At 43.0% G+C, this 120092-nt stretch overlaps 3 protein-coding genes and 1 pseudogene across 10 annotated transcripts; all 4 read left to right on the plus strand.

The window, feature by feature from the left end:
• The first annotated feature begins 20124 nt into the window (after positions 1-20124).
• Positions 20125-23549, plus strand: LOC129507526 (tubulin alpha-1A chain-like; annotated as a pseudogene).
• Positions 23550-24622: 1073 nt separating this feature from the next.
• Positions 24623-42506, plus strand: ZNF10 (zinc finger protein 10). 5 transcript variants are annotated; one of them, XM_055321928.1, is made up of 6 exons: positions 24623-24833; positions 33290-33382; positions 34142-34231; positions 36727-36853; positions 37207-37302; positions 40625-42506. In XM_055321928.1, exons 3-6 carry the CDS (start codon positions 34199-34201, stop codon positions 42085-42087), a joined length of 1719 nt encoding a protein of 572 aa, XP_055177903.1. In that variant the 5' UTR covers positions 24623-24833; positions 33290-33382; positions 34142-34198; the 3' UTR covers positions 42088-42506. The 5 variants fall into 5 exon arrangements, with proteins under 5 accessions (XP_055177903.1, XP_055177901.1, XP_055177902.1 ...); XM_055321926.1 differs by lacking the exon at positions 33290-33382; XM_055321927.1 differs by lacking the exon at positions 24623-24833 and having other exon boundaries at positions 32309-33382.
• Positions 42507-51643: 9137 nt separating this feature from the next.
• On the plus strand, positions 51644-92203 carry ZNF268 (zinc finger protein 268). Of its 3 annotated transcripts, none has more exons than XM_055322781.1 (6): positions 51644-51929; positions 52118-52185; positions 67579-67779; positions 81235-81361; positions 81882-81977; positions 86596-92203. In XM_055322781.1, the coding sequence occupies exons 2-6, from the start codon at positions 52153-52155 to the stop codon at positions 89025-89027; spliced, it is 2889 nt and encodes a 962-aa protein (XP_055178756.1). In that variant the 5' UTR covers positions 51644-51929; positions 52118-52152; the 3' UTR covers positions 89028-92203. The 3 variants fall into 3 exon arrangements, with proteins under 3 accessions (XP_055178756.1, XP_055178755.1, XP_055178757.1); XM_055322780.1 differs by having other exon boundaries at positions 51644-51919; XM_055322782.1 differs by lacking the exons at positions 51644-51929; positions 52118-52185; positions 67579-67779 and having other exon boundaries at positions 81237-81386.
• Positions 92204-103281: 11078 nt separating this feature from the next.
• ANHX (anomalous homeobox) lies at positions 103282-113342 on the plus strand. Of its 2 annotated transcripts, XM_055321872.1 has the most exons (9): positions 103282-103530; positions 104639-104766; positions 105811-105934; positions 106660-106876; positions 107295-107406; positions 108362-108654; positions 111043-111190; positions 112918-112999; positions 113256-113342. In XM_055321872.1, the coding sequence occupies exons 1-9, from the start codon at positions 103282-103284 to the stop codon at positions 113340-113342; spliced, it is 1440 nt and encodes a 479-aa protein (XP_055177847.1). The 2 variants fall into 2 exon arrangements, with proteins under 2 accessions (XP_055177847.1, XP_055177848.1); XM_055321873.1 differs by lacking the exon at positions 108362-108654 and having other exon boundaries at positions 111062-111190.
• The last annotated feature ends 6750 nt before the right edge of the window (positions 113343-120092 follow it).

Genomic DNA, 120092 nt, shown 5'->3' on the forward strand with positions numbered 1-120092 from the left:
TGCCTTATCTAACACAGGTGCTCCTATTCTTATTCTAGCATCTTGTTTTTTACCCCCTTGTATTTTGAATTTAGCCTAGAAGTCGATTTACATGGTGTAATTTTTTTTTAAAGATCTTATTTACTTGAGAGAGGGCAAGAGAGTGTGCGCTAGTGAGCATGAGAAGGGGGGGGATGTCCAGGGGAGAGGGAGAAGCAGACTCCTTGCTGAGCAGAGAGCTCGATGTGGGGTTCAACCCGAGAACCCTGAGATCATGACCTGAACCAAAGTGAATGCAGAGATCAATGGAACAGATTCAGAAATAAGCCCTCACTTATATGGCCAATTAATCTATGACAAAGGAGGGAATATACATTGGAGAAATGATAGTCTCCTCAATAAATGGTGTTGGGACAACTGGATAGCTACATGGAAAAGAATGAAACTGGGCCACTTTCTTATAGGGAAGAATAAAATAAAAAATGTGAGACCTGAAATCTTAAAACTTCTAAAAGGAAACATAGGCAGAAATCTCTTGGCCATTGGCCTTGACAACATTTTTCTAGATTTGTCCTTTCAGGAAAAGGAAACAAAAGCAAAAATAGATTTTTGGGACTGCATCAAAATAAAAAGCTCTTAAACAGCAAAGAAAACCAACAAAATGAAAAGGCAGCCTACTGAATGAGAGAAGATAGGTGCATTTGGTATGTCCAAAAAGTGGTTAATATCCACGATACATAAAGAACTTACTCAACTAGGAGGAGCTGGGTGGCTCAGTCATTTGTGTCCGCCTTCAGCTTGGGTCATGATCTCAGGGTCCTGGGATCAAACCCTGCATTGGTAACCCTGCTCAGCATGGAGTCTGCTTCTCCCTCTGCTTCTGCCTGCCTGTGTTCCTTTTGGTGTTCTCCCTGTCTCTCTGCCAAGTAAATAAAATCTTTTTTAAAAAATAAAAAAGATTTATTTATTCATGAGAGGCACAGAAGGAGAGAGGCAGAGACTTAGGCAGAGGGAGAAGCAGGCTCCATGCAGGGAGCTCAATGTGGAACTCGATCCCAGAACTCCAGGATCATGCCCTGAACATCCTGAACTGAAGGCAGTCGCTCAACCACTGAGCCACCCAGGCATCCCAATAAAATCTTTTTTAGAAAGAGAACTTGGGGATCCCTGGGTGGCTCAGTGGTATAGCGCCTGCCTTTGGCCCAGGGCGCAATCCTGGAGTCCCGGGATCGAGTCCCAGGTTGGGCTCCCGGCATGGAGCCTGCTTCTCCCTCCTCCTGTGTCTCTGCCTCTCTCTCTCTCTCTATGTCTATCATGAATAAATAAATAAATAAATCTTTAAAAAATTAATAAAATAAAAAGAGAACTTATTCAACTCAATAGCCCAAAAAGCTGAATAATTTAAGAATGGGCAGAGGACCTGAATACATGTTTTTCCAGAGATATATGGATGGTAGATGGCCAACAGACCAATGAAAAGATGCTCAGCATCACTAATCAGCAGGGAAATGCAAATCCAAATGAAATACCACCTTAAATTTGTTCAAAGACCTAGTATAAAAAAGACAAGAAATAACTAGTGTTGGCCAGGATGTGGAGAAAAGAAAACTTCCATGCACTACTGGTGGTAATGCACATTGGTGTAACCACTGTGGTACACAGTATGGAAATTCCTTAAAAAATTAACAATAGAGGGGCACCTTCATGCCTCAGTTAAGCATTTGAGTCTTGATTTTGGCTGAGGTCATGATCTCAGGATTGTGAGATTGAGCTGTGTGCGGAACCTGCTTAAGATTCTCTCCCTCTGGGCTCCTAGGTGGCTTGGGTGGGCATCGGACTCTTGATTTCAGCTCAGGTCATGATCTTAGGGTCGTGGGATTCAACCCAGTATTGGGCTCCATGCTTAGTGGGGAGTTTGCTTCTCTCTCTCCCTCTGTCCTTCTCGTGCTCAAGCTTTCTCTTTCTCAAAATCTTAAAAAAAAAAAAAAAGATTCCTTCCCCCACCTCATAATGTGGGTGAGCATTCTGTCTTTCTCAAAACAAAAAACAATAGGGCGCCTGGGTGGCTAGTTCATTAAACCTTTGGCTTGGGTCATAATCCCAGTGTCCCAGAATCAAGCCCTGTGTCAGTCTCCTTCCCTGCTTGGTGGGAGGTCTGCATCTCTCTCTCCCTCTGCCTCTCCTCCTGCTTGTGTTCTCTGCAAATAAAGTCTTAAAAAAAACAAAACAATAGAAATACCAAATGATCCAGTAATTCTACTGGGTATCTACCCAAAGAACAAAAACACAAATTTGAAGATATACATGCACTCCCATGTTTAGCATTTGTAACAATAGCCAAAATATGGAAGCAGCCCAAGTGTCCATGGACTGATGACTGGAAAAAGATGTGATATATGCACAGAATGGAATATTACTCAGCCATAAAAAATGAGATCTTGCCATTTGAAACAACATGGAAGTGCCTAGAAGTTATGCTACATGAAATAAGTCAGAGAAAGACAAATATATAGAATCTAAAAAAAAAACGAAAGAATCATAAATACAGAGAACAAATACAAGAACAGAATCATAAATACCATTGCTGGAAGGGAGTAGAGTGGAGGACATTGGCAAAATAGGTGAAGGGGATTAAGAGGTGCAAACTTCCAATTGTAAAGTAAGTCACAGGGATAAAACGTACATTTTAGAGAATACAATCAATAATACTACAATAATGGGACGCCTGGGTGGTTCAGCAGTTGATTGCCTTCGGCTCAGGGTGTGATCCCAAGATCTGGCATCAAGTCCCACTTTGGGCTCCTTGCTGGGAACCTGCTTCTCCCTCTGCCTGTGTCTCTGCCTCTTTCTTTGTGCATCTCTCATGAATAAAATCTTTAAAAAATAATACCATAATAATGCCTGGTGACAGATGTGATTATACTTATTGTGGTAAGCATAGCATAATGTATAGAATGGCAGAATCACTGTGCTATATACCTGAAAGTAACAGAACATTGTCGACTATACTTCAATAAAAGTTGTAATTCATAAGTAACTGGATAATATATTGGTGTCTATCTTCCCAGGATATTTTCTTTTTTATTTATTTTATTTATTTTTTTATTGGAGTTCAATTTGCCAACATACAGCATAACACCCAGTGCTAATCCGGCCAAGTCCAATCCCCTCTCAGTGCCCATCACTCAGTCATCCCAACCCCCCACCCACCTCCCCTACCACTACCGCTTGTTCATTTCCCAGAGTTAGGTGTCTCTCATGTTTTGTCACCTTCACCGATATTTTTGCTCATTTTCTCTACTTTCCCTTTATTCTCTTTCACTAATTTTTATATTCCCCAAATGAATGAGACCATATAATGTTTGTCCTTTTCTGATTGACTTATTTCACTCAGCATAATACCCTCCAGGTCCCTCTATGTCAAAGCAAATATTGGGCATTTGTCGTTTCTAACAGCTAATATTCCATTGTATATATAGACCACATCTTTATCCACTCATCTTTCGATGGACACCGAGGCTCCTTCCACAGTTTGGCAATTGTGGACATTGCTGCTATAAACATCGGGGTGCAGGTGTCCTGGCGTTTCACTGCATCTGTATCTTTGGGGTAAATCCCCAGCAATGCAATTGCTGGGTCGTAGGGCAGATCTATATTTAACTCTTTGAGGAACCTCCACACAGTTTTCCAGAGTGGCTGCACCAGTTCACATTCCCACCAACAGTGTAAGAGGGTTCCCTTTTCTCCGCATCCTCTCCAACATTTGTTGTTTCCTGTCTTGTTAATTTTCCCCATTCTCACTGGTGTGAGGTGGTATCTCATTGTGGTTTTGATTTGTATTTCCCTGATGGCAAGTGATGCAGAGCATTTTCTCATGTGTTTGTTGGCATCTATGTCTTCCTCTGTGAGATTTCTGTTCATGTCTTTTGCCCATTTCATGATTGGATTGTTTGTTTCTTTGCTGTTGAGTTGAGTAAGTTATTTATAGGTCTTGGAAACTAGCCCTTTATCTGATACGTCATTTGCAAATATCTCCTCCCATTCTGTAGGTTGTCTTTTAGTTTTGTTGACTGTTTCTTTTGCTGTGCAGAAGCTTCTTACCTTGATGAAGTCCCAATAATTCATTTTTGCTTTTGTTTCTTTTGCCTTCATGGATGTATCTTGCAAGAAGTTACTGTGGCCAAGTTCAAAAAGGGTGTTGCCTGTGTTCTCCTCTAGGATTTTGATGGAATCTTGTCTCACATTTAGATCTTTCATCCATTTTGAGTTTATCTTTGTGTATGGTGTCAGAGAATGGTCTAGTTTCATTCTTCTGCATGTGGATGTCCAATTTTCCTAGCACCATTTATTGAAGAGACTGTCTTTCTTCCAGTGGCTAATCTTTCCTGCCTTGTCGAATATTAGTTGACCATAAAGCTGAGGGTCCACTTCTGGATTCTCTATTCTGTTCCATTGATCTGTGTGTCTGTTTTTGTGCCAGTACCCACTGTCTTGATGACCACAGCTTTGTAGTACAACTTGAAATCTGGCATTGTGATGCCCCCAGCTATGGTTTTCTTTTTATTTATTTATTTATGATAGTCACAGAGAGAGAGAAAGAGAGGCAGAGACACAGGCAGAGGGAGAAGCAGGCTCCATGCACCGGGAGCCCGACATGGGATTTGATCCCGGGTCTCCAGGATTGCGCCCTGGGCCAAAGGCAGGCACCAAACCTGCGCCACCCAGGGATCCCTATGGTTTTCTTTTTAAATATTCCCCTGGCTATTCCGGGTCTCTTCTGCTTCCACACAAATCTTAAGATGATTTGTTCCAACTCTCTGAAGAAAGTCCATGGTATTTTGATTGGGATTGCATTAAACGTGTAAATTACCCTGGGTAACATTGACATTTTCACAATATTAATTCTTCCAATCCATGAGCATGGAATATTTTTCCTTCTCTTTGTGTCTTCCTCAATTTCTTTCAGAAGTGTTCTGTAGTTTTTAGAGTAGAGATCCTTTACCTCTTTGGTTAGGTTTATTCCTAGGTATCTTATGCTTTTGGGTGCAATTGTAAATGGGATTGAGTCCTTAATTTGTTTCTTCAGTCTCATCGTTAATGTATAGAAATGCCACTGATTTCTGGGCGTTGATTTTGTATCCTTCCAGGAAATTTTCAATGCATACACATACATACATATTTATAATATTTTGATAAAAACATGGTCATATTCTGATATTTGTAATTGTATTTGAAAATTCCAATATATGGGCAGCCCAGGTGGCTCAGCAGTTTAGCGCCACCTTCCGCCAGGGTGTGATCCTGGAGACCCGGGATGGAGTCCTACATCAGGCTCCCTGAATGGAGCCTGCTTCTCCCTCTGCCTGTGTCTCTGCCTCTCTCTCTCTGTGTGTGTGTCTCTCATGAATAAATAAATAACATCTTTTAAAAAAACCACAATATATTAAATACACCCCCACATCAATAAATCTGAAACTACATTTTATATAGTATAGTGACTGCATTATATTCTAATTTATGGACATAAATAGTTTTTAAAGACCAACTGGATGTTATTGGAAATTTAGGAATTTAGCAGTTTTTCACTGAAGCTTGAAACTGAGATGACTATACAAACTTCAATGAAGAGTTCTATCATAAAAGTTCAGAAAAAAATTGCTAGATTAAGGGCTATGAATATTCTCATTTTGCTTACTTGTCCCACAGAAAATCTGTATTAATTTGTGCTTCCATCAGTAACCTCAAGAAGAATGCTGCACCCTCATCAATGCTGGGGCATTTCACACCTTTTGATATACAATGCAGTGGCACATAAACACTGACTGCAAAAAAAGTGTGATTCAAGTCAGAGAAAAGCAGGTATGAAGCTGTTGCACTAAAATCTGTGAGATATGCTAGGTAAGTCTGTGCCTGAGTCTGCAGCTGCTGCTGTGCCAAGATTTCAGTGGGCCAGTCAATACACAGATCCCTGAGGACCACGTAATGTATCTCCTTATGCAAGAAACACATGATTTTGGGATCATTTTCTACTTCCTGCCTGCTATGGCTGTGCCCTCCAGGACTGCTAACAGCTATGAAGAAAAGGAATAATTAGTTCCAGAGTGTGTCTGCAGGCTCTCCTTTCCAAGGTATATGTGAATCCTTTTAGACCGAAGTATCCACCCTCTTTTTAGAATGTGCTGAGATTTAATTTATCCTCCCTTTAGATTTCGTTTTCACTGGTCACAGCCCAAAGCCTCAGCCCACCCCCAGTTCTGATCTTATTTTCTCTATCAGTACTATCACAATGCTCCTCGGTTCCTCACATGCCAGCCACAAACGCCCAATTCCTGCACTTCTGGGAATTGTTTCTATGGTGCCCTCTTAGAGTCCTCTGATGACCCCAGGACCACGCCCCGGGCCAAAGGCAGGCGAGAAACTGCTAAGCCACCCAGGGATCCTGACACATTACTATTTTAAGCAACCTGGAGTTCTACTAGTAAAAGAGGAGGAGAAAACGTGTATTAGGTTAGCAATTAGCAGTATGCCCTGCACTGGGCAGAAAGTACCTCTTTTGTCTTTTTATTTAAATTCCAGTTAGTTTACATACAGTGTAATATTAGCTTCAGGTGTACAAAATAGTGATTCAACACTTCTGTACAACACCAGGTGCTCATCACAAGTGCATTCCTTATGCATCATCTCTTCCACCCATCCTCCCATCTCCTCCCCTCTAGTGACCATTAGTGTGTTCTCCAGAGTTAAGAGTCTGTTTCTTGGTTTGCCTCTATTTTCCCTTTGCTCATTTCCCTTTTCTTAAATTCCACATACAAGTGAAATCATATGGTATCTCTTTCTCTGACTTATTTCACCTGCATAATACTCTGTAGCTCCCACCACATCACTGCAGATGGCAAGATTTCATTCTTTTTATGGCCAATATCTATCTATCTATCTATCTATCTATCTATCTATCTATCTATCTATCTGCTGACATCTTCTTTATTCATTCATCAGTCTATGGACAGGGGCTGTTTCCACACTTTGGCCATTGCAGATAATGCTGCCATAAGCATAGGGGTGCATACATCCCTTCAAATTAGTATTTTTGTATTCTTTGGGTAAATATCTAAGTAGTGCATTTGCTAGATTATAGGTAGCTCTATTTTTAACTTTCTGAGGAACCTCTATACTGTTTTCCAGAGTGGCTGCGCCAGTTTGCATTCCCACCAACAGTCTAAGAGGATTTCCCATTCTCCACACCCTCATCAACACCTATTGTTTCTTGTGTTAGTAATTTTAGCCATTCTGACAGGCATGAGGTGATAGATAATATTGCAGGTTTGATTTTCACTTCCCTGATGATGAGTGATGTTGATCATCTGTTCATGTGTCTGTTGGCCATCCACATGTTTTTCTCTTAAGATTTTATTTATTAAAAAAAAGATTTTATTTATTTATTCATGAGAAACACACACACACACACACACACAGAGAGAGAGAGAGAGAGAGAGAGAGAGAGAGAGAGAGAGGGAGAAGCAGGCTCCATGCAGGGAGCCTGACATGGAACTTGATCCTGAGTCTCCAGGATCACACTGTGGGCTGAAGGTAGCACTAAACCGCTGAGCCACCCAGGCTGCCCCATCCACATGTCTTCTTTGGAAAAATGCCTATTCATGTTTTCTGCCCATTTTTTTATTTTTCTGCCCATTTAAAAATTTGACTATTCTTTTTTGGGGTGTTGAATTTTATAAGTTCTTTATATATCTTGGATACCAAGCCTTTATCAGATATGTCATTTGCAAATACCTTCTCCTGTTCTGTAGGTTGCCTTTTAGTTTTGGAGATAAAATTTTGCTGTGCATCTTTAGGTTGATGAAGTCCCAATAGTTTATTTTTGCTTTTGTTTTCCTTAATTCAGGAGACATATCTAGAAAGAGGCTGCTACAACTCATGTTAAATAGGTTGCTGCCTGTGTTCTCCTCTAGGAGTTTGAGTTTCCTATCTCACATTTAGGTCTTTAATCCATTTTGAAAATATTTTTGTGTATGGTGTAAGAAAGTGGTCCAGTTTCATTCTTTTGCATGTTATTCTCGTTTTCCTAACACCATTTGTGGGAGACTGTCTTTTTCCCATTGAATATTCTTTCCTGCTTTGTCAAAGATTAATTGACCATATAATTGTGGGTTCCTTTCTGTTTTTTTTTTTTTTGAATTTATTTATGATAGTCACAGACAGAGAGGGGGGGATCCCTAGGTGGCTCAGCGGTTTGGCACCTGCCTTTGGCCCAGGGCGCGATCCTGGAGTCCTGGGATCGAGTCCCACGTCAGGCTCCCGGCATAGAGCCTGCTTCTCCCTCCTCCTGTGTCTCTGCCTCTCTCTCTCTCTATCATAAATAAATAAATCTTTAAAAAAAAGAGCCTTAAAAAAAAAAAGAGAGAGAGAGAGAGAGAGGCAGAGACATAGGCAGAGGGAGAAGCAGGCTCCATGCACCGGGAGCCCAATGTGGGATTCCATCCCGGGTCTCCAGGATTGCGCCCTGGGCCAAAGGCAGGCGCCAAACTGCTGCGCCACCCAGGGATGCCCTCCTTTCTGTTTTTGTTTTTTTTAAGATTTTATTTATTTATGAGAGAGAGAGAGGCAGAGACACAGGCAGAGGGAGAAGCAGGCTCCATGCAGGGAGCCTGATGTGGGACTCAATCCCGGCGTTCAGGATCATGCCCTGGACTGTAGGCAGTGCTTAACCGCTGAGCCACCTGGGCTGCCCCATTTCCGGGTTTTGTATTCTGTTCCACTGAGATATGTCTATTTTTCGGCAGTATCATAGTATTTTAATTACTATTACTTTGTAATATAATCTGTAGTCTGGAATTGTGATGCCTCCAGATTTGCTTTTCTTTTTTCAAGGTTGCTTTGGCTATTCAGAGTTTTTTTGTGGTTCCATACAATTTTAGGATTGTTTGTTCTAGCTCTGTGAAAAATGCAATTGGTATTTTGATAGGGATTACATTCAATGTATAGATTGCTTTGGGTAGTATAGACAGTTTAACAATGTTTGTTCTTCTAATTCACAAGAATGTCTTTGAGTCATCTTCAGTATCTGTCATCAGTGTTTTATAGTTTTGAGTACAGGCCTTTCACCTCTTTGATTAGGTTTATACCCAGGTATCTTATTGTTGGTGCAATTGCATGTGGGACTGATTCCTTAATTTCTCTTTTGTTGCTTCATTACTGGTGTATAGAAATACAACAGATTTCTGTACATTGATTTTGTATCTTGAGACTTTACTGAATTCCTTCATCACTTTTAGCATTTTTTTGGGGGGGGTGGTCTCTTGTGTTTTCTACGTAGAATATCATGTCTTCTGCAAAGAGTGATAATTCGGGTGCCTTTCAACTTTTATTTTTTTTAAGTAAGCTCTATGCCCCACATGGAGCTTGAACTCATGACCCTGAGATAAAGAATTGCAAACTTTAGTTGAATGAGTCAACCAGGCACCCCGGATGTCTTTTATTTTTTTTTTATTGTCTGATTGCTGTGGCTAGGACTTCCAGTACTATGTTAAATAACCGCAGTAAGAGTAGACATCCCTGTCTTGTTCCTGACCATAGAAGGAAAGCTCTGGTTTTCCCCAATGAGAATGATATTAGCTATGGGGTTTTAATATATAGCCTTTACTATATTGATGTTATGTTCCCTCTAAACCTACTTTGTTGAGGTGGTTTTTTGTTTTGTTTTGTTTTTTAAATCATGAATGGATGCTGTACTTTGTCAAATGCTTTTCCTACACCTATAGAAATGATCATATGGTTCTTATTCTTTCTTTTATTAATGTATATCACGTTGGTTGATTTGAGAATATTGAACCATCCTTGCAGCCCAGGAAAATTCCATCTTGATTGTAATGAATGGTTTTTAAAAATGTATTATTGGGTTTGGCCTGCTAGTATTTTATTGAAAATTTCTGCCTCAGGGATATTGGCCTGTAGGTTTTTTTTTTTTTTTTTTGGAGTCTTTAACTGGTTTTGGTATCAGGGTCATGCTGGGCTCACAGAATGAATCTGGACATTTTCCTTCCTTCAGAAAGTATGTCTTAAAAAACCAAACAGCACTTTATAGTTTAGCTACTCCGAGGACAGCTAAATTAACTCAGACATAAGAAACAGGTAATTAAAACCAGCACACCTACTCCTCCTTTTTTTTTTTTTTTTTTTGCTAGTGGAACTATCTTCTTATGGATAACCTTAAGACTTTCATACTGTGTTCCAGACACCTCCAACCCCTCTTAGGAACCTCGTGTTATTGACTCTCTTCTTATACCAGCATATTTAAGCTCTCCATAGTGGATGCATTACACTAGGATTTACACATGTTCTAGTTTCTCACGTAAGAGATTTATCCATTTATTTGAGAGAGGTAGAGCACACATGTGAGCAGGGGGAAGAGGCAGAGGGAGTGAGTCCCAAGCAGACTCCATGCTAAGAGCAGAGCCTGACCCAGGGTCCAATCTCATGACCCAGAGATCATGACTTGAGCTGAAACCAAGAGTTAGTCAACCAAGTGAGCCACCCAGGTACCCCTAGTTTCTCATTGTTTTAAAAATCTTTTGCCTTGACCAAATCTCTGTTGCTCTACCCTCTTTTTCATTTTAACTTGTCTATCTTCAGTCTTACTTGTCCTTTATTGATTACTAAAAGTATCCCAACCTACCATCATCCTCAACACATTATTTCCAACTAAGATCAACAATATTCCTCATGTTGCTCTATGATATGTTCACTTTTTAAGACTTCATCTAATTTGACCTCTAAGTAGTATTTAAAAGAACTGACTTTACCTTCCTTCTTGAGACTAGTTTGTCTTGACTTGGCAAAGCTCTGCCTTTTTTGTTCTCGTATCTACCAAGATTCCTTTTTTCAGCCTGTCTTTAAATAGACCAAGTCTCATAGTCAGTGGTAGACATTGTCTTTTCCTACCACCTGTTTTCCCTGTGCAATTGTAGTCACCTACACAAGACCTACTATAGTCTATCTACTGATGTTGCTAAAGTTTTATGTCCATCCTGGACACCTCCTGGGGTCCAGAACTGCAGCATATCAGCCAGTTCATCTGGATCTTTTACAACTCTATAAAGTTATCATGACCAAAACTGCAGCTACTGCCTCTTTGTTCCATCACAGGCTCCTCTATGTTTTGTTTCTCAACAAATTCAGAGTTAAGCTGGTCAGTAATTGTAAGACCAAGTAGCAAAATCTCAAGGGCTTCTTTAAGCAACTAAAACTGGTAGCTTTCCCTCTTTCTGAAAACTCTCTGGATTTCTAATACTGAAATACTGTGATTTCCCTGCTTCTCTAATCACTTGGTTTTGAATACGGGCCCATCATTATCTCTAGCCTGAGCATAAAAGTTGTGTCAGCATTCTTCTTACATTCCTCCCTTTTCTATGTTCATTTCCAAATACATGCATCCGACTTAAAATACTTAACTCTATATACCTCTGTGGTCTTTTTCTTTTTAAAAACCAAAATTACTATGTTAACTATAAGCATTTGCTTTTAAAACCAATAAGCTTACTTTTATCATATAGAAGTAACCAGATACAAGTAGTATAGTGCTGGTACAGCTACTTAGAGGTCTCTGAGGACCCAGGATCTCCTTCTATACCATCCTTCGGCCATGGTTGTCATTCTCACGGTCACAAACAGCTCCTTCAGCTCTAAGAGAAAAGAGTGTGGGAAGGCAGAAAGGTAAAGTGTAAAAGGCAAAGAGAAAAAAACCAGTTAGGCCTGTTTCCAGTGATACTACCTTTGATTAATCAGTAATGAGGAATATGGCTATACGTGACTGCAAGGAGACTGAATGGAGTTTTGTACCTGGACATATTGCTATTGTGATCTAAAATAGGATTCTCAGGCAGCCCAGGTGGCTTAGCAGTTTAGCGCCGCCTTCAGCCCAGGGTGTGATCCTGGAGACCCGGGATCGAGTCCTGCATCAGGCTTGCTGCATGGAGCCTGTTTCTCCTCTGCCTGTGTCTCTCCTCTCTCTCTCTCTCATGAATAAATACATAAAATCTTTTAAAAAATAAAATAAAAAATAAAATAGGATTGTCAGTAGGGAAGGATGAGCTGGATGTGTCACCGCCTACTAACAGTATCTTCCACAAGAGGCTAGAAAGCAACTCCCAAAAAAATACTAGTAAAGTAACATGTACTGTAGATATTCTAAACATAATGCAATTAACTTAGACATCAATAATAGGAGGGGTGTCTGGGTGGCTCAGGGTGTTGGACATCTGACTCTCGATTTTGGGTTAGGTTGTGATCTTGGGGTTGACCCCATATTGTGCTCCACACTCAGCAGGGAGTCTGCTTGGGATTCTCTCTCCCTCTTCCCAGTCTCTACCTCTTCTCCCTCCCCCCTCTCTCAAATGAATAAATCTTTTTAATTTACTTTTATTTATTTTTAAAATATTTTATTTATTCATGAAAGACACACAGAGAGAGAAAGGCAGAGACACAGGCAGAGGGAGAAGCAGGCTCCACGCAGGAAGCCTAATGTGGGACTCAACCCTGGGACCTCAGGACTACACCCTGAGCCAAAGCCAGACGCTCACCTGCTGAGCTATCCAGGTGTCCCTAAATAAATCTTTTAAAATAAATCTTTTTTTAAATAAAGAAATTTATAATAAGAAAATAGCTGCAAACTTTAACTCATTTTAAAAGCATATAATTCTATGCAGCTCCCAGAGCAGCGATTTGGGCAGGAACCAAAATAGTGCAGATGAGAACAAAAGGCAAAAGAAATATAGTTTAAATTAAATCTTACAGCTTGCAACCCACTGATAGATACCTGAAATATGCAGAGCATGACATTCTGCAAGGAGTTCATGGCTGCCTTAATTCCTTCATGTTTATATTTCATTAAAGACTCAAAGTAACCTTATTTTGAAAACAGCTAAATCTTCAAGGTCCTATAAGACCCTGCATGCTTGCAGAAATTCCTTAGAAATCTACATTATGTCTACCACCTCTCCTTCCACAAAATTTAAAATATGTAATCAGTCACCCCTCACACTTGTAGGTGCAGCTCTTTCTGCCCCCGGGTCCTGTCCCTGTACTATAATCACTTTTTGCATCAAAAAACCCCCAAACATATAATTCTAAAGAGCTATAGACTCATTAAGTCATAATAAATTTGATACAACATTTAGTATTAAAATAAACATAGACCAAAATGTATTACATAGCTAAAGGAGTGATTAGAGAACTATAGTCTTAAAATGGTTATTTTGGACAATTAAACCTGAAATAATGAGTTGGAGTCCAGCTTAAGACAATTAGTAAAGCAATTCCATTCTCATTCATAGAGTTACTCTTCCAGTATGAATTCTCTTGTTTATAAGTGAAAGTCTCTGACTGAAGACTTTCCCACATTTTCTCCAGTGTGAGTTCTCACGTGTCTCCTAAGAGAAAAGGAAACATTGATGGTTTTCCTACATTCCTTACATTGATTGGGTTTCTCTCCATTATGTATTCTCACTTTCTAAGATATGAGAGAACACTAAAAACTTTCCCATAGCCATTGCATTTGTAGAGATTCTCTCGAGTGTGTATTTTCTTGTGAACTTTAAGGTGCAAGCTTGTAGTAAAGGCTTTTCCACAATCATCACAGTCACAGAGATGCTCTCCAGTATGTATTCCCTTGTGCAATATAAGGTAAGAACTTGTGCCAAAGGATTTTCCACAATGATTATACTCATAAGGTTTTTCTCCAGTGTGAGTTCTCACATGAATCCTTAGAGCTGTTTTTTGACGGAAAGCACTTCCACACTGATTACATTCATAGGGTTTCTCACCAGTGTGAGTTCTTACGTGTCTCCTTTGGGTTGAAGAATCATTGAAGACTTTCCCATATTCTTTACATTCATATTGTTTTTTTTTTTTTGCCCATGTGACATTTCTTATGCAAAGTAAGATTACAAAGTCTTTTGAAGGCTTTCCCACATTGATTACATTCATGACATTTCTCTGCATTAGGAATTTGCTCCTGTTGCCTATGGAATGGATGACAAAAAGTCAGGCATTTATTACATTCATAGGGATCCTCCACCTTATGAAAATTGTTATATATAGGAAGCATATCAGTATGTTTGACATATACACCATGTTTGAAGCATGCATGCTCTTTTTGTGCTGTTTGAGTTTTTTCAAAATGCCACAGAGCTTTATCATATTTATGACTTTCACAGAGAAACTTACACAGTTTCTATAGTAATTGTTTACAACTGAATTATGTTCCAAACTCTCAATATCTAAGTAACATTTATGGCAATGTTTACTGGTGGAAACTCTCTTTGAAAAAGCAATTTTGACCCAAGTTAAGAATTTTCCTGTAATTGAAATGCAAATCAAAACCACAATGAGATACCACCTCACACCAGTGAGAATGGGGAAAATTAACAAGGCAGGAAACCACAAATGTTGGAGAGGATGTGGAGAAAAAGGAACCCTCTTACACTGTTGGTGGGAATGTGAAATGGTGCAGCCACTCTGGAAAACTGTGTGGAGGATCCTCAAAGTGTTAAAAATAGACCTGCCCTACGACCCAGCAATTGCACTGTTGGGGATTTACCCCAAAGATGCAGATGCAATGAAATGCCGGGACACCTGCACCCCGATGTTTATAGCAGCAATGTCCACAATAGCCAAAATGTGGAAGGAGCCTCGGTGTCCATTGAAAGATGAATGGATAAAGAAGATGTGGTTTATGTATACAATGGAATATTCCTCAGCCATTAGAAATGACAAATACCCACCACTTGCTTCAACGTGGATGGAACTGGAGGGTATTATGCTGAGTGAAATAAGTCAATTGGAGAAGGACAAACATTATATGTTCTCATTCATTTGGGGAATATAAATAATAGTGAAAGGGAATACAAGGGAAGGGAGAAGAAATGTGTGGGAAATATCAGAAAGGGAGACAGAACATAAAGACTCCTAACTCTGGGAAACGAACTAGGGGTGGTGGAAGGGGAGGAGGGCGGGGGGTGGGGGTGAATGGGTGACGGGCACTGAGGGGGGCACTTGACGGGATAACTGGGTGTTATTCTGTATGTTGGCAAATTGAACACCAATAAAAAATAAATTTGTTATAAAAATTAAAAAAATGCTAAAGAACTCTAAAAATAAAAATAAAATGCTAAAGAACTCTTTAAAAAAAAGAATTTTCCTGCAATTGATGATGGTCATAGAATCTTTCCTGAGATGCTGTTTTCTTTTGGGCCATTTGCTTCAAGTTTCTCTCTAGGATATTTTGCTATTCCTGATCTTTACTTAATGTGGAGGACCAATCATGCATTATGAATCTTATCATTTTCACTCCATTGTATAATTTTTCCCTAAAATATTCTGCTTAGAAGTTGATTCTTTGGGATCCCTGAGTGGTTTAGTGGTTTAGCACCTGCCTTCGGCTCAGGGCATGATCCTGGGGTCCTGGAATCGGGTTCCCTCCATGGAGCCTACTTCTCCTTTTGCCTGTGTCTCTGCCTCTCTCTCTGTTTCTCATGAATAACTAATAATAATAAAAAAGAAGTCTATTCTTTAATTTTAAGTTGAATCTCCCAGTCTGGATAGGTGCCTTGGAGAACTCTCCTTTTCATAGTTCTTACCTCTTCTTGACCCAATAGGGAGATCACAATAGTCTTCCATAACTGGTGTTCTACAGAGGTGAGATTTATATAGTTTTCCAACATCACATCTCTGTAAATTCTTCTCTGACTAGAATCAAGCATCATCCACTCCTCCTGGGTGAACTCCACAGCCACATCTGTAAAGGTCACTGGTCCCTATAACCGGATTGCTGGAAATCCAGCCACCATCCTCTCTTCCTTAGTATTTATCATGTAGGAACAGGGAGGGTCTTGTGTTAGCAGAGCCCATATGAGACATAGGTCAATGGCTGCCATCTTGAAAGTCTGAAAGTGATATCTGCCTGCATAGTAGGGTAGAAAGTTCAGGATATTTCTTTTTCTTGTTTCTCTGATCCTCTCAGGGCATGAATGTATTTCACTGGGTGTCCTCCCTGTAGCCAAAGAGGCAGGTTCAGGTAAAAGATGAAAGGTGGAAACAGGGCCCTATTGTTGGCCAGGTAAAAAGAAAAATCATAGACCCTCCCCACTACTCCCAGCAAGGTTTGGCCAGCTTAAAATCTTTACTGGGATTTGTAGTCACATGCAATATAGTCATCCTTGGCCCTCTTCTAGAACTGTCATCTTGGTTATTTATAGTAGCTTCTCCTGCAGACTACTGTTCAGACTGTGTGAAAGGAGCATGCATTACTAAAAGAAAAAAAGATTAAAGCTAAAGAGAATCAGTTCAAAGAGGCAGGTTGTTTAAACTTTGTGCATACTTTGCTACCTTTTTAGTTAACTTTTGGAATGGAAAAAACAATTTTCCCATGAATCACAATTATTTTACATATGCTTACTTTCCTATATATAACTTGATGTTTCTCAGAATAACCTCATACATGATTAACAGCACTGTTGATTTAGCTGCTACTCAGGAATTTTATTGGAGGTGTTAAGGTGTTAAGGAGAGAATGTGACTTTGAAACAAATGTTCATTTGATTACCTCCAACTCAATCTCTCTTCCCAGAGCCCATATTTGGTATTGAGTGAGATCAACAAAGAAGCATGATCCATGACCCAAACTTCGAGAGTGAGGCCTTAATAAGATGGTACAATACTTTCCTAAGCTAGGTGATTTTTTTATGCTGATTTTTTTTACAGGTGTTACTTTTTGAAGATTAGATAACCTTTGAATGAGAGCCCTCTATCTTAATACTAGAGTTCAGTTTTAACGGACAAAAATCACAGAATTGGCATTTAATTGAGACAAATATCTTTGATAGGTAGATTCTATGTCCTTGAACCAGAAGTGTATATAAGTCTGTAACTTCAGTGTAAACTATATAGAAATAGATTCTGTCGGATTTGTTCATTGCTGTACCTAGGACATTCCCCAGCACATGGCAGGACTCAACAAATATTTATCAAATAAGGTGAATGAGGGATCCCTGGGTGGCGCAGCGGTTTGGCGCCTGCCTTTGGCCCAGGGCGCGATCCTGGAGACCCGGGATCGAATCCCACGTCGGGCTCCCGGTGCATGGAGCCTGCTTCTCCCTCTGCCTGTGTCTCTGCCTCTCTCTCTCTCTCTCTCTCTGTGTGACTATCATAAATAAATAAAAAATTAATAAAAAATTTAAAAAAAAATAAGGTGAATGAGGTCTGCCCCAGTGGCTCAGTGGTTTAGCACCACCTTCAGTCCAGGGCATGATCCTGGAGATCCAGGATGGATCTGCATGGAGCCTGCTTCTCCCTCTCCCTGTGTCTCTGCCTCTCTCTTTCTCTGTGTGTGTCTCTCATGAATAAATAAATATTTAAAAATAAGCTGAATGAGTCTATGGCAATTAAGCTTTTGTGATGAGGGTCACTTCCTCCATATCACAAGGGAAAAAATTAGAATATTATGCTTCCTCTTCAAAAAGGAACTTAACTCTGCCTTCTGGTTAAGGCTTTTTAAGTTAACAATAATACTCTGTACTTGTTCCTTACTTCCTCAAGTTTTATTTCTTTTCTAGTTACAGAACTAATTAGAAAAATTAAAAAATGTTAGGGACAAACAGGAAAAACTATCTGAATAAGTGGAGGGATTCATCATGATCATGGATGGAAAGATTCAATATTATAAAGATTTCAATTTTTCTCTAACTAGAATTGCATTGGATTTTCATTAATCTATATATTCAATAGGGATTTCTTGAAATGACAAATTGTTTAACGTTTTATAGGAAAATGAAGGTACATTAATAACAAGGCAATTATTAAAAGTGCTTTGCCCTACTATATTTAAAAATGCATTATAAATCTGTACTAACTTAAACAGATGATAATGGGGCAATAAGAAAAAGTAAAATGAGTTCAGAAAAAGACTAATGTGTTGCTAGACATTTAATATATGATAAAGGCAGACTATGAATCGCTGGGGGGAAAGAAGGTACTAGTTATTAAATGGTATCAATATAACTGACTTTGCGAAAAGCATAAATTCTACTTCACACATTCCCATTCGCAGATGGATCAAGGACATAAATATGTAATAGGAATTCTAGAAGAGGGATCCCTGGGTGGCGCAGCGGTTTGGCGCCTGCCTTTGGCCCAGGGCGCGATCCTGGAGACCCGGGATCGAATCCCACATCGGGCTCCCGGTGCATGGAGCCTGCTTCTCCCTCTGCCTATGTCTCTGCCTCTCTCTCTGTGACTTTCATAAATAAATAAATAAATAAAACCTTAAAAAAAAAAAGGAGTTCTAGGAGAGGAAGACAGAGGAAATATAAAGGAAGCAAAATTAGTGAGAAGGTTTTTCTTAACTCAAGCTGAAAAAAAGATAAGTCCTTCACCTGCAAGTGTATGTACCACTTGCCACACTGAGGAAATTTTAGAAATCCACTGGATACAATGAATGCAAGGTGTAGAGTATCAGGGATGATGAGTACAGTTTTAAAGTTACTGGAAAGAGGGGATCTCTGGGTGGCTCAGCGGTTTGGAGCCTGCCTTTGGCCCAGGGCATGATCCTGGAGTCCTGGGATCGAGTTCCGCATCGCCCTCCCTGCATGGAGCCTGCTTCTCCCTCTGCCTGTGTCTCTGCCTGTGTCTCCCATGAATAAAGTAAAATCTTAAAAAAAAAAAAAAAAGATACCTAAAACTGCATGAGACTTATTTGAGTCAAATATTTTTTTTTTAAAAAAAACCACACTTACGAAGTAACAGAAAAACGTGAACACTGCCTATACATTTGATATTTGAGAAATATTGCTAATTTTTAAATGTGATAATATACTTGCTATAATTTTTAAAAGAGTTCTTACTGCAGACAGATTCTGAGATATTTACAATATATCATAAAATATTTGCTTCAAAATAGTGATGGATACAAGGGTGTTCATTATACTTTATTGTGCTTTGAGAATTTCATATAAATCTAAAAACCATCTGAGATATTTCATTCATAAAATATGAATAGGATGTATGACTTTTTTTATATATATATACTAACCACAAAATAAGAGGTCTTAGGAAATTAAAAAAAAAAAAAAGTAAAAAGGCTTAAAGATAAAGCTGAGGAACTCTTCCAGAAAGCAGAACTCCCAAAAGAGATAAGCAATGAGACAAAAAAAAATGTAAGAAAATTATATGATCAATTTCAAAGTTCAACACTAGATTATTCAGAGTTTCAGAGAGAAAAAACTGAAGAGAGAATCAAACACAGCAGAAATTCCTTAAAATAGTGAAATGCATAAGGACTGACCCATCAAAACAGGCAGTTTTTTTTTTTTAAGGTTTTATTCATTTGAGAGAGACAGCACAAATGGGGGTGGGGGAAAAGTAGTAGAGGGAGAGGGAGAAGCCGACTTCTCACTGAGCGGGGAGCCTGATATGGGGCTCAATATCAGGACCCTGAGATCATGACCTGAGCCAAAGTCAGATGCTTCACTGACTGAGTCACCCAGGTGTCCCCAAACGGGCAATTTCTCAAAAGATTGGAACTAAACAGGGGATCCCTGGGTGGCGCAGTGGTTTGGCGCCTGCCTTTGGCCCGGGGCGCGATCCTGGAGACCCGGGATCGAGTCCCACGTCGGGCTCCCGATGCATGGAGCCTGCTTCTCCCTCTGCCTGTGTCTCTGCCTCTCTCTCTCTCTCTGTGACTATCATAAATAAAAATAAAGTTTAAAAAAAAAAGATTGGAACTAAACATATCACCATGAAAGTTTTGAATATCAAAAATAAACTGATGAATCTAGAAGTTCCAAGAGATGATAAATATTTTACATACTAAAGAACAGTAACAGGTGTAGAACAGGACTTCTCAATGCTAACACTGCTTCATTTCTATCTATCTTTGCCCACTTTCAAAATTCTGAGGGAAGCAAGTTCTTACTTCCACCTCCTGAGTGGTGCTGTAAGAAGCAACAACCTCCTCTTCTGCTCTGCCATCTGCTCACCAGCCACAAAGCAGCAACCATATGCAAATGCATTTCCATCTAGGCTGGTGTCCAGATTGGCAATGCCTGTTGGGAGCTCTATTGCCTGGAATAGAGAATCCAGCCCAACGGTCAAATGCCAAGTGACAAGACTACTGGGGAAGATGACTCCTTCAATGCCTCCTTCAGTGAGATGGGTGCTGGCAAGCATGTGCCCAGGGCAATGTTTGTAGACCTACAGTCGTTGATGAAGTTCACACTGGCACTGACTGCCAGCTCTTCCACCCTGCGCAGCTCATCACAGGCAAGGAAGATGCTACCAATAACTATGCCTGTAGCAAGGGGATCACTAATCTTGTCTTGGACTGAACTCAGAAACTGGCTGACCTTTGCACAGGTTTTCAGGGTTTCTGGTTTTCCTTTTTTTTTTCCTCACGTGTCAGTACTTTTATTTTTGTGTGTCAGTACTTTTAATGTTGTATACATCAAATTATAGTAAAGAGAGGACTATAAACAAAATGCAGCCCCTCTATTTTCATGAACAGCACAATAGATTACAGTAAACCGAGTTTATATTCCACCAAGTATGGTTTTCCCATTAGTTCACTTTGTGATGGGTCATTAAGAATATCTTCAAATCCAATATATCCAATCCCTCAAAATATCCAGTGAAATGTTTGAGCTTGGAAGAAATGGAAGAGACTGAACCCGCTGCACTGCCTTGAATTCTATTTGTAATTTTAGTGGAACAAACAGACCCTGGATGTTTCTTAGTGTAGAAGAATTCATTTTATCTTGGTTGAGCTGGAAATATTTTCTGGTAATTCAAGATGACTGGGCAAAAGTTCATCTTTCACACAAGGGAGACCTTGTCAAAGATCATGCTGTTCAAAAGGTCCACCTGCTGAAAGTTCAGTAACTGGAATACTGTCCTTCAGCTGTGATCCAAGTCCTCTGGCATCTTCATCTTCACTTGCGGCTGTGAATAGCCACTCGGCCCTATTACCATCTGGTTTTCCAGTTTTAGAGGGGGAAGTGGTTCCAGGTTCACCTCCCTGCTGATGCAACCTGTCGATTAAGGCATAAGTTCAAGGTACCCAGCTCCCAAGATTCCACAGCTGTAGCTGAGCTCTACAACTCCATCCTCACTAACCACATCACCCTGAGAACGGACTGTGCCTTCATGGCAGATGACGCCATCTATGACATCTGTCCCAGCAACCTCGATACCTAATGCCTGCCTGCCCCACCTATGCTAACCTCAATAGGTGGATGGGTCAAATACTGTCCTCCATCACTGCTTCCCTCAGCTTTGATGGAGCCCCGAATGTTCATCTGACAGAATACTAGACCAACCTGGTGCCCTACTCCTGCATACACTTTCTTCTGGGCACATACGGTCCTGTCATCTCTGCTGAGAAAGCCTACCATGAACAGCATTTTTTAAAAAAGATTTTATTTATTTATTCATGAGAGACAGAGAGAGAAAAAGAGGAAGAGAGAGAGAGAGAGAGAGAGAGAGAGAGAGAGAGAGGCAGAGACACAGGCAGAGAGAGAAGTAGGCTCCACTCAGAGAACCTGATGTGGGACTCATTCCCGGGGCTCCAGGATCATGCCCTGGGTCTAAGGCAGATGCTCAACTGCTGAGCCACCTAGGCGTTCCCATCAACAGCTTTTTTTTTTTTTAATTTTTATTTATTTATGATAGTCACACACACACACACACAGAGAGAGAGAGAGAGAGGCAGAGACACAGGCAGAGGGAGGATCAGGCTCCATGCACCGGGAGCCCAATGTGGGATTCGATCCCAGGTCTCCAGGATCGCGCCCTGGGCCAAAGGCAGGCGCCAAACCGCTGCGCCACCCAGGGATCCCCTCATGAACAGCTTTTTATAACAGAGATCATCAATGCATGCTTTGAGCCACTCAACTAGATTGTGAAACGGGACCCTCGCCATGGCAAATACAGTTTGCTGCTTGTACCAATGGCAACGTGGTTCCCAAAGATGTCAATGCTGCCACTGCCACCATCGAGACCAAGCATACCACCCAATTTGTAGACTGGCACCCCACTGGCTTCACAGTTGGCATTAATTACCAGCCTCCCACTGTGGTACCTGGTGGAGACCTGGACAAAGTACAGTGAGCTCTGTGCATGCTGAGCAACACCACCACTCAGCCATTGCTGAGGCCTAGACTCCCCTGGACCATAAGTCTGACCTAATGTATGCTAAGCATGCTTTATTCACTGGTATGTAAATGGGGGCATGGCAGAAGGAGAGTTTTCTGAAGCCTGTGAGGACATGGCTGCCCTTGAGAAGTATTATGGGGCGGTTGATGTAGATTCTGTTGAAGAAGGTAAAAAAGAAGCAGAGAAATACCATAGTTAAAAATGTCACAAAGGTGGAGTGCCTATGTGGCTCAGTCAGTTAAGTGTCTGACTCTTGATTTCAGCTCAGGTCATGATCTCAGGGTCGTGGGATGGAGTGAGTGCCAGGTCAGACTCTGTCCTCAGTGGGGAGTGTGCTTCTCTCCCTCCCCTACTCTCTCTCAAAAAGAGAGAAATAGATATCAGGGGTGCCTAGGTGGTGCACTGGGTAAGCATCCTACTCTTGCTTTGGTCTCAGGTCATGATCTCAGGCTTGTGAGATCAATCTCTGTGTCAGTCTCCATGCTCAGTGTGCAGAGTCTGCTTAGATTCTCTCTCTCTGTCCTCCCTGACTCCCTGAAAAATGGTTTAAAAAATAGATAAATGTATCTCTTAAAAATGTCATAATGCGGCTGCTTTTTACAGGGAAGCTTATTCTGTTTTAAACATTGAACAGCTGTGCTCTTGGGTGCCTGGCCAGCTCAGTCAGTGGGGTGTGTGACTCTTGGTCTTGGGGTTGTAAGTCTGAGCCCCATGTTGGGAGCAGAGATTACTTTACAAATCTTTAAAAATAAACTAAAAAAGAAAAGCAGTGCTCTGATCAGTTAATTTCATGTACAATTACTGACCTATGCTTTAAAACATGCTTGTAACAAACCCAAGCTGTCCATTTGTCTGATGGGTTTGGGTAAAATATTCCCTGTTTCAAATGAAAAAAAAAAAATTCTGAGTGAACGTAATTTCCTAACCAGGACTTCCATAGAAAGCCAAAAATCCATACAAATAGAAGGACAAGAAAAAGTATTCTGTAGCATAAACAGCCTTCATAGCTCGTTACTTAGGAAAATAATAGCATTATAATTTACTACAAAGAAAAAAAAAAGAAGAAGCCTCCAGGAAACAAGAGATTCAACATAGTGATGAGGGAATAAAGAGGGCAGAGGGAAGTCTCACTGTGCCAGTGTGAGGAAGACCTAGAGGGGGACTGATCTGTCTGGATTGTAGGGGAATGGAAGGCTCCTATGGATACAGGTCAGGAAAGGAGAAAAGTATTAAGACCATAGGACAGTTTTGACTTTGAGGAAAACAGAATTGAGAAGCATTTCACATAGGCTTACGGAAAACAAAGAAAATGAATAAAAAAGGCAATTACTTAAAACAAGAGCTGAATTTATACCAGAAAGAAGCTTACTGGGATGCCTGGGTGGCTCAGTGGTTGAGTAATCTGCCTTTGGCTCAGGTTGTGATCCCAGGGTCCCGAGATCGAGTCCGGCATCGGGCTCCCTGCATGGAGCCTGCTTCTCCCTCTGTCTGTGTCTCTGCCTCTCTCTCTCTCTATGTCTCTCATGAATAAATAAATAAAATCTTCAAAAAAAATAAAATAAAAGAGAATAAAAATCACAACCAGGATACAATCAGATACAGGCACAAAATCAGCAGAAATTAATATCAAATACATACGTAGTGTTCAAACTCTTCTGTTATCACATTTTTTACAGCAATTTCTTTGACCTAGGGTCGAAACAAGGTTCGTACAACGTCAAGTCCTAGAGAATGGAGCTCGGGTGCTGGGATGGCTCCCCGCGGTCCCGCAGGACGCCCCCCGGAACGCCTCCCCTTCCTCCCCGCACTTGCGTCCTGCCTGTCTGCAGAGCTGCGAGGGGATGGGGGGGCTGGGCACCAGGGGGAACGCTCCCCACTCCCCTCTGAGTCCGGTCTCTTCAACTCGGCGCGCCTCTTCGAGCTCACCTGTCCCCGAGGTACCTGTCAGCGTCGCAACCACCGGGCCGCCGCGAACAGGGAGAGGACAGAGTACGCTGGGCGGGCCGAGCAGCCCACGCCCCCACGCCCTAGGAGGAAAGAGCAACCGCAATTCCCCGCTCGGAGGCCCCAAAAAGCCCAGTCACAGAGACCATCTCCCAGGATGCCCCGCGCCGCTCACGGACGCCCCGCGGAGGGATTCTGTGCTGGCGCCACAGCTGCGCTCTCTGGGGGCGGGGCTGCGGCTCGTGCGTGCGTGAACGGAGGCGGGGGCCGGAAAGGAGCGCCTTTATATAGGACAAGCCAGAGCCTGAGCGCGTGCGCGCGTGCGCGCGTGCGCTCCTGAGGGGCGGGGGCGGGGCGTGTGTGGGGAAGAACCGGGGCCGTGGCGCGGGCGCACGTGAGGGGGCGGGGCGGGGCGTGTGTGGGAGGGGCCGTCGCCGGCGTGTGCGTGCGTGAGGGGACTGGGGCGCGTGGGGGACGGCCCGGGGCTGCGGTGTTAGCCTGAGGGGACGCTGGGCGGGCGTGCGGCGGGACAGGAGGTCCCGTGCGGAGGGCCGCCCGCTGCCCTTGCGAACCCTGGAGCATCCCGGTGGCCGCGGCGCCTGCTCGCGGAGGCCCGGCTCGTCATTGGTTTGCCGCTGCTGCTGCCATTGTGACGGATCGCGTCCCCCAGCGCGCCTGCGGGCTGCTCTCTGCAGGTACGCCCGGGGCTGTGTGCTCGGTCGTCCTCCCCCCGCGGCCTGGGGCTGCTTAGCCTGGTCGCTCCGGGTGGACGGTGACCGCGGTAAGTGGTTGCTCCTGACCCGGCCTGCTTGACGGTCCCCCAGGAGCCCCCCAGTGGTGCCGTTAGAGACGCGGGCTCCCGTGGGGCGAGAGCAGCGGCGGGACCCGAGGGCTTGGGCTCTGAGATCTGGGGTGCGGCTGCATCTCCACTAGGGCTGCATGTTTCAGATATTGCACACGGCTTTTCCGGCATTTGCTGGAAATGATCCTCTTTCTGTCGGAGCCGTCTTAGCCGAGAGAGCCTGACGTTCCCAGGGGCTCGGCGTGCTTCGGTGGCTTTCGGATCTGTTGGGTTCTGTTCGCGGATGTTGTGGGGTCCTGTGCTGCTTGCTTGAGGAAGGTCTCTTGTGAAGTTAGCGGTAGGAGGGGCTGGGAAGGTTTCTATTTTTTGGTCCAGTTAAGCTTTTTACTTACCGACGTTACTTTGACAGTTATTTTCCTCAGAATTTCTCTCCTTCTCAGTATTTTCTGTGTTTAAGATCAAGCTGGTTCGTGTGTGGTCTTTGAAACATTCTGAAAAAACCCTCTATCTCTAGGTCTCACGTCCCTGATGTTCAGTACATGTTTTTTATCAAGTAGATTAAATCAAATAGATTAACTGGAGGTGTGTGTGTTTGGCCCGGTTTCCTTTTCCAGAGACAGCTCCAGTCCAGTTCATTTTCATTTTCCACTGACACGAGTTGTTGCATGTTGCCTGACATCGAGTAGGATGTCAACACCAAGGTATGAGGCTCCCACCCAGAATCCATGGGGAGGCTGCGGCAGTTCCCTTCTGCCCCTCAGGGGCAGAGTTTACCTTCTTTAAAGAGAAGGGGAAGGGAAGACGAGGTGTCCTCCAGAAGGCTGGCGATGTTCACCATCACACTCCTCCTCACGCCCACCCCGGCACCGCACTCGCTCTCCTCTCCTACTGACCCACCCTCTTCTGAGTATCTCTGCCTCTCTCTGTGTCTCTCATGAGTAAATAAATGAAATCTTAAAAAAAAAAAACAACAACAAAAAACCAAAACATCGAGTTTTTAGTGAAGTGACTGAAAATTAAATATGTTAAGTGAAAAGGTTGCTTTACTGTTCTCAGTAACAAGCTAACACATGCCATTGTAAAAGAAAGTCTACTCATAGCATAATAAAATATCTAATATTAATTTTAATTAGAAATATTACTGAAGCATGGGAGAAAACTTTAAAACCTTACTAGAAGATAGAACATAAGAATGAAGGTTGAATAGAAATGAGAACAGTTCTGTTTTTGATTAAATTCGGTTGTCAAGGAAATGTAGATTGATTTTTTTTTCAAGAACCCGCATGCACTGTTTTTTATGTCTTCATTTTCTTAAAATGTTATGGAAGTGGCATGTTGCTTTTCATAATTTGATAAGAAAATGTTTCTGTTGAAGAGAAATACTCCCAAGAAATGATGGGTTTCCTTGGTTTTTATCACATAATTCAAATAATAAAGGCTTAGTAACATAGTTTAAAAAACTCTTTAGGTTTTAAGAATTTTTATTTTAAGGCAAACAGAGTTGCATATTATAGTATCTGTGTTTTGCTTACAATACACTTTGACCTACAGGACTCCTGGCATGTCTCCTGTCAGATTCATGTCTCCTATCACATCAGCATGTCTAATGTCTTTGGGCTACAAAGGAGGGTCAGGACTGGCTGTACCTGTATCTCTGACAGTATCAATACCCAGAGCATCATTTTTGCCTTTTTCCACACAATACCTCTCTGTTACCTCATTCTTTTTCTCACATTTCATTATGAAAACTTAAGCATGGGCAGCCCCAGTGGCGCAGCGGTTTAGCGCCGCCTGCAGCCCACGGCGTGATCCTGGAGACCTGGGACCTAGTCCCAGGTCGGGCTCCCTGCATGGAGCCTGCTTCTCCCTCTGCCTGTGTCTCTACCTCTCTCGCACGCTCTGTATCTCTCATGAGTAAATAAAATAAAATCTTAAAAAAAAAAGAACTTAAGCATAAGCTTAATTAAGAGAAAATACTTGTAAAGCCCCCTCCTAGACTCTACCATTAACATTTTACTACGTTTACTTTAACATATATGTTCATCTTTTTAAAGATGTATTGAGTAAATTTGCACACACAGTGTATTTCCCATAAATACATGAAAATGCATGTGTGTTATTAACTAGAATTCAGCTTTTGTTTAGCCTTTTTTATTTTTATTTATTTTTATTTTTTTTTTAAAATTTTTTTTTGTTTTATTTATTTATGATAGGCACACAGTGAGAGAGAGAGGCAGAGACACAGGCAGAGGGAGAAACAGGCTCCATACACCGGGAGCCCGACGTGGGACTCGATCCCGGGTGTCCAGGATCGCGCCCTGGGCCAAAGGCAGGCGCCAAACCGCTGCGCCACCCAGGGATCCCCTTGTTTAGCCTTTTTTAGATGTAAATTTTACGTAAAATGTATACAAAATGAAAGTATACAGTTGCTGAGTTTGTGCAGAAGCATTGTGTTTGCCTTTTGTATCTTCAGTTATGTCTTTGCCATAGCTCCTGGCCCCAGAGTTCTAACTGTGGCTGCTGGGTCCTTTTGCTCTCTATTCCTTGCCCTTTGCACATGCTAAATACTAAGGAACTTACTCAAAATCTAAAGCTCTTCTCTTTTATTAAGCATATACTCCAGGGGCACTTGGGTGGCTCAGTCAGTTAAACATCTGACTCTTTTTTTAAAAGATTTTATTTATTTTTTCATGAGAGACACACAAAGAGAGAAAGAGGGGGAGAGAGAGAGAGAGAGAGAGAGAGAGAGAGAGAGAGAGAAGCAGAGACATAGGCAGAGGGAGAAGCAGGCTCCATGCAGGGAGCCCGATATGGGACTCGATCAATCCTGGGACTCCAGGATCATGCCCCAGGCTGAAGGCAGTGCTAAACCGCTGAGCTACCCGGGCTGCCCAACATCTGACTCTTGATTTTGTCTCTGGTCATGATCTCAGGGTCCTGGGATTGAGCCCCATGTCAAGCTCCACACTCAGGAGTCTGCTTGAGACTCTATCCTTCTGCCCCCTCTCTGCTCCCTTGTTCTCTCTAAAAATAATAATAATAATAATAAATCTTAAAAAAACAAAAAAGAAGCACATATTCTATATATCTTACTGAAATGCTGACTCTGACAAGGTATTGCCTGTCTCTGGGCACTGGCACTCAAGTACTGGGTCTTCAAATGGAGGCTGGAGGGCAGACACCTGGGGATACACATGTTATCTTTGTGGGTGCTTGGTAGGTATTGGACAAATGCTGGTGCAACAAACAATGAATGTTCAAAGCACTGTATTAGTCTTTTTCTGAGATTTAGAATGAGATTATCCCAATTCTCAAGTGGTTCCTTATAAGGGAGGTGGACAATAAGTAGGGTGTTGAACTGCTAGAAGCATGTGCAAAGTGATCCATGATTACTGGCCAGGGAACAGTTTTTCTTTCTAGGACAACAGGAAGGCTTCTTAGAAAAGGTGACATTTAAATAAGGCTCAGAGAGCATGGGGCAAATACAGCAGGAATTAAGTTTTAAATGTTGTCAAGGCCCAGAAGGTAGATGGTTGTGAAGCCTGTACACTCAGTGACTAGGTCAGAGCCGTGCTGCAGAATCTCTTATGCTCTTTGTAGTTGCTTTCATAGCCTTCTGGTTCATACTAGCCCATCTTTGCCCTGGTGGTAAGCAGAATAATCCTTCTCCAAAGAACCAGAACTTGTGGATATATTACCATATTATATGGCAAAAGGGACCTTGCAGATGCAATTCAACTAAGGCCCTTAAGATGGGGAGATTACCCTGGATTATTCAGGTGGGCCCAGTATAATCACAGAGGTCCATCAGAGTGGAATAGGGAAAGAGAAGGTGAGTGTCGGGCAGGTGTGACTGTAGAAGAAAGGCACAGAGAGAAGTGGTGTTGCTAGCTTCCTGCCTTACAAGCCTACAACTGATGCCTCCATCTGAGCTTAACTCCATCCCTCTCTTCTCCCCTGTGGCTCCAACCTGCTCGTCTCTTACTTCCTCTCCTCTCTTTTTCTTCCTCTACTCCTTTCCTGTTCATGAACGTGTACATTCTCTCTCTAAAATGAATAAAATCTTAACAAAAAAGAATCTAATTATCCCTAAGAAATGGTAGATTGATTAATTAATTTAAAATATTCATTCATTCATTCATGAGAGGCAGAGACACAGGCAGAGGGAGAAGCAGGCTCCATGGAGGGAGCCCAACGTGAGACTCGATCCAGGGTCTCCAGAATCACACCCTGGGTGGAAGGCGGCGCTAAACTGCTCAGCCACCCAGGCTGCCCAGAAATGGTAGATTTAATCAATTGATCAGTGCAAGTAGATTTGAATAGTTACATAGATTAAATAATGGCTCAGATGAGTGATTCTCAACCTTGGCTGCACATTTCAGACACCCAGGGAACTATTTAAAAGAAACACAAGTCTGGGGATGCTTGTGGTAACTCAGTGGTTGAGTGTCTGTCTTTGGCTCGGGGCTTGATCCTGGGGTCCTGGGATCAAGTCCTGGATCGGGCTTCCTGCATGGAGCCTGCTTCTCCCTCTGCCTATGTCTCTGCCTCTATTTCTGTGTCCTCTCATGAATAAATAAAATCTTAAAATAAATAAAAGAAACACAAGTCTGGCCCCTCGACATAAATTAAGCCAGAATCTCCCAGAGAAGGTCAGCATGGGATCCAGGTGTCATGATTTATGAATATACCTGGCATTTCCAGTGTTCAGTTAGAGCTGAAAACCACTGGTTTAGGTAAAGGTTTGAGTAAATTATTAAAAGTAAAAGTTAAGGGAAATTAGGATGATGTGAGAATAATTGCAGGCTTTTTGTATTTTATATAATATGGAAATGGGAGAGTTAATTGGAATGGACTTTAGGTACCTATGTAGAGTCTGTATTGTAGTTGCTTTTTAAAGTAAGATCTGATTGAAATGTATTGGTGGCCAGAAATTTCCTGCTTTCTTAGGCAACCTGATCTACTTCCAGGTGTCATATGATTAACAGTTTCTTGTAATACTGACTTGTAATTAATTTGTTTGTGACTGAACACATTACTCCTAATTCTGCCCCCAGAGCTACTCAAATAACCCTGTTCCACAGGACCTGTAAATATATGAAAAACCATTCTCTTGCTTCCATAAAGTAATTTCTTAGTTTAACATCCCCAGTTATTTCAGCCTCTATTCATGGGACATTGAAAAGTACGTACCAGGAAAGATTAAGAAAGCTCCTAGTAAGTATTGGAGCAGGGACTTGAACCTGAGCAATCTGGCTGCAGAATCCGTGACATTAACCACAGTTGGAAGTATGCACTTGAAGTTGAGGACCAAGATAGGGAGAGAAGACAGAGTGATCCCTTCCCCCTAGCTGAAACACAGTTCAGTTGTGTGCCTGGCAGTGGGATAGACAGTGGGGATAAGACAAGTAGCTACACTGTGTGTCCTGAAAGTGCCCAGAGCAGGGCATTGAAAGGAGACTGAGATAGACTGAGGATGCAGCAAACCTACATTAAAGTTTATTATCATTGTGTAAATCATTAGAGAAGACTGAGAATCAAGATACACTGAGGGCGCTAGGTGAGGAAGGAAGCAAAGTAGATCAAGAGTTTCAAGAGCAGTCAAGAGGCTAATCATGTCCTCTGTAGTAGATGTCATTGGTGAGAACCGTATTAGTAGTGTGGCAGGGCAGACACCATATTGCTTTTATTCATGTAAATTTGCATAGAAATGAGATGGAAATCTTTAAGATCTTCAGAAGACAAAGGGGAAAAACAATAGGAAAGAAAACAAAATCAAAAGAACTGTAAATACAAACGTATGGGAAATATTCAACCCCAGTATTCAAAGGGTGGAAATTAAAAATACAATCTAAATTTAAAACAACTTAAAAATGCAATGTTCATAGACTTCTGTTTCTGGCCAAGAAGGAATAACAGGAACAACAACAGCAACAACAATAAAAAGACAGACAAAATACATGAAACAATTATCTAAGACCCTGGATATCGGATGACAAAGGACTGTCATCCCTGGGAGATAGAAAATCAGTGAGGTAAGCCTTCTCATTGCCCCAGTTTATTGCCTTGAGAGGGTTTCCAGTTTACAACAGAGGAAAGAGAAACTGAGGTGAAGCCCAGCAGACTTCCTGAGTCAAGGATGGAGCTGAGAATCTGGGAGATTCTGTTCATAGGACAGACCATCAAAGAGGAGGTCTGCAGAGGGTCTCCCACAAGTACTCAAGAGCACAGAGCAATAACTGTGTGTGAAGAAACTCCCCAAAGCCAGGGAAAGAATCCTCTAAAAGGTTGGAGGGAATAGTCCTGATATTTGCATGGGGAATACTACCTGTATTATTTAAATTAAATTAAATTAATTTACTTATTTTTGTATATTTTTTATTGGAGTTCAATTTGCCAACATATAGTGTAACACCTAGCGCTCATTCCATCAACTGCCCCCCCCTCATTGCCTGTCACCCAGTTACCCCATTCCCTGCCCACCTCCCCTTCCACTACCCCTTGTTTCCCAGTTAGGAGTCTCTCATGTTCTGTCATCCTCTCTGATATTTCTGACTCATTTTGTCTCCTTTCCCCTTTAATCCCTTTCACTATTTTTTATATTCCCCGAATGAATGAAACCATATAATGTTTGTCCTTCTCCAATTGACTGTCACTTACTTGATATAATACCCTCCAATTCTATCCACATTGAAACAAATGGTGGGTATTCATCGTTTCTAATGGCTGAGTAATATTCCATTGTATATATAGACCACATCTTTATCCATTCATCTTTTGACGGACACCAAGGCTCCTTCCACAGTTTGGGTATTGTGGACCTTGCTGCTATAAACATTGGAGTGCAGGTGTCTCGGGTTTTTCCTGCATCTGTATCTTTGGGGTAAATCCCCAGTAGGAATGCTACCTGTAACTACTAGCCAGACTGGAAAACTCATGTAATTCTTGGAGCATTGGGAGTGGAAATACATATGTAAAGCGCTAAAAGGAAAAATTACTCTAATTAGAATTATAAATTCAAAAATATTTTTTTTTAATTTTTATTTACTTATGATAGTCACAGAGAAAGAGAGAGAGAGGCAGAGACACAGGCAGAGGGAGAAGCAGGCTCCATGCACCGGGAGCCCGATGTGGGATTCAATCCCAGGTCTCCAGGATCGCGTCCTGGGCCAAAGGCAGGCGCCAAACCGCTGCGCCACCCAGGGATCCCTAATTTAAACAACAAAGATAAGACAATAAATGGGAGAAAATATTTGGAAATTGTATATCTGATAAGGGTTTAATATATATAGGATATACAAATATGTTTATATATACTTAAATACATGTGTTCATATATAGAGTATATAAAGAACTACAAGTCAATAACAAAAACACAAACTTTCCAACTTAAGAATGGGCAAAGAATTTAAACATTTCTACAAGAAGGATATACAAATGGCACTAATTAATGCAGATCAAAATTATAGTGAAATATCACTTTATGCCAACTAGGATGGCTATAATAATTTTAAAAATGGAATAACAAGTTTTGACAAGCATGTGGGGAAATTGGAACTCAGCATCACAACTCAAAGTGACGCTGCCACTGTGGAAAATAGTTTTGTGGGTCCTCAAAAAGCTAAACATACAGTTGCCATATAACATAGCAATTCTACTTCTAGGTACAAACAGGAAGGAATTGTAAGCAGGGACTCGAGCAGATAATTTTATGCCAGTGTTCACAGCAGCACTGTTCACAAGAGCCAATAGATGGAAACAATCCAGGGGTCCATCAACAGTAGAAGGACAAACAGAATGTGGCCTGTCCGTAAGTGGAATATTTGGCCATTAGAAGGAGTGAAGTTCTGATTCATGCTACAGCATGGCTGAACCTTGAAGACATGATGTGGAGTCATAAAAGCCAGATGCACAAGGACAAATATGGTATGATTCCATTTATATGAATGAATTTGCCAATTCTAGATAAAAAGTTCAGAGACAAAGTAGATTAGAGGTTATTGGAATCTGAGGGGATTCAGGAATAGGGAGTTTGGTTAATGTTTCAGAGTTTCCATTGGGGTGATGAGAAAGTTTTGGAATTATTAGTGATGTACAATATTATGAACATAATTAATGCCACTGAATTGTACGCTTAGCAATAATTAAGACTGCAAATTTTGTTATTCTTTTACTACAACAATTTTAAAGATAATATAATTGCCAAAAACATTGGATTGTATACTTTGAGTGGATGAACTGTTTGATATGTGAATTATATCTAGTAAAGCTGTTTATAAAAAAAGGCAAAATGAAGATACTGTCAGACTTAAAAAGCTGAAAGAATTTACCAGCAGACCCACATTGCAGGAAATGTTAAGAGATGGCCTTCAGGGAGAAAGGAAATGAAACCAAGTGGAAATCTGGATCTACAGGAAAGCAGTAGCAATGGTTACTACATAGGTAAATATATTTTTCTTATCATTTAAGTATCTTTAACAGATAATTGATCATGTTCTAGTTTCCTATTCATGTGTAACAAGCTTAGTAGCTTCAAACAGCCCCCACTTCCTAGCTCACAGTTGTGTAGGTGGAAGGAAGTCTGACCCACTCTGGCTAGGTTTTCTGTTCAGATATCCAACAGCTGCTGTCAAGGTGTTGACTGGCCTGGGTTCTGATTTGGAAGCTCTGATTGTTGGCAGAATTCAGTTACTTGTGGCTGTGGGACAAAGATAGGACTGGCTGTCAGCTGAGTGTGGTTTTAGCTCCTAGAGACTGCCTACATTACTTGCCATGAGACACCATTCACCTGCAGGCAGTCATGGCACATCATAGGTTTCTTGCATTTCCAATCTCTTACTTCCGTTCTCTGATCTGCCGGAGAAAACACTTGTTTTCTTATCTAAAGTAAGGGTGTTAGATCAAGGTAGGTTCTGTGTCTTGGTTTGCTTTCCTCAAAAAAGAGGATTTGTAGCAGTAGAACCATTAACTTGCAAATAAAATTTTGCATGGAACTCTAAGGGGGAAAATATCAATCTACAAATTCTTTCCTTCCTACTCCTAGGAATTTCAGACAGTGTAGACTATTTTGGATAATCTCTGATGTTCCCCTTTGTGTGGTGGGTGTTTGCCTTATACACAGCTGGGTATGAGGGAGTCTGGGTTGATTTATGAAACCTCCCGTCACAGCTGACTTTCCTCATGTCTCTTTCTTTTCTCCAGCTTCACCTTCTCAGGATCTCCATTACTCAGAAAAGCATTATCAAGAACAAGGAAGTCATGGAAGCTGAATCGCTAACTGCCCAGTCCCGTGTAAGTTGGGCTGTCTTCTTTGTTTTCCAACTGAGAATCCTTTTTTGGTTAAGTTCTGGAGTTCCTTTGCCTAGGAACTTCAGAAATAGTATCTTGGACACTCTCCTCCAGGAGACTAGCACTATTTTGTTTGCTTTATTTGTAGATGTGGTTTTATTCTTGTATTATACACTATTTATATGCCTTTCATATAAAACAAACGCTGGTTTAACAGTGGTATGGGCAGGCGTCAGTGGGGGTGATATTGAGCACTCTTATAAAATGCTTTCATCCACACTAGGGAATGAAGCTATAGCACGTTTCCTCCCTCAAACATGGTGTGGGAACTAGGAATATTGGGGCATTGGGACTCTCTGGTCCCTGCTTGTCCTAGATACAGAGCTGGCTATACAATGCCTCCATGGGGAGGACCTGTTGGGAGGACCTTAGGCCCAAGTTGTGTACTTACCCCAGGGTAGCTGTGGCCAAGGCATGAGCTCAGATGAGGGGGGAACTTCTGGGAGCATCCAGGGTGGGAGCCTGGGTCCCTTGTCAGCCCAGCTTCCCCTGGAGTATCCTGCATGTATTACCTCTGATATATTGAAAACTCCACCAAAAAAATATTGTAGTTTTTGCTTTCAGCTGTGCTGCATATTTTGAAGGACTTAGGAAAACTAGTCTATTATATTTACCCAGATATTTACTGTTTTTGTTGCTCATTCTTCATTCCTGAGATTTTAACTTTCTCTCTGGTAACATTTCCCTTTTGCTTGAAGAACTACTTTTAGTATATCTTTTAGAGCATGTTTGCTAGTGACAAATTCTTTTACTTCATTTGACAGTATATTTTGCATCATTACTGAAATATGTTTTTATTGGAGATAGAAATTCTGGATTGACAGTTCTTTTTTCACTATTTATTAAAAAACTATTCGGGCAGCCCCGGTGGCACAGCGGTTTAGCGCTGCCTGCAGCCCAGGGCGTGATCCTGGAGACCCTGGATCGAATCCCATGTCAGGCTCCCTGCATGGAGCCTGCTTCTCCCTCTGCCTGTGTCTCTGTCTCTCTTTCTCTCTCTGTGTGTGTCTCTACGAATAAATAAAAAAAATAAAATCTTAAAAAAAAACAAACTATTCCATTGTCTTCTGACCTTCATTGTCTTTGAGGAGAAATCCTCATTCAAGTAGGTGTTGTTTCTGTGTGTAATCCAGCGTTTCTTTTTGATGTTGTGAATGAAGGCCTTGCTTCTGTATCTATTTTTTTTTTTTTGTCAATCTCCATTTTAAAAAAATGCCTACCAGTGTTGAGGAAAAATGTTTTGGATAATTATTTTAGATCATAAAATGGTGAGGTTGGTCTCTTTCTTTCTTTTAAAGATTTATTTATTTATTTTAGAGAAAAGATGTATGTGAGCTGGGGGAATGAGCAGGGGGAGAGGGTAAAGGAGAGAAGCAGACTCCTGGCTGAGTGTGGAGCTGGACATGGGGGTGGATCTCATGACCCTGAGATCACAACCTGAGCCAGAAACCAAGCTATGGATGCTTAATCTACTGAGCCACCCAGGTACCCCAAGGTTAATCTTTTAACCATTAAGTTGTACTTGAACTCAAAAGACTGTTTTGTCCTTCTTTTTTCTACTTTGAATTAGATTCTTTATTTCAAAGAAAATAAATGTAGATTAACATTTGGTGTCCGAATATAGCTGTAGCTGTTTATAACAAACTTTATTTATTTATAAAGATTTTATTGATTTATTCATGAGAGACACACAGAGAGGGACAGAGACAGAAGTAGAAGGAGAAGTAGGCTCCCTGTGGGGAGCCTGATGTGGGACTCCATCCCAGGATCCCGGGATCATGACCTGAGCCTAGGGCAGATGCTCAACCACAGAGCCACCCAGCTGTCCCAACAAACTTGATTTAAATAACAATTCTGGGGATCCCTGGGTGGCGCAGCAGTTTGGCGCCTGCCTTTGGCCCAGGGCACGATCCTGGAGACCCGGGATCGAATCCCACGTCGGGCTCCCGGTGTATGGAGCCTGCTTCTCCCTCTGCCTATGTCTCTGCCTCTCTCTCTCTCACTGTGTGCCTATCATAAATAAATAAAACAAAACAAAACAAAAAAAACAATTCTGGGGAGTCTGATTCTTGGTTTCAGCTCAGGTTGTGATCTCAGTGTCCAGGGACTGATCCCCATGTTGGGCTCCGTGCTCAGTGGGGAGCCTGCTTGAGGACTGTCTCTCTCTCTCTCTCTCTCTCTCTCTTTCTCTCTCTCTCTGCCCTTCCCCGCTCTTTAAAATAAATACATCTTAAAGAAATGTTTTTCTGACAGTTTCTAGAGCATAACATGGAACTGGTTTGGGGACAGTATATATCTAATAGGCATTCTTTTTAGGACTTGACTAGAACCTAAGTGCTACTCAGTTCTGGAATAAATTCTGGTCCATCCTCTTTCCCTACCCCAATGCTGTCTGCCTAATCTTATCTGGCTTATTACAGATTTGTTCTATGTTGTAGACATTGGTGACCTTCAAAGATATACTTGTGAACTTTACCAGGGAGGAGTGGAAGCTGCTGGACTCTTCTCAGCAGATCATGTACAAAGATGTGATGCTAGAGAACTATAAGAACCTGATTTCCTTGGGTAAGACTAACCTCTATTCTCAGAGATATCCCTCTGCAATGATTTTGGTTCATTATTGATCAAAAGGTAATGGGGATTGAAGCAAATATATTACGGTGTGAGCTTGGCATCAGTGATCTAATTTCTTTGTGGCATAGAAGAGGGTTTTGTGGGAAAAAATTTTTTGATTTGTTGAATTTTTAAAAATACATAATTGCCCCCTCTGTAGCCTCCCCTGTCTCTTCAGAGTCCCCCCAACCCAAAACTAAGAAGGAGTTGGGGTTGGTTGGGGGTTGGGCTGAATCTGGGATCCCTTTGTGCTGAGCCAGAGCTCCTCAACCCCTGTCCAGTTCTTTATATTTTGTTGTGCACAGGGCATCAGCTTCCCAAACCAGATGTGATCCTCCAGTTGGAGAAGGGGGAAGAGCCATGGCTGGTGGAGAGAGTGATTCACCGGGAGACCCATCCAGGTGAGCACTAGTCAAGAGGTGTTGCAGGCAGTAGCCCAGATGAGCTATTAGGGGCTGGAATCCTGGACATAGTGGTCACTGGTTCTCATTCCTGCAGAGAAGACTAGATTTCTTTACTTTCTCTTTCCCTATGACCAGTCTTGTCACACTTCATTTGTACTCAGAGACAAAGGTATGTTCTTCATGAAAATTTCCTTTCTGTTGATGTGCTTGGTTTCAGCCCTGTTGGTCTTGCTTTCCTAATTCTTTCCTTTGTCATACAGTCCTTTCTTTCCTCCTTGCCTGCCTTTTTCCTTTCCTGTGGCCCCTTCCCGTGGCCTCATGCTGCATCTCCATGTAAGCCATGCCATGGGGCTCTGTCACTGGCCACTGCTCTGAATTTGCAGAGGGCTTGCCAGTTCCTGCTGCCTTAACTACTTTCTCCCCAGAACTGCTGCTCCCAAAACAACTCTTTCTTACTGTACTCCTGGAGCTCTTTATTGCATGTTTTCTCAATTTATTCCAATTTTATTTTAATCCTACTATCTCTAAAATCCAAATTATTTGGATTCCCAACATTCCTTTCCCCAACTTCCCCATGCATCGAAAATCTGTCAGGGTGCCTGGGTGGCTCAGTTGGTTAAGCATCTGACTTTAACTCAGGTTATGATCTCAGGGTCCTGGGATCGAGTCTTGCATTGGGCTCCCTGCTTAATGGGGAATCTGCTCCTCCCTCTGCCATTCCCTGCTTGTGCTGTCTTTCTGTCTCTCTCAAATAAATAAAATCTCTAAAAACAACAACAAAACCAAGTAGAAAGTTGTCTTTATTCTCTAGAAGCAATCTTTTCCCTGACCTGTGTAAGTGCAGTCCTCTGTTATCTTTCTCCCCAGCCGTCTTTGGGTGCTGCTGTCTGTCATATACAGACAGCCTCCTTGGCATGTGGTGAGGCATGTGACTCCAATGTGGCCCAGGTATACCATGGGGACCTGTGTCACCTCTGTTTGATCTCCAGTATCCACATGTATCAGGTGCTTCCCTGCATCTTGAGCTTTGAGTGTGATGTGAATAAAGTCTGTCTGCCTTAGTTGTCTGTCTTCTGTGAAACCTCTTATGACCCCTCGTCAAATATAGGTTCTTTCCTTTTCTCAGCTTCCACTGTGTTTTAAGTGTACTTTTAAATACCATAAACTGTTTTTTACTTTTCTTACCTTTGGTCTTAGAGGTGACTGTCTCAAATTTCTGCCTCAAAGGCAAGTCCTTCAATATACTCTTAAGAACTTAGTCTTGGGGGATCCCTGGGTGGCGCAGCGGTTTAGCGCCTGCCTTTGGCCCAGAGCGCGATCCTGGAGACCCGGGATCGAATCCCACGTCGGGCTCCCGGTGCATGGAGCCTGATTCTCCCTCTGCCTGTGTCTCTGCCTCTCTCTCTCTCTCTCTGTGTGTGACTATCATAAATAAATAAAAATTAAAAAAAAATTAAAAAAAAAAAAAAAGAACTTAGTCTTGGGATGCCTGGGTGGCTCAGCAGTTGAGTGTCTGCCTTTGGTTCAGGGTGTGATCCCAGAGTCCTGGGATCGGGTTCTGTGTTGGGCTTCCTACATGGAGCCTGCTTCTCCCTCTGCCTATGTCTTTGCCTCTCTCTCTCTGTTTCTCATGAATAAATAAATAAAATCTTTAAAAAATTTGGTGCTGCTGAGATACCATTCTACAAACTGGGTGATGTAAGTGTATCTTCTCACAGCTCCAGAGGCCACAAGTCTGAGGTGAAGGTGTCAGCAGGATCACATGCCTGTGCAGCCCCTAGGAGAGGCTCATGGCTCTGTTAGTCCCAGGTGTTCCTTGGCTTCCCATCAGACCCCACTTTCCCATGGTTGTCTTCCCACAGTTTGCATCTTTTGTGTCTCCTCTCCTCTTCTTAAAAGGACACTGGTCATACTAGATTGGGTGCCAGTCTGCACCAGTACTACTTTATTTACTTACACATGCAATGATCTTCTTTCCAAATAAGGCTGCATTATGAGATATTGGAGGTTAGGACATTGACGTATCTTATTTGGGGCACACACCAACTAAGAATAGAATACCCACTTGTGCAGGGAGAGGTGGTACTTTGTAAGTAGTGTTTTTTGGGGGTGTCTGGCTGCCTCAGTTGATAGAGCATCCAGCTCTTGATCTCAGTTATGAGTGCAAGCCCCACGTTAGGCATAGAGATCACTTAAAATATGGGATTTTTTTTTCTAGGTTAAGAATCTATCATTTTACCCAAAAGACATTGAGAGGCAAATAGCCTTTTAACTGGGGGAAATAATGTGCAGAAATACACACGGATATAAGCAAAAGGACAAAAATGTCCCGGAGGATATGAGTTAGGGGCTAGGGTGTGAATTAGTGTCCTCTGGTATGAGTCCTATCAATTATTGTCTTTTTTTTTTTTAGATTGTATTTATTTATTTGAGACAGAGAAATATAGAACATGAGCAGAGGGGAGAGGCAGGAGAAGTAGACTCCCCCATGTGGGGCTCAGTCCTAGGACCTCCAAGGTCATGACCTGAGCTGAAGGCAGATGCTTAACTGACTGAGCCACCCAGGTGCCCCAATTGTTAAGTCTTGATGTCTCAGAACAAAGGAAGCAAAAATACAAGACCAGAATAATGTTAATAATGATTATTCACCTTACAATACTTAACAATAATCTTATACCACAAGTAGTGTCTCATGGATAAAAGATGAGCAAAGTGATATTTGAAAGGTTTAACAACTTATCTAAATTTACTACTAGTAGCATTAAAGCTTCGATTTAGAACCTGTATCTCAATAACTTAAATTCAATTTCTTTTCCAGCCTGTCACAGGACCTTTCTGAGAGGTGCCAGTTATCTGGGCATTACTCTGTAGTGCTTTGGTGGTATCAACAACAGACACTGCCTCAGCATGTGATTGGACTCATGACTTAGGAATGTGAAATGGGCTGTAGTGTGAAGAATGAATGTCAGGAGAAGGGCCTGGCAACAAATAGATATGTTAGGTTCTTGTGTCATTAGTAGATAAGATCATGGGTATGCAGACCTTTCTATGAGATTTACCTTGTTGCCCTCCAGCACTGAATATCTAATCTTGTGTGTCCTACCCAGTCCTGTGTCTTCTCCTTGCCCTCATTGCACTTCTTACGTACTGCACAGGCCAGCACCTTTCCTTTGCTGCTTTATTCTGCCCTGACTGTCCATGACGGCAGCCATATAAGCAACTCTCTACAAGTTGCATACTTGGTCTCCACATCTCACCATTCAGGCCTTAATGTTTCTTTTTTTTTTTTAGTTACACAAAGTTTTCTCATTTCTTTCAGATTTGGAGACTGCAGTTGAAATTAAATCATCAATTTCCAGTAAGAACATTTCTAAAGATAAACAATCCTATGGCATTAAAATGGAAGGAATTGCAAAGACTGATCTTTGGTATTTGTCATTAGAAGAAGTCTGGAAATGTGAAGACGAGTTAGACAAGTATCAGGAAAACCAGGAGAGACATTTGAGGCAAGTGACATTTACCCAAAAGAAAGTACTTACTCAGGAAAGAGTCTGTGACAATGGTAAACATGGGGGAAACTGTCTTCTTCCTACTCAGCTGGTACTGAGAGAGTATTTCCATAAACATGACTCACATACTAAAAGTTTAAAACATAATTTAGTTTTTAGTGGTCATCAGGAAAGCTATGCAAGTAACAGTGACTGTGGTCAAACCTTTTGTCAAAACATTCACCTTATTCAGTTTGCTAGACCTCAGCCAGGAGGGAAGTCCTACAAATGCCCTGATCCTGTTAATTCTCTTGCTGGTGGTACATCGTTTGATATATCGAAGGGTATACATAGGGAGAAACCCTATGAATGTAAGGAATGTGGAAAATTCTTCAGCTGGCGCTCTAATCTTACGAGGCACCGGCTTATTCATACTGGAGAAAAACCCTATGAGTGTAAAGAATGTGGAAAATCTTTCAGCCGGAGTTCTCACCTCATTGGACATCAGAAGACTCACACTGGTGAAGAACCCTATGAATGTAAAGAATGTGGGAAGTCCTTTAGCTGGTTCTCTCACCTTGTCACCCATCAGAGAACTCACACAGGAGACAAATTGTACACGTGTAGTCAGTGTGGGAAATCTTTTGTTCACAGCTCCAGGCTTATTAGGCACCAGAGAACTCATACTGGAGAGAAACCGTATGAGTGTCCTGAGTGTGGGAAGTCTTTCAGGCAGAGCACACATCTCATTCTGCATCAGAGAACTCATGTGAGAGTGAGGCCTTACGAATGTAATGAGTGTGGCAAGTCTTACAGCCAGAGATCTCACCTTGTGGTGCACCACAGAACTCACACTGGACTGAAGCCCTTTGAGTGTAAAGACTGTGGAAAATGCTTCAGTCGAAGCTCTCACCTATTCTCCCACCAGAGAACCCATACTGGAGAGAAACCATATGAGTGCCACGATTGTGGGAAATCCTTCAGCCAGAGTTCTGCTCTGATTGTGCATCAGAGAATTCATACTGGAGAGAAACCATATGAATGTTGCCAGTGTGGGAAAGCCTTCATCCGGAAGAACGACCTTATTAAGCATCAGAGAGTTCATGTTGGGGAAGAGTCCTATAAATGTAATCAGTGTGGGATTATCTTTAGCCAGAATTCTCCACTAATTGTACATCAAATAGCCCACACCGGAGAGCAGTTCTCAACATGTAACCAGTGTGGGACAGCACTTGTCAATAGCCCTAACCTTATTCAATACCAGACCAACCATATCAGAGGAAATTCTTATTAATACAGTGAATGTGGAGAGTTCTTTATGAAGAGCAATAACTTCATTTTGCATTGGAAACTCCTTCTAGAGTTTCTAGAGAGAAGCTGTATAGATGTAATCTGTGCGGAAGTGTTTTCAATCTTGTTGCCACCCTTTTGTGCACTAGAGAATTGGTCCTAGAAGGGGAAATAACCCACAGATTTCAGTTTAGTACACAAATACTCAGCTTTTCTTTCTACAAATTCCTACAAAAGCAATTGTCCTTGGAGCATTCTTGACCAAGCCTTAAAATGCTAAAATCTGAGAAGGAACCATGAAGTAGGTGAGTTGTGGAGAGATTATCCAGCTTTTTTTACCTTCTTCAGAAAGATAAATCAAGAGTTGCCACTGCAAAGAATCAAAAATTGATACAGTTATTGTAACAAAAGTGGAAAATTGTATTTCAGTGAATTCATACACCATTTTTTAACTTCTGGGATATTTAGTAGTGTTTACTCTGATTTATATGTCTGATTTAAACCACATTTTGGTTAGCAGTAGGGAAAATGCTTATAAGGCAGAAAAAAGAACACATGTACTAGTAATGGTACTTATTTTAAATATATTTGCATGTGGGCAAGATTGGAAAAGTATGGATAAATAAAACAATTGATTTGTTAGGTAATGGGATTGAGTGAGTTTCATAGTTTATCCCATGTTACTTTGATAATTTGAAGGTATTTTTAAATATTAAAAAAAGGATATTCAGTTTTTCTGTTCTATCATCAAGATGCTCAAGAACTACCTGCTAGCAGTCAACATTCCACATTGTTTTGGGTCATAGTTAGAGTTGCACTCTTTGAGACAGGGTGCTAAAGACTTCTGGGAACTTAAAAACAGTGATTCTTTGGATATTGGGACCTAGGGGAAGATTAGGTATTTGAGTGCCCAGGGAAGGACCTGTTTGGGACCTGGTACCCATGCCATACATAGAGCAACCATGCTCATGTGATAGCATTGCCACCCTCCTCAAGGTAGTTTCTTATCTTTATAAAGAAAACGTGGTGGTTGAAGGCATAAGCTTGTGTGAGACTACCCAAGTTGAAATTCCATCTCTGTCTTTAACTGCTAGGTGAGCTTGGGCATGTGGTCTAACCTCTCTGAACCTAACTCACAAATACTCTCTTCTGTGACCTAGGGGTAATATGTATCTTGTAGGACTGTGGTGGGTATTGAGTGAGTAGACACATAAACAGCTTAGAATAGTGCCTGATATATAGTAAGTGCTTTACAATTGCCAGCGGTGTTACTGTCGTTGGCCCACCTTGGTGTGTGTCTTTGAATTTAAATCTGCTTGTTTTAAGTAAGAGCTCATGGGGCTCTTGTTTCCTTCCCAGCCATGTTTCCCTCTTACTTCCATCGCCCTTAGCAGCTTGAGGAAATCACTGCCCATAGTGGGTGTATAAATTAATTTCTGAGGATCAGTAAATGACTTTTAGTATTGTATGCAAAATCATATTGTTTGTACAGAGGTTTTCTTTTGTAGGTTGAGGAGCCTAATCCTCAGATTCTGTGGTAAGTTCATGACCCTAAAAGATTTAGAAAGAGAATCTGTTTTAATTCTCTATTTCATTCTGTAAATTGATCTCCTGCTTGTAGGGACTAATTGTTGTTTGCCATTTGCTAACAGACAAGATATATGGTAGGTGCTTAATGATTGATGGGTTAATGGTAAATATTTTTAGACCCAAAAGGACAAAGATCTTGATATGTCCCAGAAAGAATCTAGAAGTGATTGCTAGTATCATGAGACTTGGAAGCCACAGGGAACATGAGACCATTTAACTTGTATTCTTCCTCATACAGTTGAGATAAGAGGAGTTGGTGCAGCTCTCACATTTTGAGTGAAGTCAGACCCAGAACTAGATCACTGGTCCCTCAGTTACTATTGCTCTCCATGGTGCATGTATACCAATCCCATGTGTGATATATTCCTATCAGAAGGAGTTTTCATGATAAGCAGTGGTTCTTTATGGGTGCGGAAGAGTAGCCCCTTACCTGGGCCTCTTAGAATTCCTGATAACCTATGGCTCAATTTTCCTCAACTGTACAATGGAGGTACTTCTAGTATCTACCTCAGAGGGTTGTTCTGTGGACTAAGTTGAGATAATGTGTATAAAGTATTTAAAACAGTGTCTGGCACACAAGTAGTACATGTGTTAGCTACTACTAACATTACTAATATGAACACACTAAGGAATGTAGGAAGAGAGAAATGTCTATGGATGATTACTAAAACATAAGGGTGCAGAATTTGCAGTATAGAGTGTATAATAGCAAAATGGTTATTTATAGTGTATCTGTGTCATGGAATATTATGCAGACATTAAAATTATGCAAACAAAAGTTTGTTAACAAGGAAAATGTTGATGCTCTCGTGTGTTGAAAACATGATAAATGATTGTTAATATAGAGTAAACTCAAATATATAAAAATAAATGAATTGCAAATAACTGAAATGAATGTTACTCAAAACTCTTACAGAAATTTGTCAAAAGATTAATGAGTTAACCTACTTTCTTTTCTTCCTTTCTCCTTTTTTATACTTTTCTAGTTTTTCCAAAATCTCCTCAACAAATATACATTATTTTTAGGATTAGGAAAGCAGTCCTTCAGTAAAGGAGTATTTTCTATCCTGAGTTTTCATATATAAATAAGCTACTAAAACCTTGATAAGGGAATTTGACAGCAGATTAATCAGTGGTTGCTGGTGGGTCAGAGAGTAACTGACAGGAGATGAGACTGCAGAGAACCCTGACAATGATCTCTGTCTTGATTAGTGGTGGTTCCATGACTGTACTTGTCTGTTCAGCTCATCAGACTGTACATTTGAAGTGGATCCAGATTGTTGTAGGTTTTACCTCAGTAAAATTGATTTATTGAAAATATTCAGAAAACCAGGGATTTCTGGGAAACCAGAGAATCTGCAGCTCCAAGTGAAAGCTAGTAACAATATTAGTATTTGCTTGTTTTATAATTCATCTTTGTAGACAGCTTAATACAAGGTAGCCAATCTGCTAAGCCCTTTAATAAAATAGATTATTTCCACCTATAACCCTATGAAGAACATATTACCCCTATGGCTAAGGGAACTAGAGTTTGGAAATTTTAGTTAATTTGCCCCAATTTACATAGTTAGTGAAGCTTCATATGAAAAATAACCAGCAAGTGTATGGCAGATCTCAAGCAAGGTAATGTCTGGGACTTTTTAGAGGATATTAAAAATTAAGCAGTCCAATATAACGAATAAATACACAGTACCAAATTCGCTCAGACTTCCCTTGAAGAATGTCCTCTCTCTGCCACTATGTCATCATTGTGTCCTATCTTATTTTTTTAAGATTTTATTTATTTATTCATAGAGACAGACAGAGACACAGGCAGAGGTAGAAGCAGGCATCATACAGAGAGCCTGACGTGGGACTCGATCCAGGGTCTCCAGGATGATGCCCTGGGCTGCAGGCGGCACTGAACTGCTGCGCCACCGAGGCTGCCCTGTGTCCTATCTTAAAGTGATACAGGTACTATGTGTAAATGAGGATCCAAAGGTAAGAAAGTAAATTCCTGTGAAAATAAGTAGTGACATGTAAGTTAAATGCACCATCTTACTTAGTTTTTGCATTGATGCTGTTCTTGTGTACTACTTCCACTTTTAATTCACAGTGACTTGCCCCAAGTCACACAGTAAGAAGTGGAGGAGCCAAGGTTCAAACCCAGGTCACTTGGGCTCCTGCACATTCAGTGTTTCCACTACTTCTTGCTACCTCCATATGTGGCTAAGGACTCTGGTGCTATCCTAAGGGTAAAGGGAATCACAGGAATTTTAAGAAAGACTCCAGTATACTCAGTCACCACTGTTAGAAGCTCATAGGGATTCAAAAAGTATTTTATTTCTTCTTTTTAAAGCTTTTATTCATTGAGAGAGAGTGTGTGGGGTCAGGAGCAGAGGGGAGGGAGAGGGAAAGAGAGAGAATCTCAAGCAGACTCCCTACTGATCTTGGAGCCTGACACAGGGCTCGATCCTACGACTCCCAAGACCATGACCTGAGCTGAAACTCACTTAACTAAGCCACTCAGGTGCCCCAGAAACTATTTTCTTAATACTCATCCATGAATTAAGCACATGCTGATTAATCTGTGGAATTGCCTTTCCTGTTACTTGGCAAGAAGGTGGAAGTTTTTTATTTTGTTAACTTTGCCTTAAATAAATTGCAAGCTGACTATGTGCCCAGCATCTCAGCAACTATACAGGAATTGGTTGAAAGAAAGGATATGTATAAATATGTGTTGGTTGAGGTTGGCAAGATATCCCAGCAATGAGATCACTTTTGGAGGTATATGGGCAAGGGTTTAGAGGGTCCATAGATTTGTGACTTCAGGGAGTTGGAAAAGCCAACTGCTTTTGCTCTACACATTAGAAATTCAGCTTTAGATGTTTTTGGGGGTTTTTTTTTGTTTTTGTTTTTGTTTTTTTTTTTTAGCTTTAGATGTTTTAATGACAAAGTTCTCTTATCACACAGTCCTGTGGAAAAATAGATTTAGGGTGTATTACCTTACAAACAAGTTCTTCCCTACCTGTTATGGATAGAATTTTGTGCTCCCCAAATTTTTGTGTTGAAGCCATCCCCCATTGCCAGAATGTGGTCTTACTTGGAGAAAGGATCTTCATAGAGGTAATCATGTTAAGTCATTAGTGCAAGCTACCATCCGGTGGTATTATATTAAAAAATGGAGGGCGGAGATGACATATGGATACTGAGATGCCCATAGAGGGAAGATGATGTGGGAAGACAGGGGTAGATGGTGGGGTCTACAAGTCAGGACAGAGGCCTGTAACAGATCCTTCCTTCACAGCCCTCAGAAGGAACCAGTCCTACCAACCAACTTGATTTTGGACCTCTAGCCTCAGAACTGTTAGAGAAATTACTGTTGCTGAAGCCCACACTCTGTGGTACTTTGTTACAGGTGACCTAAGAGACTAAGACATTGCTTTATTTAAAATTGCAGCCACCCCATTGACATTGCTAATCCTCTTTATTCCCACATTTTCAATATTATTCATTACCCATCTTTTTTTTAAAGATTTTATTTATTCATGAGACATAGAGAGAGGAGAAGCAGAGACATAGGCAGAGGAGGAAGAAGGCTACATGCAGGGATCCCAATGTGGGACTTGATCCCAGGACTCCAGGATCACACCCCAGTAGAAGGCAGGTGCTTAATCGCTAAGCCACCCAGGCGTCCCTATTCATTACCCATCTATCAGCCAACCAATCCTTTGTCTTCCCTTGCCAAATAAAATGCTTCACAAAGTATCCTAGTGTTTTTTGGGAAATATTTATTTCACAGAGAGACAATCAAGCAAACTCCCTGTGTAGCCCAACACAGGGCTAGATATTACCATCCTGAGATCATGACCCGAGCTGAAATCAAGAGTTGGAGTCTTAGCCACTTGAGCCACCCAGATGCCCCCAAGGATCCTAGGTGGGTTTTTTTGTTTTTTGTTTTTGTTTTTGTTTTGTGTGTGTGTTCTAGGGTTTATTTATTTAGGGGCACCTGGGTGGTTTAATGGGTTGTCTGGCTTCAGCTCAGGTCTTGATCTTAGGTCCTGGGATTGAGCCCCACATCAGGCTCCCTGCTTGGTGGGAAGCCTGCTTTTTGCTCTCCCTCTACCTGCTCCTCCTGCTTATGCTCTCTCACTATCTCTCTGTCAAATAAATAAAATATATATTTTAAAAGATTTATTTATTTTAGAGTAGTAGTGGAGGGGCTGAGGGAGAGGGAGAATCTTAAGCAGACTCCAGGCTGAGCACGGAGCCTGATGCAGGGCATGATATTTAGTACCCTGAGTCATGACCTGAGCAGAAATCAAGAATCAGCTGTTCAACCTACCCTGCCACCCAGGTGTCCCTCCAGGGATCCTAGCTTTAATTACTGATGGATCCTCTGTGCCTAATACAGTGGCTAGATCATAGTAGATATTCAATAAATATTTGTTGAATGAAGAAATCAACATTCATTCACTGAGTCTAGAAAGGGAAATGCCATAAACTTCTGGCCAACCAACACATAAAGATACATAGTTCTAGCAAAGAGGAAGGGGAAAGGATAGTTATTAGATAGTGAAGCAACGGTGTGTGCCACATGGAAATAACACCCTAATATATTGTTATAAGGGATTTTATGTGGAACTTGGTAATCGAAGCCTAAAATGTACATGCAAGACCATAGGAATAAAAATAACAGATGATTTTAAAGAACAACAATTACAAAAGGCTTTGACCTACTATTTAGCAAGGTTTACTATAATGATAACAATAAGACTGGTGCACTGGCATAGTGTTGACCAGGAGTCAGCAAACAATGGAAATAGGCCAAATCTCGCCTTCTGTCTACTTTTATAATTAAAGTTTTACTGGAACACAGCCATGTTCATCCAGCCATGTTCATCCATGTATTATCTGGCTGCTTTTGTGCTACAATGGCAAGACTCAGTAATTGTGGTGAACAAAACCGAAAACATTTACTAACTTACAGGATGAATTCTCTCCCCCCAAAATTCCTATGTTGAATTCCTAATCCCCAGTAACTCAGAATGTTGGCTGTCTGGGGTCTTTAAAATGTAAACATTTTAAGTTAAAATAATATTAGGGTGGGTCCTAATCCAATTTGACTGGTATCCTTATAAAAGGAGATTAGGACACAGACACAGAGAGGGAACCACGCGGGGACATGGAGATGACCATCTACAAGCCAAGGAGAGAGGCATTAGAAGAACCAACTGTGTCAACCACTTGATCTCTGACTCTAGCCTCCAGAACGGTGAGAAAATAAACTTTGGTTGTGTAAGCTACCCAGTCTGTGGTACTTTATCATTGCAGCCCTAGCACACTGGACTTTACAGAAAAAGTTCACAGACACTGTAAGCAGATGTCAGTGGAACAAAATATAAAGACTAGAGACAGACTCACATATTCATGGTAGGCAAAATAATGGCTCCTAAAAAATGCCCACATCCTGATCCTAGAATTTCTGAATATGTGATATGGCAAAGGAGAATGACATTTGCTAATCCTCCATTATCCAGATGTGCCCAATGGAATCCATACATCCTTAAAAGTGGAAGAGGGAGACAGAGGAGGAGGCCAGAGTGATGTGACCAGGACTCAACTCTGTGCTGGTTTTGAATGTGGAGGAAATGGACCATGATTCAAGAAATGCACATGGCATCTAAAATCTGGAAAAGGCAAGGGAAAGGATCTCTTCCCTGGAAAGGGTTCCGTGGAAATAAATGGATCCCTGCCAACACTTTGATTTAGCTCAGTAAGACATGTGGAACTTTTGACCTACAGAACTGTAAGATAAATTTGTATTGTTTTAAGCCACCAAGTTTGTGGTAACTTGTTACAGGAGCACAGAGAATTAATAGAACATAAGAAACTAGTTTATAACAGGAATTATTTTACAAATCAGTGGGCAAAGGATGCCAACTCTACATTTCAGTGTAAAACTTGTAGAGCCTTCCTTTCCACATTTAGTATTAAGGATTTATTTCACCTTATGATGTCCTTAGTAGAGCAGCAGAAAGTATTTTATTAAATCAACTTTAGGGATGCCTGGCTCAGCAGTTGAGCATCTGCCTTCGGCTCAGGGTGTGATCCTGGGGTCCTGGAATCGAGTCCCATGTCGGGCTCCCTGTGAGGAGCCTGCTTCTCTCTCTGCCTGTGTCTTTGCCTCTCTCTCTCTATCTCTCATGAATAAATAAATCTTTTAAAAAATCAACTTGAGTCCATACTTTGTAATAGTTCTGTGCAACAGTGTTCTGTGCTGCTTACTGAAGTTCCATAGTTCTCTCTAGAAAAAGTACTTCTGTGATTATTTTATTTGGGAGCTTAACTTTGCTAAAAAATGGACTGAAGACAAGGCACTCTAATGGGCATGGCAGGCATTTTCTCAAAAATCAAGTGAGACGTCACTTCAAGGACAACAAATGACAGTATTTATTTATTGCCAACATTAAATTAGTTTTCTAGGCTCCATTCCTGGTGTGGAGCCCAAGTCAAGGGCCTGAACTCACCACCCTGAGATGAAAACCTGAGTTGAGATCAGAAGCCCACAGGACTGAGCCACCCAGCCGCTCCCAAAATTGGAGTTTTTTTTTTAATTTTTTTATTTATTTATGATAGTCACAGAGAGAGAGAGAGAGGCAGAGACACAGGCAGAGGGAGAAGCAGGCTCCATGCACCGGGAGCCTGATGTGGGATTCGATCCCGGGTCTCCAGGATCGCGCCCTGGGCCAAAGGCAGGCGCCAAACCGCTGCGCCACCCAGGGATCCTTTTTTTTTTTTTTTTTTAATTTTTTTTTTTTAATTTTTCAAAATTGGAGTTTTTAAAGGAGTAGGAGAATTTTGGAAAACTTGTACCTGCCACTGTGAATTTCTGTGAAACTTGTGTCCGCCAGCTTCCAGTACAACACAACTGTCCACTCAAAGCTCAAGACAGATCCTGATAGAGCAGACGTTCATTTCAGACCATATTATAGAATCCCATTTAGCTCGTGCTGGTCACAGACATCCATGATTGTCCTATAAGCATATGAAAACATCCCGTTCTTTCCCAACTACATACTTGTGTGAGACTGGATCTCCCTAAACACTTCCACAGAAACACCACATGCAACAGACTGAACACAGGAGCAAACAAGAATCTAGCTGTTTTTCTTTTCTTTTTTTAAGATTTATCCATGAGAGACATAGAGAGGCAGACACAGGCAGAGGGAGAAGCAGGCTCCCCGCTGGGGCTCAATCCCAGACCCGGATCACGACCTGAGCCAAAGGCAGACCCTCAACCACTGAGCCACCCTGGTGCCCCGCCAGCTGTTTTCTATTAAGCCAGAAATTAAAAGATTTTCACCCGAGAAAAATGTAAAACAATGCCTGTGTTCACTCGTTATTTATTATTTTGGAAGACTTTATTATGAGAGGCACGGAGACAGAGCCAGAGACACTGGCAGAGGAAGAAAGGCTCCCCGCGAGGAACTCCAGGACCCCGGATCAGTACCTGCGCGGAAGGCAGACGTTCAAGGCGTCCCTCACTCGTTATTTTTTAATACTCGTTAAGGTGTCACTTATGTTAACCCGTCCTCATGAATTTCTGAGCTGTTACCATGTGAACTTGGGCTTTAACCATTTCAGAAAAGGAGAGCAGTCGGCACGCTTTCACCGCAACTGGCAGCACTCCCCTCTCTGCGTCGCCGCCTCCACCTCTGCCGTCGTCCGCGGTACTTCACGCCCCCAGCGCGGGCGCCCAGGGTAGGCCCTGGGGAACTGAGCTCCTCCCGGGAGCCCGCCCCGCGCCCCGCGCCCCGCGCCCCGCGCCCCGCGCCCCGCGCCCCGCGCCCCGCGCCCCGCGCCCCGCGCCCCGCGCCCCGCGCCCCGCGCCCCGCGCCGTCGGAGGAGTGCTGCGGGGCGTTCTGGGAGTTGTAGTTTGCTCCCCGCTGGGGCGCACCGCACTGACGCGCTTCCTGTGCGTCCCTGGCGGCCGCCATTGGCTGGGCCCGGCCTAGAAAACCGTGCTTGGAGGTGCTTGTCACTTTCCCATCGCGGTGACCCGAACTGAAGGGGGCCGACCACGCCTGCCTCTTGAGCCGAAGCATCAGGAGCGGACGTCGCAGAGCCGAAAGGGAGTTCGTAGCCGATGTGACTGCATATCCGGGAGGTGGAGGCAGCCAGTCTCTCCGAGTCCCCTGGCTGCCGGCTGAGGGGTTCGTGGAGTCCGACGCACCCAATCTCTTCCGCTTCAGGGCGGCGAGACGGTGAAGACCGGTGTGGCCTCAGCGTCCGGGGTTGGGAGCCGGGAGGGCGTGGGGGGCGGAGAGACAGAGGCTCCACGAGAGACGGCGGGAGGGCGGGAGCGGAGGGACGCGGCGGTGTAGGCCCCTGAGGCCTTCCGGGTGTGGGGGCGGCGGGGGCGGCGCGGAGATTCCGCCTTCACTGTCTCTCTCCTCCGGCAGCCGGGGCCCGCTGGCGCCCAGCACTGAGCGCGGGGATGGCCACCAGGGTGCGGACCTCAGCCATCTGGGTGAGTAGGGGCTCCTGTCCTTTCGGGAGAGCCCTCCCTGAGCTCCGGTCCTTCTCCGGAGCGGGGTTCGTGCGGAACCCCTCTTCCGGGACGCCGAGCGTCAATTCAGTATGTAGAAAACATCAGTTTAAAAAAGGATAGGGGGCAGAAGCACCTGGATTTGGTAACTGGTTGTGTGCTTGTGGCTTGTGAAGGAGGCTGAGCCAGGGATGACCTCTGGGATTCTGCTCTGTGGGCCTGGGGTAGGGGTGGAGCGTGGGTGGAGATTTCTGTTGCGTGTGGACTGTACCTACTTCTTTTTGGTGGGCAGATGGTTATGCAAGTGTCTAAGGAAAAAGATCTGGACAGGTGTACTGGTGAGGTATGGCCAGATTAGCTCAAGGAGAGAGTGTAGCCTGAGAGGAGCGTTGAGGATGGTGCTCAGGGAATTGACAGGAGGCAGCAGAATAGGGACTGGAGGGGCGCCCGGGTAGCTCAGTGGTTGGGCGTCTGTCTTTGGCTCAGGGCGTGATCCCGGAGTCCTGGGATTGAGTCCCACATCAGGCTCTCTGTAGGGAACCTTCTTCTCCCTCTGTCTGTGTCTCTGCCTCTTTCTTTGTGTTTCTCATGAATAAATAAATACAATCTTTAAAAAGAAGAAGAAGAGGAGAAGCTGGAGACTGACCCAGAGCCCATAGAGATGAGAGGAAAGGAGAGAACTTGTACTTCAGAGTTAAGGGAAAAGAAACTTCAAAACGGATTGCCATGTCCAATGTCCCACAGACATCAGGTAACATTAGTCATAAAAGTTCAGTTTGGATTCAGTGGTGATGGTAGTGGTGGGTGTTGCCGTTAGTATTTCCAGGACAGAGTGAATGTGTATGTGCTTTAGGAGGAGTGCAGTAATGAGAACAGCACACCCACAATGTACCAGGCCCCGTTCTGGGTCCTGGACATGTACTGCTGAACAAGCCTGACAGAACCTGTGCTCTTGGAGAGTTCTCATTCTACTGGAGGGGGGCAGATGACAGAAAATGATGAAGAAACCACTCAGGCAAAAAAGAAAGTATCAGAGTTGAGTTACACTTAGAATTAAAACTGGTAATGTCAAAGATTGGGTGATTAGAGAAGGCCCCACTAAGTCAAGGCCTAAGTTACAAGAGCATGCTGGCCCTGGGAGGAGCAGGGTGGGAACAGCCATTGCCAAGATCATGAGAAGGTTGATGCTTTTGTAATAATGGAAGGAAGGCTTGTGTGGCTGGGGTTGTGGACGTGGTGGGGGGGCGGGGGCAGACAGAGGGGGCAGGGTGGGGAGCAAACACAGAGGTGGCTGGAGGCCAGATGAAGCTGAGAAGCTGTTTGTTAAAAGAGGAGGCAGCACAGTGTACGTAGGTTTTCAGAGATCCTTCTGGCTAGGTAGACAATGGGTTGTAGATGGACAAGAATAGATGGAGTGGCAGAAGAGGGCTGGCCAGTTAGCTTACTGCAGTTGTGCAGATCAGAGATGGTGGAGGTTTTTATCTAGGGCAATAGAAATGGAGGAACTAGCTAGAACTGGGAGCTATTTGGAAGTAGAATCTTCTTCTGAGAACCAGCTTATTCTTTTCATTTAGCCATTTGAGGGATCCCTGGGTGGCGCAGCGGTTTAGCGCCTGCCTTTGGCCCGGGGCGCGATCCTGGAGACCCAGGATCGAATCCCACGTCGGGCTCCCGGTGCATGGAGCCTGCTTCTCCCTCTGCCTGTGTCTCTGCCTCTCTCTCTCATTCTGTGTGACTATCATAAATAAATAAAAATTAAAAAAAAAAAAACTACATTTAGCCATTTGACATTTTTCAGGGTGACTTATTTCCCTTAAGCAGTCTTGTATTTGTTACCATTCCAAACAAATAATTATAATCAGTATTGACTATTGTGAGGTTTTGTGCTAAGTCTTCTATACATATTACTTAATGCCTGTAGTTAGGAGCCAGGTTACAGCACTGGTCGGTGTAGAGTCAGGACTGGAACCAGGTGGTGTGGCTCTGTACCCATTTCACTGGCTAGTGTATTCTACTGCCTTAGGATATAGGTTGGGAATCTCAGGACACAGATTTCAGCATCCCGGGCCCTAATGGTCATTCCTGTTTACCTAGAAATGGTTACTTTTCAGCTCTTTGGACCCAGGAAATGACAAAAGCAGGACCGGTTAAGTATATCTACTCTGGTTAGAATGTGGGGTATGATAGAGAGCCTGGGCTTCTATGTAAATGTAGACAGTCCCACTCAGGGATGGGGCAGAAATGTGCACCAGAGGGGCCCTGTCCCTGGGTTTCTCCTTTTAGGTATCAAGATGATACTTAGTAACTAGAAGACTGATGAGTATGAATTCTGAGCAACAGGTGGTGATCATTGGAAGGGACATTTCATGGAGGCCTTGAAAGCCCTAGACCCTCTGAGGATGCTGAACACTTGTTGGCAGGTTTTGTTTTTTCCACTCGCTTTTATTGTTTGGCTACTTTCTGCCATTGACACTCCTCTCCCACCCTGTCTTAAATATATTATTACAAATTCACTTACATTTCTAGGGGCTTAGAAAGACTCTGTCTCCCCCCCCCCCCCCAGTAGGAGTTGATTGTATTAGCAAAATTTGTCTCTGTTGTGCTTCAGTACGTGGGCAGGACTTCTGCTCCCATGGACCCCTTCAAACACTGTCACCATCAGTCCATGCTAGTATCGTAGTTTGTAGAGCAGTGAATGAATTGGGAATGCAGAACGGATGTGAGCTGGAATGTGGGGAGGGAAGGGAGTTTTAGAAGGAGGCGTTTCTGAGAAAGTGTGGCTGGTCCTCCTTTGCATACCCTACTGTTTATCCGCAGCTTTCCCCAGACTGACCCTCTTGGGGAATTCAAAGTTAGAATGTGGCAATGTTTATTCATTAATTACTTGCTCAAAACTAACAACCTTTACTAAACGCTTGTTTATATATTCCAGGTACTGATTTGGCACTGAGGATACACAGGTCAGAGAGCCCTGGCCCCAGCCTCTCACATCTTCCAGGAGGTTCAGAGAAGGGACTAGGGTGGCAGGCAGCCACGGGGTTAGAGCTGAGGCAGAAGGAAGCCCAGGGGATGAGACTGAACAGTGTGCATCTCAAAGGATCTGTAGGATTAGCTGTGGAGGAAAGAGATATTGAGGCTTCAGCAGACAGGCTGCCTGTGTACGCAGGTGCTTCCAGCAGTGGGGGGATGTTCAGGGATGGTCCTGGAGCCTAGCTAGAGCGAGACCCTACTTTCTCGTCCTTGGCTGTTAAGAGTTTAGAGAGGAGAGGGGATGCCATTTGGTGGCCAGTTTGCATTTCAGCCACCCCTCCGTAGCTGACTTTGAGCAGACTACTCATCCTCTCCAACAAACTTAAAATTATATTTTCCTGATGAGTAGAATCTTTAATGATTGTGGAGTTGCTCTTTATTTCCAGGGATTCTTTTTTCCCTTAAAGTTTATTTTATGCTCATAAAGCTACTGGAGCTTCCTTTTGCTTGTTTTATCTTTTGTATCTTTTTATATCTTTATATTTTAGATGCATCTTTTTTAAACAGCATCAGTTTGGTTTTTTGTTCTTCATCAGTTTTCAATCCTTTTATTTATTTATTTACTTATTTATTTTTTAAGATTTTATTTATTCATTTATGAGAGACAGAGAGAGGCAGAGACACAGGCAGAGGGAGAAGCGGGCTCCCTGCAGGAAGCCCGACACGAAACCCTGTCCCAGACCCCAGGATCACGCCCTGAGCTGAAGGCAGATGCCCAACCGCTGAGCCTCCCAGGCGTCCCAATCCTTTTATTTTAAATGGAACACCTTGTTTATGATTGATGTAATTACCGATGTGTCTGGGTTTAAATCTCCCGTCTTACTATATGCTTTCTATTTGCTATACTCGATCTGGGATTATGTTTGTTTTTGTTTTTTCTTCTTTCTTGCCTTTTTATTCTCTTCTCTGTACAGAGGTTGGAGAGTTATACACATTGTTTATTGCTTTACATTAAAAAAATTAATGGCTGTTTTCTGGATAACTTATAATTTGTCTTTTAATGAACTAATTCTAATCTATTAAAAATATTATGATTAATATGTTTTCTACCTTTTTTTTAAAGAAAGTATTTATTTATTTATTTACTAGAGAGAGAGCAAGCATGTGTGCACACAGCAAGGGAGGAACAGAGGGAGAGAGGGAAAGAATCTCCAGGAGACTCCCTGTTGACCGTGGAGCCCTATGCATGGCTCTATCTCAGGATCCTGAGATCATGACCTGAGCTGAAATTAAGGGACACTTAACTGACCAAGCCACCCAGGCGACCCATCCATTTCTATTAATTCTTTCCCTTTTTCAAATATACTTACTAGGTCATTTGTCTAATTCTGGCCAAATTATGAAGTTTGCTTTTGTCTCCTTGAATGTAATAAAATGTTTGCTTTATAATCAGTGGCCATATATCCCAGTGTATGTTGTCTTTGAGGGTTTCTTTCTATTTCTTGACTTTCATTAGGTGTTATATCATCTTGTTTTCTGAAAGTTTTGTTATCTTGTGCACTGGTCACTGTACCTGGAAATTATTTGAAGTAGGGTGCCTGAGTGGCTCAGTCAGTTAAGCAGCTGAATGTTAATTTCTGGTCAGGTCATGATCTCAGGGTCTTGAGATTGAGCCCTGAGTGGATTATAGGAATGGCAGGGTACATGCTTAATTCTTTACCATTAAGTGCCAGGGTTCACTAAGGTGTTGATGCCATAATTACCTCCATTGGTGACAGCAATGAGTTTGATTTTTTTTGTTGTTAATTTGAGTATGATTAAGAAATTCATTGGGCACCTGGCTGGCTCAGTGGTTGAAAGTCTGCCTTTGGCTCAGGTCATGATCCCAGGGTACTGGGATTGAGTTCTGCATCAGGCTACCCATAGGGAGCCTGCTTCTGCCTCTGCCTGTGTCTCTGCCTCTCTCTGTATCTCATGCATAAATAAATAAAATCTTTAAAAAGAAATTCATAAATCTTTTTACAACTTTTATTTTGAGAGTGAGAAGGAGAGAGAGCACAAGAGAACACAAGCAGGGGTGGGGTCGGTAGAGGCAGAGGGAGAAGCAGGCTCCCTCTGGAGAGCCCAATATGGGGCTTGATCCCAGGACTCTGGGATCATGACCTGAGCCCAAGGCAGATGCTTAACCAACTGAACCAACTAGGGGTCCCAGAAATTTATAAATCCTAATCTGTTAAATTAGTTTCAATCAATTGCAGTCCTTATTCTTTTAGAGAGTTACATTGACCCAGCTTTGGCTAGAGGGAGCCTCTGCAGCTTGGTCCTGAGCTCTTTTGAAATGACTCTGTCAGTCTTAGCTGGCTTCCTGGCTCCCTTGCTTTTGGGCCCAACAGGATATTCTAGGTTCATCTGAGTATGTCCTGTCCCAAATCTGGAACCAACCCTTTCTTCTGGAACCCTGGTACCATTTAGTAGATTAATATGCTCAGAGACCACAATTGGTACTGCAATATCATGGCTTCTAGGCTGTTTCACTAGGCAGACCTAGGACTCTTTGGAAAGGAAAAAAGTTTGGTTCATATTGGTATGTTCAATTCAAATTACAGAGTTTTCACTTTTCTAAAATTACTAATTACTGTCTTTTTAGTGGAAGTAACCGAAGTGTTCACCAAAAGATGAGTGGATAATCAGAATGTGTGTGTGTGTGTGTGTGTGTGTGTCTGTATGTGCTGATACAGATATGCATGAAATAACGATTCAACCTTAAAAAGATTCTGACACATGCCGTGGCGTGGATGAACCTTGAGGACGTCATCTTTAGTGCAATGAGTTAGTCATGAAAGGATGGATATTACATGATTCCACTAATAGGAGTTTCTCAGAGTTGTCAAATTCATAGAAAGTAGAGTGATGGTTGTCAGGGACTGGAGGGAGGGTAGAATGGGGGTTACTGTTCAGAGGACAGTTTCAGTTTTATAGATAAAAAGCCTTCTGCAAATAGAAGGTGGTTATGATGATGTAACACTGAAATGGACTCAATTCCACTGAACTGTACATTTAAGAGTGCTTAAGATAAGTTTTGTGTTCTGTATATTTTACCAAAATTAAAATTTTTCAAAAATAGGAACTTTGACTCTTACCTGACACAGTACAAGAAAAATGAACTCAAAATGAAACATAGATTTAAATAAGAGCTAAAGCTCTAACACTTCTGGAAGAAAATACATAGGAAAATATTTGTGACTTTGGGTTAGGCCAGAGTTCTTAGATGGACCTCCAATACCACAGCCTCCAAAAAAGAGAAAGCTTGTATATAGATTCTGCTTTTGAAGTTATAAATTGGACTACTACATCAAAATAAGAACTTTTGCACTTAAAAGTGATTTTATTCAGAAAATGCAAAGACAAGTCACAGACTCTGAGATATTTGCAAAACATGTATATAATACAGGAATGTATTCAGAATATATTCTGAACACTTGTAACTCAGTATGAAGACACTCCAGTTGAAAAATGGGCAAAGGAAAAAAAAATAAAAATGGGCAAAGGATTGGAATGCACTTTACCAAAGCAGATCTATAGATGGCAAATAGCACATGAAAAGATGCTTACCGTCCTTAGTCACTAGAGAAATACAAATTTCATCATAATGAAGTACCACTCTACACCTACTGGGATGGCTATAGGCAGAAAAGCAGACCAAGTAAAGAAATTGAAACCTTTATAAACTGGTAGGAATGTAAAGTGATGCAGTTGCTTTGAAAGATTTTGGCAATTTCTTTAAAAAGTGGGTAGCTCAGCGGTTTAGTGCCTGCCTTCAGCCCAGGGCGTGGTCCTGGAGTCCTGGGATCGAGTCCCACATCAGGCTCCCTGCATGGAGCCTGCTTCTCCCTCTGCTTGTGTCTCTGCCTCTCTCTCTCTCTCTCTCTGTCTGTCTCTCATGAATAAATAAAATCTTTAGAAAAAATAAAAAGTGAAATATAAATCTACTATATAATGCAACCATTTGACCTCTAGGAATTTATCCAAGATAAAGGAAAAGATGTTGTTTACATAAAGACTTTTTTTTTTTTTTATGATAGTCACAGAGAGAGAGAGAGACAGAGACACAGGCAGAGGGAGAAACAGGCTCCATGCACCGGCAGCCCGACGTGGGATTCGATCCTGGGTCTCCAGGATCGCGCCCTGGGCCAAAGGGCAGGCGCCAAACTGCTGCGCCACCCAGGGATCCCTGTTTACATAAAGACTTACATGTGAATGTATGTGGCAGGATTATTCCTAGTAGCCCAAAAGTGTAATCTAAATGTTGATTAACTGGTGAATGTATAGCCAAGATGGAATAACGCTGAGCAATAATGGGGACAAACTATTGGCCTGTGCTGTAACAGAATAAACTTCAAAGGCATTATCCTAAGTGAACCAAACCAGACACAATATATACCATGATCCCACTTGTATGAACTGTCCAAGAAAGGCAGTTCTGTAGACAGGAAGCAGGGCAGTGAGTTGGGATGAGAGTGCCTTGGCTACAAGGGGGCACATAATATCTGAAGCAACATGAATATAATCCTGGATGAGATGATTCCTGCATAGCCACCAATTTAATAAAAATCATTGACATTAAATACTCTGTAGAAATTTCATTGTGGCATAGTATATGTACCATAAAATTAACTCTTAAAATGTACACGTCGGGGATCCCTGGGTGGCGCAGCGGTTTAGCGCCTGCCTTTGGCCCAGGGCGCGATCCTGGAGACCCGGGATTGAATCCCACGTCGGGCTCCCGGTGCATGGAGCCTGCTTCTCCCTCTGCCTGTGTCTCTGCCTCTCTCTCTCTCACTGTGTGCCTATCATAAATAAATAAATAAATAAATAAATAATCAAATAATTAAATAAATAAATAAATAATAAATAAAAAAAGGCTTTAAAATGTACATGTCAGTCTTTTTTTGTATTTAGACTTGTACACATATCACCACTCTCTTATTCTAGGACATTATCATCAGTCCAAAAAGAAACTCTGTCCCCATCTACAGTCAATCCCCATTCCTTCTTTTCCCTGGCAACCATTAATCTACTTTGTGTTTTATGAATTTACCAATTCTCGACATCTATGGTTATACCATATGTGGCCTTTTATATCTGGCTTTTTTTTTTTAAGGTTTTATTTATTAATGAGAGACAGAGAGAGAGAGAGAGGCAGAGACACAGGCAGAGGGAGAAGCAGGCTCCGAGCCGGGAGCCCGACATGGGACTCTATCCTGGGTCTCCGGGATCACACCCTGGGCTGAAGGCGGCACTAAACCGCTGAGCCACCCGGGACACTCTATATATCAGGCTTCTTTTAGCATGATGTCTCTAAGGGTTGCTTTATGTTGGTTTCAGCCTTTCCTTAGTGATGTCAGTGACTAGGAAGGCCTGGGGCACTCACCTGAGCCCACGTGGTGGGTCTCCAGACCTTTCCCTGGCTGGAGTCAAAGTTGTGGCTGGAGTGGCAATTGCAGTTCTTTCTATGATTGCAAGATGCACCTCAGTAACAACCATCTGGGAACATTGGAAAAACAAGGATTATAGCTCACAGGTCCTGGAGGATATGTGGTATGCTACACAGCAAAATTGGGAGGGAAAGCGTGCACGCAGGCCTGGGATTCTGCCTTTATTGGGGTTGAGGATGAAGTGCCTTTTATTTTTCAAGTTCACTCTTCATTGGTAATTTTAAAATGTAATGGTGGGATTTAGAGCACAGAAAGGGAAAACCAGGATCACTCAAGCAAGTAGTTATGTAGGTCACCCAGGGCTTTCCAAAAGGGGGACTTTTTGGGAAGGGCAGCCTGGTTCTTCGCCTGTTTAGCTGGCAGTAATGTTTGTCCAAGATGAATGTCTTCAAAGTGAATGCCTTGACAATGAGAAGCTTGCTGTCAGGCACTTATGTTCAAAAAAAGCTAATTGTCAGGTACTAATACTACAAAAGTTCATCTACGTGGTAGCATTTATCAGTATCTAATTCCTTTTTACGGGTGAATAACCTTTATATATATATACCACATTTTGTTTATCCATTCATCCATTGATAGACATTTGGATTGTTTTCAGTAATGAAATGCTGTGATGCACATTTGTGTAAGTGTGTTTGTATATACATGTGCTTTTAATTCTTTAGGGCAGACCTAGAAATGGAATTGCTGGGTAAGACAGTAATTCTGTGTTTGACATTTCGAGGAACAAATTTTACATAAAACTCCATTTTACATTCTTAACAACAATGTATAAGGATAAAAAACTTACTGTTACATCTGTTTTGTCATGTGCTAGATATCTTGTTTGTATTTTATGAAGTTTTAAATTTTAATTCCAGTGTAGTTAAAATGTGATGTTGTGGGATCCCTGGGTGGCGCAGCGGTTTAGCGCCTGCCTTTGGCCCAGGGCGCGATCCTGGAGACCCGGGATCGAATCCCATGTCGGGCTCCCGGTGCATGGAGCCTGCTTCTCCCTCTGCCTGTGTCTCTGCCTCTCTCTCTCTCTCACTGTGTGCCTATCATAAATAAATTAAAAAAATTAAAAAAAAATGTGATGTTGTGTTAGTTTGGGGCACGCAGTGTAATAACTCAGCATTTCCTCACATCCCTCCATGCTACCCCTGGTCCCTGTGCACTTCACCCCTGGACCTAATGCAGACTCCCCCCTCCTCTACTTGCTGACCACAGTTCTCTACAGTGAAGGTTGTGTTTCCAGGATTGTTTCTCTGTTTTTTGTTTTGTGTATTTTGTTTTGTTTCTTAAATTCCACAATATGAGTGCGATCATATGGTATTTGTCTTTCTCCAACTGGCTTATTTTGCGTAGCATAACACTCTCAAGGTCCATCCATGTTTTTGCAAATGGCAAGATTTCTTTCTTTATTATTCTGAATATTACTCAGCTTTCATTCTAATAGCTGAGTAATATTCCAGTGTGTGTGTGTGTGTGTGTGTGTGTGTACGTGTGTACGTGTGTACACACCACATCTTCATTATCTCTTCATCAGTCTGTGGACACTTGGGCTGTTTCCATACTTTGGCTCTTGTAGATGATGCTGGTATAAACATAGGGTTGCACGGATCTTTTCAAATTACTGTTTTTGTATTCTTTGGGTAGATACCTTGTAATGTAATTACTGCATCATAGGATAATTCTATTTTTCAGTCTTTGAGGAACCTCCATACTGTTTGCCTGAGTGGCTGCACCAGTTTGCATTCTCACCAACAGTGCAGGAGGGCTCCCTTTTCTCCACATCTTCGCCCACATCTGTTGTTTCCTGGGTTGATTTTAGCCACCCTTTTAGGTGTGAGGTGGTATCTCATTGTAGTTTTGATTCCCTGATGATGCAATGTTGAGCATCTTTTCAAGTGTCTGTTGGCCATCCACATGTCTCTTTGGAAAAATGCCTATTCATGTCTTCTGCCAATTTTTTAAAAAATATTTTATTTGAGAGAGAGAGGAGCAGAGGGAGAAGCAGACTCCTCCCTGAGCATGGAGCCTGATGTGGGACTCGATCTCAGGACCCCAAGATCATGACCTGAGCCAAAGGCAAATGCTTAACCAACTGAGCCACTCAGGTGTCCCTTTTGCCCATTTTTAAATTGGATTATCTGTTTTGTGGGTATTGAGTTGTATCAGTTTATTGGATATGTAATTTGCAAATATCTTCTCCCATTCTGTAGGTTGTCTTTTAGTTTTCGTGATTGTTCTTTTACTGTACAGAAGCTTTTTATTTTGATAAAGTACCAATAGTTCATTTTTGCCTTTGTTTCCCTTGCTTTAAGAGACATTAGAAAAATGTTGCTATGGCTGAGTTTAGAGAAATTGCTGCTTGTAGTCTTTTCTAGGATTTTCTTTTCTTTTCTTTTCTAGGATTTTTATGGCTTCAGATCTCATATGTAAGTTTTTCATCACTTGGAGTTTATTTTATTCTTATTTTTTGGTATGGTGTAAAAGAGTGGTCCAGGTTCATTCTTCTGTGTGTGGTTGTCCAGTTTTCCTAACATTTGTTGGAGAGATTGTCTTTTTCCCATTGAATATTCTTGCCTCTTTTTCAAAGATTAATTGACCTTATAATTGTGGGCTTATTTCTGGGCTCTGTGTCCTTTTCTATTGATCTCTGAGTCTGTTTTTATGCCAGTACCATACTGTTTTGATTACTTTGTAGTATAACTTGAAGTGCGGAATTATGATACTTCCAGCTTTGTTTTTGTTTTTCTTTTTCAGATGGTTTGGCTATTTGGAGTCTTTCATGGTTCCATACAAATTATAGGATTATTTGTTCTAGGTCTGTGAAAAATTCTGTTGGTATTTTGGCTGGGATTGCATTAAATCTGCAGATTTACTGTTCATACTACCCAGTATGGACATTTTATAGTATCTGTTTTTCCAATCCATGAGCATGGAATAATTTTTCATTTGTGTCATCTTTGATTTCTTTCACCAGTGCTTTATAGTTTACAGAACACAGGTCTTTCATTTTCTTTGTTTTTATTCCTAGGTATTTTATTATTTTTGGTGCAACTGTAAATGGGATTGTTTTCTTAATTTCTCTCTGCTGCTTTATTTTTAGTGTGTAGAAATGTGATGGATTTCTTTTTCTTTTCTTTTCTTTTTTTTTTTTTAATTCATGAGAGACCGAGAGAGAGAGAGAGAGAGAGAGAGAGAGAGAGTCAGAGACATAGGCAGAGGGAAAAGCAGGCTCCATGCAGGGAGCCCCATGTGGGACACGATCTTGGGGCTCTGGGATCACGCCCTGAGCCGAAGGCAGATGCTCAACTGCTGAGCCACCCAGGAGTCCCTGTGACAGATTTCTGTACATTTATTCTGTATCCTGCAACCTCATTGAATTCATTTATCAATTCTAGAAGGTTTTTTGGTAGAATCTTTAGGGTTTTCTATATGTAGTATCATGTCATCTGGAGATAGTGAAAATTTTACTTCTTCCTTACCAATCTGGGTGCCTTTTATTCCTTTTTCTTGCCCGATAGCTGTGGGTAGTACTTTGGGTACTGTGTTGAATAAAAGTGGTGAGAGTGATCTTAGGGGGAAAGCTTTCAGTTTTTCACCATTGAGTATGATATTAGCTGTGGGTTTTTCATAGATGGCTTTTATTATGTTGAGGTATATTCCCTTTAAACTTACTTCATGGGGGATCCCTGGGTGGCGCAGCGGTTTGGCGCCTGCCTTTGGCCCAGGGCGCGATCCTGGAGACCCGGGATCGAATCCCACGTCGGGCTCCCGGTGCATGGAGCCTGCTTCTCCCTCTGCCTATGTCTCTGCCTCTCTCTCTCTCTCTGACTATCATAAATAAATAAAAATTAAAAAATATATATATTTAAACTTACTTCATGGATTTTTTTTTTAAAGTCATGAATGGATGTTGTACCCTGTGAAATGCTTTTTCTGCATCTATCATGTTGATTGATGATTGATTTGTGGATATTGAACCACCCTTGCAACCCAGGAATAAATCTCACTTGATCATAGTGAAAGATTTTTTTTTTTTTAAGTATTGTATTCAGTTTGCTGATATTTTGGGGAGGATTTTTGCATCTATGTTCATCAGAGATGCTGGCCTGTAGTTCCCCTTTTTTGTAATGTCTTTATTTGGTTTTGGGATCAGGGTAACACTGGCCTCATAGAATAAATTTGGCAGTTTTCCTTCTTCTATTTTTTGGAATAGTTTGAAAAGAATAGGTATTAACTCTTCTTTAAATGTTTGGTAGAAGTTACCTGTGAAGCTTTCTAGTTTGTATTATTGTTTGTTGGGAGTTTTTTGATTATTGATTCAACATCATCACTGGTAATCCGTCTGTTCAAATTTTATATTTCTTCCTGATTCACTTTTGGGAGGTTATGTGTCTCAAAGAATTTATCCATTTCATCTAAGGTGTCCAATTTGTTGGCATATAATCTTTCATTCTATTTTCTTACAATGCTTTGTATTTCTGTGGTAATAGTTACTATTTCTCCTCTTTCTTTTCTGATTTTGTTTATTTGAGTCTCCTCTTGTCTCTCTCTCTCCAGCTAAACATTTATTGATTTCATTGGTCTTTTCAAAGAACTAGCTCCTGGTTTCATTGATTGTTCTTTCTTTTCTTTCTTTTTTCTTTTTTTTTTTTTAAGAGTTTATTTATTTGAGAGAGAGATAGTAAGAAAGAACATGGGGGGAGTGAGGAAAGGGAGAAGCAGGCTCCCTTCTAAGCAGGGAGCCTGACTTGGGACTCAGTCCCGGGACCCTGAGTCCATTCCCTGAGCTGAAGACAGACACTTGACTGACTGAGCCACCCACGTGCTCTGTTCTATTGTTTTGTTTTAGTTTCTATTTGATTTATTTCAGCTCTAATCTTTATTATTTCCTTCTTTGTACTGGTTTTGGGTTTTGTTTGTTCTTTTTCTAGTTTCTTTAGATGTATGATCAGTTGTTTGGGGTTTTTCTTGCTAATTGGGGTGGGCCTTTATTGCTGTGAACTTCCCTCTTAAAACATCCCAGAGATTTTGGACTGTTGTGTTTTCATTTTCATTTTTCTCCACTATTTTTTAATTTTCTTTCTTGGATGACACATTCATTGTTTAGTAGTATGTTGTTTAACTCCCATGTATTTGTGTTTTCCCCAGATTTTGTCTCGTGACTTTTAGTTTCATAGCATGTGGTCAGAAAAGATGCATGGAATGACTTTGGTCTTTTTGAATTTGTTGTGACTTGTTTAATGGTCTATTCTGGAGAATGTTCCATGTATATGGAATGTGTATCCTGCTATTTTATGATGGAATATTATGAATGTATCTGTTAAATCCAGATATCTTGGTTCTTAATAATGGTACTATGATGGTCATTTCCTACAGTGTACATAAAGTGGTTTAAAATTATAATTTATTTTCACTAACAAGGATACTGAAGGAAGTCCAGTCTGTCTTTGTAGCTCATTTTATCCAAAGAATACACAGATACCACATGTTAAGATCAGTTAGAAAAATTATTCTCTTGTAGTTTTGTTTCCAATTTGATAAAAATATATATTTGTTGATACTTATTTGCAACTGTAAGAACTGTCTTCCCTCTTTTTGATTATGTAAGATATTTACATGATTCAAAAGTATAAACTAACTTGCTTGCATCCCTTCTGCCCTGTTCTTTCCCTCCTGCAGAAATTACTATTTTTACTGTTCCTAGCTCATCTTCTCCGCCATTCTTTTGGAGATACAAGCAAACTCACACCTGTATGCTAACCCTTGTCACCAAGCCCTTCATTCTGCCTCTTGCCCTATGCTTCCTAGAGGTCAGCGTGCCTTGTCTTCTAATGTCCTTCTCAAATTGACATATTTTGTTGTTAATTTCTGGAATAAGGTCTGAAGTCTTTCTTCCTCCTGTCTGATATCCTTTCCCCCTTTTGTGTCCTTTCCCTCTTATCCTGATCTCTCCTCTCTTCTCCCCTCCTTCCCTCTCCCTCCCCTCTCCCCTCTCTCTCCCTGTCTCTTTCTTTCTCTCCTTCTCATTACATTAATCTTATGTGCTGAGTGATTTGGGCACTATTTTTGCACTTTTCCCTCAGAGCAAAAGTCTGTGTGTCTGGGAAGGACTGTTTTGTTCCTTCAAATTCTCATGTTCTCAGGTGGCCACAGTGCTGTCAGGTCAGGTAGTGACTTTGGGATTGTTCTCCCGTGGGGGCACACATCATGGGGACTTTGGGGATCTGCAGTGTGTAGGCCATTGGAATTTTCCCTCATTGCTCACTCTTCTCTGTTGGGATCTGTCTTCTGCTCTCGGGTCACCTCTACATATATCTTGATGTTTGTGAGGAAACCCTGTCACCTAGACCATGTGTGTTTGTTTGGTGTTGATGTCTATGGGCTTTTTCTTGTACCATGGTGATCAGTCTCTTCTGCGTTTATTGGAAGTTCTTGGAAGATTAAAAAACTGCACTGCTGCCCTGATGCCACCCTACTCTCAATGTTCTCACCACAGCAAAAAATAAGACTCACTGAGTGAGATTAAGTGAATTGTTCATGGACATGTAAATAGTGAGGGAAGAAATTCTAACTCACTCTGGCTCATTCCAGATCTCTTGCTTGCATACACCCACCTGAGAACAGAATTGTTACTCTTTTGCGTCTGGTGTTGTGTTCTTAGTGAAGTTGTTCAGCTCTTAGGGTGGTTGCTGCATCTTCAGGATTCCTGGTGGCTGTGCAGAGCTTTGGGGAGACTGTTTTCAGTGTGTTGGGTGGCCATCTGCATTTTGTCTCGTGTCTGCCTCACAGCGACACTGAACACAGCGTGCAGAACACCCAGCCTGGCCTCATTGGGGAGTGTTCACCAGCAGATGAGCCGAGCTTGGGGCCCAGAAGAATTCTGGTCATTAAAGCAGATTTGCTCCTGTGTCCACAGGTTCCACCTCTCCAGGAACAAGATAGTTCATGCAACAGAGCCCGAGAGCTCCAAGGTCAGGAGTCCATCCTGGGTCAGGGGACTGATGAGCAGAGGCCTCTCACTGGAGGACTGCGGCAAAGACGCGACACTCACAGGACAGAGCAGGTTCTGGAGTGGTTGTTTATTTCCCAGGAGCAGTCAAAACCCACCCAGTCTCAGGTGAGTTGCTTGCTTATTTGTTCCTACTTCTGTTCTTCATACTTCTCTCTCTCTCTCTCTCTCTCTCTCTCTCTCTGGTGGGGAGAGGGATGTCGATCCTTAGGTCAAAGGGTTAAGTTAATCACTCTCAGTTCATGGTCTCTTTATCATCACTGGTCTGTGTAAGGTCCCCATCTATCTTTATTTACATATTTTCTGATTTCCCATGCTCAGTTTCAGTCTCCTTCCCCATTCCCCCAAATTACTTTTTTTATGGATTTCTTTTCCTTATATGTGTTCACACAATATATATTGTTATTGCTGTCATGTATTTTTAATTTATGTTAATCGTGTGACACATGCATCTTGCAATCTTGTTTATATTTTTCTGTGAGTATGTTGTTTCATTAAACACCCTGCTCTTAGGTTTACTGCTCATGCCACCAAGAGCAGTGTGTGTGAACGTTCTGTGCCTCCCAATCTTGGTCTATTGTGAGTCTTTTGAATTTGAGCCATTCTGCTGGTTGTATGGTAGTGTCTCTGTATGGGTGTAATTAGCATTTCCTGCTAGCTAAAAAGGATGAGTACCTTTTATCATGCTTATTTGACCTTTTGTTGCCTTTTGTGTTTTCTTTTTTCTTATTTGTTTAAACGAATTTTTTTTTATATTCTGGAAGCTTGTTAGAAATGCAGAATATTATGCCCCCCCCCCAATCCTGTTAGAATCAACTCTGCATTTTAACAAGATTCAGTGATTCATACCCATGAAGGTTTTAAACTAACTTGATACAAAATCCATATTCAGGTTTTACTTGGGGTGCTTTTTTTACCTCCAACATTCTGTTACAAAAATTTTCAGAGAGCAAAGTTGAAAGGATTTTAGTGAACCTCTGTGTACCCATCACCAGAATTAACATTAACATTTTACTAAACTTACTTATCACAGTATCTGTCTTTTCTCTGTGCATCCATTGACCTATCTTATTTTTGGTGCATTTCTTAATATATCTCAGATACCATCATGCCTCCTCTAAATATTTCAGGGTAAAAAGTATTAACTCTTATTCAGTTTTTTTTTTTTTGCTTCCCTTTTCATTCTGTTAATGTCTTTGATGAACAGATATGTCTAATTTTAACTTATTCTGATTCATACTTTTTTTTTATTACTTGTGCTTTTTAGGTCCAATTTTAAGTGCTTTTCCCTTATCCAAAGCTCATGGAGACATTTTTCTTTGTTATTTTGCCTTTCACGTTTAGATTTGTAATACATCTAGAATGAATTTTTACGTTTGGGGTGGATAGGAGTCAAGATTTATTTTTTCATAGTGCAGTGCAGTGATTGGTTTCTACCTCTGGCTCTGCAGTGCCACCTTTGTCATCTGTCAGGTATCCATAAATATGGTTTGGTTTTGTAACTCTTTATTCTGTTACACTGGTGTCACGAGCATGCTATGAATGTGCACACTTGGGCTGTGTCAGCTTTAATCAGTTATAGAACAGTTCACATAATTGTGAAGCAAGTTCAGGGTCTCAAGCTCATTCAACTTGGCTTCATACACAGAACACAGAGCAAAGCACAGTACAAAGTCCCACAACAAACCAGATACAGTAAAGGGTAAGAAGTTACTAACCAAACACAAAGTCCCAAAGTCTGTCTGTGAGTGTGCTGTTGAGATGAGCCCGGGTCCCTCTTGGCATGTGCTTGGTATTATGTTCAAGCTGTGGAGAGTCTGTCCAGTGGCAGCAGTTGCTTTTTGATACATTCAGATGTGAATGACTCAGCATCTGAAGAGTGACGATTTGCTGCAAAATCTTCCCTATTTAAAGGAGTTTAATCAAGGGCACCTGGGGGGCTCAGTTGGTTAAGTGTCCAGCTCCTGGTTTTGGCTCAGGTCATGATTTCAGAGTCCTGAGATCAAACCCCTGTTGGGCTCTGTGCTCAGCTGGGGGTCTGCTTAAGATTCTCTGTCTCCCTCTGTCCCTGCCCCCCACTCACTTGTGCTCACACACACACACACACACACACACTCTCTCTCTCTCAAATAAATACATAAATCTTTAAAGGAGTTTAATCAGTCTTGGACCTCTGTTGGCCTCTTCTTCTGCTGGCTTTCAGCTCTGGGTGCTGGTTTCCATGATTTCTGGTCTTAACTGCAGTGCCTTTGGCTGCTTGTTGCATCACCACTTAGCAGAGTGATTACATCTTGTTCTCTGCAATTGGTCTTCTTTTCTGTCCTTGTGCCAATATCACACTATCTTTATTTATAGTAGGTCTTGATATCCAGAGGCTTCCAGTTTTTGATGATTACAGATGCAGTCAACATTCCTGTATGGGTTTTTGTGTAGACATGACTTTTCCATTAGTTGTGTAAATAGGAACATGATTGCTGGATTGTATGGTAACAGTGTATTTATCTTTGTAAAAAAAACTATCTTCCAAAGTATCTGCGCAATTTTGCATTCTTACCAGCAGTGAATGAGAGTTCCTGTTGCTCCTCATCCTGGCCAGTGCTTAGTGTTGTCGGGTTTGTAAAATTTTACCATAATAACATATGTGAGGTGGTATTTCGTTGTGATTTTAAATTGCATCTCCCTATGGCTAGTATTACTGAATATCTTTTAATATATGTTTTGCCCTCTGTATATCTTTGGTGAAGTATCTGTTCCGTGTCTGATCTTTTCCCCAATTTTTAATTGGGTTGTTTTCTTGCCATTAATATGTAAGGGTTCTTTACATATTCTAGATTCAAGTCCTTCATCAGAAAAGTGATTTGTAGGATGCCTGGGTGGCTCAGCAGCTAAGCATCTGCCTTTGGCTCAGGGTGTGATCCTGTGGTCTTGTGATCGAGTCCCATAACAGGATCCCTGTTTTCTCCCAGTCTCTGGCTTGTCTCTTTCATTTTTGTAATACCAGCTTTCACAGAACAAGTATTTTAATTACAGTAAATTCCATTTTCTCAATTTTACTTTTTAGAATGGATTGTGCTTTAGGTGCCATGTCTAAAATCTCATTACCCACGCACCTGGCTGGCACAGTCAGTGGAGCATGCAACTTTTGATCTCTGAGTCATGAGTTCAAGCCCCATATTGGGCATGAGGCCTACTGAACAAAATGAATAAATGAAAATAAAATCTCATTGCCCAAACCAAAGTACACAAATTTTCTCTTCTATTTCTGTAGACTTTTTTTAAATAGTTTTAGAATTTACATTTAAGTCTATGACTCATTTTTAGTTAAATTTTATATAGGGTTGGGTTATGTGTTGAGTTTTATTATGTCTATGGATGTGAAAGTATTCCTGCACCACCATTTGCTGAAAATATTTTCCTTTCTCCATTGAATTGCCTTTATGTCTTTGATTAAAAAAAAAATCAGGAGACAATGTTTGTATGAGTCTATTCCTAGGCTCTGTTTTCTGCTTCATTTATCTTGTGTCTGATCTTTCCCCACCATCACACCAACTTGATTTTATAGGAAGTCTTAAAATGGGCTACTGGAAATACTTCACCTTTGCTCCTCAGAATTGTTTTGGCTATCTTTTTTCCTCTGCTTTTCCATATTAATTATAGAGGAGCTTGTGGATAGCTATAAAAACTTGCTAAGGGATCCCTGGGTGGCGCAGCGGTTTGGCGCCTGCCTTTGGCCCAGGGCGCGATCTGGAGACTCCGGATCGAATCCCACATCAGGCTCCCGGTGCATGGAGCCTGCTTCTCCCTCTGCCTGTGTCTCTGCCTCTCTCTCTCTCTCTCTGTCTCTCTCTCTCTCTCTCTCTCTCTCTCTGTGTGACTATCATAAAATAAATAAAAATTAAAAAAAAAAAAAAAAAAAAAAAAAAAAAAAAAAAAAAACTTGCTAAGATTTTAGAGTTCGTTTTTATGTATGAGGTTGGGAAGGATCCGACTTCATTCTCTTTCATGTGGACACGCAGTTTTCTCAGCAACATTTATTGAGAGGAATTTTCTTTCCCCATCATGTGGTCTTAACACCATTGTTGAAAATCATTTGAGGGGATCCCTGGGTGTCTCAACAGTTTGGCGCCTGCCTTTGGCCCAGTGTGCGATCCTGGAGTCCCGGGATCGAGTCCCACGTCAGGCTTCTGGCGTGGAGCCTGCTTCTCCCTCCTCCTGTGTCTGCCTCTCTCTATCTCTCTATGTCTATCATAAATAAATAAATAAATCTTAAAAAAATTTTTTTTAAATCATTTGACCATATATGTAAGGGTTTATTTCTGAATTCTCTAGTCTATTTCATTGGTCTGTATATCAGTCTTTATGCCAATGCTACTTTGCTGTAATTTGTATAGCTTTGTAGTCATTGTTGAAATAGGGAAATGTGAGTCCTCCAGCTTCATTCTTTTTCTATATTGCTTTGGCTATTTAGGGTCCCTTTATTCCATATGAATTTTAGGATGGGCATTTCTGTTTGTGCAAAAAAAGTGTCAGTGGGATTTTGATAGATATTACATTTAGTATGTAGATCACTGTGAGTAGTATTGGCACCTTAATGATAAGCCTTCCATCCATGAACATACACTATGTTTGCATTTATTTATGTCTTTTATTTATTTATTTAAGATAAAAAAATAATTTATTTGAGAGAGAGAGAGAGCATGAGCAGGGGGAGATGGAGAAGCAGACTCTCCACTGAGCAGGGAGCTCAATGCAGGGCTTGATCCCAGGACCCTGGGATCATGACCTAAGCTGAAGACAGAGGCTTAACCAACTAACCCACCAGGCACCCCCATTTATGTCTGAAAATTTATTTCAGCAGAATTTTCTAGTTTTCATTCTACAAGTTATTTACCTCCTTGGATAAGCATTTATTCCTTTTTATTTTTTTAAGATTTTTTTTATTTATTCATGAGAGACACAGAGAGAGGCAGAAACATAGGCAGAGAGAGAAGCAGGCTCCCTGCTGGAGCCTGATGCAGTACTGGATCCCAGGACCCTGGGGTCACTACCTGAGCCCAAGGCAGATGTTCAACCACTGAGCCACCCACGCATCCTGCATTTATTCTTTTTGATGCTATTATAAATGGAATTGTTTTCATAATTTGCTTTTCAGATTGTTATTTTTCATGTATAGAAATGCAACTGATTTTTTTGTGTTAGCATTGTATCCTGCTACTCTGCTGAGTTAATTTGTTAGTTCTAACCAGGTGTGTGTGTGTGTGTGTGTGTGTGTGTGTGTGTGTGTGTGTGTGTAATCTTTAAAGTTTTCCACATGTAGGATCATATCATCTGTGAAGAAAAACCATTTTACTTCTTCCTTTCCCATTTGAAAGACATTTCTTCTCCTTGCCAAATTGTTCTGGCTAGAAATTTCAACACTACATTGAATAGAAATGGTGAAAGCAGGCATCCTTGCTGTGTTCCTTATCTTAGAGGAAAAGCTTTCAGGGGATCCCCGGGTGGCTTAGCGGTTTGACGCCTGCCTTCGGCCCAGGGCATGATCCTGGAGTCCCGGGATCGAGTCCCATGTCGGGCTCCCTGCATGGAGCCTGCTTCTCCCCCTGCCTGTGTCTCTGCCTCTCCCTCTCTCTTTCTCTCTCTGTCTCTCATGAATAAATAAATAAAATATTTAAAAAACAACAACAACAAAAAAAAGAAAAGCTTTCAGTCTTTGACCAATAAGAATGATATTTGATTTTTATTTTTTTGGAGTTTTTTTTTTATTATTAATTCAGTATCATCACTGGTAATCAGTCTGTTCAAATTTTATATTTCTTCCTGATTCAGTTTTGGGAGGTTATATGTCTCTAGAAATATATCCATTTTTTATAGGTTGTCCACTTTGTTGGTATATAATCTTTCATTCTATTCTTTTACAATCATTTGTATTTCTGTGGTATTAATTATTATTTCTCTTCTTTCTTTTCTGATTTTGAGTCTTCTCTCTCTCCCTCCCTCTCTCTCTCCCCCCCCCTTCTTTTAGTTTCTGTTTCATTTATTTCTGCTCTAATCTGTATTATTTCTTTTCTTCTACTGGCTTTGGGTTTTGTTTATTCTTTCTAGTTCTGTTCAATGTAAGGTTCAGTTGTTTTTTTGAGATTTTTCTTGCTTCTTGAGGAGCCTGTATTGTTATAAACTTCCCTCTTAGAACAGCTTTGGTACACCCCAAAGATTTTGGATCATTGTGTTTTCATTTTCATTTTTCTTCATGTATTTTTTAATTTTCTTTTTGATTTCTTGGATGATACTTTCATTGCATACTAGGATGTTATTTAACCTGCATGTATTTGTGTTTTTTTCCAGATTTTTTTCTTGTGGTTGATTTTTAGTGTCATAGCATTGTGGTCAGGAAAAATGCTTGAGGGCTGCCTAGGTCCCTCAATGGTTGAGCATCTGCCTTCAGCTTGGGTCATAATCCCTTGCTCCTGGGATCGAGTCCCACATCGGGCTCCCTGGATGGAGCCTGTTTCTCCCTCTGCCTGTGTCTCTGCCTCTCTCTGTGGCTCTCATGAATAAATATATAAAATCTTTATTTTAAAAAAGGAAAGATGCTTGATAAGGATGCCTGGGTGGGGGATCCCTGGGTGGCTCAGCGGTTTAGCGCCTGTCTTCGGCCCAGGGCGTGATCCTGGAGATCCGGGATTGAGTCCCGCATTGGGCTCCCTGCATGGAGCCTGCTTCTCCCTCTGCCTGTGTCTCTGCCTCTCTCTCTCTCTGTGTCTCTCATGAGTAAATAAATAAAATCTTAAAAAAACAAAAAAAAAGGGATCCCTGGGTGGCGCAGCGGTTTGGCGCCTGCCTTTGGCCCGGGGCGCGATCCTGGAGACCCGGGATCGAATCCCACGTCGGGCTCCCGGTGCATGGAGCCTGCTTCTCCCTCTGCCTATGTCTCTGCCTCTCTCTCTCTCTCTGTAACTATCATAAACAAATAAAAAAAATTTTTTTTTTTTTAAAAAAAAGGATGCCTGGGTGGCTCTGTTGGTTGAGCATCTGACTCTTGATTTAAGCTCAGGCCATGATCTCAGGGTTGTGAGATCAAGCCCTGCATCAGGCTCTACATGCTGAGTATGAAGCCTGTTTAAGATTCTCTCTCTCCTTCTGCACCTACCTGGTTGTGCACCCTCTTGTGCTTTTTCTCTTAAAAAAGAAAAAACAGGGATCCCTGGGTGGCGCAGTGGTTTGGCGCCTGCCTTTGGCCCAGGGTGCGATCCTGGAGATCCGGGATCGAATCCCACGTCGGGCTCCCGGTGCATGGAGCCTGCTTCTCCCTCTGCCTCTGTCTCTGCCTCTCTCTCTCTCTGTGACTATCATAAATAAATAAATTTTAAAAAAAGGGATCCCTGGGTGGCGCAGCGGTTTGGCGCCTGCCTTTGGCCCAGGGCGCGATCCTGGAGACCTGGGATCGAATCCCACATCGGGCTCCCGGTGCATGGAGCCTGCTTCTCCCTCTGCCTATGTCTCTGCGCCTCTCTCTCTCTCTCCCTCTGTGACTATCATAAATAAATAAAAATTAAAAAAAATAAAAAAAATAAATTTAAAAAAAAAGAAAAAACAAGAAAAGAAAAGATGCATGGTATGACTTTCATCTTTTTAATTTGTTGGAATTAGTTTTGTGGCCTCATATGTGATCTGTTCTGGAGAATGTTCCATGTGTATTTGAAAAGAATGTCTATTCTACTGTTTTATGATGAATATTCTGAATATATTTATTAGATCCATGTGGTCCAATGTGTCATTCAAAGCCATTATTTTCGGGAACCCTGGGTGGCGCAGCGGTTTAGCGCCTGCCTTTGGCCCAGGGCGCGATCCTGGAGACCTGGGATCGAATCCCACGTCAGGCTCCCGGTGCATGGAGCCTGCTTCTCCCTCTGCCTATGTCTCTGCCTCTCTCTCTCTGTGTGTGACTATCATAAATAAATAAAAATTAAAAAAAATTTTAAAAAAACCGCCATTATTTTCCTTGTTGATTTTTCTTTTTGGATAATCTGTCTACTGATATAAGTTGGTGTTATAGTCCCCTACTATTATTGTATTACTATTGGTGACTTCTTTTATGTTTGTTATTAGCTGTTTTATATGTTTGGGTGCTGCTCTGCTGCGTGCATAAATATTTATACCTGTTATATCTTTATGTTGGGTTGTTCCCATTATGGTTATATACTGTCCTTTTTTTTCTCTTGTTATGGTCTTTGTTTTAATAAATATTTTGGGGACGCCTGGGTGGCTCAGTGGTTGAGCGTCCAACTTTGGCTCGGGTCATGATCCTGGGGTCCCGGGATCGAGCCCTGCATCGGGCTCCCTTCATGGAGCCTGCTTCTCCCTCTGCCTATGTCTCTGCCTCTCTCTCTCTGTGTCTGTCATGAATAAATAAAATAAAATCTTAAAAAAATATATATATAAATTTGTTTGATATAAGTATTGCTACCCTGGCTTTTACACATTCATTTGTATGAGAAATTGTTTTCCATCCTTTCACTTTTAATCTGCAGGTATCTTTAGGTAAAAAATGCGTGTCTTATAGGCAACATATAGATGGGTCTTGCTTTTTTATCCATTCTGTCACCCTGTGTCTTTTTTTTTATTTTTTTTTATTTTTTTATTTTTATTTTTTTTTATTTTTTTTTTAAATTTTTTTATTTATTTATGATAGTCACACAGGGAGAGAGAGAGAGAGGCAGAGACATAGGCATAGGCAGAGGGAGAAGCAGGCTCCATGCACTGGGAGCTCGACGTGGGATTCGATCCCAGGTCTCCAGGATCGCGCGCCTGGGCCAAAGGCAGGCGCCAAACCGCTGCACCACCCAGGGATCCCCTGTGTCTTTTTTTTTAAAGATTTTATTTAAAAATCTTAATTATTGATAGGTTTGTAGTTATCATTTGGTACTTGTTTTATGGTTGTTTTTATAGTTCTTTTCTGTTTCTTCTCTTGCTCTCTTTTCTCATGGTATATTGGCTTTCTTTAGTGATATACTTGGATTCTTTTCTCTTTATTTATTTTATATTAGTGATTTTGATTTGTGGTTACCATTAAGTTTGAATATAGCATCTTATGCATATGGCAGTTTGTATTAAGTTGATAGCTGCTAAAGTTTGAACCCATTCTATACTCCTCTTCCTGTCCCATCCACACATTTTAGGTATATGGTGTCATACTTTACATCCTTTTATTTTGTGAGTCCCTTGACTGATTTTTATAGATACTTATTTTTAGGGAATCCCCGGGTGGCGTAGCGGTTTGGTGCCTGCCTTTGGCCCAGGGCGCGATCCTGGAGACCTGGGATCGAATCCCACATCGGGCTTCCAGTGCATGGAGCCTGCTTCTCCCTCTGCCTGTGTCTCCGCCTCTCTCTCTCTCTCTCTCTCTCTCTCTGTGACTATCATAAATTAATAAAAAATAAAAAAAATTTAAAAAAAGATACTTATTTTTACTATTTTTGTGCTTCCTACTTTTTTAGTCCTATTTAGGTCTTATCTTTTGACTCACAGTATCTCCTTTAATATTTCTTGTAGGACTAGTTTAATGGTCATGAATTCCTTTAACTTTTGTTTGGAAAACTCTGTTATCTTCCTTTTCTGAATGATAACTTTGCTGGATAGAGCATTCTTGTCTGCAGGTTTGTTTGTTTTTTTGTTTTTTTTTTTTCTGTCAGCACTTTGACTATATCATGCCACTCTCTTCTGGACTGCCAAGTTTCTGCTGAAAAATCAGCTGATAGCCTTATGGGTTTCCCTTGTATGTAACTGTTTTCTTTTCTCTTGCTGCTTTAAAATTCTCTATCACTACTTTTTTTTTTTTCTTAACCATTTTAATTACTGTGTGTCTTGGTGTGGACCTCATTGGGTTGATTTTGTTGGTGGCTCTCAGTATTTCCTGGATCTGAATTTCTGTTCCTATCTCTAGATTCAGGGAATTTTCATCTATTATTTCTTCGAATAAATATTCTGCCCCCCTTTCTCTCTCTTCTCCATTTGAGGTCTCTATAATGTAATTGTTACTACTCTTGATGGTGTTGCTGAGTTCCCTAAGTCTCTTTCCATTTTCCATTATTCTTTTTTCTCCTGTTCAGTTTGATTGATTTCCATTACACTGTCCTCTGAATCACTGGTATGTTCTTTTGCTTCCTCTACTCTGTCTAGTTAATTTTCCCCTCAACACTGCTTTTTGTTGCATCCTGTGAATTTTGGTATGATGTGTTTTGTTTTCATTTATGTCTAATTTACCTTTTGATGTTTTCTTTGATCTGTTGCTTAAGATGTGTTGTTTAATTTCCTTTAATTTGTAAATTTTCCTTTTTTTCCCTTTCTGTTGATTTCTATCTTTATCCTGTGTAGTCAGAGATAATACTTTGTACAGTCTTTTTTTTTTTAAGAGGGAGTGAGCACACACGAGTAGTGGGGGAGGGACAGACAGAGAGGGAGAGAATTTTAAGCAGGCTCAGTTCCCAGCATAGACCCAACCCAGGGCTTGATCTCTCACAACCCTGAGATCATGACCTAACCCAAAATTAAGAGTCAGACACTTAACTGAGCCACCTAGGTTCCCTGATCTTTATCTTTTAAGATCTACTGGGATGTAATTTGTGGGTTAACACAGTCTTTCCTGTTCTATGTCCCCTGTGCACTTGAAAAGTATACATATGCTCTTGTTGGGTAGACTATTTTGACTACATCTGTTAGATCTTTGCTTTAAGTATTTTGTTTTCTTATCTTCTATCTGGTTGTTCTATCCATTATGAAAAGCAGGATATTGAAGTTTCCAATTATCATTATAAAACTTTCACCCTTCAATTATGTTTTTGTTTCATATAATTTGATGATCTGTTATTATATGTATAACTATAGTTTTTATATTGTCTTGCAGTATTGAACCTTTAATAGTATATAATGTCCCTTTTGGTCTCTTATTAGAAACCTTTTTTGATTTGAAGACTATTGTATTTGATACTGGTATTACCCTCTCTGCTCTCTTTTGGATACTATTTGCATTGAATATCTTTCACTTTCAATCTGTTTTTATCTTTCGATCTAAAGTGAGTCTCTTTTAGACAGCTTATAGTTGGGTCATAGTTTTTTTTGGTTTGTTTTTTTTTGGATTTTATTAATTCATTCACAAGAGACATAGGCAGAAGGAGAAAGGCTCCTTGAGGGGACCCTGATGTGGCCTTGATCCTGGGACTCTGGGGTCGTGCCCTGAGCCAAAGGCAGATGCTCAACTGCTGAGTCACACAGGCGTCCCTTGGTGTGGGTTTCTTTGACTTCATCTTTGTTCAATTCTCTGAGCTTCTGGGATGTTTATATTCATGTCTTTTATGAAATTTGGTTGTGTTATTTCTTTTTTATCTTAGCCATTCTAATGAGTCTGTGATGGTGTGTCATTATTAACTTGCAATTCTTCAATGACATATGATGTTGAACATCTTTCATATGCTTATTTGCTATCTGTATATCTTCCTATTCAGATCATTTGTCCAACAAATTGGCCACTACTTAGAGCTTTTGTCTTTTCTTTCCACTTAAGTTTTAACCTCTTCTCTCACAGTGGCTGCTCCTGTGGTACCCTTTTACAGATTCAACCCGACACTTCCAAGTGGTATTGCTAGCTTCCAGCTTTGTGCCCTTATTGTACTCTGTTTGTTTATCTTAGCTTCTCCCTTTTTTAAAAAAAAAATAATTTATTTATTCATGAGAGACACAGAGACAGAGAGAGGTAGAGACACAGGGAGAGAGAGAAGCAGACTCCATGCAGGGAGCCCAATGTGGGACTCAATCCTGGGACTCCAGGATCATGCCCAGGGTCGAAGGCCCTGGGTCAACACCAAACTGCTGAGCCACCCAGGGATCCCCCTATCTTAGCTTCTTTGTTTTTGTTTTTAAATTTTTTTTTAATTTTTTTATTTATTTATGATAGTCACACACAGAGAGAGAGAGGCAGAGACACAGGGAGAGGGAGAAGCAGGCTCCATGCACCAGGAGCCTGACGTGGGATTTGATACTGGGTCTCCAGGATCGCGCCCTGGGCCAAAGGCAGGCGCCAAACTGCTGCGCCACCCAGGGATCCCTAGCTTCTTTAATCTCCTGCTACATTTGCATCTTTTAAACTTTGCTTTCTTCTGCAGTGCTAAATGCTTCTCTCAGGCAGGAGTGTATTTCATCCTGGTTTATTATCACCTGCACTTTTTGAATACCTGACACCTGGAGCTAAGGCAGTGTTGTAGAAGGAGGATGACTAACCATTCCTTTTTGCCTGTAGCTGTCCTGCCTTAATACTGAAGGTCCCATGTGTAGGGAAATCCCCTAGTCTTGGGTACATTGGAACAGTTGGTTACCCTGTGCAGATGTTTCCTCGGATAGCTTAAACATTCAAAGATGTATCTTTAATGAGTAGCATTGCTGTTTCCGTCTTTGTGCCCTTGTTGTATTCTTTTGTCTTAGCTTCTTTGACTTCCAGTTGCATGTTGCGTGTTCTGTGACAACACGATCAGGGTCCTGAGGATAAGGGGATGAGGGAAATAAAATAAAAGTAAAGAGATGGGGACAGGAGGGACACAGTGGATGATGTCCAAGCAGTGCCAGCTTTATTCAAGGTTTTACAACATTTTATAGCATGAGCAAAACAAAGCTAAGAAGGTATCTATTTTTAGCATGTTTGTGAAACCCTCCAAAGTTCCCCTTTCTCAGCATGCAAGACAGACTCACGGGTGCCAGAAGACCTTGGTAAATAGATAAGCTTGTTGCTCCAGATGTGCATACTTCAAAGGAATATTAGATATGGTAAACAGATCAGCAAGGACAGCACAGACCCTTATTTACATTTATGACCACGCCAGAGTCAATCTTACAATCAATAAGTTGTATCTATTGTGTTATGTGGGCAATCACGTACAAGCGAGCCCTGAGAACCATTGCTCAAGCCCTTTCTCAAGCGTCAACCAACTATTCACCCTTTAGGCTCCCGAGCCTTTTGAGTGAATGAGGGACGCAAGTCCAGGCCTGGTTTGCTTCAGTCACTCCAGCTAGTTCATGGTCGCCCACAGTTGCATTCACACATGTTTAACTTTGTATTCCTTTGCAGTGGTGAGCACTTCTTGTGGACAGGATTGTGTTTCATTCAAGTTCTTTTTTCAAGGATGTATTTTATTTATTTGAGAGAGAGAGAAAGAGAAGAAGAGCAAGAATATTCAAACAGACTCTCCACTGAGCCCAGAGCCAGACACAGGGCTTGATCTCAAAACTCCAAGATGATGACCTGTGCCAAAATCAAGACTTGGACACTTACTTGACTGGGCCACCCAGATGTCCCTTCATTCAAGTTTATATCACCTGTACCTCACTGAGTATCTGGCACCTGATATTCTCCTATGTTGAGTGAAAGGCTGACTGATGTAATACACATTGATGGGATGTTTTCAATATATTTTTGCTTTTCTCACAAGTAGAATATAAACAGTGGACATCCTAGGCATCTTGTTATGTACCAGAAACTCACTAAAGACTTTGAGATTGAATAAGAATATGCTCTTTCAGGGACCGTTGTCATTCGTGGATGTGTTTGTGGACTTCACCTGGGAAGAATGGCGGCTACTGGACCCAGCTCAGAAGCACCTATACAGGAGTGTGATGTTGGAGAACTATAGCCACCTGGTGTCCCTGGGTAGGAGCTCCCTCCAATAAATGGGGTGTGTGTAATCTCCAGGCTTCCCCTTCTTGGTTGCTGAAAGCTGGCTTTTGCAAAGTTCTTAGTGATCTTGGATTTTATTTATTTATTTATTTATTTATTTATTTATTTATTTATTTATTTATTTTTATTTTTTAAAGATTTTATTTATTTATTCATAGAGACAGAGAGAGAGAGAGGCAGAGACACAGACAGAGGGAGAAGCAGGCACCATACAGAGAGCCCGACGTGGGACTCGATCCCGGGTCTCCAGGATCACGCCCTGGGCTGCAGGCGGCGCTAAACCGCTGCGCCACCGGGGCTGCCCTGGACTTATATTTAAAAGCCAGATTTTCTTAGTCTCCCTTTGGCATTAGAATATGCTAGTTTGAAAGGTCTTCACTTTGCCATGGGGCAGAAGGACAACTTTATCATGCTGCCTCTAAACTGACTCTTTCCCCTTCTTCAGGGTTTGAGGCAGTTTTGGTCCAGGTTGTCTGTGATTTTCCATTCACAGGGTATCAAGATGCCAAACCTGATATCATCTTCAAGTTGGAACAAGGAGAAGAACTGTGGATGATGCAGACCCAAATCCCAAGTCAAGGCCAACCAGGTGGGTGATGAGGATATTTAGATCTTTTCCTCCTTATTCAGAATTGATGTGAATTCTCACATGACATATACCTCATGTTTGTACTTTTTGTCTCATTCATAACCAGTCTGTTTTAGTTCATTTCTTTCTCTCAGCATTCTCCGTTTCCTTCATGCTTTCCCAGGAGATTAGATTCATTTTGTTATGCAGTTAAACAGGCTTTTTCTCTTTATCTCTTAATATGATGTTCATTCCCCCTTCTACTTTTTTTTTTTTTTAATTATATTTTTAAATCTCTTACACTTAGAGTTAATCATAATCACAGCCTCCTTCCTTCCTGATATCTATTAGGAGAAGTCATTACTGTTCCTTCTAAGCACATTCTGGCACCTGTGTATATTAGTTATTCTCTATTGAGTCCTCCCCTCCCCTTTCCTCATGTGACACCATATTGAACCCACTCACACACTGTACGACTAAGTGCTTTTAGCACTTCTGCATAAAGCTTTACTTTTTTCACTTTTTAGCTTTTAGCACAAAGCTTTACTGACTTTTCTTGTTCTTCCCTCTGAGTCCAAAGGGACTTTTCATACCCTCTACTTTTCTTATATATAGTAACGTTTAAAAGACATCTGTTCTGAAGATTTAAGCTGTGTTTCCCTTTTGGTAATTGACACTCCATCCCTCCTCAGCCTTTGGTACAGAGTTTGATTGGTCTTTTGAGCATCTTTCCTGTGTGTGCCACTCCTTTGTCTCATTTTCAGGAACTGGAACTGTTTATTGCATTGCTCCATAGCTACATCATACTTTCTTCTTGCATTCCGTTTATTCATTCTGCTCTGCTTCTAGCTCTTTCTCCTGGCCCTGGGAAGTCAGCTTAAATCTCCTTCATATGCAGTTCTCTTCACTAATGTTGCTGAAATCTGTTAATATGTTGGTTCCCTAAAAAGAAGTCTTTTAGCTAAAGCCCCCATTTTCCCAGTCCCTACCAAAAATAAAATTTTGATTTCATTTCTTGATTGTTCTATTTATTCCCCAAATGTGCTTGTCTTTTGTATTAGTTCATCTTGATGTTACTGTCAGATACATTTCCCTAATGTGTTCCATCTGTCATGGGCATAACAGAATGAATCTCATTAGTCTTTAGGATTGTATCAACTGTAATTTCTGATTAATCCTAAATCAATATACTAAACAGAAGTTATTTATTACCACACATCACCGAAAGTCCTGACGAGGGGCAGTTGTAGGGTTGACTAAACCATCGATTCAGCAAATCACCATAGGTGCCTCTCCACATGGCCATTCCAAGTCTGTCAACATTTCCCTCCGGTTCACTCCCTCATAGTCATCAGATGGCTTCTACAGTTCCAGCCAATACCTGCAGATACACCACTGGCCAGTAGAACAAGAAAACTGCTTTTTTCACGTGATTCTTTTTATCAGGTGGTAGAGCCTATTGCAGAAAGTCTCAGCTTAGTGGGCTAGGTTTTCATCACATCATGCTTACTGGGCTAGGTTTTCATCACATACCCCTGTCTGAGTAAGACTCTGTCAGGGGAAGTAGGGCCACCACTGTTGTCTCAGATGATGCTTTACTTTCTGGGATAGAGGTAGCAGTGGAGATTGGTCCCCATTTCCGTGACTGAGGCACATGGCCTTAAGGAGGGGCTTGGGGAAAAAATATCAGTTTTCTGCCAGCCAGGAAAAAGGAAGAAGGGTTGTTTGGTTGGCAGCACTGTCTACCTTCCTCCACCTCTTTGGCTAGGCAGCTTCTAGTCATCCTCTTCTAATCCAACCATCCCTGCTTTTCTTGTCCTGTATTAATGAAGTCTTGGATCCTCATTCTCAGTGGTAGTTCTTTATGGTCTGGTAACCTGCAGTTAAAGATAAGTTATTCACACCCAACCAGCCAGACAAGTACAGAGTGGTGGAGAGAAGTGCAGGGCAGGTACAATGGGAATCCCCATTCTGAAGAGCAGGCACAGTGAGTGCCACATAGAAGTCACTGGTTTGCAGTGCATTGATGCCCTGGCTGGGCAGGTTGTGCTGGGACTTCCTGCTGTGGCAGTGGCCTAATGAGCCCTTGGTTCCACTCTCTGAGCATGATTATGATTCCCTTTTCCATTGTCTTTGTGGCTACACCCAAGTATGTTTGGGAGAATGCTGTTCTGTAGCTTCAGAAATCTGAATTCTGTCCATGCAAGTGAAGTTTCCAGCTATTACTTTTGAACCACCGTAATCATCTTCAATCATGTTTAAGTAATATTTAAGCTTAGGAAATTCCGTCTTCTATTCATTGGCTTTGGTATTGTTTTGATTTCTGGAATTCTTTGAAATTTCCCTTGAGACCAACCATAGTATCCCTTCCTGCCATTATTGTTCCAAAGAGAATGCTTAACAGAAAATGTATTATGTTTCTTGGGAACTCCAATGAAGGAAGTCAGAACTGTGGCTAACCAGGGGAACTGAGGATGGGTTATGATCATAGCTACAGCAGGGTTACAGGGTAGAGTATTAAGACAGATTTAGTTTCTATGAACTCTGAAAGTCTACAGGGTTAAGACTGTTAGCCAAACACATGAGCAAATCTGATTCCTGGACAAAGATTTATTAGTCACTGGCCTGTTTTCTTCTTGATAGGAACTTTTCTGAGTTTAGAACCATGGAATAGCCAGTAATACTCTCTCCCAAGCCATCGTGATAGAACCTTCACTTCTCAGTGCAAGGAGGAGGTAATGCCCCCACTTGGGAATTGATGCTTGAGAAAATACAATATGGAGACTATTTACAAAATGAAGAGGGATCAGATTTAAGAGGTAGGGAACCCTGGAATGACATATTAAGGTCCTCTGATCTGCTGTCTCCAAGCCTGACTTGCTGCCATGTTCTTTTAATGCTCTTTTCTCTTTGTGGCCTTGGTCAGCATATTACTTTAGGACATCTAGATCAGGTCCATCCATTCTCTACCAGTCAGCCTCCAGATACTTGTCATTGTGCCTGAGGACTGAATCCTAGGTTCCCTCTCCATTTTGTATTTTTGGCTATTGGGTTTTGTTGTCAGCAGCATTTAGTTCACCCTGCCTCCTCAGTGTTATATTCCCCCTGGTAAGATCACTTTCATCCCTTTTAGGTCTTTTCATGGTATTTGCTTCCTTATTTCTAAATAACCAGCTTATTCTAGTGCTGATTTTCCCCCAGTGGTGATGATTCAGTATAACAGCATGATGATTCAATTCTCTTTCATGCCCCTTCTCTCATACTTTCAATGATATATGCACTGTCTCTTCTTATAAAGTTAGTTCGTTCGGGTTAGATCAGTCTCCGGTTTTTACATCTTTATGACTATGTAATTTCTAGTCACAGGTGAATCAAGCAAATATGCAATGGCTAATTTTTGTTCATAAATCATTTTATTCGGGGATCCTTAGGTGGCTCATCAGTTTAGCTCCTGCCTTTGGCCCAGGGCATGATCCTGGAGTCCTGGGATCTAGTCTCACATCTGGTTCCCTGCATGGAGCCTGCTTCTCCCCCTACCCGTGTCTCTCTGCCTCTCTCTCTCTCTCTCTTTCTCTCTCTCTCTCTCTCTGTCTCTCATGAATGAATGAGTAAAATCTTAAAAAAAAAAAATCATTTTTTTTCTTTTGAGTTGTTTGCCTGCCCAGTTTTCTCTGTTCTTATCATTAGTGTGTATTTATCATTAACCCCAGACTTTTCTTCACATATTTAAGTATTCCTGTGCTTCATTCAGCCATGTTAGTCATTCTGTCTATTCCTGATTATGCCACTCCCTTGTCCTTGGAAGTGCTCTAGTGTGACCCTAGTTTACCTCATACCCTGGCTGTACTACAGTGTTTTATCCTGGAGTCTCCTTTCAGATTTTATTTTCCATATTTATTTTGTGTCATCTTTTTTCTTGGTTTGTTTTGTTGAAGCACCTCTTCAAGTTACTTCCTGTGAAAGAGTGAACGAAGTATAACATTTAAGACTTGTGTCTCTGAAAATGTGTATACTTCTGAGTGTTCTTTTTTATCATCTAATGATGCTAATGTGAAATCAGATGCCATTCTGACTTCAGATTCATTATACAAAACAATTTTACTGTTTTCTCTGGAAGAGAAACTACCTGCTGCTTATCCTCAGTGTTCTGAAACATCACATTGACTTTTCTTGTGACTTTATTTTCATGTATTTGGGCATGCAGTAGAACTTTCTTCCCAAGAGGACTGTAATTTGCAGTGTTTTCTGAGTTTCTTCTGAGTTGAGCACAGTGTTTAGCATGTAACAGGTATTTGACAATTATTTGTTAAAAAAATACAATGCTGAGATCTCTTCCAACTGCTTTATATTTTTCTTATTTTTATTTGTGCCTGTTTTGCTTTCTTTACCCCTTATGCAGCATTTTAAAACTTAAACCATCTCTATTCATTTTTAGTTTTCTATGCCAATCTTCATTTTTAGTTTTGTTTCTTCTCTCTGGCCAGGAGTTTTGGTACATTTATACTTGAGATTTTATTTATATTAAAAGCTAATGTATGAAACTAAAAATATACCCTCTCTTGACATAGTATTTTTAAGGTAATTTTATGCTATGCCAGGATCATGTTATTATTTTTAATATAACTATTTTCATTGATAGGAAAAGCCTGGGAAATTGATGATCATGTGGAATGGCATCAGGAAAATCAAGATAAGCTGGAAAATATGGCAAAAGGCTACGAATGTACATTTGGGAAAGTATGTCTTCTTAGTACAAATTATGTTTCTTCAGGAGAAAAACTTCATAAGTATGTCACACCTGGAACGAGATTTAAATATAATACAGATTTCAATAGTGATTATGCTGGAAAGAATCCTAATGAGTTTCATGCACATAGGGAATCATTCCACCATCCTGAACACGAGCAAACTGTTATTGGAATAAAATACTGTGAAAGTAATGAATGTGGAAAAACCATCAACAAGAAGTCACAACTCATATGCCAGCAGACGTGTATAGGAGGAAAACCTTTTGAATGCAGTTTTTGTGGGAAGACCTTCAGCAGTAAGTCGTACCTTGCAATGCATCAGCAAATTCATCTAGAAGAGAAACCTTACAAATGTAAGGGATGTGGGAAAGACTTCAGTAGTAAGTCCTACCTCACTGTCCATCAGAGGACTCACACAGGAGAGAAATTCCATCAATGTAGTGAATGTGGGAAATCCTTCAGCTTCCATTCACAACTTGTCATACATCAGAGAATCCACACAGGTGAGAATCCCTATGAATGCTGCAAATGCAGAAAAGTATTCAGTAGGAAAGACCAGCTTGTTTCACACCAGAGAACTCATTCAGGACAGAAACCTTATGGTTGTAATGAATGTGGTAAGGATTTTGGTTTGAAGTCACAGCTTGTTATACATCAAAGAATTCATACAGGAGAGAAACCCTTTGAATGTAGTGAATGTCAGAAAGCCTTTAATACAAAGTCAAACCTTATGGTACATCAGAGAACCCATACAGGGGAGAAGCCCTATGGTTGTAGTGAATGTGGAAAAGCCTTCACTTTCAAGTCACAGCTCATTGTGCATCAGGGGGTTCACACAGGAGTAAAGCCCTATGGGTGCATTCAGTGTGGGAAAGCCTTCAGTTTGAAATCTCAGCTTATTGTGCATCAGAGAAGTCACACAGGAATGAAACCTTACGTATGCAGTGAATGTGGCAAAGCCTTCAGAAGCAAGTCATACCTCGTTATACATATGAGAACTCACACAGGAGAGAAACTCCATGAATGCAGTGACTGTGGGAAAGCTTTCAGTTTCAATTCACAACTCCTTATACATCAGAGGATTCACACAGGAGAGAGTCCATATGAATGCCATGAATGTGGGAAAGCCTTCAGTCGGAAATACCAGCTCATTTCACACCAGAGAACCCATGCTGGGGAAAAGCCCTATGAATGCAGTGACTGTGGGAAAACTTTTGGTTTGAAATCACAGCTCATTATACATCAGAGAACTCATACAGGAGAAAAACCCTTTGAATGCAATGACTGTAGCAAAGCCTTTAATACAAAGTCAAACCTTATTGTACATCAGAGGACTCATACAGGGGAGAAGCCCTATGGTTGTAGTGAATGTGGAAAAGCCTTTACTTTTAAGTCACAGCTCATCGTACATCAGGGAGCACACACTGGGGTAAAACCCTATGGATGTAATCAATGTGGAAAAGCCTTTAGTTTGAAGTCACAGCTCATTGTGCATCAGAGAAGTCACACTGGAGTGAAACCCTACGGATGCAGTGAATGTGGAAAAGCCTTCAGGAGCAAGTCTTACCTCATCATACATATGAGAACTCACACAGGAGAGAAACCACATGAATGTAATGAATGCGGGAAATCCTTCAGTTTCAATTCACAACTCATTGTACATCAGAGAATTCACACAGGAGAAAATCCCTATGAATGCAGTGAATGTGGAAAAGCCTTTAATAGGAAAGATCAGCTCATTTCCCATCAGAGAACTCATGCAGGGGAAAAACCTTATGGATGTAGTGACTGTGGCAAAGCCTTTAGTAGTAAATCCTATCTCATTATACACATGAGAACTCATTCAGGAGAGAAACCATATGAATGCAACAAATGTGGGAAGGCCTTCATTTGGAAGTCATTACTCATTGTACATGAGCGAATTCATGCAGGGGAGAGCCCTTATAAATGTAGTCAGTGTGAGAAATCCTTCAGTGGAAAATTACAGCTCATTGTACATCAAAGAATGCACACAAGAGAGAAACCCTATGAATGCAGTGAATGTGAGAAAGCCTTCATTAGGAAGTCTCAGCTCATTGTACATCAGAGAACTCATTCAGGGGAGAAACCTTATGGATGCAACGAATGTGGGAAAACCTTCTCTCAGAAATCAATCCTCAGTGCACATCAGAGGACTCACACAGGAGAGAAACCCTGTAAATGCACTGAATGTGGAAAAGCCTTCTGTTGGAAGTCACAGCTCATTATGCATCAGAGAACTCATGCAGATGAAAAGCATGTTGAGTTAAATATAAGAAACTTTCTTCCCAAAATCAGTTCATAGGAAATACCCGAAGATTCATATAGAAGAGAAACTCTATAAATGAAATCATCTCATTGTACAGCAGAAAACTAATATTGAATAGAAACCTATGGATGGACAGCATGTGCAGGGGCACCCATAGAAAGCTGCTTTTTACTCATAAAAGAAACCCCAGTAAATGCACACAGGAATGTTATGAATTCAATGAATCTTGTGAAAGTTTTCAGCAGCAAGCCATACCTTTTTAAAAGTTTGTACAGGTGAGGAGCTGTATCAATGAACCAAATGTTTGAAAGTTATTTTTTTTTTACTGTGATAAAATTTGCAAAGATGAAGTTTCATAAAGCAAGTGAATCTAGAACACAGTCCTTTAAAATTCTTATTAAATAGTAGGATTTTTTAAAAACAGGATTGTAATGAGAGAAAATGGAAAGCCAACAAATGGCAGAATTATCAAAATCACACACACTTTAGATATCAGAAGCTCATACCTTGGAGAAATCATACTCTAAATGAGGGAAATTCTTCATCTAGGAAAGACAAACTTCCATTTAAAAATTACTAATATATGAATGAAGATCTATGAATATATCAGATGGGGTAACAAAACCCTCAGTAGAAAGGTTCCCTTCACTGTTATTTTGATTAATTTGGAAAATAATTTCCTTTACAAATTATTATGGGGGAAATTGTGTTCCAGATGTTCCATATTGTTAGGAAAGGGTTGGAGAAAACACTCAACTGTAATTGCTAGGCATGTTCAAAATGAAATGAAGTTGGTATTTTTTCTTTTTCTTTTTTTTTTTTTACAGTGTAAATAAATGTAATCAGGATAACGAGAAATATATCTTAAGATCTACAGGAATATTCAGATGTTGTCTTCCTTTGTCCTATGTGAGTTTTGTGTAGTTTGGCATTTTACTTGTTAATGTCACATGTGAGAGGTACGTTAGATACATGCCATCGTCCAGGGACTTGTGCTTTGTGTAGCAACATTGTTTTTAACAAATACAACTTGTTACTAGAATAATATGATTTATTAAAATTAAATTTCAATACCACAATCCCTTTCTGCTATTTCGTGCCCTTTGTAAGTGGGCATGGCAACTATCTCTTTAGGTATATACATCTGCATAGTGCATGCAGGAATCTGTTCTGCCCTCACCAGTTTGAACATCTTGATTTTCACTAAGATAATCTCTCACACTGTATGAGGTCATGATGGGATCATCATTCAAGGTGCCCTGCCAAGGACCTGGCATGATCATCAAACTAGGCTGAGATATTTATTCCAGACTTCAAATTTCTACTGGACTCCCTAAGTACCAAAAAGCAAACTCACCTTTTGTTTTCTGGTAACATTTCCTGTAATTATTAATTAGTTCCTTCTATGTAGACTACCTAGGATAGCTTTAGCTATTGCCACTTTAAAGTTCTAGTTCACTTGTCTTTTTCTTTGAATTATCTGGTATGTGTTTAAGGGATAGATTTCAGTGACGCTGCTGAAAGAAAACATACCTCATTTTATTGTGCTTTCCAAGTAATGCTTTTTTTTTTCTTTCCAATCTGAAGGCTTGTGACAACCTTGCATTGAGCAAATTTGCTTACTTTTGTTTGTGTCACATTTTAGTAATTCTGGCAATATTTCATAGTTTTTTCATTACTTATGTTGAACTGTGGTCATTGATTATGATTTTTCTGAGAGCTCAGCATGTTTTAGCAATATATATATTTTTTCTTATGATAGTCACAGAGAGAGAGAGAGAGAGAGAGGCAGAGACACAGGCAGAGGGAGAAGCAGGCTCCATGCACCGGGAGCCCGATGTGGGACTCGATCCCGGGTCTCCAGGATCACGCCCTGGGCCAAAGGCAGGCGCCAAACTGCTGCGCCACCCAGGGATCCCTGTTTTAGCAATATTTTTAATTAAGGTGTGTACCCTGCTTTTTTTTTTTTTTAGACATAATGCTTTTATACACGTACTAGACTACAGTGTAGTGTAAACATGACTTTTATATACATTGAGAAACTGAAAAAATTTCATTTGACTTGTTTTATTGCCACATTTGCTTCATTGTGGTGGTCTGGAATGAACCTGTAATATTTCCAAGGTAATACCTGAATGTACAGCTGCAGAGGCAGGGTGGTAAGAAGTCATTCTGCCTATTGCTTTCCTACAAAGTCAGTTTTCCTCACCAGTTTCCTTACGTGAAAGAACATTTACCTGGAAAGAGTTGGGACCATGGCATTCAGGATGTTGTCAGAAGAATGTGACTATTCCAAACTGCAGACATTTCTGAAACATCCTGCACTTCCTTTGTATTTCACAAGGGAATCCCATCTTTTACTCAAAGAAATGGTTCTTTGTAGGAGGTATTTAATGATTTCTGAATGTCTGGTCCGTACTTTGTTCAGCTCAATATACAAGATCCTACCAGCGGTTAGCCCCAGGGTAGTTTACAGAAGGGAAGCGAAAGCTTGCAGAGAGAAGAAATGCCAGGTATTTGCTAAAATATATACCCTAAATCTGGAAAATATGAATGTTTTTGTCATGCATGTTCTGAGAAGATTCACACATAATAAGTGAACAGCTAAGAAGAAGTCTATATTCAGTTTACTACTGCCCAGTGTCAATTAGATTTTAAAGGTTTCTGTATTGTGTGATGCAAACCCACATGCAACCTTGCCCAGGAGAAGCCAGAAATGTTGACATAATGATGATAGAAGTCAAGTTCTGTGTGAAAAGCTAATGCTAACAATCTTAAGTGAAAATTTGGAGTGCTTGGCTGGCTCAGTCTGTGGAGGGTGCAACTCTTGATCTTAAGGTTGTGAGTTCAAGCTCCACGTTGGATGTAGAGATTGCCTTAAAGAATAAAGTCTTTTAAAAAAAGAAAAGAAAATTAACCAGATAAATGAAATGTAACAGAATGACTCGATCTACAAATAGTAAACAAAAAGAAAAAGTAAAAAATTGAATGGCTTTAAGATCTGTTCTTTCTAAACCCATGCAAGCCTCAAAGCAGGAAGAAGCTCCAGAGACTTTCTGTAGTAGCTGATAATTCTTGGGAAAATTCAAGGATCAATAATCCAGCACTTTATAATTTCCCCCCAAGAATTGACATGTGAGGGATAAATTACTTGGAATTCATATTTGTGAACATAGTTTGAAATATAGTAAATGTAATTGTAGCAAAATGAATCTAATGATGTGAAAGTTGTTTTTTTTTTAATGGCATGACAATCTTAAATGCAGCAGACTACTAGTTCTGACTCCAGTGACCTTTCATTACCAACAGAATCACTGTACTTCTCATAATGACAGTGCCCAGTCCAAGAGCCACATTTCCCCATTGTCTTTGTAGGAAAGTATGATCTTACTGCTAAATTCTGAGTAATGAGATAGAGATTGCTGACAGTGTCTAAGGGAAGGTTGACAGAAGTCGACTGTGCGGATGTCTGGAAATGAAGGGGCTGTCATACCATCCCTACACCACCAAGGGGAAATGAACTGTCTTATTTAAGTCACCTTTTCTTTTTTGGTAGGAAGAGTTTGCTCTCATATGCAGCAGAATGTGACCCTATAAAAATATATTATGTTTGGGAAATTTAGTATTGGAAAATATTTTCATAAAATTAACCACACTACCAGATAAAAGACCATATGTGTGTAGATAACACATATGATGGAATTTAATACTCCTAGAATTTTTAAATACTATTCAATTAGGAATGGAAATAAAGTGCTTTAACTTTGCAAGGAGTATGTTCCAAAAACTGACAAACGCCACACTTAATGAGATATATATACACCTTTATATTGAAAAAATTACAAGGATGCTCGTCACATTTATTTACTTATGTAAGTTAGATTTGCAATCATAAAGTATAACACGCAGTGTTAATCCCATCAAGTGGCCTCCTAGTGCCCATCACCCATTTCCCACATCCCCCCACCCACCTCCCCATCCACTACACTTTGTTCATTTCCCAGAGTTAGGAGTCTCTCATGTTTTGTCACCTTTTATAATTTTTCTCAATCAGTTCCCTTCTTTCCCCTATAATACTTTTCACTATTTCTTATATTCTCTGTACGAGTGAATCCATTTGATGATTGTCCTTCTCCGATGGACTTATTCATTCAGCATGATACTCTCCAGTTCCATCCACATCGAAGCAAATGGTGTGTATTCATCCATTCTGATGGCTGAGTAATATTCCTATATATAGATAACCACATCTTCTTTATCTGTTCATCTTTCGATGGACACCAAAGCTCCATCCACAGTTTGGCTATTGTGGACATTGCTGCTATAAACATTGGGGTGCAGGTGCCTTGGTATTTCACTGCATCTGTATCTTTGGGGTAAATCCCCAGCAGTGCAATTGCTGAGTCATGGGGCAATTCTATTTTTAACTCTTTGAGGAACCTCCACACTGTTTTCCAGAGTGGCTGCACCAGTTCACATTCCCACCAACAGTGCAAGAGGGTTCCCCTTTCTCCACATCCTCTCCAACATTTGAGATGGTGTGAGATGGCATCTCATTGTGGTTTTGATTTGTATTTCCCTGATGGCAAGTGATGCGGAGCATTTTCTCATGTGCTTGTTGACCATGTCTCTGTCTTCCTCTGTGAGATCTCTGTTCATGTCTTTTGCCCATTTCTTGATTGGATTGTTTGTTTCTTTGCTGTTGAGTTTAATAAGTTCTTTATAGATCTTTGATACTAACTCTTTATCTGATGTCATTTACAAATGTCTTCTCCCATTCTGTAGGTTGTCTTTTAGTTTTGTTGACTCTTTCTTGTGCAGAAGCTTTTTATCTTGATTAAGTCCCAATAATTCAGTTTTGCTTTTGCTTCCCTTGTCTTCATAGATATATCTTGCAGGAAGTTACTGTGTCCACGTTCAAAAAGGGTGTTACCTGTGCTCTTCCCTAGGATTTTGATGGATTCTTGTCTCACATTTAGATCTTTCATCCATTTTGAGTTTACCTTTGTATGTGGTGTAAGAGAATGGTCTAGTTTCATTCTTCTGTATGTAGCTGTCCAATTTTCCCAGCACCATTTATTGAAGAGACTGTCTTTTTTTCCAGTGGATAGTCTTTCCTGCTTTGTTGAATATTAATTGACCAGAGTCTAGGGCCCATTTCTGAGTTCTCTATTCTGTTCCATTGATCTATGTGTCTGTGTTTGTGCCAGTATCACACTGTCTTAAAGATCACAGCTATGGGGATCCCTGGGTGGCGCAGTGGTTTGGCGCCTGCCTTTGGCCCAGGGCGCGATCCTGGAGACCCGGGATCGAATCCCACGTCGGGCTCCCGGTGCATGGAGCCTGCTTCTCCCTCTGCCTGTGTCTCTGCCTCTCTCTCTCTGTGTGTGTGTGTGTGTGACTATCATAAATAAATAAAAATTAAAAAAAAAAGATCACAGCTATGTAGTACAACTTGAAATCCGGCATTGCAATGCCCCCAGCATTTTTTTTTTCAATATTCCCCTGACTATTTGGGGTCTTTTCTGATTGCTGAGGAATGTTCCGTCTAACCCTACACTCAGAAGAATTTTGATCAGGAATGGATGCTGTAATTTGTCAAATTCTTTCTCTGCATCTATTGAGAGGATCATATATTTCTTGTTTTTTCTCTTGTTGATGAGATCTATCATGTTGATTGTTGATTGTTTTACGAGTGTTGAACCAACATTGCATCCTGGGGATAAATCCCACTTGGTCATAGTGAATAATCTTCTTTGGTACTGTTGGATCCTATTGGCTTTTATTTTGGTGAGAATTTTTGCATCTATGTTCATCAGGGATATTGGTCTATAATTCTCCTTTTTGGTGGGGTCTTTGTCTGGTTTTGGAATCAAGGTGATGCTGGCCTCATAAAATGATTTTGCAAGTATTCCATCCTGATCTATCCTTTGGAACAGCTTTAGTAGAATAGGTGTTGTTTCTTCCTAAATGTTTGGTAGAATTCCTCTAGGAAGCCATCTGGCCCTGGACTTTTGTGTCTTGGGAGGTTTTTGATGACTGATTAAATTTCCTCACCGGTTATTGACCTGTTCAGGTTTTCTATTTCTTCTTGTTCCAGTTTTGGTAATTTGGGGTTTTCCAGAAATGCATCCATTTCTTCTAGAGTGCCTAAATTATTGGAGTATAGCTGCTCATAATACGTTTTAAAAATAGTTTGTATTTCCTTAGTATTTTCCTTATTGGTGGTGATCTCTCCTTTTTAATTCTCATTTTATTAATTTGAGTCTTTTCTCTTTTGTTTTTAATTAGGCTGGCTAATGGTTTATCTATCTTATTAGTTCTTTCAAAGAACCAACACTTGTTGGTCTGTTCTACAGTCCTTCTGGTCTCTTTTCATTGAGTTCTACTTAAGTCTTTATTAACTCTCTTCTGCTGTGTGTAGGTTTTATTTGCTGTTCTTTCTCCAGTTCCTTTAGGTGCAAGGTTAGCTTTTGTATTTGAGTTTTTTCCAGTTTTTGGATGGATGCTTGCATTGTGATGTATTTCCCTCTCAGAACTGCTTTTGCTGTATCCCAAATATTTTGAAAGGTTGTATCTTCATTCTTATTAGTCTCCATGAATCTCTCATTCTTCTCTAATTTCCTGGTTGACCCTTTCATCGTTTAGCAGGATGCTCTATAACCTCCACATGTTTGAAATCCTTCCAAATTTCTTCTTGTGGTTGAGTTCAAGTTTCAAAGCATTATGGTCTGAAAATACACAGGGGACAATCCCAATCTTTTGGTATCAGTTAAGACCTGATTTGTGACCCAGTATATGTTATATTCTGCAGAAAGTTCCATGTGCACTTAAGAAGAATGTGTATTCAGTTGCGTTTGGATGTAAAGTTCTGTAAATATCCGTAAAATCCATCTGGTCCAGTGTATCATTTCAAGCTATTGTTTCTTTGGAGATGTTGTGCTCAGAATATCTGTCATTTACAGAAAGTGCTGTGTTGATGTCTCCCAGTATACATGTATTCTTTTTTTTTTTTAAGAAGGATGTATTTTTTAAAGATTTATTTATTTATTCATGAGAGAGAGAGGAGAGAGAGAGAGAGAGAGAGAGAGAAACACAGGCAGAGGGATAAGCAGGCTCCATGTCAGGAGCCCGATGCTGGACTCGATCGTGGGACTCCAGGATCGCGCCCTGGGCCAAAGGCAGGTGCCAAACTGCTGAGCCATCCAGGGATCCCCAGTGTATTCTTATCTAAGTATGTCTTTACTTTGGTTATTAATTGATTGATATATGTGGCAGCTCCCACATTAGGGGCATAAAAATTCATGATTGTTAGGTCCTCTTGTTGGATAGATCCTTTTTTTTTAATTTTTATTTATGACAGTCACACACACACACACACCACACACACACACAGAGAGAGAGAGAGAGAGGCAGAGACACAGGCAGAGGGAGAAGCAGGCTCCATGCACCGGGAGCCTGACGTGGGATTCGATCCCGGGTCTCCAGGATCGCGCCCTGGGCCAAAGGCAGGCACCAAACCGCTGCGCCACCCAGGGATCCCTGGATAGATCCTTTAAGCATGATATAGGGGATCCTTGGGTGGCTTACCGTTTTAGTGCCTGCCTTCAGCCTAGCACATAACCCTGGAGTCTGAGAATCAGGTCCCGCATCGGGCTCCCTGTATGGAGCCTCCTTCTGCCTATATCTCTTTCTCTGTGTCTCTCATGAATAAATAAATAAAATCTCTAAAAAAAAAGTATGATATAGTGTCCCTCTCATCTCTTACTACAGTCTTTGGAAAAAGTTTAATTTATCTGATAGGATGGCTACCCCAGCTTTCTTTTGAGGACCATTTGAATGGTAAATGGTTCTCCAACCTTAATTTTCAGGGTGTAGGTGTCCTTAGGTCTAAAATGAGTCTCTTGTAGATAGCAAATAGATGGGTCTTGCTTTTTTATCCAGTCTGAAACCCTGCACCTTTTGATGGGATCATTAAGCCCACTCACGTTCAGAGTTACTATTGAAAGATATGAATTTAGTGTCATCATAATACCTATTCAGTCCCTGTTTTTGTAGATAGTTTCTTTGGGTGTCCTCTTTCTATTACAGTCCCTCTTAATATTTCTTGCAGAGCTGGTTTGGTGGTCACATATTCTTATAGTTTCTGCCTCTCTTGGAAGCTCTTTATCTCTCCTTCTATTCTGAATGAGAGCCTTGTTGGATAGAGTATTCTTGGCTGCATGTTCTTCTCATTTAGGACCCTGAATATATCCTGCCAGCCCTTTCTGGCCTGCCAGGTCTTTGTGGAGAGGTCTGCTATTAACCTAATACTTCTCCCCATAAATGTTAGGGTGTTCTTGTCTCTTGCTGCTTTGAGGATCTTCTCTTTATCTTTGGAATTTGCAAGTTTCACTATTAATTGCGGGGTGTTGAAGAGTTTTTATTGATTTAGGGGGGATCTCCCTATCTCCTGGATTTGAATGCCTGTTTCCCTCCCCACATTACAGAAGTTCTCAGCTATGATTTGTTCAAATATGCATTCTGGTCCTCTGTCCCTCTCAGCGCCCTCTGGAACCCGAATTAAACTTAGATTTTTTCCTTCTGAGGCTGTCATTTATTTCCCTTAACATTCCTCATGATATTTTAATTGTTTTTCTCTTTTTTCCTCAGCTTCCTACCTTGCCATCAACTGTCTTCTATGTCACTCACTCGTTCTTCTACCTCATTAACCCTTGTCATTAGGACGTTGAGTTTGGATTGCATCTCATTTAATTGATTTTTAATTTTGGCCTGGTTAGATCTAAATTCTGCAGTCATGTAGTCTCTTTCGTCCACTATGCTTTTTTCCAGAGCCACCAGTAGCTTTATAATTGTGCTTCTGAATTGGCTTTCTGACATGGAATTGTTTTTTATTTTTTATTGGTGTTCAATTTGCCAAGATATGGAATAACACCCAGTGCTCATCCCATCAAGTGCCATCCTCAGTGCCCGTCACCCAGTCACCCCCACTTCCTGCCCACCTCCCTTTCTACCACCACTTGTTCTTTTCCCAGAGTTAGGAGTCTCTCATGTTCTGTCTCCCTCTCTGATATTTCCCACTCATTTTTTCTCCTTTCCCCTTTATTCCCTTTCACTATTTTTTATATTCCCCAATGGAAGGTCCTGTTTTCCTGTTCGCTGTCCCCATCCACATCCACCTTCTTTCATGACAGGAAGGGTGGCTGAACCACTCTGGGGGTCCTGTGTATGTCCCCTCAGTGCTTTATAGGACTTTACCCAGGACACCTGGTCCCCCTATTTCTGTCAGGCAGCTCTCTCCCAGGTGTTAACACCTCAGGTCCCTGGCTCCCTATAGTCCTGTGATTGAGATAATCTGTACTCAAAGAGTGCTATCTTCATCATCATTTTGTTTCTTATGTATACTTTTTTTTAACACATTAAAGGTCTGGTAAGGTAGATTCCTCCATATTACTTCTACTTTTTAGAAAACTGGTGGGGGCACCTTACCAGCTCAACTGGAGAAACATGTGACTCTTGATCTGGGGGTCATGGGTTTGAGCCCCACACTGGGGATAGACATTACTAAAAAAAAAAAAGTAAATAAGCTTGGGAAAAAAGTTTGATGTTTCTTGTACTTTTCCCCAATTAGTTGAACACGTTTTTAAAATCCTTGATCCATAGAAGATTGGGGAGCAATCTAAACTGGCCCCCTAAGAACCTCTGCTTCACCTTGAACCCCTTTTGCTTCCAGGGAATTACCTTCATCACCATGGTTTCATCCAAGGGGAGACCAGTTTTGCGTATTAGGGAATTTTGTAGCTGTTGACATTATCTCCATTCCAGGAAGGGTTCTGTTTTTACACTTATATCACCAAAGATGAAAGAAGACACAGAGAGGATCAATAACTTGGCCACGGTCATATAGTTGTCAAGTAATCTAATGGGAAGTCCACCTCAGGTAATTCGGGTCCTGGGGAGAACAGAAAATTTGGAGATAGCAGGTAAGTGTGCTTTAGAATGTATTCTATGATGACAATTGCATCTGTATCAGAGGGTGTAAGAGAACAGGAGAGAGGTGGCCATTATTTACAATGGGCAGTGGTCGGGTACACTTTGGCACTGCCTTCTCTCGGAAGACCAAGCCCCTCTTAAAAGTGAATCTCATGAAGAGTTTATCCTGATTTAGAAAACTTAGAAATAGTTATGCGCTGAAGTTAAGAATGTAGGCGTCCTTGTCTGACACTGTCTGGCCACTTACTGGTTCAGGGTCTCTGGAAAGTGTTTTAAAATTCGTTGGATCTATTTCCTTATCAGTAACAAGGAACCATAATGTTGGATCAGGTATGGGGCTAGGAGGCTCAAATTATAACATCTTATTTGCAACATACCCAGTGCTCAGCAAATGATAATTGAAGAAAGCAAATGATACTATATTAGTGAATTAGGATCATATGATTTGTTGAATCACATTTGAATTTATAGATACTTTTACATTTTAGGTTCCATTGAGTTTTTCAACTCACGGGAGAGTAATAAGGAATATATTGATTGAGCATCTGGTGGGTCCCAGAGAAAGAGCCTATGATTGTATTAACAGATTTCACTATAAACGAGTGGTGTGGTGCAGCAGATCTCTGGTTTCCCATGTGTTCACCTGTGTGGGGTTGTGTCAGCCACAGTTCATAGGTGAACTGTGGACTGTTGAACACACGGGGGTTAGGAATGCCAACCCCATGCAGTTCAAAATCCATGCATAACTTTTGATTCCCCAAAATCTTAACTACTAATAGGCTACTGATAACATACTTAATTAACATAAATTATATCTTATATGTATTTTATATTGTATTCTTGTGATAAGGTAAGCTAGAGAAAAGAAAATGCTATTAAAATCATAAGGAAGAGAAATATATATTTAAGGTACTATATTTATTAAAAGAAATCCAGGTATAAGTGGACCCATGTTGTTCACAACTCCCTTGTTTTCTCTTTCCCCTCCTTGAAAAGAACCTTAAAAATGGAAAAACAGGGATGCCTGGGTGGCTCAGTGGTTGAACGTCTGTCTTTGGCTCCGGGTGTGATCCCCGAGTTCCGGGATCGAGTCCCACATTGGGCTCCCTGCTTGGGGCCTGCTTCTCCCTCTGCCTGTGTCTCTGCCTCTCACTCTCTATCTCTCATGAATAAATAAATAAAATCTTTAAAAAAATGGAAAAACAGAATCCTCTTTTTTTTTTTTTTTTTATGATAGCCACACAGTGAGAGAGAGAGAGAGGCAGAGACATAGGCAGAGGGAGAAGCAGGCTCCATGCACCGGGAGCCCGACGTGGGATTCGATCCCGGGTCTCCAGGATCGCGCCCTGGGCCAAAGGCAAGCGCCAAACCGCTGCGCCACCCAGGGATCCCCTGAATCCTCTTTTTTTTTATAAAAAGTAGAAAACATGAGTAAGCAAAAAGAAAACAACTAAAATGCCTTATAACATAATGAAGATAATTTTATCACCTGGGTTCAGCCAGAGTTTAACAATGTGTCATATATCTTTTACCTTTGCATTTTTCAAATAGACCCAGATACCTCACAATGTCTTGTAACACCCCATTTTTATTGTACAATGGGCAGTGCAGGACTCATCATTCCGCAGCATAATTACTAATAACCTTCCAGGAGCCTGTCCTCTTTCTCAAGTGGGATTTCATCAGACACTTGGATTGCTTTGAGTTTCACTTGAACAAATGCTGAAATGGTGTTCTCTCTGCTGATGTCATTTGCTGGAGCTTATGTATAAGCTTTGGCGTCAGAGAATATTTCCCATAAGACCGTGACCACCTGTAAAAGACAACTGGAAGTAATCCTGGTCCCTCATTTCTGGAGCTTACTGTGTAAGAGAACCCACAGCTTGCCTTGACCACCATGCAGAGGCTGGACTGTGTCCAGGCCAGGAGGCTGATAGCCTGATGATTTCCGTCCATTGTTTGACCCGGGTCGGCCTCGGAGCCATCCTAGCTCGGAAGATGTTCTGGCTGCAAGGTGCTCAGGAGAGCTTGGAGGTCAGTCCCGGGTGTCCGGGATGCCGCTCTTGGGGAGCCCGCTCTGGGAGCCCCCCGCACCCCTGCAGTCCCCGAGCCCTCTGTGGGGGCCTCTGTTCCTACCCTGTCTGCTGGGGAGGGGGTCTGCACTGGAAAGGCCCCCTCCTCCCACAGGGGCCAGAGGCGGGGGCAGGTCTCCGAAAGTGTGGGAGGGGGATGCCCGCCCACCCCAGGACCTGCGACCTCAGCTGCCCTTTGGCTCTGGTGTGCACCCCGGCGCGAGGCTTGAGGTCAGTCAAAGGTCACAGCTTTTCCTGCCCTGGCGGGCACGAGGCTCCTAACTCCTCCGCTGCCGACCAGACTGTCTCAGCCGCCGACAACCCCCCAGACCCTGGCCCTGCTCCTTCCTGGGCCTGAGAATGCGCAGTCTCAATTGCACCCCCAAACCCTCAGACACTCCCAGGTCCTCCAGAGACTCTGGGTCCCCCCAGAACCTACGGGAAACCAGGCCGACCTCTCCGCGCGGGGTAGGTGGAGGCGGAGGCCCTGAGCTCATTCCTCGGGTGGAGCCCTTGCCCCATTGGCCGCCGCCTGATACTTTGTAGCGGCTGCGCCTTCCGTGCCGCCCAGCACCGCCTCCCGAGGTGCGCACGGAGCACGTGCTGCGGGAGCGGAAGTGCGGCACGCAGGGCGGTGGCGCGGGTGGGTGCTGGGGGCAGGAGCCTCCACCCCGTGGGGTAGCAGCGCGCCCCAGGAGGTATGGGGGGTATGCCTTGGGCCGGTGGTGCTGAGGGCGGGGGGTGCCCCGAAAGGTATGGGGGGATGCCCAGGTCTGGGGGTGCTGGGGAGCAGCACACCCTGAGAGGTAAGGGGGCAGGGGATGCCCGGAGCTGGGGGTGCCCGAGCAGGCGCCTGTTGCAGCCCCCTCCATCCCTGCCCGGGGCTGGTTCCCCCCTCAGGAGGCCACGTTGTTCTTGGACTCCAAGGTCCGGTCCACGTGAGGCTGGCCCGCAGCCTCTTGCCGGCTCTCTCTTCCCAGAGCCGGAGCGGGGCAGCGTTTGGGGGGGTAGTTTTCCGCTGGAAGAATCCGGGGCCTGGGAGGTGCCTTCCCCCCTGCCCCCTCTGAACCCAGGATCGGTGGGGAGGAATGTGGGCCGCCAGGGAGGAGGACGCCGCCTGGGATGAGTGGCCCCAGGTGCAGAGGAGGACCTGAGGGTGAGGGGCTGTGCATGGTGGAAAGAACTAGAACCTGAGGCTAGACCCTGCAGCAGGGAGTGCGCACACAGGCCAGGCCTCTGCAGGCTGGGCTTGCAGATTCTTACCCCCAGCACGCCCCTGTAGGCCTGCCCTTGAACTTCGCTGGTGGGAGCCTAATCTGTGGAAGTCACTGGGAACCGTGCTGCCCAGTGTCTGGGGGTGGGCAGGTGCACAGACCCGGATGGCCCCTGTGGTCATGGGATACTCTGTAGAACCATTCATATGGGCTAGGGAATAGGTTTGTGGTACTAGTTGTGTGGATATCTACTAGGTAGATTTTTATGAAAAAGAAACCTTCACAAAGCCTTTAGATTCACCTTGCAGTAGCCCACGTGTGTATGTTGGCCACAGGGCAGAGTAGACACACCAGGCATTGGCAGGCCCAGCAAATGTTCACTACTTTGTGTGTGTGTGTGTGTGTGTATTTGTTTTTAGCATGTGCGATTAGGACAACCTTTAAAACTTTGTGTTTTTCAAGTATCTTTGGCCTTTTTTTTTTTTTCAAAATCATAATGGTTAAAAGTAGATGGTGCTAGTCCTGCTCTGGCAGGTCCCATGGCTCCTCTCTGTAGGCATGTAAGCAGTGTCTGCCAGGCCCTGCCTCAGGGTGCTTCCTACTGCTTTGAGATGCCTTTGCATCCATGTGGCAGATACTGGGGAAATCTAGTGATGTTAACACACAGGGTCCCCACCCTGACTGAGCCCAGAGAAGGAGTGAAACCAAACATAGTCAACTAGTGTGTGTTAGATGGCAGGGGAAACAGGAGAAAGAGAGGACCAGGGTGGGGGGCCTGTGGATGGGGTACAGATGGAAAGTTCTTAGGAATGAGATGAGCCACTGCAGTAACACAGTACACAACGACTAAAAGAAGAGAAATTGTGGCAGGCATTGGATGCCCCTCTGCCCTTTCTCAGTGGGCAATCACCAGCGTGTTACAAATGCCCAGGCCAGAGAGGCCTTGGAGTCAGCCTATCGGTGGCGCTGGCCATTGTCGAGACTTTTGTCTTGTTTACAGAGGGACTTGGGATGCAGAGCTTCCTGAGGCTGCTGAGGGACAGAGGGGATGCTGAGCCACCACTGGCGGAGCTGGTGACTCTTGCAGGCAGGCTGTGTCGGGACCTCCAGGATGACCCTGCCCAGGTACAGCCCTTGGTCACGGCTGTGTTGGATAGTCAACTCCGCCTGCACCTTCTGGACAATGCGGACGTGGCCCTCGTGTGTGCCCGAGTGCTGGCCCAGCAGGAGCAGCATCAGGCTGCCTGCCGGGTACTGGAGGTAGGCTGGTCTGTGGGGGGGGGGGGGTTGTGGAGAGGTACAACAGCCACCATCATCCCAAACACAGAAGAAATGCCCACAAGTCAGCGAGAACTTGGGGGACATTCTGTAAACCAAACCAGGATGGTCCACACTCTACTAAGTTCTAAATACCTTGATAATCTGAGGCAAAACTCTCTGTTTAAGAGATCCATATTGGGTGGTGGTCCTGGTTTGGAGAGCTGAGATCTCTGTTAGTGAAACAGTCAGACAGACCCAGGACCTCTTAGCTGCAGGTCTGCAATTCAGAATGCAAGCCAAAAAGTGTCTTTGTCACTCATCTGGTGGCTTTTGGATGCACAAGTCATTTGGCACTGATGTGACCTGACTCGCATTGATGTGCCCAAGGCTGGTGGCTGGATCCCGGCAGGAGACTGAGAGTCACAGCATAGCAAAATGGGCTTTTTCTGATACTGTGGAGAGAAAGTGAAATAATTGCCAGCACTTCCTTCCCAAGATGATCCTGAGAACATTGAGCATTAAATGTGAGAACCACACACTGGCCACAGGGGCTGTGTCAGCGGGGAGGCCAACACCAGACATCCTTGGCCATGCCCAGGGTCTGGTTATGTGAAAAAGTCACACTGGATTGGGGAGCTGTCATGGGGCACAAACCAGGATCACTTTATCCCACTTGACTCAGGATATGCTTATGGAGTATCCGAGGGGCCAGCCTGGCTGGGTGGGAGAGAAAATTCTCTCATGGAAGATCAGAAATCTGACCCTATGGTTCTAACTGTAGCTCTGCCTCGTGTGTGTTGTCTGGCCCCAGGCCATTCATTTGCTCCCCTTTGCCCCCTGCTCCTCACTTGTAAGGAGTGATTGAGTGTGGTGTTCACCACATGTGCTCTGTGGGAGGACTGAGGGCTGACAGGACCGGGTGGCTGGCTGGCTGGGCCTCCAGAGACATGTCACTGAGCCTGGTGGTGACTGGAGTGCTGGCTGTGTAGCTCATGCCCTCGTTCCCTGGCACATCAACAAGCAGCGCTCCCACAGATCAGGTCGGGTCAGTTGGCATGCTCCAGGGTGGGCAAGGGCAGCCAGGATTCAGCAGGCTTTTTTTTGGCAGGGTTGCCAGGTGCCTGGAGGCAGCCAGGAACTGGTACAACTCTGGAACGACATTCACTATCGCCTGGTCATGAAGCGGCTGGGCGTGGTGGCACTGACCCCAGTGCAGAAGTTCCGCTGCAGAAAGAGGTACAATAAGCCTTTATTGTGCTCATTCCTTTAGGACTCCTAATGGGTGTGCTATCTAAACCCATACAGGGGCTGAGGTGAGACACAGGGAAATAAATGCAGGAAAAGTCAGAAGAAGCAGGGTAACAGGCTCTGTGCATCAGCCAGTGTGCCCAACACTGAGCCATACTCTCCACTTGCTCAGCTGGCTGTGGGTGTGCATTCCTATATTTGCCTGCATGGCAAGGAGATGGAGCTGTTCCCAGGACCCAGGCAGACATTCTGGTTGCAGCAGGGGCACTTTCAGTGAGGGCTCTGCAGGGACATCCTGACCTTACTCTTGATCTCTTGTCTTCTCCTGTGAGAGATACCCAGCACATATGCCTTCAGTCATCTGGTTACCACAGATAGGCTCTGCAGGTGCCATGGGCCTGGGTCTACAGCACCACCCTTAAGGGCTGCAGGCTCTTTTAAAGGGAGGTAAAGATGAGAGTGATGAGATATCATCAGATGAGATATACATGGTGCTGAGAAGATTGCCTGGCATATGAGAGGTGCTAGGTCCATGTTAATAGTAATTATCAGCATGGCCATTATCAGCATGAAGTAAACGTTACAACTAGTAATTTTTATTATTCCTTCATCACCACTTATGGATAAGGAAACTAAAGCACAGAAAGGTCAGGACTTGCCCAAGGCTGTGCAAAGGAGAGATGGAAAGCCAGATTCCAGGCTGGACGCTGAGACTGTAGAGCCTTTATCCTTGATCTTGGGTGTTCACCACTGACCAGGAACAGCTATCGATCTCACTCTGGGCTCCTGGCAGTCCAAGTGATGGGATTCCAGCCCCATGGGGCCTAGTTACTGAAGAACAGATAGATTCCTTCTGGATCAGAGAGAGGTCCTGGAAGCCCTGGTGATGCCCATGAGGGTGTGCAGCACAGCACAGGGGTCTGATGCTGGTGCTCCTCCGGAGGATGGGCCTGGGACTTGGACAGGAGGAGCAGCAGCCATTGCATCTGGGAGCAGAGGGGTGGTAACCACCTCCTCACTGTCCTTGTCCAGGAATCCACCACCTCCCTCCCTCTGCCCTGGTGGCCTCAAGAGCCGGAACTTCCCCAGAGAGGTTCGCCAGAAGCTGCACGACTTTGCCTCCGGCGTGAGCCCCAATCCCAGCAAGGTGGAGAGGGTAAGAGCTGAGGTGATGGAGGCCAGGCTCCCCTGCCCTTGGCCGCCTTCCCCTGCCCCCCGGACCTAAGGTGACCCCCACCCCATCGCTCTGCTCCTTCATGGCCCCCAGTGGCCCCTTTGCCCCTCTGACTTTCCCGGGGACAGGAGCCCCGAACATCCTGCCTGCGCACGTGGAGGGTTTCCTTTCCTCACGTGGGGTCATCCTGTGCACCCTGCAGGCATTAGGTAGCAGGGTTGGGGGGGCTGCCATCATGGGGCTTCCAGCGAGAGGGAGGCAGGTATTTGCAGGGCTCAGTGCTTGCTGAGGCCAGGGACGTGGCAGCCTCAAGGCAGCCCCTGCAGACCGGAGAGATGGAGCGAGGTTGGCCCGTCAGTGTCCTGCGGCTCCTAAATCAGGGCCTGTTCTCTCACCTACATCTCTGCTCTGTCCAATCAGCAGGGCCTTCCTCCGTTAGCTCCACCCACGTGTCTTCCTCATCCAATCAGCAGGGCTTTCCCCAGTGGTCGCTTGTCCAATCAAGAGGGCGCTTCTGTGCCTGCCGCACCGCCAGGGTCCCTGTCCAACCCGCAGGGCCCTCGCCGGCGCCGCCGTCACGGCCCCACCTCCCAGTCGCTGTCTGCCGCGCGGCAGTGTCCTCCCACCGCCCCCTCCGCGGCTCGGGGCCAGCAGCCCTGCCACTCCGGGAACGGGAGGGGGCTACAGGCTGCGGTGTTTTGGGGCAGGAGCACCTGGCCTTGGAGACGAGCCTGACGGTAGAGCAAGTGTACAACTGGTTCGCCAATTATCGGCGGCGCCAGAGGGCTCTTGTCCAGCGCCTGGAGCCAGCTCCAGTGGACGCAGCAGAGGACCCCAAGGCGAAGGGCCGGGGTTCGGACCTGCCCCGGCCCGCAGGACAGCCCCACCTGGGCCCTGGCTGCGTGGACGGGCCTCGGTGGCCAGGTGAGTGGCTCCTGATTCCCGGCCTCTTGCGGCCACTGTTTCCGGGGACAGTCCCTCCACTGCGCTCTGCACGTCCAGGAGGTCACCTCGAGGTGAGCAGGGTCACTGAAGCTGGGGGTCATGCTGGGCTTAGGAAGACCCTGTTCTACATTTAGAAGTTTGTGTGTGTCCAGAGCCGGGAATTCCTGAGCAGACCTGGGAAGAGAGCCAGCCACTGCGACATGGGGGTTCCTGGACTTTAATTATGGTTTGATTTCAGAAAAAAAGACATTTAAGGGACAAAGGGTATTGTAATGATTCAGAAGGGCATCACTACACCCTTTCTAGCCAGCGGGGCTGCACCTAGCTTGCTAGGAGGAGGCTGGACTCAGCATCACCAAGCCTCCTCTCCTGTCTGATTGACTTCCCACAGGAACAGAGGAAGATGAGCCTGTACCGTTCAGGGAGACCACTCAGGGACCTTGCGAGTCTCTGGCCCTGGCCCCAGACTTTTCTGGAGATGAGACTATAATGAAGCCACTGCCTCCCAGGTACTGCTGCCCCCAACAGCCCATGTGACCATCACTCTAGTTTCCTCATTCCGGATGGCTGGCCAGCAGTTGTGTGATTGTTGGGACTGACAGTGGGACCAGGTTAGTGATTGCTGAGAGTAGAGACATCTGTGAATCTGTGGTGGGAACCCGACACCTGTGCCCCAGAGCCTGGCTCCCAGCCTGATGTCATGGATATACTGGAGAATGACAAAAACAGTTGGGAAGAAAAACTTGCAGGCTTACTTCCTAAAGGCAAACCATAGCTGCTGTTTCTTTTTATTTCTGGTATTTTGTATGGTTTCTATTTCACAGAGTCATTAACTGCTAACATTTCTTGAGTTCCTACAATGCACAAGGCCCTGTCCAAGTACTTTCTTTTTTTTTTTAAGATTTTATTTATTTACTCATGAGAGACACAGAGAGAGAGGCAGAGACACAGGCAGAGGGAGAAGCAGGCTCCATGCAGGGAGCCCGATGTGAGACTTGATCCCAGGTCTCCAGGATCAGGCCCTGGGCTGAAGGCGGCGCTAAACCGCTGCGCCACCCGGGCTGCCCGAGGGATTGAGTCTTTAAATTATTAGCGGTTGCTGCCTAACAGCCCTTTGATCGGCCGGCCAGCCATTGTTATTCGCTCCAAGACTAGGATCTTCCTGATCATTTCCTGCACGCAGTAGGTGGAACAATACTTCATTGATGGACCTTTTAAAGAAATTGCTAATGTGTCTTAGGTTTCCAGTAATAGGATTTTTAAAGTGTTCCAAAACCCTTGCAGCTGCGGGTAGAATAGTGAAAGCAGTGTGATTAGGGATTTGGTGGCTTTATAGCCAAGAGTGTCTGAGTTGTGTTGGGAACCTGGATTCTCCGTTGGGGCTGGAGTCTCCTCCTAGGCCTCTATTCCCTGGCCTGAGGCAGCCTTTGCCCTCCAAGGGACGGTGTTTGCTGTCTTTCCCAGGTCTCTGCTGGGTGGTGAGATGTACCAGGAGGGGCCTGGCCACAATCCTGCCACTCTGCCCCACATCTGCCCAGGCCCTGGCCTCTGCCCTCTGACTGCTGGCAGTGACATGCTGGACCCTTCTCTGGTTGCCCCTGAGTCATGGCTGATGTCCCTTGCACTGGCGTCCTCCAAGGAAGTTTCCTTCCAGACTGGGCAGCTGGTCCATGGGCATGGGTTGGACTGCATGATGCACCCTGCAGATGCTGCTGTGGGTGTGTCGATCACTGCCCTTGGTGAACCCAACTCCACAGGTGGGTCCACTGCAGACAGACTGTGCTCTTCCTGACAAGATGCCACAGCTACTTGGGTCTCATCTGAAGGGGCGTGGGAAGGGTCAGTACTCTGCTACTTTTCTAGTTTGCAAAAGTAAAATGTGTCTATGACTAAAAGTAAGACAGTGAGGAAAGAGTTAAAATTAAATGAGACAGCTGCCGCCCCTGCGCTCACATTCCAGCTATCTGACTTACCTGTCACCACTTGCTGCAACAGAAGACAGCTGACCACATCTCATGATTGAAATACCATTTCCTTAGTTTCATCTAAGTTATTGTAGCTATAAGTATCTCTAAAGAATATGTGTTTAGCGATGCCTGGGTGGCTCAGCAGTTTAGAATCTGCTTTTAGCTCAGGTCGTGATCCTGGGGTCCCAGGATCGAGTCCCACCCACATCAGGCTTCCTGCATGGAGCCTGCTTCTCCCTCTGCCTGTGTCTCTGTCTCTCTCTCTCTGTCTCTCATGAATAAGTAAATAAAGTCTTTAAAAAAATAGTATCTCTTCTAAGGTCTGGGTATTTTTTGGATAATATTTCCCATGTTCTTTGTTCTCTTTAGAGCACAAATCTTATAATAATGTTGGAAACCCTGGGCCATTCTCCCAGAATGCTTATCTTCTTATGTTTCTTTTCCTATTTCATTGGATGTTCTTTGAGTGTGTTAAAACCTGTTTTTCAGTATTCCAGTTTGACAATTATGCTTTAAGAGAATTCCTAGCTGTTTTTTATTTGAATTTTCCTTTCACTGTGGATTGTGTTACTTTTTACAGATGCGATAATTTTTACATTTTTGAGTATTCTCAATAGAAGTTTCAAAAACTATGCTTTGTTGTGTGAAGGTGGGAACATGGGATGTGTGATGGAGGAGGGGTCAGAAGGAGGAAGTAACTGCAGACTCTGCTCTTGAGGCAGCTCATTGGTTTGACCATATTGCTCTTCATTTGTTGCTGTCTGTTTTTTCCGCTATCAGAGACCTACAGTTTGCCTGTATGTATTTACCAACAAAGCTGCAATGGGGCGGTTACTGGCCAACTTCACCTTGGGACGAGGGGACCTGGTCTTCACTGGGTCCAGCATGTGTAAGGGGTAATGGGTGAGCCTCCCAGGCGACAGGCTGCCTGAACACCAAGATGGGACCCTCCCCTCCTTCCTGCTCCCTCCCTGCCAGCCTCCTTAACGATTCTCAGGATCTGACCTGTACCCCACCTTCCAACATAGGACTGGACTGCGTCCTGGGTCTGCAGACTAGGGACATCTCCCTCTCCCCTGACTGTCCCTTTATTTCTGGTTTTTGGCTTATTACTTGTCTTTCTCTTGGGGAAGAAGATATAACCTAGTGATCTTTTAAGTTCGAACCAGAAATTCTCAAATCACTTAAACTGTATTTGACATACCTCATGGTATTTCTAGAGTTCCACAGAAAAGAGGAAACAGCAGGAAGTGGAAGTAGGATCATATACTGGATGGTCAGGAAAGTTCCTTTGGGCTGTGATCAAGTAGCTGGCAGGCAGGTGGCCACTCTGGCAGACAGCAGAGAGGACGGAGGAACCCAGCCCAGCTGGCCCGTTGTTCGTTCTGAGGTCAGGGGCTCTCTCGCTAGGTTTATTTCCTGGTAGACTCAGGACAGACATGGACCTTCCTTCTTACCTTCCTTTGCTCTGATATGTTTGTCAACCCAGAATTGATCAGATCCATGATGGCTTATCTCTAAGAGTGAAAGATAGACTAAGATATTCTCTGCAAAAAAATTTTTTTTTAGAATTTATTTATTCATGAGAGACACAGAGAGGCAGAGACGCAGGCAAAGGGAGAAGCAGGCTTCCCGCAAGGAGCCTGATATGGGACTTGATCCCAGGACCCTGTGATCACAGCCTGAGCTAAAGGCAGATGCTCAACCACTGAGCCACCCAGGTGCCCCAATTCTCTGCAAAATTTTACATGGAGAGAGGGGGAAGGTAAGGTCATGATACCTTGCGTTTCCATGAAATCATGGTGAAGTGTAGCTAAAAGGTGAGAATAGCAGTGGCCCAGGGCTGGCAGCCCAGCTTTTGATGCCCCAGCATGAGGCAGGCATGGGCGGACATCCGTCCTTGTCCTCACACAGTGGCACTGTGTGGGGGGCAGATTTGGAGGCTGTCTTTGACACTCGGACTGTCAATCAAGAATGGATCAATAGAACAAAATTCAAAGTTCACAAAACTGGACTTTGTTTTTGTTTCTGGGAGCCTAAAAAGGCTGTGGAGATCAACAATCATGACTGGGGCTCAGAGCTGGCTGGGCTGGTGCTTGCTGTGGAGGCCATGGTGGTGCTGCCTTTGGGTTGTGTTCTGTCCTCTGAGCACTGGCTGTGGAATTTTTTTCTGTGCAGGATTCACTGACTCACCTGTTGGCAACCCCCAGAGCATGTACCTGGAAGAAGGTGCAGGCACTAGCGGTGGCCAGATAGAGCAACGGGCGGGTAGCTTCCTACTCACACAGACCCCAGCACAGCCTCCCGAGTTCATCTTAACCCAGAGGTGAGCCCCACAGAGCCATGGTGCTCCAGCGACACTTTCTCAGGCCATGGGTCAGGTTGCCTATTGTCTATAGACTTGCAGGTCTGCAGATTGAGTCCTTTCCTTATGTTCTCCCCACCCTGCATCCACCAGAAGAGGGTGGTTTTTCCCTGAGACAAAATAGCATCCAGATAAACCAGAGCAAACATGGGTGTCTGTGTTGTAGATGGTGCTCACACTCTGCTTCTTCCCATGGTCACCCTGGACCCCAGAAGCCTCAGACGGAGGTGATCTGGGTTTTTCAGCAGCACCAAGATTGTGATTTTATATTCCAGACTAGTTTCAGAGGTGCTTGTGAGGTCTGTGAATAGCCTTGGTGCTGTGGACTGTGGTCCTGGGCCTGATAGAGACCAGGAGAACGTGGAGGTAGAGGAGTGTGAGAAGCCGGGGTCCTCTAGAAGACAGAGCATGGACAGCAGTCACCAGGATGGGGTCCCCAGTGTGTGTCATCTCCCCAGTATGGGAGCTGAGGGCCAGGTGCCCAGTGAGGGGAGACAGGGTAATGAGAGAGAAGGGGAGCAGTGCATCCAGTCACAGACTCTGCTTGCTGGAGCAGCCAGATGAACTCACTTTTCCATTTATGACCAGCGATCATGATGGAGAAGGTGCCCTAGCTGGTCCCATCAGGGCCAGCGTGGTCTCTCCACTGGCCACCCTACCACTCACTCTGAGCCCAGCCTGTCCTCGCTCTGGTCTGATGATTTTGATCCCTTCTGTAAAAGTAAATTCCTTTGGGTGTGGTTGACATTCAGTAAAGCACCGTGTTTATTCTTTTTTATTTTTTATTTATTTATGGTAGTCACGCAGAGAGAGAGAGAGAGAGGCAGAGACACAGGCAGAGGGAGAAGCAGGCTCCATGCACCGGGAGCCTGACGTGGGATTCGATCCCGGGTCTCCAGGATCATGCCCCGGGCCAAAGGCAGGCGCCAAACCGCTGCGCCACCCAGGGATCCCAAGCACCGTGTTTAGATGGTACCAGGGTGGTTTTCTGGATGTGACTCTGTACCTCCATATGCTGAGCCATGGAGGTCAGCCCCACCTGCCACCTGCAGGACCATGGACCTTCTTTCTTTAGCTGCGTTTTAGAATTCCATGTGAAATCCAAAAGTTTAAAATTTTGTGGAAGGCAGGGGCAGATCTGGCTGCTTTGACTCTGCTTGAGGATTGCTGTGTGCACCAGCAGTTATGGCCTCTTTATTTGAGTTATGTTCCTTGATGTGGATGGATCATGGTTTGGATGTGTCACCTGCTGGTAGGCATTTCTGAATTCCCACTTGGGATATGTGTGGGTCTGCACATTGTGCCTTCATGTCTCGGGTATGTACACACCCAGGAGTGGAATGGCTGTCGGGTGTGTGTTTGCCGTTTTAGGGACCTGCCAGACAGTTGTCCTGAGTGGCTGCCCCTGTCAACTTCCCTGGTCTCCCTGCTGCTACCCTGATTTGATGCCAATGGCCCCTTGTCTCCTTCACACCCCAGGCCTGCCCCTTCTTGACCTTCTCCTTCACCTTTCTATTACTGGTTCTCCTCTGTGAGCCTCCTCAGGTGCTCCCTGACTCACTCCAGCACCTGCTCACTCTTGCCAAAGAGTGTCCAGCACCTGGAAAGGGCTGCCTGTGTTGCTCACAGAGTGGGCTGTGACCTGGTGCCCCCTTGATTTGGGGCTTGTCCTGACATCTCTCTTCTAGCCTCCTGGAGCTGGCCCCAGGCCCTTCCTTCTCCAGCCGTATCTCTGCTGTGGACTTGGGCCAGCCCTTGCCTTCCGGCCAGGTAAGACCCTACTACCAGGTTACTGTGGGATCCCTCTCGACTCTCCAGTCCTCAGGTCATACCTTTGGAGTAAATAAACCAGATTAATGTAACAAGGGGAAGAGGTGCCTCAGGAATGGGCATCAATTGGACGGGAGCTGGGAGGTGGGCGCTGTGGGCCAGTGTTTCTTACTGAGTCCAGAGAGGGTGGGTCAGGGCGGGGAGGTGGAGCCAGGTGGGCAGCATTTCAGTGTGTAATGCTTTGTTGGCTTTGCAGGTGCAGTGGCCTGATGGCCAGGCCTCCAGCGATGCCTTCTGGGGAGCCAGGATGCTTCTTGAGCTTTCAGGGGGCAGCCTGGGTTGAGATGTTCCTTTAGGGTGTCCAGCCAGTGCCCCAGGGGAGCAGGTGTGGACATCTCACCTTCTAATACATGTTACCTAGAGCTTTATTCCAACTGAAGAAAGGATGCCAGAGTTCCTTGGGGGGTTCCAGTAAGAAGTATTGAGGCTGCTTAGGCCCCTGCCATGTTTGAATAGTTTGTTTGGCAACTCACTGTATTGGAGGAAGCATTTGAGAAATGCCCTTGAGCTCAGAAGTCAAAGGGCTCTCTTTCACTTAGGCAGCAGGGGATCATTTAGTTAGGCTCCTGGGCAGCTTCTGGGCAGGGAAGGCCTTTCTAGAGGTAGAGAATGTTGCCCTGCTGTCTACCCTCCCTTCCCTGTGACAAGGCCAGCTCTTCACCTCATTAAGTTGGCCCGTGGGGCAGGGCAGTGTTCTGACATTTCTGTGTGTTTGGGGGGAGCTTCTGCAGAAGCTGACATGGTTTGGATGGCTCAGGCTGGGGCTCGGTGTGGGATAGGGTACATTTACCTGCAGGTTGTAATTCACTGTGTTTGTAAAACAAATGTTCTGTTCAATTAAATTATAGTTCACCGTTCTGAACTCCTTCCTTTCACGCACTTAACTACATCATGGACACCTGTCCCTGTCCATCATTGCCTTTCTGTCCCTCACTGGCATTTCCTGGCATGGCATGAGTATACCCTCCTGACCTGATTGTTTCTGCCCTTTATGTGACTGCTTTGTTGCAGGAACAGGAATTGCCCTGGGGCCAGCAGCCACCGTGTCCCAAGGGCCCTGGGGTTGAGTGTGATATGATCCCTGATGCACGGGACCCTCTTTTACAGGGATGACTTTGACACTCAGACTGTCACCTCTAGGAACAGGCACTTGGTTCTTGCCTCTCCCGTTGTATCAGTTAACAGAGGTGTGCAGAGCAGGGAGCAAAGTCTATTACTTGCCCTTAGGCAGCTCACAGGGTATACAGGAATGAGCAGGCAGTCATGGGTAATTGCTGAGAGGATGGTGTAAAGTGAAGGATAGCTGAGAACCTAGGCTAAGTGGTGCTTGAACAACAGGATGCTGAGTGCTTCCTGCAGGGAAGGCGTACCTGAGTTGAGGGTACCTGTGCCCCCCACATCCCAGGGCTCTCAGCTGTGCTCCCACCCTTCACTCTGCAGACCTAGGACCCCTGGTCCCCCTTCTCACCACCACAGTGGCACACCCCAGGCATCAGCCATGATCAGTGTTTCCTCCTGGGGACACTCATTTGCATCCTCCCTAGAATCAGGAATCCTTTCCTTGTCAAATAGGTCTTTATTGTGGTACAGTCACAAACTTACAAAAAGTTGCAAATAGAATGCAGATATTTTTTCCTTTCATCCATTTAAGCGCAAGTTACTGAGCTGATGCCTGTACTCCTGCATATATCCTTTGGATAAGGAATGCTGCTTTGCCAACATGTGATCACCACAGCCAGGAAGGCAGTATTGCTACTTCCACCTTCTTCCAGACCACACTGAGGTCTCATGAGTTGTCATGGCAACACCCTGAGCAACCGATATATCCTGTCACATGGCACATGCTATTGCTCTTCAGCCCACAACAGGCCCTATTTTTTCCTGGACTTTAACGACTTGGACACTTTTGAAGAGTACAAGCCAGTTATCTGGTAGAATGTCCGCCAGAAGGGCCATTCATTACAAGGGTGTTTCCTTGTAATTTAGGAAATGTCTTTTCGGAAGGAACATCGCAGAGGGACAAAGTACTTCCTATGCCTTACAGACAGCACACGGTTTTGATTATCCCATTTTGTTGGTGCTCCTCTGGATCACTTCATTCAGGTGTTTTCTGCCAAATTCTTTCACTACAAAGTTACTCATTTTTGTGTATTTTGAGAGATAGTGCTTTGAAACTATGGTATTCCTCATTAAGCTTCCTGTCGACTCATGAATTTCTCTAACGTGCTTACAGTTTTATAATCTGTGAACACATACTAACCCAGTTGTGGCCTCTGGTGCCCACTGCCCTCATGCCTGGTCATGCAGGTCATAGCCTCACTGTGTACCATTCCACCAGGTGATTTGTTTCCATCACTGATGTGCATAACTCATCATGTTTTACCTGTCACCATAGGAAGCATTGTCCTCAAATTCATCCTGCCCTTGGTTGTTCACAGTCTGCCTAAAATGTCCTCACAGTTGACAAACACTACAGAGCGGGTTAGGGGTTGGGAGTTAACCCTGGGCTGTGATGGGAGGCTGCCCTTTGGCCTTCCTAGGAAATGTGCAGAGCCCTGGGCCCATCCCAGTCCTACCTTTTCTGAGATTCTGGGAGGTATCTCTGTGTGAGGTGGTCATGGTCTGAGGCAATCAGCATCTCCTGGGTAGCTTCTGTGCTCCTACCCTTCACAGATGCGAGGCTTAATTCTGAAAATTCCAGAGCACTGACTCTGCCAGCCAGGCCATGTCCATTTTGTGGCAAATGGACTAGAGTCTCTGAAGACTAAGACTTGAGCTCCTGGTCAGACGTCATGTGTGGGTGGAGGCTAGAGGCCTCTCCCCCTCCCACATGGCCAGCACCTTCAGTGTTTGGCCACCCAGCCCCCACCTGAGGCCTACCACTTCCCTGTCCGCATTCTGTCTGGATCCCAGGCCCCTCAGAGAGGAGGGGTGTTTCCCCTACAGACTGTCCTGCCCTTATGCCCTTCATGGGCCAGCCTGGGCCTGATGGACATGGTGAGGTGCTGTGACGAGGTTGGGGGGGCTTTCTCCTGCCTTGCTGAGGTACTTCCCCTACAGAAGTTGAAAGGGAAATCGTAGCTGCTTCAAATAGCTGGTGGCTGCCAGAGGGGCCCAGGGGAGATGTCAGAGGCTTTGGCCTCCAGTGATGGCAGAGTGGATGTTCAGTGACCAGCTTCTGGAAGGCCAGCTCCTTTGCCTCTCCTGTGGGCCCTGGGAGGTTGAGAGCTGTGAGTTGAGTGGTCAGACCCCCAGATAGTTGGGAGGAAGTGACCACCTGGCCATGGTCTTGGTCTGTTAAGGGCCCTGCTGTTACCCACGCCCTCTGTGTTCAAGAGATAACTAGAGAGGTGGCTTGCACTGGGCTCCTAGGTCTGCTCTAACAAAGTCCCACAAAGTGCGTGGTCTGGAAAAACATGTTTGCTGGGTCATAGGTCTAGAGGCTGGAAGTGCCAAATGTAGAAAATGTCATGGTCATGAGGGTCCAGGGGCGCTTTCTCCAGCTCCAGAACTCCCTCGGTTTGGGAAAGCAGAGCTCCAGTCTCCACACAGCACTGTTTCTGTGTGTGTGTGTCTCTGCCTGGTTCTTGTTTATACCAACAAGATCTACCAATGTAATCATGGTAGAGTAAGTCTGATCTGAATGACTTCATCTTGACTTGATCATCTCTGAAGGCCATAGTTCCACATCAGGTCTCAATTCAGAGTATTGGGGATTAGGACTTCAATGTATGAAATTTTGTAGAACACAATTCCACCTGTAACGGTGGCCCTGCCTCTGCCAGTGATCTCCTCAGCTGCCTAAGGCTCTGTGGTGTCTCCAGTGTAGCCCCCGGGCACCTCAGGCACAAGACCATGTCTCTCCTGGCTGCTGGGGTTGGGGCAGTGCTGGGATTGCCCACCCAGCGAGGGCTGGGACCAAATTCTTCTGGGGTTGGAGGTGCTGAAGTCTTCAAGGTAGAATGAAATGGAGGCCTGTCTCTGGGTGCTGAGCCCCTCTTAGTGCTGCCCACTGTGACCCAGGCAGACAGAAACACCTGCAGGTCTAAGTTCCCAGGTATGAAAGCCCCTTTGGGCTCAGAAAGACATCTTCCTCCCTTCCATGTGCCCATGGAGACATCTTCCTCCCTTCCATGTGCCATGATCCCAGGGTTTCATGGGGAGCCAAATGTTGGTCAGTGGGATGAGGCAGGACCCAGAAGGTGTCTTTAGTGTCAAGAGCGGGAGAGGTGTGGGCAGAAGTGAGGTGGAGGCATCCTCTGCTGCAGCCAAGTATGAAAATACAAAAGTATAAATACCCTGAGTGATTGTGTTTCCTGGAGTCCAACCCTGGGGAGCCCCAGAGTGGTGTATATAACATCTGCATGTAAAGCATGTGCTACTTGGTTTTTAAATGAAGTGAAATTCACATAAAATCAACTTTTAAAAAGTGTACAGGGATCCCTGGGTGGCGCAGCGGTTTAGCGCCTGCCTTTGGCCCAGGGCGCGATCCTGGAGACCCGGGATCAAATCCCACGTCGGGCTCCCGGTGCATGGAGCCTGCTTCACCCTCTGCCTATGTCTCTGCCTCTCTCTCTCACTGTGTGCCTATCATAAATAAATAAAAAAATTTAAAAAATTATAAAAAGTGTACAATTCCTTGACATTTAGTACATATATAGTATTGTACAACCACTGTCTCTCTCTTTTAAAGATTTTATTTATTTATTTGACAGAAAGAACAAGCAGGAGAAGCCACAGAGGGATAAGGAGAAGCAGACTCCCCACTGAGCAGGGAGCCCCGTGTGGGGCTTAATCACAAGACCCTGGGATCATGATCTGAGCCGAAGGCAGATGCTTCACCATTTGAGCTACCCAGGCACCCCATCTCTGTTTTCAGAACCTTTTTTATGCTAAAAGGAAATCCCATCACCCACGACTCATTTGCTTCCCACTTCCCTTTGACCTCTGGAATCCTATAATCTGTGGCTTTTTGTGTTCCCTTCTTTCTCTTAGTGGAATGTGTTTTAGGTTCAAACACTTACCTCGATCACTCTTATGGCCGCTGTTACTCTACTGTGTGGACCTACCGCAGGTTTTCCATTCCACTTCCGACAGACATTAGCTTTGTTTTCGTCTTTCCACCGTGGTGAATACTGCTTCTACGACCATCCATGTACAAGTTCTGGTTTGAATACCTGTGTTCATTTGTTTGTATGTATATTCCCAGAAGTGGTATTGCTAAATCATTTGCTAATTCTGGGTTTAGCTTTTTGAGAACCTGCCAAACTGTTTTCCATATAGACTACAATACTTTATGTTATCATCATCAGTATACTAGGGTTCTAATTTCTCCATATCCTCACCAACTCATGTTAGTATCTTTCTTTTCTCAACATATTTCCATGTGTCTCTATTGGCATTGGATTTAGCAATCATTTCTTGGGTATGACTAACAAAAGCACAGGTAATAAAAGAGTAAATTGGACTTTATCAAAATTACAAACTTACGAGTACCAAAGGACAATATCAACAAACATAAAAAAATAATCAACGGAATGGGAGAAAATGTTTGCAAATCATACATGTGATATGGGTTCAGAATGCAGAATATATAAACGATTCTTACAACTCAACAACAAAAGTGTGCAAGAGAGATTTGCTGTGGCTTCCTCAGAGACATTTTGTCTTCGATAGTGGGCATAATCTGTTTCTGACTTTCTCTGTGTTTATCTGTACTTTGTCATGTAATAATTCAGTGCAAGATATTATACAAAATGGTTCCTTTGATTAAAGCTTTGGCAGCTCACTGTCATGGCGCACCATGGGGCTTTTCACAGGTTACAGTTGTTTTAGGGCAGAGGCTCCAGCACAGAGAAAGGAGAAAACTAGGACGGTTTTGGCTGCAAGCACGGGGAGGGATGGGCCAGTCCCTTGGCCGCCCCAAGGCCAGCTGTCCCTGCCTTCTTGCCCTCATGATATTGTGAAGGTCCTTTGTTGTTTCAGTGTTAACAGATGAAAAAACATATTGACAACTTCAAAACATTTATGAAAACGTGAGTTTAGGATTATGAGTACCCAAAACAGAATTTATTGAAAATTTAATTTTCTGGCTTTGGGGGAAGTGAGGTCATCAGTTGTGGTTAGGGTTAGGGTTAGGGTTAGGGTTAGGGTTAGGGTTAGGGTTAGGGTTAGGGTTAGGGTTAGGGTTAGGGTTAGGGTTAGGGTTAGGGTTAGGGTTAGGGTTAGGGTTAGGGTTAGGGTTAGGGTTAGGGTTAGGGTTAGGGTTAGGGTTAGGGTTAGGGTTAGGGTTAGGGTTAGGGTTAGGTTAGGGTTAGGGTTAGGGTTAGGGTTAGGGTTAGGGTTAGGGTTAGGGTTAGGGTTAGGGTTAGGGTTAGGGTTAGGGTTAGGGTTAGGGTTAGGGTTAGGGTTAGGGTTAGGGTTAGGGTTAGGGTTAGGGTTAGGGTTAGGGTTAGGGTTAGGGTTAGGGTTAGGGTTAGGGTTAGGGTTAGGGTTAGGGTTAGGGTTAGGGTTAGGGTTAGGGTTAGGGTTAGGGTTAGGGTTAGGGTTAGGGTTAGGGTTAGGGTTAGGGTTAGGGTTAGGGTTAGGGTTAGGGTTAGGGTTAGGGTTAGGGTTAGGGTTAGGGTTAGGGTTAGGGTTAGGGTTAGGGTTAGGGTTAGGGTTAGGGTTAGGGTTAGGGTTAGGGTTAGGGTTAGGGTTAGGGTTAGGGTTAGGGTTAGGGTTAGGGTTAGGGTTAGGGTTAGGGTTAGGGTTAGGGTTAGGGTTAGGGTTAGGGTTAGGGTTAGGGTTAGGGTTAGGGTTAGGGTTAGGGTTAGGGTTAGGGTTAGGGTTAGGGTTAGGGTTAGGGTTAGGGTTAGGGTTAGGGTTAGGGTTAGGGTTAGGGTTAGGGTTAGGGTTAGGGTTAGGGTTAGGGTTAGGGTTAGGGTTAGGGTTAGGGTTAGGGTTAGGGTTAGGGTTAGGGTTAGGGTTAGGGTTAGGGTTAGGGTTAGGGTTAGGGTTAGGGTTAGGGTTAGGGTTAGGGTTAGGGTTAGGG

This window comes from Nyctereutes procyonoides, unplaced genomic scaffold, assembly GCF_905146905.1.
Source record: "Nyctereutes procyonoides isolate TBG_1078 unplaced genomic scaffold, NYPRO_anot_genome, whole genome shotgun sequence".
Classification (NCBI taxonomy): Eukaryota; Metazoa; Chordata; class Mammalia; order Carnivora; family Canidae; genus Nyctereutes; species Nyctereutes procyonoides.

Excerpts from the sequence above, each read along its gene's own strand:
- ZNF10 (XM_055321925.1), top strand. The coding sequence starts at position 34,121 with ATGTCTCTTTCTTTTCTCCAGCTTCACCTTCTCAGGATCTCCATTACT. Across the intron at positions 34,232-36,726 it reads CGCTAACTGCCCAGTCCCGT|ACATTGGTGACCTTCAAAGA; the intron begins GTAAGTTGGGCT and ends TCTATGTTGTAG. Across the intron at positions 36,854-37,206 it reads TAAGAACCTGATTTCCTTGG|GGCATCAGCTTCCCAAACCA; the intron begins GTAAGACTAACC and ends TGTTGTGCACAG.
- ZNF268 (XM_055322781.1), top strand. The coding sequence starts at position 52,153 with ATGGCCACCAGGGTGCGGACCTCAGCCATCTGG. Across the intron at positions 52,186-67,578 it reads TGCGGACCTCAGCCATCTGG|GTTCCACCTCTCCAGGAACA; the intron begins GTGAGTAGGGGC and ends CTGTGTCCACAG. Across the intron at positions 81,362-81,881 it reads TAGCCACCTGGTGTCCCTGG|GGTATCAAGATGCCAAACCT; the intron begins GTAGGAGCTCCC and ends TTCCATTCACAG.
- ANHX (XM_055321872.1), top strand. The coding sequence starts at position 103,282 with ATGCAGAGCTTCCTGAGGCTGCTGAGGGACAGAGGGGATGCTGAGCCA. Across the intron at positions 105,935-106,659 it reads ATCCCAGCAAGGTGGAGAGG|GAGCACCTGGCCTTGGAGAC; the intron begins GTAAGAGCTGAG and ends GTTTTGGGGCAG. Across the intron at positions 111,191-112,917 it reads GAGTTCATCTTAACCCAGAG|CCTCCTGGAGCTGGCCCCAG; the intron begins GTGAGCCCCACA and ends TCTCTCTTCTAG.